The 144179-nt window shown below is 50.0% G+C and overlaps 3 protein-coding genes across 3 annotated transcripts; 1 reads left to right on the top strand and 2 right to left on the bottom strand.

Moving 5' to 3' along the window:
* Positions 1–241: 241 nt before the first annotated feature.
* Positions 242–106678, bottom strand: ZPLD1 (zona pellucida like domain containing 1). Its single transcript, XM_078619905.1, has 12 exons — positions 106625–106678; positions 105038–105223; positions 71534–71642; positions 69104–69324; positions 53467–53648; positions 24623–24695; positions 18929–19026; positions 16687–16767; positions 13984–14155; positions 11980–12100; positions 828–860; positions 242–432 (listed from the first exon to the last, which is right to left on the bottom strand). The coding sequence occupies exons 1-12, from the start codon at positions 106676–106678 to the stop codon at positions 242–244; spliced, it is 1521 nt and encodes a 506-aa protein (XP_078476031.1).
* A 9156-nt stretch (positions 106679–115834) lies between these two features.
* On the bottom strand, positions 115835–127988 carry LOC144737204 (myelin protein zero-like protein 2). The gene is made up of 6 exons (XM_078619924.1): positions 127873–127988; positions 121949–122000; positions 121046–121215; positions 119014–119224; positions 117222–117456; positions 115835–115921 (listed from the first exon to the last, which is right to left on the bottom strand). The coding sequence occupies exons 2-6, from the start codon at positions 121980–121982 to the stop codon at positions 115858–115860; spliced, it is 714 nt and encodes a 237-aa protein (XP_078476050.1). The 5' UTR covers positions 121983–122000; positions 127873–127988; the 3' UTR covers positions 115835–115857.
* Positions 127989–133073: 5085 nt separating this feature from the next.
* On the top strand, positions 133074–141783 carry RPS25 (ribosomal protein S25). Its single transcript, XM_078619925.1, has 5 exons — positions 133074–133161; positions 136088–136183; positions 136907–137090; positions 139358–139492; positions 141710–141783. The coding sequence occupies exons 1-4, from the start codon at positions 133159–133161 to the stop codon at positions 139486–139488; spliced, it is 414 nt and encodes a 137-aa protein (XP_078476051.1). The 5' UTR covers positions 133074–133158; the 3' UTR covers positions 139489–139492; positions 141710–141783.
* The last annotated feature ends 2396 nt before the right edge of the window (positions 141784–144179 follow it).

Below are 144179 nucleotides of genomic sequence, written 5' to 3' on the forward strand. Positions count from 1 at the left end.
CACCGGTGGGTTGCCTTGTGAAATTGGTGGAGGCCTCGTGTGGTCCGTGGGAGTGTGAGCGGAGAGACTATGCTCATGGCCCGGTTCTGGGTAGGAGTTGGGTGAGTGTGGGTAGTGGGTGGGTGTGTTTTGGTAGGAGGTGGGTGGATCTGGGTAGGGGGTGGGTGGAGGAGGGGTGTGGGTAGTAGGGGGTTGGTGTGGGTAGGGGGCGGAGGTCGGTAGGGGTAGTGGTGGTGGCGTTTCAGTTGAATGCAGGGTTGGGGGTGCCCCCGGCAGGCCGCCGAGCGAGGAGGGGGCGCCGCACGCGCACGAGGAGGAAGGCGGCGAGCAGGATGAGGCCAAGGCAGAGGACCCCCACGAAGAGCAGCGCGCCCAGCAGACCCCCTGCGAGCCCGTCGAGCGCGGGGCCCCCCAAGGTGTGGCGGTCCCCTGCTGCTCATGCACGGGCATCCACAGAGAGATGTATGCAGGGAGATTACCACGCACACAAGGATGGAGAGACACACGAGCGCACGCAGTGAGATCTGGTGCTGGTTATCGTGTTGAACTTCATCGCAGCACCGGCAAAATGTCACGGTTCTAGAATTGCAAATGTCGTGGGTTTACTCTTCAACGCACCGGTGTGCTGAACTATTAACTAATCTCGACGTTTTGTTTACGTGACAAACCTTACAAATCGGCTGTGTTAGGCGATCTAACCCCCAAAAAATATTTAGTGTGGATTTATCACAGTAAACTGCAGCTCGGCTAAATGAGAAATAGATGTGGGTTTGGTCTCGTGAGTCGTGGGAAGGTTCTCCTGGCGGTGTTGCATCCCTCCCACTTACGCATCTGGAGGGCGTCCTTCAGGTCGAGCTCGTCTGCAGAGACAGCCAGGACGGGGGGACATGGGGACACCGTCGGAATGTGAACCACAGAGTGCTGCGCACAGCACAAGCTGCTTAACCACTTTCTGCATGTTAACGTATTGGCGGTACCCCGGTGGTGCACGGTATAAAATAAAAACAAACACAAAAATCGTAATAATGATTTATTTTCCCACAATTTTCAACTTCCGATCAGAACATCATTTGTGGCGATGCGTCAAAATCAGTTCTTGTGTCTTAGCAGTCAGAGGACGAATGTTACAAGCGGCTGAACACAAAGCTTCACAGTCTGTTGCCGATAACGATTGTTTGCTCCGTGCCCCAAAGGCAGATTCGACTCGTGCCCTAGACTTGGTCAAACGGTTCCTCGATTCAACGGACCCAAATCAACGGTCAATGTTGACCATTTTTAGAAAGTCTCAGTCGACTGAATAAACCTTCGAATCGCGTGAAACTTGGCGACAGGGTTAATGAAAGACTAATAAACAGATTTGCTAAATTAAGATTTAGATTATAGACTGTTTTAAGAGGACCGGTGTGTTACATTGCACTGGTGTACCACCAATACGTCCATTCAATAAAATGGTTTTTTCCCCATTTATTTTTTACAACTGCGCTGTCAGCATAATGACACGAGATTTAAGTGTCAGTTTTAAAACTCTTGTGGTTTGGTGGAGAACGACCCGCGGAATGAGATGTCACAGAACTACCTCCGAGCACATTGAGAGGTCCATGGCCATTGCCATCTATTAGACCAGGGGTCCTCAAACTTTTTAAACAGGGGGCCAGTTCACTGTCCCTCAGACCGTTGGAGGGCCGGACTATAGTTAAAAAAAACTATGAACAAATTCCTATGCACACTGCATATATCTTATTTTGAAGTGAAGAAACAAAACGGGAACAAATACAATATTTAAAATGAAGAACAAGTAAAGTTAAATCAACAAACTTGCCAGTATTTCAATGGGAACTATGGGCCTGCTTTTGGCTAATGAGATGGTCAATGTCCGGTTCCATATTTGTCACTGCTAGTCGTAACAAGTGATGCAAGTGTGCATCCGTTAGTCTAGATCTGGTTGGAGATTTCAAATGTTTCATTCTGGAAAAAGTTTGTTCACAGACATAAGCGCTGCCAAAGATGGTTGCCATTTTGAGTGCATGGTTCCTGAGATGAGGATATGTCTCAGAGGGGAGAAATGCATAGAAATTATGAAGGCTGCTTGACTTGAATGCGTCTTTCAGAGAGTCACAATTCTGCAGTTCAGCCAGTTCCATTTGGTAAATTGTATCCACATTTTCAATGTCAATAGAAAATGGGTTACGGAAAAGCTGTATGTCCTGTTCATGGAGATGAAGCTCTTTAAATCTAAATTGGAACTCCTTTTGCAATTTTTCCAGTGAATGCAACCAATGGGTTTTCCGCTAACAGATTTTGAGTTGTGGGGAGATGGCAGAAGTTTTCCTCCTTCACTTGTTTGATGAGGAGGCCTAATTTTACTTCAAATGCTTTGACATGTGATTGCACATCACAGATGAGCTTCCCCTTTCCTTGAAGTTGCACATTGAAACTGTTGAGTAGCTCTGTTACATTTGTCAGAAAGGCAAGGTGCCATTTCCATTCTGCATCATTGAGCTCTGGTACTTCTTTGTTTTTTGAAAACAGAAAAGCTGTAATCTGTGGAAGTAAGTCATAGAAACGTTTCAAAACTCTCCCTCGACTCAGCCAACGGACTTCTGGGTGGTACAGAACATCTCCATAGTCAATATTTAGCTCAGACAGAAATTCCTGAAATTGTCTGTGGTTTAGTGCATGAGCTCTAATGAAGTTAACAGAGTCCCACTTCAGTGATGTACTACACAGCGCTTGTTGGTGGATGAGGCAGTGTATGGCTATTGGATGAGAATGGTTATGTTTGTCCATCTCTTGGTTAATGCGAGCAATTACTCCTTTCTTAGACCCCACCATGCTAGGAGCACCATCAGTTGTCACACTGGCTAGTTTAGCCCAGTTCAGCTCCAAACCATTCACAGTTTGGCAAACCTTTTCATAGATATCCTCTCCTGTAGTTGTTCCTTTGATGCTTTGCAGTGCAGCAAGCTCTTCTGTGACTTTGAAATAGTCATTCGTCCCACGAATAAAAATTAGAAGTTGTGCAGAATCACTAACATCATTGCTTTCGTCGAGTGCCAAGGAAAAATAGGAAAGTTTTTTTTGTGGAGTTTTGCAAATGCTGATAGAAATTGTCTCCCATTTCTTCAATCCTCCTTGTAATTGTAGGTCCTGAAAGACTCACTGTACTAAATAAATCGGCCTTCTCTGGACACATATCTTTGGCAACAGAAAGAAGGCATTCTTTAACAAATTCTCCCTCAACGAATGGTCTGCCAGTACACACTATTAGCTTGGCAACTTGAAAACTTGCTCGCAGTGATGAAATATTTAGCTGCTTCTGCTTCACAAAAGTATTTTGCTGAGTTGTTAATGTATTTTTCAGTTTTTATATTTTATCTTTTCTCACTTCTCCGACCAAACAATCATATTTATCTTTATGTTGAGTTTCATAGTGTCGACGTAAATTGTATTCTTTGAACACAGACACTATATTCTGGCATATCAGACACACAGCTCTTTCCTTGTACTGCATGAAAAAGTAATCATAAGTCCACTGTTTTTTGAATATCCTACACTCCGAGTAATTTTTTCTCTTTCTTGACATCATTGTTTCCTAGGGAGTCAAAATTGCTATTAGTAAAATACCAATATATATGTAGAGGTGTAATTGTGTATGGGAGCGGATGGCCAACAAACACAAGGGGCGTGGTTAGGGCCGTACACATAGGAGGTGCTCACACCGACGTCCGCACCTGCATCCCCCACGGGCCCCTCCCGGGGGCCGAGTACTATAAAAGGTGGTGAGCCGGAGGGCTCGAGGTCGAGGGTATCAGCTTTAACCAGCGAAGACGGAAGACCAGCTAGCATAGGCCCCGGAGCTCCCCTGGCTCGCTGTCCTTATCAGGGCCGACCAGGGCAAGCCGGTGGCGTGGCCCCGAGAGCCCAGACTGACGAGCCGGTCTGGAGACTCAGGGTGCCGGGATCCCAGCTTGACCAGGGCTGGGATAGGTAGCCTCCCCTAGCTCCGTAGTGGAGGACTTGGGCGTAGGTTAGCGGGGTTAGAAGTTGTGTATCCCTGTAGCCGAGTGAAGGGGACGATACCCCCTTAAGTATTGTGTGTACCCATTACTGTGCACAAGTTGGTGTCAATAAATAAGTGTGCCTCCGACCCTGTCGTCAAGCCTCCTGATACTTACTACATCTGGGGTCAGAAGTAAAACGTTCAACGATGGACACACGAGGGACGACACGTACCAGGGAGTCGGAGATGGAGGACACCGCGGCCGAATCGCCACCAGAGATGGCCGAGGTCGGATCGGAGCAGCCGGGGCCGAGTACACCCGCGCTGCTACGACAGGAAGGGGGGGATGCGTCGGCCGAGAGACTTCGGCTGGCTCACTCCCGCCTGGCGGAGCTGCTCTACGCTGCGGCCGCCGCGTTGGAAGAGATCACGCGGCTGGGGGCTGGAGGGGCTGCGCGGGACGACGACAGCAGCCGACGCGCGGCGACATTTCCCGCCACCCCGACGCGGCTCGCGGTTAAATTTCCCGCCATCACTACAGTGCGGGCAGAGGGCGGGGCCGGCCCGTGTCAGGTGACTGCTGAGGGCCAAGCACAAGCCGTGACATCATCAGCACCGGCCAGCGCGTCAACATCAGAGCGACCGGCGATGCCATGCTCGCAGCCCGCCCACACTGTAACATATGCTGGGAGCGACGGAGCGCGATCCGCAGCCACGGACGTCGCGTTACAGCAGCGACTGCCGCCTCTCAAAGAATTCGTGGGCGCGGACGGAGACTGGGGCGGCTTCAAAAGGCGGTTCATCGCTCATCAAGAGATGGCGAACTGGACGGACGCCGAGGCACTACGCGCGCTGCCGGCAATGCTGGACAACGACGCCCTGGCTACCCTCACCTCGGCGCCTAAGGAAAAGCGCGCCACGCTGCACTTGGCCCTGCAGCTGCTGTCAGCCGTCTATGGGCCGCCTTCGGACTGCAGGCAGCTGTTCCACGATCGGCATCGGGGTGCCAACGAATCGCCCCTGGCCTTCCGGACGGCTCTCCTGGCCTTGGGAAAGGCAGCTTTTCCGCGGATGGACGAGGAGGGAGTGGACGCCATGGTGGCTGAAAAGCTGCTGCTACTCGCTGATGAGCTGGACGTCGCCGTCTTGGCTCAAGACGACGCAGAGATGTCGTCCCTGCTGGTCGCGCGCCACATCCACGGGGGCTTGCGGTCCCTGCGTCGCAAGGCCGCCAAGGGGGTGGCCGGCCATGCCATGGCGGCCACCACCCTCCCATCGGAGGAGGTCTGCGGGGTGGAGCGGCGGGGGGAATAGAGATCGGCGGCACCACAGGCTCGGAATGGACCGAGCCGCCAGGAGCAGCCCAGGCCATCTGGGGCGCTCACACGCTGCTACAACTGTGGCCTGCAAGGCCACGTTGCTTCAGGATGCCGGGCTCCCCGTCAGCGCGGGGCGACACCTCGTCAGGACGCCGCGCCATCTCCACCCAAGCTCCAGCAGAGAAATACGGCGAGTCGTGGCACCTCACACGTTTGGCCCATGCACACATCCGACACACACTCACGCGCTCAACTGAACAGGGCTCGAAAATCGCCGGCCGTTGCGCCCGTTTGTTCTGAAATGCGGCGAGCGCTCCAACCGGGTCAGTGGTCGGAGCTCGCCCATCGTGTCGTTGCAGCGTCGGCGGGATCGTCGGTTGTGGTCGGTCATATTGATGGGGTAGAGGTGCGGATTTTAATTGACACGGGCATCGGCGACCATTATATCTGATTTGATTTATAACATCCTTCCCGTTCAAAGTCGTCCCTTGCTCCCCGTTGACGTGCCATGCTATGCTGCTAACGGGGGCTCGCTGGGCATTATTGGGCAAATCCGCGCCAAAATTTGCATTGGAGACATTAAATTATCCGGGCCTGTTTTGGTTTCCTCCTCACTCACGGTTCCGTGCCTGTTGGGGACGGATTTCTTGGCCAAAATGCCCATTCGTATCTTGATTGACCAGGGGTGCATCGAGCTCCCGTCGGGCTGACGTGTTACATTTTTGTCTTCCCCCACCACGGAGCGTCGGGCGTTTGCCACCGTGCAGGCGCTCGTGACAAAAACTGTGCGCGTACCCCCGGGGGTGCAGATGCTCGTCCCTCTTAGGTTGCGTCGGCCGTTTGCTGAAGGGGTTGCGGATCGGGGGGTCTTGTTGGGACCATCTCGGGCCGGGGTCAATGGACCCGATTTGCTAGCGGCTCAGACCATGGTGAAAGGGGATGGGGACCCCTTCATTGCAGTCCTTAATGTAGGATCGCGAACGGCCGTGGTTCCTCAAGGGATCGTGCTTGCACACGCAACGCCGGTACCCTATGAGGAACCACTCGTGGGTCAGGTAAGCACCGATCCTCCGTCGCGACCGCATTCGGACTGTGATGACGGATGGCTGTATGCGCTTTGCGCGGGATCAGTGGACCTGTCCGACTCGCAGCGTGCGCAGCTGCGAGTTCTCCTGAACGAATTTGCCGACGTTTTTAGTCAACACAAATTTGATATTGGTTGTACTAAATTGCTGCGACACCATATTGACACGGGTGACAGCGCGCCAATCCGCCAAAATCCCTTTCGGTTGAGTCCCGCCGAAAAGGATCATGTCAAATCGGCTGTTGATGACATGCTAGCCGCCGATATCATTTCCCCTTCCAACAGCCCGTGGGGCGCGCCGATCGTTTTGGTGAAAAAACACGACGGCTCACTGCGGTTTTGTGTCGACTTTCGGCGATTGAACAAACTTTCTGTGGCAGATGCGTACCCGCTTCCTCGAATGGATGAGTCGCTCGATGCCTTGGCGGGGGCGCGATTCTTTTCCACCCTCGATCTACTATCTGGATTCTGGCAGCTTCCTCTGGATGACGAATCAAAACCTAAGACTGCTTTTCGTACACCGCAAGGTCTCTTCCAATTTAACCGCTTGCCGATGGGCTTACATTCTGCGCCGGCAACATTTCAGCGGTTAATGGAACTGGTCTTGGCAGGCTTGCAATGGGATTCGTGTTTAATTTACTTGTACGATGTCATCGTCTTTAGCAAATCCTTCGAGGAACACCTCCAGAGGTTGCGTGCTGTTTTTCTCAAAATGCGGGCTGCCAATTTGAAATTTAAACCGCAGAAGTGCCATTTGCTCCGCGAATCGGTGCGGTATTTGGGTCACATTGTTGGGCGCTCGGGGATATCCACTGATCCCGCCAAAACGGAATGCGTCAGCTCCTGGCCGACTCTCACCTCGGTGGGAGAGGTCAGGAGTTTCATTGGGTTCGCGTCGTACTATCGGCGGTTTATGGCTGACTTCGCTACGATCGCGAAACCATTGCATGCCTTGACGTCCAAGGGAGTCAGGTTTCATTGGGGGCCGGAGGAGGAGGCTGCTTTTAGCGCCCTCCTGAATGCCCTGGTGGGGGCTCCGCCGTTGAATTACCCCGATTTCTCACAACCCTTCTTGCTCGATACAGACGCAAGTAACACGGGCATTGGGGGCGTGCTGTCCCAGCTCGTTGGGGGCGTAGAGCATGTGGTGGCTTACGGTAGTCGGGTACTGTCTCCAGCGGAACAATGGTACTGCGTTACCCGTCGGGAATTATTGGCAATTGTTTATTTCATTCAGCAGTACCGCCCGTATCTGTACGGTCGGCGTTTCACCGTCCGTACAGATCATGCGGCTCTACAGTATGCTCTGCGGGTTCAACAACCATCGGGCCAGTTGTCTCGATGGTTGGAGATTCTCCAAGACTACGACTTTGTCACCACATATCGTAAGGGCGTCCGCCACACGAACGCTGACGCCCTGTCGCGGTTGCCACCCACTTCAGAGTGCGCTTGCCTCTTGGGTTCGGGGCGTTGTAGGCCCCCGAACGTCTCCACCGATTCGGTCCTCGTGGCCGCCACCGATGCGCCTTCGGCTTCGGGTCCTATCGAGCAAGAAGGGAGGGATTTGTTGCTGGGGTTGTCGGTCGCGGAATGGGGACGCCTCCAAATGGAGGACACCTCCCTCCTCGCTCTGCGCCGTCGCACCGGGGGGGTTGGTCAGGGGGTGGCGAACGTTGACTCGTGGGGGTTGTTCCAGGGTCTTTTAATGCACTGGGATGGAAAATCCCGCCGCCAACGGCTCGTGGTGCCTGCAGCATTAAGGGGTAAGGTGGTATGGGCTGTTCATGAGCGGCTTCTGCACTTGGGGGTTCACAAGACCTTTGCCACGCTCCAGCTCGATTTCTTCTGGCCGGGCATGGCAAAGGACGTGGGGGATCTCCTGGGGTCGTGCACGCAATGCGCGCAGCGGAAGCCACCTGCAAGGGGGTCCAACCCTCCGCTGCAGTCCATAAAGGTTTCCCGGGTTAACGAGCTCGTTGCTCTAGACATTCTCGGGCCATTTCCCGCTACACCCAGGGGGAATAGGTATTTATTGACAGGGGTCGAATACTTCACGAGATGGCCTATGGCCTAGCCCCTGGCCAACCAGTCGGCGGCAGCCATCGCGGAGGCCTTTGTCCAGGGCTATGTCCTCGACAAGGGTGCTCCGGAACGGCTGCTTACTGACCAGGGTAAGAATTTTTCGGGGAAACTCCTCCGCGAGGTGTGCGACCTCTTGGGTACGGAGAAAATTCGGACCTCCCCGTATCACCCACAAACTGACGGGATGGTGGAACGGCTGCATCGGACCATCATGTCTATGCTGTCCCAGCAGGTATCGGAATCCCAGACCGATTGGGACCTTCGCATTGCCGGTGTGTTGCAAGCCTACAGGATGGCTCCTCATGCGGCCACCGGATTTTCCCCTTTCTTTTTAACGTATGGCCGCGAGGCTAACCCCCCTGTGACGACCCAGCTGAAGCTCTCGGCGCCTCAGGCGAAGTCTACATTGTCCGAACACGTTAAATTTAATATCGGCAAATTATCTGAGGCACGGGAAGCGGCCGTGCAAAATTCTGAACTCCGCCAGCAGGCGAACGAGAGGCTTCGGCTGGGGCGGGTACATGTGTTCAAATGGAAACCAGGGGACAGGGTATGGTTGCACTGTCCCCAGGTGCTGCTGGCGACCTCGTCAAAGTTGGTACGGCCGTGGCGGGGGCCCGTGGAGGTCGTACAGGTCTTGCGGCCGCAATGTGTATGCGTCAAATGGGGGAGGCGTCGGTGGTACGTGCACCCCTCAAGGTTGAAACCGTTCATTGCGCCGCCCCGTGGTTCGCACACACGCACGCATGGCCAAACGTGTGAGGGGTCCGCCGACTCCCCGACGTCGCTGCTCTCGCCTAACCTGACATCAACTGTGCCATCTCCAGGTGCAACTGGAGTGACGGCTCCGCGACCGCCAACCCCCCCCGGGGGGGTCGGGGGTCGCTCGGCAGCGGCACCAGACTCTCTCGCACCTGGACCGTCAACAACCGCCACTGAGCAGGCCGGGACGGGCCCTTATGACGGGCCCGCCGCGAGAACGCGCGCCAAAACGCGCAGACTATTGTGAGGTCGGCCGTTGGGGGGCCTTTGCGGACGAGGGGGGGAGGCGCCTGGGGCGCGTGTATATATATGGTGGTTTTACGGAATGGGGTATTTATTCGGGAGGGTGCGCCGGGTTATTTTTTTTATTCTCGTTCTTCTTCTACCTGTTTCCTGTTGTTGTTGTTGTTATGGTTGTCATTGTTCTTGTTAAAATTACGCGAGGCACACACGGGTTTGAGCAGGGATGCACCTTTATTCTGATTTTGTTGCAGCCGGGGACGGCTGCGAGCTGTACAGGGGGGGGGGTGATGTAGAGGTGTAATTGTGTATGGGAGCGGATGGCCAACAAACACAAGGGGCGTGGTTAGGGCCGTACACATAGGAGGTGCTCACACCGACGTCCGCACCTGCATCCCCCACGGGCCCCTCCCGGGGGCCGAGTACTATAAAAGGTGGTGAGCCGGAGGGCTCGAGGTCGAGGGTATCAGCTTTAACCAGCGAAGATGGAAGACCAGCTAGCATAGGCCCCGGAGCTCCCCTGGCTCGCTGTCCTTATCAGGGCCGACCAGGGCAAGCCGGTGGCGTGGCCCCGAGAGCCCAGACTGACGAGCCGGTCTGGAGACTCAGGGTGCCGGGATCCCAGCTTGACCAGGGCTGGGATAGGTAGCCTCCCCTAGCTCCGTAGTGGAGGACTTGGGCGTAGGTTAGCGGGGTTAGAAGTTGTGTATCCCTGTAGCCGAGTGAAGGGGACGATACCCCCTTAAGTATTGTGTGTACCCATTACTGTGCACAAGTTGGTGTCAATAAATAAGTGTGCCTCCGACCCTGTCGTCAAGCCTCCTGATACTTACTACATATATACAGCGCTACAAAAACAATATACCAGCAATAACTTTGCCCACACAGAGACATACAGACTGCACTGCCCATCAATGCAGTCTGATTGGGGGAACTCCGCTTTTACCCCAGGCTCACACTGGTGCGGGTGCCATTAAAAAGTTAATTACACCTGCAGTTTTGTTCACAGATAGCAGCCCAATGAGTGCTCACCAGCGCAGCCCAATTAGTGCTCACCAGCGCAGCCCAATTAGTGCTCACAAGCGCAGCCCAATTAGTGACCATGGGCCGGATAAATGCCCTCGGTGGGCCGCATGTGGCGCGCGGGCCGTAGTTTGAGGACCCCTGTATTAGACAAATATGACATCATTGGAAGGAAAATAAGTTTGTCCACTTGTGAGTTAGTCTGTTAGTGACGGCATCTGAGTTTATATTCCCGTTGTACTGGGTCACCTCAGTGCTCATTTGTGACTGCAAGGAACTGGTGGGGGGGGACTGTGGCATTGATTGTGATCCATGGGGGAGAAAAACAACTCATGAATGGAATTGGCCAAACATCCAAATACAGGACCACAGAACTTGGGCAATGGTTGGTAATGCCGGGGTTCTCAGAATCTGAATATGTATTTATACTGGAGGAATCTGATAAGCTATGAAGCTGTTTTTCACATGTCCAGCAGCTAAACTGAAAACTAGTTTTTATTTTACCAGGTAAAGCCCAATATAATCCATCATGGGCGTAACCAGACTAGATTCTGTGAGCAGCTCACAGATCCTTGAAATATCAGCGACAACGGAGGGTGGAGGAGTGGTGCTCACAATAACGAGCGGAGCGCCAGGCGGCTAAAATGTAGCAAGGTGGCATAGTAAGGAGCATAGACAGAAGATCTGCCAGTCATCTCAGTCTATAGTTTAGACTCTGAACCCTAAAAACTAAACAATTTTTCTATTTTTCAAGGTAAGTCCCACTGAGCTATATCGCTTTTTCAGAAGCGACCTGGTCACAAATTATAGCAAAACGAAGTGGCTCATCATGTGGAGATTTATAGTAGCGAAATACTCCAAACGCATGTTTCTAAATGAGGAGGGAAAAACCAGAGGACCCTGAGAAGAATCCATGCGACCACGGGGAGAACATGCAAACGTCAAACATAGAGGCGTTAAGAGTCCACGTGGATTTTTCTCCGGGTGCTCCGGTTTTTCCCTCTTCATTTAGAATCAACATCACGCGTCTAGAGTAAATTTCCACGTGATAAGCTACTTCGTTGAGCTATAATTTGAGATAGCCAGGTCACTTTAAAAAAAATCAGCTACATAGCTCAGTGGGCCTTACCTAGTAAAATAAAAAATATTTTAATTAAAAAAAAATAGTTTTAGTTTCTAGCGTGCCTATGTGCGTGTGTGCGCTGCACTACAAACCTGGCAACCCCGGCCAACGGCAGTGACAATTATCTGAACCGGTTCTGGGCCTCCTCTCGGTCGACTCAGCCTCAAATGAGTACCCGGCGCATTGTGAAAAAAAATCGCCACTGGGAAGACAAAGGCGGCCGGGCGTAGTGTTGGCCACCCACCCCCTCGTGTGTCGTGCCGGCCTTCATAGGTGCTACTCACTAACAGCACTTGCCCCAACAGTCCACGGGGGATCTTTGTCTTTTGTTGTAAGCGGCACGTACCGTTACGCGTCACGATGGGTCCCGCGCTCAGCGTGGCGATGTCCCTGTTACTGCCTCCCCCCTCGGGGGGGTTCTGTGCACGTGAGGCCCCCCTCCTCCAGCGCGAGCTCGGGCAGTTACTCTGCGGGAGACACGCGACACGGCACGTGCGGGCGTGTTTGTGTGTACACGCGTGTGCACGTCTGTGTATCGGAACATGTCCTGGGTCGACGCAGCCTCAAATGAGTACCTGGAGCGGTGTGCAAGCATCGCCACTAGGGAGACAAAGGCGGCCGGGCATGGTGCTGGAAACCCACCCCCTCCACGTGCCGTGCCGGCCTTCATAGGTGCTCACTAAAAGCACTTGCCCCAACAGTCTATTCAGGCTAAACGGGGGATCTTTGTCTATCGTGCACGTCTTGAAGTGTGTGTGTGTGCATGTTTCTTCCTGAGAAGAAGGGTGACCAACACCAGTGTTCCAGGAAAGTTCCTGACAAGCTTTGCCTTGCCAGGCACGCTGACGAGAGGCTTACGGAGCCTCAGCGTATAGTTTCAGTCTGGGGCAGTCCTCTGCACGTTTTTGTTGGGGTATCTGACCCTCTGCTCAGTCATGAAAGTGCCTTCATGATGGTGGGCATGCCCGGGTAAAACTGCGTGGCCGAGAGTCAGAGCCATTCCCTGTTCACCTTCGAGTGCGGCAGGGATGGCCTCTGGCACCTGACACTCTAACACCATCTTTATTGACGATCGTAGTTAACAATGATTGGCACTCATCAGGTGCCTGTCACAGCATTTCGAGGCGCCATTGCGTGGAAATGATCAAAAACGAATCAATAAATAACGGCGGGGGGGGGGGGGCTGGAGAGGAATGAAGGTGGTGATAGAAGAGAGCGAGCTCCTCAACCAGGGGGCACCAGTAGGGAGTTCACAACTGGGGGGGGGGCACCAGTAGGGAGTTCCACAACTGGGGGGGGGGGGCACCAGTAGGGAGTTCACAACTGGGGGGGGGGGGCACCAGTAGGGAGTTCACAACTGGGGGGGGGGGGGCACCAGTAGGGAGTTCCACAACTGGGGGGGGGCACCAGTAGGGAGTTCACAACTGGGGGGGGCACCAGTAGGGAGTTCCACAATTGGGGGGGGGGGCACCAGTAGGGTGTTCCACAACTGGGGGGGGGGGGCACCATTAGGGAGTTCCACAACTGGGGGGGGGGGGCACCAGTAGCGAGTTCACAACTGAGGGGGGGCACCAGTAGGGAGTTCACAACTGGGGGGGGGGGGCACCAGTAGGGAGTTCCACAACTGGGGGGGGGGGGCACCAGTTGGGAGTTCCACAACTGGGGGGGGGGGGCACCAGTAGGTAGTTCACAACTGGGGGGGGGCACCAGTAGGGAGTTCACAACTGGGGTGGGGGCACCAGTAGGGAGTTCCACAACTGGGGGGGGGGGGCACCAGTAGGGAGTTCCACAACTGGGGGGGGGGGGGCACCAGTAGGGAGTTCACAACTGGGGGGGGGCACCAGTAGGGAGTTCACAACTGGGGGGGGGCACCAGTAGGGAGGTCCACAACTGGGGGGGTGGGCACCAGTAGGGAGTTCCACAACTGGGGGGGGGGCACCAGTAGGGAGTTCACAACTGGGGGGGGGCACCAGTAGGGAGTTCCACAACTGGGGGGGGGGGGGGCACCAGTAGGGAGTTCACACCTGGGGGGGGGGGCACCAGTAGGGAGTTCACAACTGTGGGGGGGCACCAGTAGGGAGTCCACAACTGGGGGGGGGGGCACCAGTAGGGAGTTCCACAACTGGGGGGGGGCACCAGTAGGGAGTTCCACAACTGGGGGGGGGGGGGGGCACCAGTAGGGCGTTCCATGATCACCGCAAGAATGCGCCCGATGATGGAGGTGCACACGGAAAGTGCGCTCCATCGGCAGACCGTTAAGTGACGTCGCGAGTGCGGGGCGGTTTTTGCCGACCCGCGAGTGTCTGCGGGTCGAGGCGAGGCCTTCGCAGCGGCTGGGCGTGTTCCTCACCGGCCCGAACGAGGGGCAGTCAATCTCGCGGCAGAGGCGTGTGTTGCAGTGCAGGAAGATGGTGGAGAGGTGTTGGTGCTTGTGGCGCACGAAGCGGAACACCTCGAACGAGAACTTGGACACCTGGCTGCGCGCGTTCTCGATGATCGTCGTCTGCGGGTCGCGCTTGCAGCTGCAGAGATGCACAACAAAATGAGACGAAAACATCCCCCCGTGTAGCCTTTTAACAGACTGTTGGGGCAAGTGCTGTTAGCGAGTAGCGCCGATGAAGGCCGAGACGACAGACACACGAGGGGGTAGGTGGCCAGCACCACGCCCATCCGCCTTTGTCTCCCTTGTGGCGATGTTTACACATCACACCTGGTACTCATTTAAGGCTGAGTCAACCTAAGGGAGGGCCAGGACCCGTTCAGACACACAGAAGACAAAAACAGACACGCACAGACATGTGCAGACAAAGATCCCCCGTATAGCCTTAACAAAATGTTGGGGCAAGTGCTGTTTGCGAGCAGCACCGATGAAGGCCGGCACGACAGACACACGAGAGGGTGGGTGGCCTAGCACCACGCCGGGACGCTTTTGTCTCCCGAGTTGCGATGTTTTTACACATCGCTCCAGGTACTCATTTGAGGATGAATCAACCTTGTGGGTAGGCTCAGAGCCGATTCAGACAATCATCAATGGCGGTGTTGGTGGGAATCAAACTCGGGTCGCTAGGTTCGCAGCGCGGCGCGCTAACAGCTGTGCCACCTCTCCCCAAGTGTCTCACGCAACAAACGCACAGTAAGAGAGGTGCACGCTCGATGACACAAAAACAAAGATGTCCCGTATAGCGTCAAACAGGAACAGGAGCCGTCGGGCTTTCACTGGACAGCAGTGGGGAACATTGAGTGGAGAACAAATATAAAATGACTTCATTAGTCTGCTCTTATGAATCCATATGTAGTGGCGTAACGGGCCCAGGGTTTGCAAACAGCAGTTGCATTATGTACGCGGTTGCAGACAGTGAGGTCAGCTCAGGATAAGCAGGTGCAGGCGGGTAGCCTTGGTGATAGCAGACAGAGACGCCAGCAATTAGGGAAAGAGGCAGTGATTGGCTGGCTGCAAATGCAAACGCGGAGTAGGTGCCACGGAGGCGAGAGATAGTGGCGATAAGGGGGAGAACACGTGCGTGAGGCGTGGGGAGGCCGCCGGCTTAATGAGGGCCATCTGGGGGCACTTAATGAGGTGGGGGATAAAAGGGGAACGTGTGAGGCAGTGGAGTTGAGTTGGTTGGAGTGAAGACAAGAGTGAATTCAAGAGAAGTCCGGGAGCCCGCTCTCCACACCTCGTCCTCTCCAGCGGTGTTGGATGATCCCACGCTGGAGGCACGGGCGAGGTTGGAGGAGTGAGGGTAGACAGGCTAGCAGTAGAGAGGCTAGCGAAATCCTAAGTGTGAGGGTGACAAGGCTAGCAGTTGAGAAGCTAGCAGAGTATATAGTCAGCAAGTGGAATCCTAAGTGTGGGTGTGATCAGGCTCGCAGCAGAGAAGCTAGCGGAGTGGATAGTGAGAGGCTAGCAGTGGAGAAGTTAGCGGAGTGTATAGTGCAGGGGTGGGGAACGTCTGGCCCGCGGGTCGTGTAAGGCCCGCGAAATCATTTGGTCTGGCCCTGCCAAGGCAACCGCAGGCGGGACTCGAAATTCAATGAACCTGGAAAAGCAGTTGCGAGTAGCGACATCATCAATACCAGCTAACATCATACACCTCACAAAAAAGAAGCAGTTCCAGCCATCACATTAGGGGTGAGTTAATTAAATGTTTGACCAAATATAACAGGCAAATTTTTAAGTTGATAATTTTGTATGGCCCGCGAATGATGTTATAAATATCCAAATGGCCCTTGGCAGAAAAAAGGTTCCCCACCCCTGGTATAGTGAGAGGCTGGCAGTGGAGAAGCTGGCAGAGGGCAACGTAGCAGGCTAGTGGAGCGAGAGAGAGCGAGCGGAGTGTAGCAGACGAGCAGTACAAGAGGAGGAGTTGCGACGGAGACGCGTGGTGTTGAACGCGAGGAGTTCTGTGCCAATAAAGTGACACAGGAGAAAATAAGAAGTTGTCCGTGTGAAATAACACCACCACACATACGAAAGATGAAGATTGCCACGCGGTGGGACCCAGCGCCCGTCACACTGTCAATTGGGGTAGGGTTGTCCCGATGTCCAGGTTTTAACCGGACACTCCGGATATTAACATCTGTGTTCGGGTGGCAGGAATAGATTTTTATTTATACATATATACATTAATATTGTCATTCAAGAACCCAGAATACAAAGTGGATTTTAAAAATAGGGGAGGTGGGGGGAGAAAACAGCTGGGTAATGCGTAACAAACTCGGCGCAATGACACCCTAAAAAATGTAGGGATCGATCGGCGGACGTCTGGGCTCAGCTGCCCTACCGCGGTCAGGGTAACGGTCAGGAGCAGCTTAGGAGGGGGGGGGGATAATGTAACTCAACAAAACCATAAATAAAGTAACGTGAGCGCGATGTCCAACTTCGTCATTCTTTTCATCTCCCAGGAGCAGCACTTCACCGTTGTGCGAACAGAAGTGGTGCAGTAGGAATTGAGTGACTTCATTTTTTTTACTTTACGAAGATCTGACAGACCCCTCCGGCTGCCTGAGAAATATGTGAGGGTTTATGCCTCCCCCCACCCCCTGGCCTTGCCTGAGGAAGAGGTCATAGCGGGTGATGTCGCTTGGGTTGCCGGAGGGAGTCGCGTAGCAGTAGTCGAGCAGCACGTGCCACCTGTAAAGATAAAAGACAAAGACCCCATGTATAGCCTGTAACAGACTGTTGGGGCAAGTGCTGTTAGTGTGCGGCACCCATGAAGGCCGGCACGACACATGATGGGATGGGTGGCCAGCACCATGCACCACCGCCTTTGTCTCCTCCAGTGGCGATGTTTATGCATCACACCAGGTACTCATTTGAGGCCGAGTTACAGTGATGTCACCACGGTGCTTGCGCCATTCTAAGTGAGCCTTGAGGCCACGTTAATTGTCGAAGGCTCACTGGCAGGAGGTCATGGGACAGACCCAGGTGCCATGGGTTGAAATGCGTATTCAGCCAATTGAGTAAACAGTCCTCGAATTACGAACATAATTAGTTCCTGAAATCCGTAAGTTGAACGGTTTGTAAATCGGAACACAATATGAAATCTGTTACAATTCAACAAATAGGGAAGCATTGTTAAACTCATTACATCTTGCGGAGGATTGCTCCTCTGAACAAAATAGGTCCGCAGTTCAGTTTTCAAATGCAAGTTCGCGTTTTAAGTCGATGTCATTTTATTATTCATGGACGCTGGTTGCGTAACTATGGGTGTTCGTAAGTCGGGCGTTCATAGGTTGAGGACTGCCTTATTTGGCTGCTATAAATGTCCACATGATAAGGCACTTCGTTGAGCTATCATTTGTGGCCAGGTTACTTCTGAAAAAGGGCTACTATAGAGTTCAGTGGGCCTTACCTGGTAAAATAAAAATAGTTTTACTAAGTTTAGACTGAGATGACTGGCAGATGTACCATATGTGCTTCCTACTATGCCAACCTGCTGCATTTTAGTCGCCTGGCTCTCTGCTCGTTATTGTGAGCGCCACCCCTCCATTGTCGCTGATATTTCAAGGATCTGTGAGCTCCTCACACAATCCAACATGGTTACACCCAGGATTGATCATAGGCAGGCCAGCCTGAATGTTTTCTACCAAAGCAAATGTTCAAGCATAGAGAAGGGAGGGCAATACTGTGACCGAAAAGTGCCAGAGCTTCATATGGAGTGATAAGCCAGATAACTTCCACACAGCGTTACGTAGCTAGTGAACATATAAAGCCGCCCTACTGATTCAGAGTGAGACATCCGCTGTCAAACAAGAGTTGGCCATAAGCGCACTGCCCGAAGTGCTGAAACTTCTTGACTCTCCCCACAACTGAAACATAACTCAAGGGGAGTGGAGGGGGTGGAACATTCGATGACACAAAATACCCAGCCAGGTTCCAGGTCCAGCAATAGCTTCTCCAACTCCTAAGAGTAAGCAGCAATGACCAGATCTTCAGCATACGTAATATGGTTGAGCCATAGGGAGTCAACCCTTGACCTCATCCCAGCATCAATCACAATCTCATTGTATCTGTAGCAGATGGAAATTCCTCGTAGGCTTTGGCCATGTCAACAAAGCAGAGGTATAGGTAGGTCCTGTTGAAATTCTCTATACCTCTGCTGTAGCAGATGGGTTTGAAAATATGGCATCCATGCAGGACTGCCCTGGCCTTAGCATGTCTGGCAAGGCGATGTTTGAATAATCCTTGCCAGGACACTTCCTAGAATACTGAATACGAAGATGCCCCAGACGTTATTATCAGTACGATCCCTCTTATAACTTTACAAGAAGGGGGACTCGACTGATGAGGGCAGTCACCGGGGCATCCTTCCATTCCTGCAAAACACACACAGCCTGTGGTCCCAGCAGTTCCGATGATGTCATTCAGGGTAGTCTTGTAAATAAAAAAATGCCATTGTCAATAATTCAATGGGAAGTCATCATCGCCTCATGCTTTACCCGGCGTAGACTCTGCATCACTCTTTGCATCGCCTAGGTAGATGGTGCATCAGCCAGCCCCCTCAAAACCCTCATAAAAGACGTGATCTTGGTGTTGAAGGCGTTGATGGTGGTAGATTGTTAAGTGATGATGATGGGATCGAGGTGATGTGGTAGAGCAGTGAGGGTGATGCCGGTGAGGTGTTGATGTTTGTGAGGTGATTGTAGTCATGAGGCGTTGATGATAGTCCACACCTCCGATTAGCACGGTTAGCTACGTATGGTGCGAAAGAGGTTCAACATACACATATACATAGTGAGGCGATGGAGAAGTGTTGGTGGTACGCTTGTAGCTGGACTGTCCACTGCCTCACCTCTCATCTAGGTTCTTGGCTCTCACAGCCGCGTAGATGCGCGTCTTCAGCTCCAAGCCCCGGCTGGGTATGTGCAGAAGCTCCGAGTAACTCGAGTCCTGGAGAAACACGGGTAGACATGGGGGAGACACAGGTGAGAGACACGAGAGGGAGAGACCAGGAGACTGGGGTTACAAAGGAGTGACACATTGGAGGAGACACGGCAGGAAGACACTGGGAGACACAGGGGTGTCAGAGATATCACAATCTATCCCAATCCTGCACGTAAAATGATCTGATCACTCCATCTCTGCGGTGGTTGTCCTGCCGGGCATGTTCTCGCCATCCACTGTTATTCTTTTACCAATCCAATTCATCACCCAAATATCACCCAAATATGGTTAGGTCTTGAAATATTCATGTCAGGGCTCTACGACACACTCGACCACTATTGAGTCGTGACATAGCCAAAACGGGGGCGTGTAGCGGAGTATTGACAATGCTCTATTATTGCAACTCACTACTCTACGGGACGCCTAGCAAAAACATTACCAAGCTGCAGCGTGTACAACATTCATTGGCACGTGTCGTGACGGGGACTGCAAGATCCAACCGTGTCTGTCCTGTGCTAGCTGAGCTGCATTGGCTTCGGGTTACTTAACGGATACAATATAAGGTCGCACTCACTGCACACAAAGTGCTTGACACAAATGAACCACAATACCTTGCTGAACTCGTCAAGGAGCATAAAGCATCACGCAAACTCCAGTCATCCTCGCAGTGGCTTTTGGCTAACCATCGAACAAAAACGGTCATCGCATCGCGTGCTTTCAGATCCGCTTCTGTGACCGTCTGGAATGCTCTTCCGATATTAGGAAGCCACTGGAGCTATGCTACTTTTAAATTTAGATCGAAAAATAATTTATTTAAAACTGCACATTAAGCATGGTTGGCTACGTATGGTACGAGAGAAGTTCAAGATACGTGCATACACACCTTGTAAAGAGATGTCTCCTGCACATGCCGTTTACTTTCCTAACAATAAATATGTTTCTCATTCGACAAAATTTTTCATGTTCTATTCTTGTGAATGGCAACATTTTGAGGCACTAAATGCCAATGTTGAGGTCTGCTGGCCACGAGAGGGTTTCAAGAGAGACATTGTGTAGTTTTTCTTTTCCTCCTCCATTGAAAAAGCACAGACGACAGTGGTTTACTTTGTGGGTCCATAGCCTGGGCTGCATAGCCACAATCAGACTGCAGGTGCACACTAACAGCACTTGCCCCGAACAATAGTGTCACGGTTAGAGTGCTGTGCTTCGAACCCGGCGACTCGAGTTCGGCCAATACCAGTGACGAATAACTGAACTCTCTCCAGTGTTGCCGCTTGTTCGAAATGTAGAGACCAAGTACTAGGAAAGCACTTGCAAATGGCAACATCGCCCCTCGCACTTTCCTGTTTTTTCGCCAGCCAGCCCAGGCCTCCCGGCACACTGGAGCTGGCTTCTCATTATTGCTGGGGACGTCGAATTGAATCCAGGCCCGTTTTTCCCTTGTGGTGGCTGCGGCAAGAACGTCAATGCAAATTCTATCCAATGCAACGGTTGTAAAGCTTGGTACCACAAACACCGCACTACTTTAGCCCGCATCCCCAGTTCAAATTCCGGCTGGTTCTGAAAATATTGGGCATCATCCACTCCAACAACTCCACCTTGCACAACCACACTAGTGTAATAAAGCTGGTTGAGGAGACTTCTGGAATCTGTCTTTTATTCAACTTGTATTACAGCTTTCATTCACGCTGCTGATAGGCAGCATGAGAGGGACAGATAGAGAGAGAGACACACTGCCACGTGGCAACCCGGAGCCCCGTTCCCGCGTGGCACTTTCCTCAGTTCGTTCCCGTTCTGACCACGTGTCGTTCGTCTCCACCCCTATTTAATACCCGGGTCACGTGGTACGTTTCCGCCAATCCTCGTTAGCGTCCATGGAATATTTCAGGCCCCCTCGTAAGCTCCCGGGACCACGACTCATCTCCCCATTGGCTGTGGCCAAAGCCAGCAGAACCAATCCTTACAGCTGTCACCTTTCCATTACGTCAGGGCCACGCCCCTAGGCTTCCCCCCATTAGCTATAAACCAGGACCGGCAGAGCCAATCATCATGACGAGTTGTGATACGTCAGTGAGCCGGATATATCCTCACATTACACTAGCACCACCACCTCATCCATCGCAAACACCATTTCAACCACAACAAAACGTCCACAACAAAAATGACCTAAAAATCCTTCAACTAAACATCAACGGCATCAACAACAAATCTCTTGAACTCAGCACCTTCCTACAACAAAACTCCATTCATATAGCCAACATCAAAGAAATAAAATTAAAATCCACTTCTCGCCTGCCCAACTTTCAAAATTTCACTTTCCTCCGTCGAGACCGACCAACATCTGGTGGCTGTCTAGCTTTCCTCATCCATAACAGCATTCAATTTGGAGAAATTTAAATCCCAATGCCTCCTTCTGATATCACCACAGAAGTCTTAAGCATCCGTATCAAATCCCATATATGTCCACTGACTAGAATCAATGTCTACATCCCACTGACCAGTTCTTGCCTTCGCAACTATCAGTTCAATATAAATCGACTTTAACCAAATAACGACTCAATTGTTATTGGAGATTTCAATGCCCACAACAAACTTTGGCACTCTTCTCTATCAGATGCACGTGGTGACCTCTTTGCCAATATCTTGAACGGCTCCCCCTATGGGGTACTCAATGAAAATAATCAAACCAGAGTTCCGTCATCTGGCCCTTCATCCTCACCCGATATCTCAATAGCGTCAGGAAACCTCTTTTCATCAATTGACTGGCAAGTCTTTACGGCCTTTGGATCTGACCACCTACTGATTGTGTTGACCCTCAATGCCACCAAGCCTTCACAAACTCCTAAAAACCGCTTGTATTACAACTTCAAAATAGCCAACTGGCCACTTTTCACTTCAGAATCAGAAGCATTATTCACCGACAACATCAACCATATCCACACATCCGCACATAACTCTGAAAAGATTTTCAGAAACATCATCGCATATACCACCAAGCACACCATCCCGACGGGTTGCTACAAGCAACACCTTCCCTGCCTCCTTAAAGAAGCCTCAACACTAATAAACCAACGAAACACTATAAGGACTAAAAATTCTACATCACCACAAATCCCAGCCTTCAATATTGAAATCACAAAGCGAATCAATCAAGCCAAAACAGAACGCTGGCACGAGTTTGTTGAATCTTTTGACCACCGCCAAAACTCATCAAAACTTTTGAAGACCATCAAAGCCTTAGACGGACACTTCAAATCGCCACCCAATTATGCAATCACTTTCAACAACAAATCCGTCATAAACAACAATAACATTGCCAACCACTTTAACAAACTTTTCAAATCAGTCGTCCCACACTCTTCCAATAAATCCACCCGTCAAAAAATCCGTCAAATCAAGGAACTACCACTAAACGACGCCCCCCAATTTAGCTTTCAAGAGGTGAAACTAGCTATCAAAAAAGCCAAAAATTATTCTGCAATTGGTCCTGATGGCATAGCTATGCCCCACCTCAAACACCTCAGCCGCCTTGGCATAAAGTTTCTCGCTTCCACCATTAACGCCTCACTCCAGTGCAACCTCATTCCGGCCATCTGGAAATTATCGACAATCATCCCACTTTCAAAACCCGGCAAAGACCTAAATCAAGCAACGTCCTAAAGGCCGATTTCCCTACTTTGCCCATCAATAAAGATTTTAGAGGCCCTCATCCTTCCAATCATCACCACCAACTTACCTCCATCATCTCACCAACATGGCTTTCGCCCCGCACACTCAACAACAACAGCTCTTCTCAACCTAACCACCCAAATTGCAAACGGTTTCAATGAGAAAAAGCCCCCATCCCGCACTATTGTCGCTTCCCAAGACCTTACAAAGGCTTTCGACACCGTTAACCACCTTACGCTCATCAACATCATCCAGGGTTTTACGTTACCATTAGGCCTTGTTTGTTGGCTTACAAATTACCTAAGGGGCCGCTCTTTCGTGATATTCAATCCTCCTCACGAAACATTCATGCAGGAGTACCACAAGGTTCCATAATATCCCCAGCGCTGTTCAACGCCTACCTCCACGATCTAGCAACTCCTCCAAAAGGAGTACAAGTAGGCAGCTATGCCGACGACATCACAGTTTACACTTCTAATCAAAATATACCCAAAATGGAAAACTCCATCAACTCCTATCTAAAACGGCTCAGCACTTTCCGAGCCAATTGATTGCTTCAACTCTCAACATCCAAATCAACAATCAACCTTTTCACACCTGATCCAACTAGCCAACTTACATCCCAATGTCATAATGAACAACCAACGCCTCCTACTAGCTAAAACCCAAAAAATGATAGGTGTAAACTATGACACCATGTTCAGCTTCACTCAACACGGCAGAAACGTCCATGTAAAAGTTAAAAACGAAATAACATCTTACGAGCTTTAGCCAGCACATCTTGGGGTCAACAAAAGGAGACTTTACTCCTAACCTACAAAGCCATTGGACGTACCATCATCAATTATGGCAGTCCCATTTGGTGCCCAAACCTCTCCTCTACAGGTTACCAAAAGCTCCAAACCGCCCAAAACCAAGCACTTCGCCGAGCCACAGGATGCCACCTCATGGCGCCCATTGACCATCTCCACCAAGAAACCAAAGTTCTTCCGATTCAAGAACACTGCAAGCTTCTGACTGATCAATATCTGGCTTCATGCCACTCGATAACGCATCCTTGCACAAAGCTACTCAAAGTCCCTGCACCTGCTAGGAAAATGAAATCCACCTTGCTTTCCTTCAGCTCTGCCAACGTGCAATCTAGTTTAAACGCTCTTCCACCAAATAGCACCACCAAATAAATTTGGAACAACTTGCACACCGCTGCCACCATGCACTGCCTGAACGCCTACAGGCCCCCAATGTCGTGCTAGGGGGTTGGTCCCCACCCACAGAAAACGACGAAAAATCCCTGACCTGGGCAACTCGCACAAAACTGGCTCAACTCCGTTCAGGTTGCTGCTCCATGCTAGCTGATTACCAAAATCGAATCGACCCAAATGCCCAAGCTGCTGCCATTTGTGCCAAGCAACGCCAGAAGACGTCTCCCATTTTCTCAGTTGCCCAAAACGCAGACCAAAAATTAAATCGATTGATCTCTGGCTAAACCCTTCCAAAGTGGCGACACAACGCCACCTATAAACAGAAAGTGCGAGGAGAACAACAACAATAACTGAACTGGTCCTGGGCCTCCCCTAGGTCGACTCAGCCTCAAATGAGTACCTTGTGGGGTGTGTAAACATCGCCACTAGGGAGACAATGGTGGCCAGGCGTGGTGTTTTCCACCCACCCCCTCCTGTGCCGTCCCAGGCTTCATAGGTGCAACTCGCGAACAGCACCAACAGTCTGCTAAATACGACGCGGGTAATCTTTGTCTGTCTTTGGCGAACAGGAGTGGTGGTGGCCGAGTGTGATGGCTGTAAATGCTTGACATCTGTGTGTGTGAGGGGGCTCAATTGTTGTGCGTCACACGTGGTTCGTAGCAAGAGGTTAGGGGGAGAGGGGGCTACGCTGCTCCCTCCCCCAACCCTCGGGAGAGAGGGTGCCGGCTTACGTTGTAGAGCAGCATGTGCAGGGTGCTGATGAAGGTGCCGTTGCTGTCACGGTAGGAGATCACCGCCGACGCACTGCCACAGGGAACGGACGGGCAGAAGACGGGACGGAGAGGTTGGTGGACAGGCAGATTGGAAGAGAGGCGAGATATTGAGGGGGGGTGGGGGTGAGAAGGGAGACAAATGGGAAGGTGGACAGAGAGGGGCGAGGAGGGGGAGAGAGAAAGGTGAACGCTTGCAACATTCTCTGGCACGTGTCGTGACGGGTGGTGCAATATCCGACCATGTCCGTCCAGTGCTCTCGGAGCTGCATTGGCTTCTGTTTGCTGAACGAATGCATTATAAGGTCGCGCTCGTTACACACACACACAGTGCTTGCCACAAATGAACCACAATACCTCGCTGATCTCGCCAATTGGCATAAACCATCACGCGAACTCCGGTCATCCTCGCAGCAGCGGTTTTTCGATGGCCATCGAACAAAGACGGTCACCGCAACGCACGCTTTTAGAGATGCGCTTCTGCAGCCATCTGGAGCGCTCTTCCTTCTGATATTAGGAAACCACTGGAGCTATGCTCTTTTAAATCATCTGGATTGAAAACTCATTTCTTTGGAACTGATTTTTGTGTTGAGGTTCGTCCTTCCCCAGCACCTCACATTGGCACGGTTGGCTTCGTACGGTGCGAAAGAAGTTCAACAGAGGGGTGTATGCGAAGTTAATTTATCCGCACGTTGTGACTCTTCTCACTGCAGCGGGGATGGCTCTGCTTCCAATCCCAACACTCCGTGCGTTTTCATGGCCACACCAACGGTGAGTGCCCTTTGCTCATGCTGGCATCAAACGACCACTGTAATGAGGAGCCAACGACGTCCGGTTTGAATGCGCGCAAACGTTTGTCACCGGCACTAACGCACGACGCGTTCATCGCTCGGCCCCCTCAGAGAGGAAAAAAACGTTTTTTGGGTCTAAGGGTCGCGTCGTAACCGGGAGTTGTAAATGGGCCGGAATGAGCCCGGAGTGAGCCAGATCGCCGTGGTGGTGGGAGTGAAGATCTGAACCCAACTGGAAGAAACCCGTGACACGTGTAGTGGAGGCGGGTAGTCTGTATCGGTTAATGTTTTTAATCCGTTCCACGAAAACTGTTAACCGAAATAACTGTTAATTAAAGATATGAATTAAATGTTAAAAGCATTAAACCATTCCAAGACTGTCGGAAGTTGACCTTATTGACCCTGAAAACATAGTTTATAGCATTTAAACATTTAATATTAATACATTGAATTATAAGAAAATATTAACGAAGGAATATCAATAGAAACGTAGTTAAATAATGAATAAATAGACCATAACAATGCTTACCTTAGGCTAAGAAGATGGCTGGTTTAATCAAGTTGATGGAAAAGCTTAGGTAAGGGAAAATATATTTTTTGAAGGAGATTCTTAAAGTAGAAAAGAGAACCATAGGTTATAATATAAACTTAAAGCCAGTCGAGGTCTAAACACTCATAAATGGGCGTCGCCGATTGGCTGACAGCATGGCACAGCCCCATTTGCGAGCGCTTGGATTGGCCGGAATTGGCGGCCCGCGTGCATCACGTGAACGTTACCGTTCATCAAAATGTTAACGTTAGTCGACACCATGGGGTGCCCGATGGGAGGCGAAACGTTAACCGAAAAACCGTTAACCGATGTCACTGTTAACCAAGGGACTACTCTATTTATAATTCGCAAGTGTCTGCTCTGTCACGATCTGGATCTCCCAAACGGTACGTGAGTAGAAAAACATACGAAACAATTGCGTAAAAGATCTCCGAATACACGTGGGAAATATATACACGTTTCCAGTCATGGTTGTAACTGCTTTAACTAAGCGAGACATTCACCCTCACTCGACCCAGGAGACACAACAACAACAACAACTAGGCTTTCTGAGCCCTAACTTCTACACGAAGCTCCTGGACATATTACCAGAAACTGGAATGCAACAAACATTGGTCATAATATAATTGTAAATGTTGTGGATTTTTCTCTCCAACACACCAGTATGCTGAACGAGTAAGTAATTGGCACGTTTTGTTTACGTGACAAACCTTATTAATTGGCTGTGTCGGGTGGTGGTGGATTGAAGGGCACGTTTATATTTACACGATCTCACCCAAAAAAGCTCAATTATCGTCATCAGCATTGCCTTCACCAGAAGATATGGCCTCCTCGTGTAGAGACAAAGCTGCATTGAGTACCAGTGTTCAGACGACGTATGTGTGTGTGTTGAACTTCTTTCGCACCGTACATAGCCAACTGTTTTCAATGGAGGTGCGGGGTAAGGATAACACATTAAATACAACAAATCCTAACGTAAAATTCGAACCCATAACCCTGAGACGTAACCACTAACTTTAAACCCCAACCCTGAACCCGAATCCCCGATCCCCAAGCTCTCACCACTCACTCCTAAAACTCAAACCCCTGACACTAAACCGTGATTCTGAACCCTAATCCATTAACCCCGAAGAAGTGGCTTTAAATTAGTATTTCACCAAACGAAAAATTAAAGGACACACATCTGGTCTACGATTGGATGGAAATCTTTAGGCAATGGTATGGCCAGAAACTTGGGATTTGTTTTCCCACATGTTTGGAACAAATGACGAAATGTGCAATGGACATCTATGGGGGCTATCTGCCTGTAATGAGAGCCTATGTCCGGCTCACGTGGTGATTGGCTCTGCCGGTCCTGCTCTACAGCCAATGGGGGGAGAGCCTGAGAGCATGGCCCTGGCGTGATCGAAGGATGTCAGCTAGGATGATTGGTTCTGCTACTCTTGGCCTCAGCCAATGGGAAGACAAGTCAGGGGCGTGGTCCCGGGAGTTGATGGAGGAATCTGGAACATTCAGCGCAGGCTATTAAGGATTGGCTGGAGCATACCACGTGACCCAGGCATTAAATAAGGGAAGAGCCGAGGGACACGTGATCAGACAAGGAACGAAGAGAGAGAGGGGCCACACGCGAGCGGGGCTCCGAGTGCCATGTGGCGGTGCGTCTCTTGCAATCTGTCTGCCCACTTCCCGTTGCCTGCCAGCAACAGGGAGTGCTTGTGAACTGAGGAAAGTAAATAAAGGGACCGATTCCACAAGCCGTCTCCAGAGTGTAATAACATTGGTGTCAGAAGTTCTTCTGGGACCGTTTGGACGATCTTCAAGATGTCCAAGCACCTCAGAAAGAAGAACCCACCCGACCCTCCATCGGAGGAGGTTGTGGAGACGGACGAGGACGATGTGCTGGGAGCTACGGCTCCTCTGCCTCCGGCTGCTGCTTGCCTTGATGCCGCTCATCGCCGACAGGAGGAAGAAATGACCACCTCGAGGACGGACGAAGGATGGCGGATGATGGCGGAGCAGATCGAGTCGCTCCGCGCGATTTTGCTCAATTTGGTGACAGCGGTCGCGTCCTCTACGGCCCTGGGTCGGCCGCCAGCGGTTCAGCTTAATGCCGAGGACCAAGATCTTCGGCGGGAAACGACGTCCGCCATCGCTCCTGCCACGCGGGGGGTGTCCTCCATCTTGGGCGGGGCGGCGGCAACAGAGCCGTTGGACGCCATCTTGCACGAGGCTGACACCACGCGGCCACCAGACGCCATTTTGACGGAGACGCGCGGAACGCGGGAAGCGGAGTATGAGACGCTCGAGGCGTCTGCCTGCCACCGCGGACATTGTCTTCCACAGAACAAAAGAATTTATCGCCGGGGGCGATTGGAGTGTTTTTACGTGGTGCTTCGAGTCAGCTTTTAGATCCGTGCGTTGGACGGAGGCGGAGGCACTGGAAGCGTTGCCCACGCTGCTGGATGATGTTTCCCTGGCGGTCTTCCGATCTATCCCGGCGTCCAAGAAGAAGATCCGTATTTTGGTGGACACTGGCGCGTCTGCCACCATCATTTCCGATGTAATTTTTCATCTTTTGTCTATTCCCACGTCACGAATCCGCCCGGTTAATGACACGTGTGTAGCCGCAAATGGGGGTAGCATGGGTATTTTCGGGCAAGTCGATGTGCGTATTGCTATCGGTAATATTACCGCCAAAGGATCGGTGTTGATCTCTCGCTCATTGGCCGTCCCATGTCTATTAGGCACGGATTTCTTGCACCGCATGCCACTTAAGATACTGGTCGACCAGGATTGTTTGGAAATGCCGCGGGGTCGTAGGATATCGTTCCTGCCTTCCCTGCTGGCCTGTTCGCCCCCGGGTGACGCAGTTAACGCCATGGTCGCTGCCACGGTAGAGGTTCCATCAGGCTCACAAATGCTTATCCCACTGCGTTCCCGTAAACCCTTTCAGGTTAGGGACGGTGTGAGGGGCGTGCTATTATCCCCGTCGAATTCGGTGTCTAAATCTTTTTCCCTGGTGGCGGCTCAAACAATCGTACGGCCGGGTCAGGCCCCGTTCATACAGGTATTGAATGGTGGCCCGGACCGGGTCGTTGTTCCGGCTGGATCGGTATTGGCTCACACCACTACAGATTTCACCAGTTTTGACGGAAAGCCACATATTGAAACACCCACCGATGGATCGCCGCGCGACCGTTCACAGGAATGGTGGATCGCGGACTTGTGCGGGGAAAATTCATCTTTATCAAACACGCAAAGGACTTCTTTGCATTCATTGTTATTACGGTATGCAGACGTTTTCAGTAAAAATGATTTGGATCTCGGCCATACCTCTCTTTTGTCGCACCATATTGACACCGGTGCTACGCCTCCGATTTGTATGCACCCGCATCGCATGAGCCCTGCTGAAAGGGAACACGTGCGCGACGCGGTAGACGAGATGTTGGCGGCAGATATTATTTCGCCGTCCAACAGTCCTTGGGGCGCGCCGGTGGTACTGGTTAAGAAGAAGGATGGTGGAACGAGATTTTGTGTAGATTTCCGCCGGTTGAATAAGATATCCGTGGCGGACGCATATCCTTTACCATGGATGGACGACTCATTGGACGCTTTATCAGGAACAAAATTATTCTCGATCTGTCCTCGGGCTTTTGGCAGCTTCCTCTCGATGACGCGTCGAAACCCAAGACGGCATTCTGCACGCCGCAAGGCCTCTTTGAGTTTAACCGGTTACCGATGGGCTTGAATGCGGCTCCGGCGACGTTTCAACGCCTGATGGAACTGGTACTGGCGGGACTACAGTGGGAGACATGCCTCATATATTTAGACGATATCATCGTTTTCAGCCGCACGTTCGAGGAACACCTCCAACGACTGGAGAGAATGCGTTCGGCTGACCTAAAGTTTAAACCGAAGAAATGCCACCTTTTGCAACACTCCGTCCGTTACTTGGGTCATATCATCAGTTCGGACGGCGTGTCCACTGACCCTCAGAAAACGCAATGTGTCCGAGAGCGGCCCACACCCACTTCGGTGGGCGACGTTCGGCGTTTCATTGGGTTTGCATCCTACGATCGCCGGTTTGTTAAGAACTTTGCCACACTGGCTAAACCACTGCATGTTCTGACGGGCAAAAATCTAGAGGTTTAAATGGGGTCCGGAGGAGGAACGCTCTTTTCACTCGCTTCGGGATCACCTCGCCACGGTGCCTACGCTCGACTACCCATACTTTTCCCAGCCGTTCATCCTTGACACGGATGCTAGCGATATCGGCATCGGGGCCGTTTTATCGCAACGTAAAGACGGAGTTGAGCGAGTGGTTGCATACGGCAGCAGGGTTCTGTCCCCTGCAGAAACACGATATTGCGTGACGAGGCGGGAACTTTTGACGATCGTACATTTTGTCCGGCTCTACCGGCCCTACCTGTATGGGAGGAAATTCCTCGTTCGCACTGATCACGCGGCTTTGCAATACTCGTTAAAATTGGACCAACCATCAGGCCAATTGGCTCGGTGGTTGGAATCGTTACAGGGATTTTCCTTCGATATCACGTACCGCAAGGGTGCTTGCCACGCCAACGCGGACGCGCTCTCCAGGTTACCACCCATTCCCCCATGCGCTTGTCTGACGGGTATGCACCGCTGTGCAGCGCCGCCTACCTCGCCCTGTCCGGTTATGGGAGCAATGTCAAACGAGGACAGCCAGCAGGTACCAGTGGGCACTGATGATACCCTGCGGCTGCCGCACTCGGTGTGGCTACGCGAGCAGGAGCCCGATGCCTCTCTGGCTCCGATGCGGAAACTGATCGGGAAACCGAGAGCTCATTTGGCGGGATGGAAATGGCAGATGTTCCGGGGCCGGGCGGGACTATTGATGTGTACTGATGGATTGTCTGACCGATCACGCCTGGTCGTGCCTACATCCCTTCGCCATGACCTGCTCCGCTCTCTGCACGCTGACAAATTAATGCACCTCGGCGTGCAGAAACTTTGGCCGCAATGCAGAAAGATTTCTTTTGGCCCGGCATGACGGCAGATGTTAACGACTTTGTCCGGTCATGCCATGATTGTGCGAAGAGGAAACCGCCTCTGAAACATTATGTGCCGCCACTACGTTCCATTGAGGTATCCCGTATCAATGAATTAGTCGCTCTGGACATCCTGGGGCCATTCCCTCCATCGGCTAGGGCAACAAATACCTTCTGGTCGGGGTAGAATATTTTTCTTGATGGCCTATGGCCTGGCCTCTGCCTGACCAAACGGCCACGTCCATCACCGATGCTTTCTTGAATGGTTATGTCATGGATAAAGGAGCACCCGAGAGGCTGCTCACAGATCAGGGACGTAACTTTTCCTCCAAATTGCTCAAGGAGGTTTGCGATGCGCTGGGCACCAAAAAAATTCGCACTTCCCCTTACCATCCGCAAACGGATGGCATGGTGGAACGATTTAACCGCACCCTTTCGGCTATGCTTTGCCACACGGTGAGTGAAAAACAGACCGATTGGGACTTGCACATACCGGGCGTCCTAGCGGCCTACCGCATGGTTCCGCACGCGTCCACGGGATATTCGCCATTTTTCCTGATGTATGGTCGTGAGAATGCACCCCCCATTGATGTGCAACTGGGTACGCCGAGTAAACAACCGTCCCTTTCCTTACCTGATCACGTACGGGACTCGCTTGCACGGGTTACAGAGGCGCGAGAGGCCACCAGGTGTGCGACGGCCCGTACGCAGGCAAGGAACGAGATGTGTGCGCATCGATCGCGTACTCACATGCCCTGGTCGGTGGGCGATCTGGCATGGCTCCACTGCCCTCAGGTGCCAGCGGGCACATCCCCTAAACTGCACAGGCCTTGGCGGGGGCCTGTGACGTTGGTGGACATTCGGAACCCACAGAGTGTTCGCGTCCAATACGGAAAACGTCGGTGGTACCTCCATTCGTCGTGACTCAAACCCTACGTTGACCCGTGTGCCGACCCCTCATCTCCACTTGTTCACCTGCTGGGGTCTGCTGTGCCGAATATGCCGCTTGCCTCGCCCGTTGATCCCCAGCGGGACTGTGTTGCGCCACCCGCAGATGAACAGGTTTTGAGGGCTGATGAGACCCCCGCCGTCCCTCCTCCAACGGGACCTACCCCGGATACAACCGAAACCGAACATTCTTCTTCTTCACGTCAACCACTTCCTGCAGATCCGGCGGCAAGGTGACCATGCGCAGGAAGCGGAGAGGGTCCCGCGGCACGTACGCGGTCGAAATCTCTTCTGTTTCGATAGCATTGATTGCCTTGCAGTCCCTTCCCTGTTTTTACTGCGCTGCAGGGGCGCCCTAATGTATGTCTGTTGTTCATGGGTGATTTTGTTTTTGTTTTGGCGCGTAGACGCCTGTTTCACCCCTTTCCTTGTTAATGCGTCTTAGACGCCCTAATAAGCAACTTTATGGGATCGGCTTATCACCCTTTTCTCAGCCGAGACGGCTGACTTTTTCACCGGGGGGGGGGGGGGGGGGGGTGATGTAATGAGAGCCTATGTCCGGCTCACGTGGTGATTGGCTCTCCCGGTCCTGCTCTACAGAGTGTTATTACATGCCCATGGATCCTGATGATGGGACAATGTAATTATTGGGGCCGACAAAGTTTCAAGAAGCAGAGATATGTGTATTTATTGTTTAAAGGAGAGCCTACACAATGCGTGAACTGATAAGGAATGAGTCGGGCTAATGTTGCACGTGCCCCAGGACCCAGCACTGAGGAAGTAACAATTGAGGGTTGGTGGATCACACACAGATGCTGTGAGACTCCTTTCCCCTTGGGCGTTGAGGAGCTGTACTCTGGCTCTGCCAGGAGAAGGCAAAGTGTGGACTCCACCTGTTGCAGTCTGTATGGGATAGAGCGTTGTCATCTCGTGTGTGGGTTTTCTCCGGGTGCTCCAATTTTCTCCATAATTTAAAGCACTCATTAATTGGCCCGAAAACATCTGAATATACAGAGGACCACAGAGCTTAACTTGCATCATTTAAAGTATTGGCAGTATACCGGTGATACCCGGTATATAAAATGAAAAAAAAACGTTTTTTTTTTATCGCAATAATGATTTATTTTCCCGCGATTCGCAACCCCCGGTGAGAAAATCTTACAGGGCGGTAGTGCATCAAAATCAGTTCTCGTGATGTCGAAGCAGTCAGAAGATGGATGTTACGAGCGGCTGAACACGAAGCTTAACAGTCTGTTGCCGTACAGCAGCACGCTGCCTGATACACGATTGGCTGCTCCGTGTCCCAGAGCCAACGTTTTACTCGTGTCCTAGACTTGGTCCGATGGTTCCTCCATTCATTTGCGAAATCATTTATTGGCGGACGGTGGTATCACAAGATTACGACTCGTGGTGGCGTTATCACCGCACGTTGCAATGGGTAATTGGCTGCTAAATCTAAGTGCAACTTCTGATGAAGAGTGCAGCTCACTCAAGGGCAAGAGCGACTTCGCTAGACTTTTTAAGAGGACCTTTGAGTTATGCTGCACCAGTATATCACCAATAAGTCCAATTGTTAGCGCCAGCTCCCCACCGTGCGGCCGCTGCCTTGCCGCTCGCAGGTAGTTCCTCCTCCTAGCGCCTCTGAGTCGTTCTTTCTCTCTCTCTCATCTAACAAAAACTATCAGCTTCAATTATATATAAGGTTAGGATCACGATGGTCACGGAGCTACAAAACCGCAAGGAACACCGTGACATACGAGGAGGGCCATACGTTCTGATATTTAATTTAACACGTCGGCTTTCGAGACTGGTTATTATTATTCACAACGAAAGTTTATTGTGGGTTAGATCGCGTACTCAAATTGAAAATGTTGTGGATGTACTCTCCAACACAGCGGTTGGTGCTGAAGGAGTAACTAATCGACACGTTTTGTTGACATGACCTTTACTTTTCGATTTAAAGCTTTCGTGACTGCAGGGATTCATCTTCTTGGTTCTTTCGGTAAAGTCACGTAGAAGGGAAGTAATAAAATACTAAAAATAAAACATAATAAAACAATTCTCACGACGTTTCGGCTACAACGCAAGCAGCCGTCTTCAGGTGAAGAATGAGACACTGCCAAGCTAGGAGCTTATATATAAGCTGAGTTGGAGGTGGAAGAAGAGAGCCTTAACAAAAGAATGTGCATATCAAGAGGAATTTAGCATATTCATGGGAAATGCGTAGGAGGTGGGCGGGGGGGGGTTTCAAAGTCATATTATGCCCATGCATTATGCAGGATCAGCAGCACCAAAGGGAGGGGGGTAGCATTAACAAAGGGAGGGCATGTTAAAAGTATGTAGAAGCAATGAAACATGTGAATGGGAAAACGGTGGCAGGAGATCCGCAGCGGAGCAAATAATGCATTCCCTGTGGAGAACACAAGATACACAGTTAATGCCAGTGAGTGGACTGCGGTCTGAAAGTCACCATAAACGTGAACAACAATCAGTTAAGATCCGAAGTGGTTTATTACGTCCTTCCAATGATTGCTGAGCCAGAATCCATCTTCTCGGTTAAAATTGTCTCTGTGTTTGTATATGTGGATCGTCTCATGAACGAATCTCTCATGGTAGCCAGATGGCTTGCAGAGAACCTCTGTCTTGGAGAAGTCAATGTCATGTGAACCCACTGAATTGTAACAGTGATCTGCCACGGCTGAGGTGTTTGTCCTACCGTGTTTCAGGTCAGCTTTATGTTCACGGATGCGGTCCGAGACATGTCGTTTGGTTTCTCCAATGTAACTGCTACCACAGAGGCAACTTAGTTTGTAGACGCCAGGGTACTGTATGTCTGGGACCACGTCTTTTAGAGACGGAACCAGATCACGGATTTTATGTACTGTGTTGAATCGTACCTGAATCTTGTGTTTAATCAGGATTTTGGAGATCTTTTTTGTGACCCCAGCAATGTAGGGTAAGGTGATGGTTTTGAAAGGCTCCTCAGCAGGATCCTTCTTGACGGTTGGAGTGATGGCCTTGCGGATTGTGTAGTCGGAGTAACCATTAGCCTTAAGAGCTTGGCGTACGTGTTTGAGTTCACTGGCAATGTGTTCCTGGTCGGAGATGCATTGGGCTCTATGGTATAGAGTCTTGATGAGGGAGTTCTTCTGGGATGGATGGTGGTGGGAATCCGGTTTTAGGTAGGCATCCGTATGGGTGGCTTTCCTTTAGACAGAATGGCTCATTGAACCATCAGGTCTCCTTTTAATTAGGACATCCAAAAAGGGTAGCTTGCCATCTGTTTCGACTTCCATGGTGAATCTGATGGCTGGGTGTATGGAATTGATGTGGTCGAGAAATTGGTCTAGGGCAGGCCGGCCATGTGGCCAGATGACAAAAGTGTCATCTACGTACCTCTTCCATAAGGTCGGGTGTAGAGTGGCAGTCTGGATGGCGTCAGTCTCAAATTTCTCCATGAAAATGTTGGCTACAACCGGAGATAGGGGGGAGCCCATTGGGGTGCCCTCAGTTTGCTTGTAGAAGGTTCCATTCCAGGTGAAGTATGTATTGGTTAAGCAGTGTCTCACCAGGGGGGGGTACCCCAGCATTCAGTCCTTGATGAACCAAGTCTTCAATGATTGCGATGGTGTCAGGCACAGGAACCTTGGTGAACAAGGAAACCACATCAAAACTGACAAGCAGGTCATCTGGGGACAGGGAAATCCCCTTGATTGTCGATACCAGGTCAGTAGAGTTTTGTACCGCAGAGGTGGTTTTTCCAGTGAAAGGCCGTAGGATTTCAGACAAAAAACGAGCCAGTTTGTAAGTGGGGGAGTTGATAGTAGAGACAATGGGACGAAGAGGTGTATCTTCTTTATGTATCTTTGGCAAGCCGTACAATCTTGGTGGCCTGGCTGCAGAAGGTTTCAACGAGAACTGTTTGGTCTGATCAATTAATGCGGTTGAAACAGAAATGATTTTGTTGGTTTTGGTGACGAGGCTGTTGGTGGGGTCTCTTTTTATTTTTGTATAGCTGCCATCGTTGAGTAGTTCTTGAATTTTGTTGTTGTATTCTATTTTGTCCATGATGACAGTGGCATTGCCTTTGTCGGCTGAGAGGATGACAATGTCATCCCTCTTTTTTAATTGAGCTAATTCAAAACGCTCATCTTTGCTGATGTTGCTAGCTGGCATCTTAGCGTTTTTGAGGGTTGCAGAGTTTTCAGATCTTGCTACGTCTGCAGCGATGTGACTCAAGCCCTTGAGAGCTACATCTACTCGAGCAATTATATCATTAACTGGTATGTGTCTAGGTGTGACTGCAAAGTTTAGTCCTTTAGCTAAAACGGATTTCAGACCTTCAGAAATAGGACTGTTACTGCGATTAATTACGCCTTTGTTAACATCTAGCTTTTCAATGTGTGGGTCCGGTTTCTTGTTTGAGAGGCGGTTGAATTTGGAAATCAAGTTGTCCTTACATTTAGTCGACATAGCGGCAGCTGAAGAGGCAGTCATTTTTTCTACATGTTCCCAATCCGATGGGGACATTGTTGCACTCAAAGATAAGTGTGATTTGTAGAGTGTCTTGTCTAACTGATCTAGTTCGGTGCGCGTAAGTCTTATTTTCTCTGAGATAAGAGCTAAGCTAGTTCTAGACAGAATTCGTTTCGCATTAGAAGAAGTTACAGCAGCATATGTTAGTGTAAATGCGTTTGGTATTACCTTGGAGTCGCGGCATCTCTTCAGAAAGGTGAGAGACTCGATTAGCTGAGCCTTCTTATCACGGAGCTTGTTGAAGGATCTCAAAGTTATGTGGAAACCCTCCCAGTACAGGCGGTTAAATTTCGATTTAAAGCTTTCGTGACTGCAGGGATTCATCTTCTTGGTTCTTTCGGTAAAGTCACGTAGAAGGGAAGTAATAAAATAATAAAAATAAAACATAATAAAACAATTCTCACGACGTTTCGGCTACAACGCAAGCAGCCGTCTTCAGGTGAAGAATGAGACACTGCCAAGCTAGGAGCTTATATATAAGCTGGTTCATCAATGACTGAATGCTGGGGTACCCCCTGGTGAGACACTGCTTAACCAATACATACTTCACCTGGAATGGAACCTTCTACAAGCAAACTGAGGGCACCCCAATGTGCTCCCCCCTATCTCCGGTTGTAGCCAACATTTTCATGGAGAAATTTGAGACTGACGCCATCCAGACTGCCACTCTACACCCGACCTTATGGAAGAGGTACGTAGATGACACTTTTGTCATCTGGCCACATGGCCGGCCTGCTCTAGACCAATTTCTCGACCACATCAATTCGATACACCCAGCCATCAGATTCACCATGGAAGTCGAAAAAGATGGCAAGCTACCCTTTTTGGATGTCCTAATTAAAAGGAGACCTGATGGTTCAATGAGCCATTCTGTCTACAGGAAAGCCACCCATACGGATGCCTACCTAAAACCGGATTCCCACCACCATCCATCCCAGAAGAACTCCCTCATCAAGACTCTATACCATAGAGCCCAATGCATCTCCGACCAGGAACACATTGCCAGTGAACTCAAACATGTACGCCAAGCTCTTAAGGCTAATGGTTACTCCGACTACACAATCCGCAAGGCCAGACATACAGTACCCTGGCGTCTACAAACTAAGTTGCCTCTGTGGTAGCAGTTACATTGGAGAAACCAAACGACATGTCTCGGACCGCATCCGTGAACATAAAGCTGACCTGAAACACGGTAGGACAAACACCTCAGCCGTGGCAGATCACTGTTACAATTCAGTGGGTTCACATGACATTGACTTCTCCAAGACAGAGGTTCTCTGCAAGCCATCTGGCTACCATGAGAGATTCGTTCATGAGGCGATCCACATATACAAACACAGAGACAATTTCAACCGAGAAGATGGATTCTGGCTCAGCAATCATTGGAAGGACGTAATAAACCACTTCGGATCTTAACTGATTGTTGTTCACGTTTATGGTGACTTTCAGACCGCAGTCCACTCACTGGCATTAACTGTGTATCTTGTGTTCTCCACAGGGAATGCATTATTTGCTCCGCTGCGGATCTCCTGCCACCGTTTTCCCATTCACATGTTTCATTGCTTCTACGTACTTTTAACATGCCCTCCCTTTGTTAATGCTACCCCCCCTCCCTTTGGTGCTGCTGATCCTGCATAATGCATGGGCATAATATGACTTTGAAACCCCCCCCCCGCCCACCTCCTACGCATTTCCCATGAATATGCTAAATTCCTCTTGATATGCACATTCTTTTGATAAGGCTCTCTTCTTCTTCCACCTCCAACTCAGCTTATATATAAGCTCCTAGCTTGGCAGTGTCTCATTCTTCACCTGAAGACGGCTGCTTGCGTCGTGAGAATTGTTTTATTATGTTTTATTTTTATTATTTTATTAGTTCCCTTCTACGTGACTTTACCGAAAGAACCAAGAAGATGAATCCCTGCAGTCACGAAAGCTTTAAATCGAAATTTAACCGCCTCTACGGGGAGGGTTTCCACATAACTTTGAGATCCTTCAACAAGCTCCGTGATAAGAAGGCTCAGCTAATCGAGTCTCTCACCTTTCTGAAGAAATGCCGCGACTCTAAGGTAATACCAACCGCATTTACACTAACATCTGCTGCTGTAACTTCTTCTAATGCGAAACGAATTCTGTCTAGAACTAGCTTAGCTCTTATCTCAGAGAAAATCAGACGTACGCGCACCGAACTAGATCAGTTAGACAAGACACTCTACAAATCACACTTATCTTTGAGTGCAACAATGTCCACATCGGATTGGGAACATGTAGATAAAATGACTGCCTCTTCAGCTGCCGCTATGTCGACTAAATGTAAGGACAACTTGATTTCCAAATTCAACCACCTCTCAAACAAGAAACCGGACCCACACATTAAAAAGCTAGATGTTAACAAAGGCGTAATTAATCGCAGTAACAGTCCTATTTCTGAAGGTCTGAAATCCGTTTTAGCTAAAGGACTAAACTTTGCAGTCACACCTAGACACATACCAGTTAATGATATAATTGCTCGAGTAGATGTAGCTCTCAAGGGCTTGAGTCACATCGCTGCAGACGTAGCAAGATCTGAAATCTCTGCAACCCTCAAAAACGCTAAGATGCCAGCTAGCAACATCAGAAAAGATGAGCGTTTTGAATTAGCTCAATTAAAAAAGAGGGATGACATTGTCATCCTCTCAGCCGACAAAGGCAATGCCACTGTCATCATGGACAAAATAGAATACAACAAAATTCAAGAACTACTCAACGATGGCAGCTATACAAAAATAAAAAGAGACCCCACCAACAGCCTCGTCACCAAAACCAACAAAATCATTTCTGTTTCAACCGCATTAATTGATCAGACCAAACAGTTCTCGTTGAAACCTTCTGCAGCCAGGCCACCAAGATTGTACGGCTTGCCAAAGATACATAAAGAAGATACACCTCTTCGTCCCATTGTCTCTACTATCAACTCCCCCACTTACAAACTGGCTCGTTTTTTGTCTGAAATCCTACGGCCTTTCACTGGAAAAACCACCTCTGCGGTACAAAACTCTACTGACCTGGTATCGACAATCAAGGGGATTTCCCTGTCTCCAGATGACCTGCTTGTCAGTTTTGATGTGGTTTCCTTGTTCACCAAGGTTCCTGTGCCTGACACCATCGCAATCATTGAAGACTTGGTTCATCAAGGACTGAATGCTGGGGTACCCCCCCTGGTGAGACACTGCTTAACCAATACATACTTCACCTGGAATGGAACCTTCTACAAGCAAACTGAGGGCACCCCAATGGGCTCCCCCCTATCTCCGGTTGTAGCCAACATTTTCATGGAGAAATTTGAGACTGACGCCATCCAGACTGCCACTCTACACCCGACCTTATGGAAGAGGTACGTAGATGACACTTTTGTCATCTGGCCACATGGCCGGCCTGCTCTAGACCAATTTCTCGACCACATCAATTCCATACACCCAGCCATCAGATTCACCATGGAAGTCGAAAAAGATGGCAAGCTACCCTTTTTGGATGTCCTAATTAAAAGGAGACCTGATGGTTCAATGAGCCATTCTGTCTACAGGAAAGCCACCCATACGGATGCCTACCTAAAACCGGATTCCCACTACCATCCATCCCAGAAGAACTCCCTCATCAAGACTCTATACCATAGAGCCCAATGCATCTCCGACCAGGAACACATTGCCAGTGAACTCAAACACGTACGCCAAGCTCTTAAGGCTAATGGTTACTCCGACTACACAATCCGCAAGGCCATCACTCCAACCGTCAAGAAGGATCCTGCTGAGGAGCCTTTCAAAACCATCACTTTACCCTACATTGCTGGGGTCACAAAAAAGATCTCCAAAATCCTGATTAAACACAAGATTCAGGTACGATTCAACACAGTACATAAAATCCGTGATCTGGTTCCGTCTGTAAAAGACGTGGTTCCAGACATACAATACCCTGGCGTCTACAAACTAAGTTGCCTCTGTGGTAGCAGTTACATTGGAGAAACCAAACGACATGTCTCGGACCGCATACGTGAACATAAAGCTGACCTGAAACACGGTAGGACAAACACCTCAGCCGTGGCAGATCACTGTTACAATTCAGTGGGTTCACATGACATTGACTTCTCCAAGACAGAGGTTCTCTGCAAGCCATCTGGCTACCATGAGAGATTCGTTCATGAGGCGATCCACATATACAAACACAGAGACAATTTCAACCGTGAAGATGGATTCTGGCTCAGCAATGATTGGAAGGACGTAATAAACCACTTCGGATCTTAACTGATTGTTGTTCACGTTTATGGTGACTTTCAGACCGCAGTCCACTCACTGGCATTAACTGTGTATCTTGTGTTCTCCACAGGGAATGCATTATTTGCTCCGCTGCGGATCTCCTGCCACCGTTTTCCCATTCACATGTTTCATTGCTTCTACATACTTTTAACATGCCCTCCCTTTGTTAATGCTACCCCCCCTCCCTTTGGTGCTGCTGATCCTGCATAATGCATGGGCATAATATGACTTTGAACCCCCCCCCCGCCCACCTCCTACGCATTTCCCATGAATATGCTAAATTCCTCTTGATATGCACATTCTTTTGTTAAGGCTCTATTCTTCTTCCACCTCCAACTCAGCTTATATATAAGCTCCTAGCTTGGCAGTGTCTCATTCTTCACCTGAAGACGGCTGCTTGCGTTGTAGCCGAAACGTCGTGAGAATTGTTTTATTATGTTTTATTTTTATTATTTTATTACTTCCCTTCTACGTGACTTTACCGAAAGAACCAAGAAGATGACCTTTACTAATTGGCTGTGTCGGGTGGTGGTTGCGGGTTCTGATATTTAACTCGCCATCATCTAACGCTGATGTCTCTGCAGGGCCTAGCTAGGGCTGTGTTACCGCCTGTGTTTGTGAACAACAGAACCCCCACACGTTGGCCATAACCAGGCTTGGTGCCAGTCGGGTTCCTTCTGCCTGCCACCCGAGCCACGTTGGCAAGAGAGTGGCGAACAGGTCCGGGACTCGCCCATAGGGGCAGCAGTCCGTAGCGCAAATGCCGGGTGGGCCGGTCCATTCTGATGGCCGGTGTGGGGGGCGGCCTGTGTGGAGATATTGCAAATGTTATTGGAGTATAAAAACAAATATTTTATCTTTTAATACAAATATTTTATTACCTTTAACGTGTGCGCTGCATTGCTTATTTACGCTCTCAGTTAACATTCAGTCCCCCTCCACATATTCGGCCGCCCCAAAGATTCTTCCTCACCGGCTCTCCATTTGTTTTTTTGGACCCAGTACCAAATGGTGCCACCAATGAGGATTGCACGGTAAAATATCGCTCACAGGTCGTCACACCGCAACATCTAGCGACTTAGTCGTACTACGGAGTTTGTCATCGCACGAAAACCATTTTGAAAACAAATAATTGCCCACAGCCCGAATTTGGGCCGGTGGGTTTACAAATGCCCGGACCGATTTTTTGTCCCAAGGCCGTCAGTGGTCGCGAACAAGAGCAGACGAAGTCGGACGCGTCCCGAGCGTCGTGTGGAATCCAATTTTTTTTTATACCAGTAGGGGTTCCCTCTTCAATCAATCAATCGATCGGTCTTCATTTTACGTGCCAATATCGCCCTCAGTAAAGCAGGCATCGGCGCACATTACAGTGGAACGGGAACGGTGCCAGGGGGCACGGAGCAAGAGGGATGAATAAAGAGACCTGTCACGGCCTCAGGCTAACGCCGACTGAGCACAGTCAATTGCACTTGCGTGCAAAACAAAGTGCAAACCGTGCGAAACGAACAGCACGAGAAAGTTAAGTAGTAAAAAATAAAATAAAGTAAAGAGAGTTAATTTTTTTTATTTTAAATCTTTGATTTTATGGGAAGGCGAGTCTCCTATTCCACCTTATTCCGAACCTTCGAATAGATTCTAACATATCACACATTTCAGAAGATCGGGTACGATTATGGTGTGCGTGGGTTGGGATAGGATGAGGGGCTAGCGTGGGTCAGGTTAGGGTTAGGGTGAGTGTGGGTACGGTGATTGTGGGTGGGTTAGGGTGAGTGTGGGTATGGGTAGGGTAAGTGTGGGTTAGGGTGAGTGTGGGTACTGGTAGGGTGAGTTTGGGTGGGTTCGGGCGAGTGTGAGTGGGGAGCGGTACTGTTGCGGTGAGCACGCTGCGCTATGAACCCGACGACCCGAGTTTGATTCCCGCTCACGGCCAATACCAGTGACGATTATCTGAACCGGTCCTGGGCCTCCCCTAGGTCACCTCAGCTTCAGATGAGAACCTAGTTCGGGGTGTAAATATCGCCCCTAGGAAGACAAAGGCGGTCGGGCGTGGTGCTGGCCATCATCAGGTGGGAAAACACGCTTTCCCACCTGATTATGGACGCTAGTGTTGCGCCCGAAACGTGATTTATTTTATTTTCTACCTACGTGACTTTACCGAAAGAACCAAAGAGTATGGATTCCTGCAGTCACGAAAGCTTCAAATCAAGAATGTTAAAGCCTATACAGGGGATATTTAGATTTGAAGCTTTCGTGACTGCAGGAATCTATACTCTTTGGTTATTTCGGTAAAGTCACGTAGGTATCATTTTATTTTATACCTACGTGGCTTTACCGAAAGAACCAAAGAGTAGGGGATATTTGTCTTGGTGTAGGTGGGCTAAGGTCGAGTGATAGGGATGGGACATTGAAAGTAAAATATCGAAATGTTTTTATTAAAAGCACCAAAATACACTGAAATATCGGAATGAAATCATCAATGTTTTAATTAACTGTATTGCTGGAAAGAGCAACGAAAATATTCAAAGGTAATGTTAATTGTCAAAAAAATAATGATTTGAGTAATCATAAATTTCAAGAAGAAGAAGAAAAATAATCAAATTACGAAAAAGCGGCAGAAGGCAGTTTGTTGTTGCTGGGTCAACACTCCGCACAAACGTGCACCACTATCAATATCTAAGCAAATATTGAGGAACTCGCCTTTTTTCCCGTCCAAGGACGGGTGTATTGCAGTAAATATGAAACTTGTGTAATGCGGGCGTAAACGACCTTCCGGATGTGACGTCATGGGGGGAGGAGTTACGTCACGTGGGGGAGAGGGTTCAGGTCTATAAGGGGAGAAACCGGAAGAGGAGGAGGAGTGATTGGAGACTGGGAAAGAGTGAGGCCACACAGGGCGGAGAGTGAGTGAGTGGCGAGATCGCCACATACACAGAGAACGAGGTTCGGCACCGTCGGCCAACGGTGACCGACCCCGGGGCAGCAGGAGCAGCGAGGGGGCTGCAGGGAGCAGCGGGGCTGCAAGGGGAGTTCGGCAGCGGGAGTCTGCACAAAGAGTTCAGCAACGGGTCTGCAAGGAGTGGGAGGAGGCTACGAGAGCGACAGCAGCCTGGGGCTGCAAGCAGAGGGTCTCTAGGGGAGTGCCGTGAGGGAAAAGCATAAGAACCCAAATAAAGGACACGGAGTCAGAGAGAAGCGTCCGAGTTCTTTATTACACTGGAGTCAGAAGTGTAACGGCATGGCAAAACAACTGAGAAAAAATAATATTCCGTCTCCAGCATCTGCTTCATCTTCCGACGACGACGACCTTCCTCCAGCGGGGGACCTGACTCCGATGGAAGAGGAGATGCGTGCTGGGTCAAGTGCGGGTCCGGGGGTCCAATATGTTGCCGCGTCGGCGGACCCTTCTGCACCGCAGGACGCGGATTTGAGATGGAGTCAGATGGCGGAGCAACTTGAGGCACTGAAAAGCGTAGTGGCGCAGTTGTGCGAACTCGTCACGCCGAAGACGGCGTCGGGAGGAGACGTTGGTGGGCCGCAGGACTCCGCTTTGCCTTCGCTGTCAACGCCATCGGCCACGCGGCACGAAGACGCCATCTTGGGCGTGGCAGGCGAAGAAAGGCGGGAAGCCGCCATTTTGCGCCCTCCGCGGCGAAACGCCGCCATCTTGTCTACACCACGTTGCGACGCCATGTTGAACATGCCACCAGAAGAGTCATCGGCTGGTGAGGGCGTGCCAAGAAGTCGCAGTCGTCACTTAACAACTGTTAAAGAATTCTCCATCGGGGGCGATTGGAGTGCGTTCGCCTGCAGATTTTTGGCGGCGGTGCGCTCGGCGAGGTGGACTGACGCGGAGGCATTAGAAGTTCTGCCGACTCTTCTCGATGACGAGTCGGTTAGATTCTTTCGCTCTATAAAGGCCGCGAAGAAGAAAACATTGCGAGGTGTGTTTGACGAAATGGCAGACGCTTACGAGCCACCGGATGATGCCCATCGCCGGTTTGTTCAACGACAACGAACACCCGAGGAGTCACCGGTGGCATATAGGGGCGCGGTGCTGGAGCTGGCTATGGCCGCATACCCGGAGACGGAGCCTGACCTGCTGGAACCTCTCATCCTGGGGAAGATGCTGGAGTTGTCCCGGGATCTCGGCATTCCTATGCCGGTGTGTGGTCATGAGAAGCTCACATCCCGGGCTGCGGCTAAATGTCTGGACGCTCAGTTTAACCTTCGCCGCTGAAAACAAGTTACGGCTTGGACGGGTGGGCCCATCGTCGAGGGGGGAGCCTTGGGTTGGGACCCCAAGAAGGCAGTGTACGTGCCTGACGAGAGGAGCCCGCAGGAGCTGTCAGCCGCCTCTGCTCCGTGGCCGGCCCGCGGTGGGCCGGGGCCGCGGGCTGCGCCGCCGATACGGCCGCGTTGGGACGGGGTGCCCGCCGCGCGCCGCAACGACATCGATTTTTTCCGCTGTGGGCGTAAGGGCCATTACGCCAGGGACTGCTGGGCCCGCGTCCCTGGTCCGCCCCTGCAGGAGGCCTCGACAGCGGACGCTCCAAGGAAGGATTTTCCAGCACAGGCAAGTCGGTGCACACCAGACACCCGGCAAGGCTTGACACCTCACTCATCACCGTTGTCATGCGATCCGGGTGTTGTTAATAACGGGAGGCCATTGACTGCGCCTTGTCGCTCGGTAACGCAGTGGCGTAAGTTGGCTCGGCGGGTTGTCGCGGCCGCTACCGGTTCGTCCACTGTACCTGGGTCGATCCAAGTGTGGACGTACGTATTTTGGTGGATTCCGGTGCGTCCACGACCATTATTTCGGATGTAATATTCCATCTTTTGAACATCCCACCAGGGGCCGTGAGTCCGGCTTACGCTTCCTGCGTCGCTGCGAACGGGGGTAGCATGGGCATTGTGGGCCAGGTGGACGCTAACATATCTATCGGGGGAGTGTCGGCCTCGGGAATTTTGTTAATTTCGAGGTCCCTTGCGGTTCCTTGTTTGTTGGGAACTGATTTTCTGGCCAAAATGCCCATTCTAATTCGAATCAATGAAAACTGCATTGAATTACCGGAGGGCCATAAAATTGCATTTCTACCGTCGCCCTGGGGGCGACCTGCTCCTGTCGCCCAGGTGCAGGCGTTGTCCGAAGTATCTGTTGATATTCCACCTGGCTCACAGATGCTCATTCCCTTACGATATCGGAAGCCTGTGCCTGGTCGTCAAGGAGCTATTGGGGTTTTGTTGTCGCCGTCCGCCACTATTACGGGCGGATCGGCGCTGGTTGGGGCGCAAACTATTGTCCGGCCAGATCAGCAGCCGTTTTTGCAGGTGCTTAACGCGAGTACCGAAAGCGTGTGTGTGCCGGCCGGTACCGTTGTGGCACATGCCACTACGGCGTTTACAGCTCATGATGATCTGTCCAGCCGGGGTGTGGTTGGAGGTGTTTCAAACCCTGGAGCCGCAGATGATCGCTGGATCGCTGAATTGTGTGGGGAGAATTCTGCCCTTTCCGGCGAACAACGTTGTGCGATTCGTAAATTATTATTGAGTTATTCTGATGTGTTTAGCTCCGACGATTTGGACTTGGGACGCACCTCGTTGCTTTATCATCATATCGACACAGGGGACGCTGCCCCTATTCGGTTAAACTCGCATCGGATGAGTCCGGCTGAGCGAGAGCATGTTCGAGGGGCAGTGGATGACATGTTGGCTGCGGATATAATATCTCCGTCTAACAGCCCATGGGGCGCGCCTGTTGTTTTGGTTAAGAAGAAGGATGGCAATTTGCGATTTTGTGTAGATTTTCGTAATTTAAATAAAGTATCGGTAGCAGATGCGTACCCCCTGCCGCGTATGGACGATTCTCTCGATGCCTTGTCGGGGGCGAAGTTCTTTTCAACGCTAGATCTCTCTTCGGGCTTTTGGCAGCTTCCCCTTGACGAGTCCTCACGGGAGAAGACTGCTTTCCGTACGCCGCAGGGGTTATTCCAATTTAACTGTCTTCCGATGGGGTTGAATGCGGCCCCTGCCACTTTTCAGAGGTTGATGGAGTTGGTATTAACGGGGTTGCAGTGGGAGACATGTCTGATATATTTAGACGATATTATCGTCTTCAGCCGCACATTTGACGAGCATTTACTGCGGTTGGAGGCTGTATTCACCAGGATGCATTCTGCTAATTTGAAATTCAAGCTAAAAAAATGTCACCTACTGCAACACTCCGTACGTTACTTTGGGCACATCGTTAGTGCGGACGGGGTGGCCACGGATCCGGAAAAAACAGCGTGCGTCCGTGATTGGCCAACCCCGGCCACGGTGGGGGATGTGCGTCGGTTTTTGGGGTTCGCCTCATATTATCGGAGGTTTGTTCCAAATTTTGCTACGATCGCGAGGCCTTTGCATCTCCTTACGGGAAAAGGACACAAATTTGCTTGGGGACCGCCAGAGGAGGCGGCGTTTCGAAGCCTGCGCGATCTATTGGCTACGGCGCCGATGTTGGATTATCCGGATTTTGAACATCCCTTCATTCTGGATACGGATGCGAGTGACACTGGCATTGGGGCGGTGTTGTCTCAGTCAAAAGGTGGTGTGGAACGCGTGGTGGCGTATGGTAGTCGGGTTTTGTCTCCCGCTGAAACCCGCTACTGCGTCACTCGCAGGGAACTTTTGGCTATTGTTTTTTTTCTCCGCCAATTTCGACCGTATCTGTACGGTCGTTCGTTTATTGTTCGCACGGATCATGCGGCCTTGCAGTATGCTCTTAAGATGGACCAACCATCCGGCCAGTTGGCGCGGTGGTTGGACACGCTGCAAGAATTTTCCTTCCAAATTCACCATTGGAAGGGTGTGCGTCACGCTAATGCGGACGCGCTTTCCAGGTTGCCGCAGCGATCCCCTTGCGCGTGTGCGTCGGGGACGCATAGGTGTGGACCGATTCAGCACCCCCCTCAGCCTGTCGCGCTGGCAGTTGAAGTGCCTGAAGCTCCGCTTGAGCCGGGACCGGTTGATGGGGGACCGGCTGATGGGATTTTGCGTCTCCCGAGGTCTGTGTGGATTCGGGAACAAATGTTGGACGATTCCTTGGTGACGTTACGTAAGCGACCTGTGAAGGCAAGTGGGGGACTCGGTGCGGGGGGTGTGCCGGAAACCGCTCTCCGTGATGGATTGCTGATGTGGAGGAAAGGGATACAGGAACGCTGGCGTCTTGTTGTACCGGCATCATTGCGGTACGAATTGATTAGGACTCTGCATTGCGACACGCTTTTACATCTGGGGGTGCAGAAGACCCTATTGACGCTGCAGCGAGATTACTATTGGCACGGCATGACGACAGATGTCGTCGGTCACGTTCGCGCGTGTCCCGATTGTGCCCGCCGGAAGCCACCTAAACATCCATATGTGCCGCCGATACAATCTATTCAGGTATCTCGAGTTAATGAATTGGTGGCGTTAGATATTTTGGGACCCTTTCCGCCATCCGCTAGGGGAAATAAGTATTTGCTAGTAGGCGTGGAGTACCTCTCCCGCTGGCCGATGGCGTGGCCCTTGCCCGACCAGTCAGCGGCGTCCATTACAGACGTCTTTCTATTTGGGTACGTTATGGACAAGGGGGCGCCGGAGAGGCTCCTCACGGATCAGGGCCGAAATTTATCTTCGAAATTGCTGGGGGAAGTGTGTGCGGCTCTCGGAACTAAGAAGATACGGACATCTCCCTACCACCCACAAACGGATGGTATGGTTGAACGGCTAAATCGGACCCTGTCCGCCATGCTGTGTCACACGGTCAGTGAAAAACAATCAGATTGGGATTTGCATATCCCTGGGGTGCTTTCGGCGTACCGGATGACGCCGCATGCGGCTACTGGATATTCGCCGTTTTTTCTTATGTACGGTCGTGAAAACGTGCCGCCAATTAATGTGCAGTTGGGAACCGGAGCGAGGGGACCTGCTAAGCCTCTTCCTGATTATATTCAGGACAACGTTCGCCGTGTTACTGAGGCGCGGGAAGGGGCCCGCATGGCTACGGCCAAAGCCCAGGCCCGGAACGAGCGGTGTGCTCGACGTTCAAAGGGGGAGTGCCTCTGGAAAACGGGGGACCTGGCCTGGCTCCATTGCCCACAGGTGCGGCCAGGTACCTCTCCTAAATTACATAAACCATGGCAAGGGCCGGTTCGCCTCATCGAGGTTCCCAACCCACAGTCGGCGCGTGTTCGGGTTGGATCTCGGCGTTGGTTCATACACACATCTCGGTTGAAACCATACGTGGCCCCTCGACCTGATGCGTCATCTCCTGATGTTGCCTTGCCGGGGTCTGTTGCTGCCGACTCGCCCTTGCCTGTGCCTGCTGACCTTGCAAGAGCGCCTGTCGTGCCCTTTACAGACAAGCCGGCCGTGACGCCGCAAGAGGGAGGAGGCTCCGCTCGGGGGGTGCCTACCACGGCTGCGGAAACTCCGAGACCCGCAGCCCTTCCTACCCCGCCGCGGACGCGATTGCGGGACACCTCTGACGCTGGGCCGTCAGGAATACGGGACCGGGACGTTGGCGGGCCTCCAATAGCGACAGACGAACTCTATCCTGTCGCTCTTAAAACCCTGCCATGTTCCCGCTCGGCGGGAGGGCCGCCGACCGTCCGGGACGGCCCGGCGACCCGCACTCGCTCGAAATCCCTCACATTTCGTTAACTTTTGTGTTGTGTTCTTGTTCTGTATTGTTGTTGTTTGCTTCGTGTCCTTTAACGTATTCGGTCTTTTTCACTCGCATTACTTGTTGGAGTTGTTGTTCAGCCGAGGTCGGCTGGATTTTCTCTATGGGGGAGGGTGGTGTAATGCGGGCGTAAACGACCTTCCGGATGTGACGTCATGGGGGGAGGAGTTATGTCACGTGGGGGAGAGGGTTCAGGTCTATAAGGGGAGAAACCGGAAGAGGAGGAGGAGTGATTGGAGACTGGGAAAGAGTGAGGCCACGCAGGGCGGAGAGTGAGTGAGTGGCGAGATCGCCACATACACAGAGAACGAGGTTCGGCACCGTCGGCCAACGGTGACCGACCCCGGGGCAGCAGGAGCAGCGAGGGGGCTGCAGGGAGCAGCGGGGCTGCAAGGGGAGTTCGGCAGCGGGAGTCTGCACAAAGAGTTCAGCAGCGGGTCTGCAAGGAGAGGGAGGAGGCTACGAGAGCGACAGAAGCCTGGGGCTGCAAGCAGAGGGTCTCTATGGGAGTGCCGTGAGGGAAAAGCATAAGAACCCAAATAAAGGACACGGAGTCAGAGAGAAGCGTCCGAGTTCTTTATTACACTTGCAAGCGAAAAGCATAGCGCGACGTGATATTCATTGCATTAATGCGTGTGGAATTTGTAAGGCCATTTTAAGGTAATAATCCCTTGTTCATCATGACGTCTGTTTTACTTTGATGTCTCAATAGCGTGACAGAGATCGCGTGATGTGAGGATTCTGCCTCTGTAGTGAGGGTTGTAAGTTGACGCCGAGGAGGGAGGAGGAGGCGCCTCGGCCCCCCATGTGGAGTGACATCAGCCGCTAATTATTATGAATGGGGGGGGGTGTCCATTTGGAGGATGTCACCTTATAATGATTATTAATGAGTGGGGAGGGTGCTCCATGTGGAGTGATGTCACCAGCTCATGATTATTAATGAGGGGGTCCATGTGCAGGACGTAACTTATTCATGATCATTAATGAGGCGGGCTGGTCGATGTGGAGTGACGTCACTTGTGCATGATTATTAGTGAGGGGGCGGGGAGTACTCCATATTGAGTGACGTCACCCGCTCATGATTATTAATGAGGGGTGGGAGGGTGTCCATTTGGAGGACATCACCTTCTCATGAATATTAATGATGGGGGCTGGTCGATGTGGAGTGACGTCACGAGCGTTAAGGACAGATATTCGTGGGTGATTATAGTCGGTATACTTCGACAGGAAAAATAGAAATGTACTCATACTACTGCTGCTGCAGAGTCAACACTCAACCAACAGCAAACTTACGTCTAATTTACAGAATATTATAACTTTCAACCGATCTGCAGTACACATATCTGTGTGTATACGTGCAACTGTCTACGACGTTTGGATAGGGACCAGTAGGGACCAGTTGATTTGTGTTTTTTGATCAGACAGATTCAAATGTAGGTGGTTGATGGATGGCTGCAGGATAATTCGTAAAAAATCCCACTTTCTTTCAGCCGGAAAAAACACCAACCTCGATAAATAATAATCGGTTTTACTCGCAATAAAACAGGAGGTATTAAGATGTTCAAACACCAAATAAGATGTCATTTGCAAGGCATCAAGCCTGTATGTTTTGCCACAAGTATGTGCCGTTAATGTAGACTCGATGCCTTTCAAAGGGCATATATCCGGTGTTTGAACATATTGACACAACTCCAGTTTTATTGCCAGAAAGGGTAAACCCGATTCTTATTTTCCAAGAAGGAAGAGTGTTCCAGACGGCCGCAAAAGTTGAGAGTGGGATTCTAGAGGAACCGACAGCCGAATAGAGACAAGTGAAGTCGCAGGCGTTTGTAAGCGCCACCCCATTGGATATGCAAATGACGGGGTCATATTTGGCCACTGGGACTACATAAATGCGAGGTGCGCTCATGCAGATGGGGACGTGTACACAACGCGATGGAAGGGTGCGGTGACCCTGGGAGCGGCCGAGGGCTCAGAGAATGAGACGGGCTGAGAAAATGCCCTCTAAAATTAAGGGCAAGATAAACCGCGGGAAAGAGAAAGCTCGGGGAGAAGTTAATGCAACGAATGGAGATCGCTGCCTCTAGCGACGGCGGCAGCGTGCGCCACGGTGAGATTCTACGCTGAGACGCAACCGCTGCGAGTCGACGGCGGCGTCAGCAGGTAATACCAGACGGGGCACGTGGAGTTGCACGGGTGGGTAGGTGTTTATTGGTAGCTTGTCACTGAAGGAGTTATCAGTTTGCGCATAAAGACCATTTTTAGTATCGCTATGGGTTAGTGAGCCTATAACATTATGTAATCTTTATTTTAACAGTTGCTCAGCTGTAAATGTGTAGTGACTGTGATTGTCACTGTATGGTGCCGGGCTTACGAAGCCACGGCGGATAATGTGTTGGCTTATGGGGCGTAGTACCAGCCCTAGCGGGGCTTGGGTGAGCGCTGGTCAGCGCGGAGGCACCGCGAGCAGTGTGCGGTGCAGGCTCCCGGTGAGGGAGCGAGAGGGAGCGTCAGCCAGCCAGGGTTACGTTGGGGCATTATACGCTGGTTGACCTGCTGACACGTGACCGGATGATATTGGAGGGGGTCCACCGGTGGACGGGGGCCACTGGGCGGTCACGTGGTCTAAAAGAGGTCTCGAGAGCCTTCGAGAAAGAGCTTGAGAGATCTGGATAGTGGGCAGGGTGAAGGGCGGAGCCAGCCCCTGCCCTGGGGGATATAACGGGGCCCCGTGAGGGGCTCGGAGTTCTTTGTGTGCTGATGTGAAGAAGATCCACGTCGGGGAGAAGAAGCCTCTAGCCACGCGGTCCGGGACCCAGCTTGTGGTCCGGGCCGGGATAGCGAACCGTGTCTAGTTCTGCCATAGCGTGGTTAGATTGGCATTCGATACCCGAGTGTAGGTTGTGTTATGTTGTGTTAAAGTTGCTAAATAAATAGTGTTGCTCCCAAGACAACGTCTGCGACTTAGTTGGACTCACTACGAATGTATTAATAATAAAGGTTGTTGGGTTAGATCACGTAAGTATAAATGTGTCACTGGTAATTATCCAATTTGAGTACGACGTTTCGCTGATAATTATCCAGCGAAATGTCTTACTAAAATTGTAAATGTTGTGGATTTACTCTCCAACGCACTGGTAGGCTGAAGTAGTAACTAATTGGCGTGTTGTTTACGTGACAAACCTTACTGGCTGTGTCGGGTGGTGGAGGGTTACGATACATTCATACTGACGCGATCTAACCCAAAAACCTTTATTATGAATAATACTGTTCGCAAAAGCCGATGTGTTAAACTGTAAATGCATTACTAAACAAAAGCAAGAATAGTCTGAAGAATGTTATTTATTACTCTTAGTTGTAATGTTTTTACTGGGATTGTGTTGTAAAGTTCTAGATATAAAACTAAGTTTTACTTAATGTGCCTCCTTGATTTATCGTTGAATAAGGATCACAGAAGATTGTGCGCGCTTTGGATTTTTTAATATATATATTCACCACTAAAGGTGGGATATACAATGTCCCCCCCCCTCTTGCTGTCTCTCCGTGTGCGCACGCGCCTGTGCGTGGCGTTGGCGGTGCTGTAAATAGAGCGATACAATCGGACACCCGATGAAATTACCGATCAGAGATTTGCCCCCGATATTTGTAAGTAGGTATGGCATTGGCCGAAGGGTGTGTTTTTGCCCATATAATTGTATCTATTCAGCTTGAGTCGATTCGACACTCAGCTCAAGTTGATCGGACAGCCGTCTTGAAAATGTTCAATTCATTGGCAATCGATTCAATGATCGAGTCGTCAAGTGACACATCCCCCCCCCTCCCCGTTTATTTGATTGGCTTATATCAGCAAGCATCAGTGATTCAGTTGCAGTTTCCGCTTTTATTGTTACCACAGCATCGCGCATGCCCCTCCCTGCACCCGCCACGCCCCGCCCCCCGGGAGGTGCAAGGGCTCACGAGGAGAGCTGCGAGTTGTTGACGATGTACTGCAGCGGGTAGAGGCAGGTGTAGCGGTAGAGCAGGTCGGGCAGGTAGCTGATGACGGAGGGCGGGTCGGGTGTGTCGATGTAGCCCGACACGTTGCCGCTCTGCACGGCCACTAGGTTGCTCTCCCCGTTGGAGCCGGACACCGACACGATCTGCCCGCAACGGTGGGGGGAGGGGAGTGATGGGGGGGGGCATAGCAGACAGTCGTTCTTTGCTCGGTCCCTTGTGGGAGAGGTGTCCGATGGAGATTGGATTATGTTGGGAGTGGAGGTAGATTATGGGAGGGGTGTGGGGTGGAGTGGAGGTGGATTATGGGAGGGGTGTGGGGTGGAGGTGGATTATAGGAGAGGTTGGGATGGAGGTGGATTATTGGAGGGGTGTCATCAAAGCGAACCAAATTATCTGTTACATTTAGTTTAATGTCTTTGCTTCATCTCTGGTGCTGTGAGTTTGTGAGGTCATGACACATTTTTTTACTATTTTGTACAAAAAGCTTTCGTGACTGCAGGAATTCATATTCTTTGGGTCTTTCGGTAAAGTCACGTAGATACGTTCAAAGAAAACAAAACACTCTTATTTGGTGTTTAAACATCTAAATACCTCCTGTTTTATTGCAGAAAGGGTAAAACCGATTCTTATTTTTCAAGGTTTGTGTTTTTCCGGCTGAAAGATAGTGGGATATATATACGAAATATCCTGCAGCCATCCGTCAATCACCTTCATTTGAATCTGTCTGATAAAAAAAATCAACTGGTCCCTATCCAAACGTCGTAGACAATTGCACGTATACACACAGATATTTGTACTGCAGATCGGTTGACAGTTATAATAATCTTATATATATAAAAGTCTCCGCGTGCTCGCACTTGTGGGGGATTTGGCTCTCGGACGGTGGCCTTCACGTAGAAAAAAGATTTGCCGGGCGGCACATCCTAAGCCCCGCGGTGGGAATAGGCTATTCCGTTTTCTCATCCGTAAACGTTAAAGTAGTTTAATTAACAAATTTCTGCCGTTTCTATTATTATTTACTTATTGCGCGCCATCGACCGTACCAATTGACGCCAATTGCGTGGGGGGGGGCGGACCCTACCAAGTGCTGCAGCTCATGGGGGACATTTTCTTTAACGCGTTTTACAGGCAATACATACACACATGACGCTGCGAATGCACAGTGTCATGTCCTCTTGCCCCCCCCCCCCCAACACGATGCGTCCAGTTTATACTACAGACTCCGTAGATTATAATATTTTACTGCTTATGTAATGTAGTAACTCGGCGGGAGACGACTTCACGGGTAGCACACTCTTTTATTTCACCAACTATAGTTACACGGGTGACTAACACCAGCTATAGTTACTCGGGTGACCAACACCCACTTAGTTACACGGGTGGCTAACACCAGCCTAACCCACACGGTTCTCCTGGCTACACCAACACGGGCTCTTACGCCCCGTAGCCTCTCGGAACACCCCCAGCCGGGGTGTCCGTCTCGACTCTGGGTCCCACAGTCCCGACCCACATGGGCGTCGGACCACGGGTCCCACAGTCTCGCCTCCGAGCCTGACAAGGACAGCGGAACTAGGGGTCTCAGGGCACTACTTCTTCAACTCCGTCTTCAATCTTCAACTGGTTAACAACTACCACGAGTGCTCCCGCGCGTCCTCTTTTATGCCCATCCTGCGGACGTCGCTGAGAGCACCCATCCCTTTTGACCAATCACTGCGCGCTGCCCACGATCCCCTTTTCTCACCTCGTGTCAGCGCGCACAATCCCCTACGCCGCGCCGCCCCGTACTCACTCCCTCCCGGCGCGCGCGTCCACACCACGCCCACATGCGTGCCCAACCCCGCACCCCGCACCGCCCCGTAATCCATCACTGTCGGCGCACGTCAACACCACCACTACATCACTCCCTACCACATAGCTCGCAGCCGACCCGGCTGCTATAAAAATTTATTACTCCCCCCCCCCCCCATGTGTGCCCCGTAACACAACAAGAATCGCAACAACACAACAAGAACAATATGTACAATCCGGCGAGTGACAACAATAAATGTGTATGCAAGAAAAAAAAAAATTTCCGACTCGTGCAGCGTCCCATTCTTTCCGAGCGCCCCTTGAACGGGACATTACCCCGGCAGAGGGGGAACGTGGCGGCGAGCTCGGGTTTGAATTTTTTTTTTTTTTTTTCATGAAAAGTGTTGTGTCCTAGCACGAGTCTACCCTTCCCGGTCCGTCGTACGGCACCCGACGCGGTTGACCGTCCGGTGGTGCCGGCAGTCCAGGAAGGCACGGGCCAGGCATCGGAGATCCGCGCGTGCCGCGGGGTTCCGGTTCCCGACGGTCAACAGCCGTCAGGTCCGAGACACCTGGGGGTGGGTCAGGCGGAGACACGTGAGGATCAGCCTGCGACACATCCCTCCCCGAGTCGACGGCCACATCACACGCTCGGTCGCCACGGCACAAAGTGGGGTCACGCGGTGCCGCGAAGGGTTTCAGTCGGGAGGGGTGCACGTACCAACCGCGTTTTTCCCATTTAATCTGTATACTCTGGGGTCGTGCAAGACGCACAATTTCCACCGATCCCCTCCATGGCCTCAACAATTTAGGGGACGTAGCCAACGGTGTATGTGGACAATGCAGCCAGGCCTTATCGCCTGGTTTCCAATCGTGCGTATGCACCCTTCGTTCATGCAACCTTTCGTTCGCGATCTGCCGAGACCGCGAATTCAATCTCGCAGCCTCTCGCGCTTCAGCCAGTTTGGCGATATTAAATTTGATGTGGTCTGCCAATTTAGACTTTTCGCGTGGCTGGGAAATCCCCAGTTGGACGTCCATCGCCGGATCGGCCTCTCGCCCATACATGAGAAAAAATGGGGAAAACCCCGTCGCCGCATGAGGGGCCATTCGATAGGCCGCAAGTACCCCAGGTACCTGTAAGTCCCAATCAACCTGATCGTTGCAGACCTGTTGGCACAGCATAGAAGTAATGGTCCTGTTCAGACGTTCAACCATTCCGTCAGTCTGCGGGTGGTACGGGGAGGTACGCACTTTCTTTGTACCCAACAGGTCGCACACCTCGCGCAACAAAACACTCGAAAAATGTTTCCCTTGGTCCGTCAGCAAGCGTTCGGGGCGCCCTTGTCCAGAACATAGCCCTGGACAAAGGCGTCCGCCACTGCCGCAGCCGACTGGTTGGCGAGTGGCCATGCCATGGGCCAACGGGTGAAGTACTCTACGCCAACCAGCAGGTACTTATTACCCCTAGGTGTAGCGGGAAAAGGCCCCAAGATGTCGAGCGCAACCAGTTCGTTTGTGCATGAAACCTGAATGGATTGCAGTGGTGGATTAGCCGCTATCGGTGGTGGTTTTCTTTGGGCGCACCCTACACATCCCTTAAGGATGTTCGCCACGTCGTTGCCCATCCCCGGCCAATAATAGTCTCGCTGGATTAGGGCAAGCGTTTTGTGAAAACCCAGATGCATGAGTCGTTCATGAGCAGCCAGAACGACCCTCCCCCGCATAGCAAATGGCACAACGAGCGCGTGACGCCGAGACATGTTGTCCCACTTCATCAAGAGGCCCTGTCTGCACACCCAGGAACCGACCCGCGTTTCCCCCCCTCCGGGAGCGTCAACTTTCCGACGTAGCGTGAGTAGGGAGCTGTCGGCCATTTGGAGACGGCCCCACTCGATGAGAGGCAACGCTAGTAACGAGTCCGTCCCCGTAGGAGCGTCGACCCCCGTAGTGTCAGTGGCTGCGAGCAAAACTTCCGCGGGGTCGGCGACAGGGGGTTTACACCGCGCCGATCCCAGCAGACATGCGCATTCCGTGCGCGGCGGCAATCGCGACAAGGCATCCGCATTCGAGTGGCGCAATCCCTTACGGTAAATCGTCATGAATTGGTAGTCCTGAAGGACCTCCAACCATCGGGACAATTGGCCGGAGGGTTGCGCCACCCGCATAGCGTATTGGAGAGCCGCATGGTCCGTACAAACCACAAAAGGACGGCCGTAAAGATACGGCCTGAACTGCTGTATAAAAAAAACAATCGCCAGCAATTCACGACGCGTTACGCAGTAGCGTTGTTCCGCAGGTGACAGAACTCTGCTACCGTAGGCGACCACCCGTTCGACCCCCCCGACCACCTGTGAGAGCACTCCACCGATACCCGTGTTACTGGCATCCGTGTCGAGCAGAAACGGTTGCGTGAAATCGGGGTAACACAAGGGGGGAGCCCGCACCAAGGCGTCACGAAGGGAGCAGAACGCAGCCTCCTCTTCCGGCCCCCAGTGAAACCTCACACCCTTAGCCGTCAGAGCGTGCAGGGGCCTGGCTATGGTGGCAAATTGTTTGACAAAACGACGGTAGTAGGAGGCGAATCCTATGAAGCTGCGGACTTCAGTGACCGAGGTCGGCGTTGGCCATGAGCTGACGCAGTGCGTCTTAGCAGGGTCTGTCGAGATCCCTGAACGGCTAACGATATGGCCCAAGTACCTGACCGATTCCCGAAGCAGGTAACATTTTGCCGGTTTAAATTTAAGTTTAGCGGAACGCATCCTGAGGAACACCGCTCTCAGTCGCTGGAGGTGCTCCTCAAAAGTCCGGCTGAAAACGATGATATCATCGAGGTAAATCAAACAGGTGTCCCATTGGAGTCCTGACAAAACCAATTCCATGAGCCTCTGGAACGTGGCGGGAGCGGAATGTAAGCCCATGGGCAATCGGTTGAATTCAAATAGGCCTCCCGGTGTCCGGAAAGCGGTTTTTGGTTTCGATTCGTCATCGAGGGGCAATTGCCAAAATCCCGAAAGCAGATCAAGCGTCGAAAAAAACTGTGCTCCCGCCAAGGCATCCAGCGACTCATCCATCCTAGGGAGCGGATACACGTCGGCCATTGAGATTTTGTTTAGGCGGCGGAAATCGACACAGAACCGCAAGGACCCGTCCTGTTTTTTAACAAGGACGATGGGAGCACCCCACGGACTGGAAGAGGGCGAAATGATGTCGGCCGCCAACATGTCATTAACCGCCGACTGCACATGCTCCTTCTCGGCTGGGCTGAGCCGGAAGGGATTCTGTCGAATAGGGGCCGCGTCCCCCGTCGCTATGTGGTGGCGCAACAGGTCTGTGCAGCCAATATCATACTTGTGTCTGCTAAACACGTCAGCGAATTCGAGAAGCAAGCCCCTCAACGCACCCAACTGCACACTAGACAAGTTACTAGATCCAGCACACAATGAGTCCAACCACTCTGTCCCCTCCTCAATCTGAGGATGCGTATCGACCCTCGAATCCGCGTGAGCAACGAGCTGTTCCTCGACGGGTAGCGGCGCCGCGTGAGCCAGCACTGTTCCCTGTGTAATTACGGCTGGCCACGACCCCGTATTCAGGACCATAACGAACGGCTCACTGTCCGCCCGCACCATGGTCTGAGCCACCGCTAAGCCGAGGCCCCCAACAGCACTGTTAGATGGCCCCAACAGAACTCCCTCTCCCACCGCATCCACCCCGAGGGGTTTCCTCAATCGAAGGGGTACCAACATTTGTGATCCCGGGGGTACCCGTACAGTCTGAGTTGCCAGCGCCTGTACCGTCGCACAAACCGTGCGTATTTTAGTAGGACTCGTCAAAAATGCAACCCGCCGTCCCGATGGAAGCTCAATGCAGGCCTGATCTATGACAATTTTGATGGGCATTTTAGCCAGAAAGTCCGTACCTAGTAAACAAGGAACTGCCAGCGATGATGATACAAAAATAGGACCCGCCAATTTGATATCGCCAATAGAAATAGTCGCCCGAATCTGGCCGATGATCCCCAAGGATCCCCCGTTTGCCGCGTAAAATGGTACGTCCACCGGCAAAAGGGGTCGACATTGGACGGGAAGGATGTTATAAATAAGGTCCGAAATGATAGTGGCTGACGCACCCGTGTCGACAAGCACCCGGACCTCAACCCCGTCAATAAACCCCGTTACCACGGACGACCCGGCCGACGCAGCCACCATCCTGTGGGCCAATTCGGACCATTCGACTGCTTTCGGGCCGTGTACGAACCCCCCTCGCCGAACCGAATCCCCGGTACCCATACGCGGTCCCCCCACCACGAAGCGGCGACCCGAGTGTGCCGTATGTGTGGACCGAGCGTGTGAGGTGCCGCGACTTGCCGAGTTTAGCTGGGACGACTTTCGGCCCTGGTCGTCGTCCGGACGTGGTCCCGTGGCGCGCTGACGCGGAGCCCGGCACCCGGACGCGACGTGACCCCGAAGGCCGCAGTTGTAGCAGACGACGAGGGACGTCGTAGGTTTCGGTTGCTCCAGCTTGCGGGATGAACGTGTGGGCGAACGACCTCCCGTTCTCCACTCCCCCGGACTTGATACGGCGAAGGCCTCCTCCCGAGCCGCAGCAGGCTGAGGCTCGGCGACCGTGGCGGCAGGTGCCACGATCCCCGCCGATGCGCAGATGACCGTCCGCTTCCGCTTGAGGACCTCGTATGCGTGAATACTCGTGGCAATCCCCAGGGAGCAGATGTCCATTTCGTCCGCCGTATTGATAGGGACTCCCAGGTCGTGAGCCAACGACAGCAGCTGCTCTGTCACGGCGTCCTTCCCCTCCATGTCCATGCGGGGAAAAGCTGCGTCCGCCAGGGCGAGCAGCGCCGTGCGATAGGCGAGCGTTGTTTCTCAAACCACCTTGCGCCGTTCGTAGAAATGGTGGCGACAGGTCGAGGGCGGGCCGAACACCTTGGCCATTAGATGTAGCGCGGCCTGGAGCGTTGAGCGAGACGACCTTGGGGCAGATGTGAAGGCTGCAAGCGCGTCGTCGTCGAGCGTCGCTGGCAGCGCGCGTAGGGCAGTGGTGTCGGACCACCCCGACATTTCTTGATGTGCGAGGAACCTTCGTTGGAAGGCTCCCCAGTCGCCCCCGTCCACCTTGAACGCCGTCAGCGCGGGCAATCGTTGCTGGAAGACCCGGTCGTCGGCCTCCGAGGAATGATTTTCCCGCGCGCCGCTGTGGTTATAGAAAATGTCGGCTCCGTCTGCAGGCGCATGATGGAGGGCTCTGGCGTGCGCCGATGACGCGGGCTGCGCTGAGAGGAGATCTCCGCCCACGTGGTGTCCGCGCTTCCCGCCAACCGAAAGCGGACCCTCAAAAACGGCGCCAACTTCAAAACTTTTGGCATGAAGCGCCTTCTGGCAGGATCCCTCCAGCCACGCTCCCTCCTCCAACCCCGCAGCCGTCCCTCCGCCCGCTGAAACGGTGATGTCCGCCAAAATTGCAGCGGCGGCGAGCAGCAACTCCGCCAGGCGGGAGTGTGCGTCCTGTAGGCTGGTGTCGGAGGCAAGCGGAGCGTCGGCCATCGCCGCGAAGTGCTGCATCGGCGGCAACTCCTCGTCCTCTCTTTCCGAGGTTTGTGTCTCCGGTACGTCGTCGTCTTCCCGATCTCGCTCGTGGGTACGGGTAGTCTTCCTAGTATCCATTCTTTTCTTTGAAGACAGGTTTACTTCTGACGCCAGTTGTAATGTAGTAACTCGGCGGGAGACGACTTCACGGGTAGCACACTCTTTTATTTCACCAACTATAGTTACACGGGTGACTAACACCAGCTATAGTTACTCGGGTGACCAACACCCACTTAGTTACACGGGTGGCTAACACCAGCCTAACCCACACGGTTCTCCTGGCTACACCAACACGGGCTCTTACGCCCCGTAGCCTCTCGGAACACCCCCAGCCGGGGTGTCCGTCTCGACTCTGGGTCCCACAGTCCCGACCCACATGGGCGTCGGACCACGGGTCCCACAGTCTCGCCTCCGAGCCACACAGGGCCCCGGTCCTGACAAGGACAGCGGGACTAGGGGTCTCAGGGCACTACTTCTTCAACTCCGTCTTCAATCTTCAACTGGTTAACAACTACCACGAGTGCTCCCGCGCGTCCTCTTTTATGCCCATCCTGCGGACGTCGCTGAGAGCACCCATCCCTTTTGACCAATCACTGCGCGCTGCCCACGATCCCCTTTTCTCACCTCGTGTCAGCGCGCACAATCCCCTATGCCGCGCCGCCCCGTACTCACTCCCTCCCGGCGCGCGCGTCCACACCACGCCCACATGCGTGCCCAACCCCGCACCCCGCGCCGCCCCGTAATCCATCACTGTCGGCGCACGTCAACACCACCACTACACTTACATAGCATTATTCTTGCACGGGTGGGGGATGCTGGGGGATGTAGGGGTAGCGGTCCAGCCCCTAGCCTAGCAACGTGCCAACTCCGCCGCCTTGCCAATGTAGGCCAGGACGGGGGCTAGGCATGGCACAAGGCCTCAATACGGATATGATACGTACAAATTTGCTTGCTTCTTACGCTAACAACTCAAGTCCATTGTTTACTATTGTTAAACACATTAGTTCACAAACATTACAATAATCATGTTTGTGTGCAGATAATTAATCACGTTCATTGCGTATTATTATTAAACAAATACGTTTCCAGATATTGTGTGCAGATAACTCAGGGTCATTGTTTACCATTATGAAACAATTTGACATGTTACAATAATTATATTTGTGTACACAAAACTCTTTGGATTTTTAGGTTGCTCAATTTTCCCTTTTTTTGCTGCGCTTTTATGACGCTGCCACGCTCTACTGCCAGTCTGTGATTTCTGATTATTTCTTCAATACATTTCTATTGTTTCCATCACTCACGTCACGCTATTTAGTCATACGTAGTACTGCCATACTCATAGCTGTGCCATCATCGGGGATTGCTGTGCCCGTCGATGTGTGTGTCTTTGAGTCCATATGTGTGTGCGTGTAGAGCCATGTGTGTCTTTAACTCCATGTGTGTGTCTGCCTTTTTCGAACGGACAACGCCCCATGTGTCTGTGTACGTCAAAGTGTTTGTGTGTGTGTTAGTCCACATGTGTGTGTAAGTCTATACATGTGTGTGTCACTCGATGTGTGTGTGTGTAAGTCAATGCGTCTGTGTCTGAGTCCATATGTGCGTGTTAATCCATGTCTGTGTATCTAAAGTAGATGTATGTGTGTCACAGTCCATATGTGTATGTGTGTAGGGCTATGTGTGTGTCAGTCCAGCAAAACAACCTCCTACCTCCTCGCGGTGCCGGACGGGCAACACTGTCGTGGGCAGTGCTGTGGGGGGAGGGCCAATGCCCATTGGCCTCTCCCCTCATGGCGTCTGTGACCACCACAGTGGCTAAACGGGGGATCTGGACGGGTGCGAGGGGCTGGTAACCCCTCCACCTTCAATTAACCACCACTAAACTACGAATTAAACATAAACCTGTAACTAATAAGCTTGTGCCGGAGGCCCCGGGGGGTCAGGCTTTTATGACGTCTCCTGGCCAAACCCCATTTGGCGGAGCCAGGAGATTGAATTTTCACCCTCGGGGCTCCTCCAGAAACAACGAAAAACCATTGCGGATGGCCACGTGGAATGTTCGAACGCTCACTGCGGAGGAAAGGCTGCCACTCCTCTGTCGGGAGCTGAACCGGTACCGCCTGGATCTCTGTGGCATTCAGGAGGTCCGGTGGACCGGTTCTGGATCCTGCCACCATGAGGGGTGGACAGTCCTCTACTCGGGGCAGGAGACTGCCAAACAACAGGGTGTGGCTCTTCTTCTGAACAAAAGAATGAAGGGGGCGTGGGAGCGTGGCGGTGAGGTGTGGGAAGCTGTAAGCCCCAGGATACTTTGGGCTCGCCTTCCCATCAATCAGAGGCGAGGAGTGGTGGTCGTGGTTACTTATGCCCCCACCGAAGACGAACATCCGTGGAGGGATGCAGGCAAAGCCGATGAGTCAGACGCTTTCTATGACCTCCTGTCACAGGTGCTGGCTAAAGTGGCCACTCGGGACAGAGTCATCTTGTTGGGTGACTTCAATGCCCGAGTTGGTCATGATGCTGGCACCTGGTCTGGAGTGATTGGAAGGCATGGGCCAGATCAGCTCAATAATAACGGTAGGAGGCTGCTAGATTTTTGTGCAGCCCATGGGCTTGTAATTACCAACACGCTCTTCCGGCATCGGCGCATCCACACAACATCATGGATGCATGCCGGGTCCAAGCAAGAACATCTGCTGGACTACATAGTGACGGACCAGCGGATGCGAGCCCATGTCCTTGACACCAGGACCTACCGTGGAGCTGATCTGCCCGCTGACCATCGACTTGTCATCTGTAAGATGCGCCTGCCATTCTTCCACTCCGGTGGTGGGTGTACACCCAGGATCCCATTCCAACCAAAAGTGGCCTGGTCTCAGTTAGCTGATGAAAGTTGCAAGCGAGAATTTCATCATCGCTTGCAGCTGGGGTTGGCATCGTCCCCCACTCCACCTGATGTCGAGGGTAAATGGGCGAGGTTTAAGACTGTGACTCATGCAGCTGCAATGGCTGCTTTGAGTACGCGGTCCAGACCTCCCCAGAAACCCTGGCTGACAGAGGAGGTGTTCAAGTTAATTGAGAAAAAGCGACAGGCCCACTCTCATCGCCTACAGCATCCCACGTCAGAGAATGAGGAGGTTTACCGCAGCCTTCGCTCGGAGGTTCGGAGAGCCGTAAGGCGCTGTAAGGATGGGTGGTGGTCGCGGGTTGTTGAGGAGATGGAGTCTGCCTCAGTGGCCCGCGATCACAAATCACTATTTAACTCCATCAAAAAAGTAACCTGCAGCGCCACACCTATTACCATCATTAGAGGAAAAAACGGTGATCCAATCTCTGACCCCCAGGAACAGGTTTGCAGATTTGCTGAGCATTTCTGTGAGGTCCTGGGGGAGGGAAAATCTCTCAGCCAGGAAAACATCGTGGCACAAAGTGGGGATAACCCTGCTGAGGCTGCGGTGCCTCAAATATTGGAAGAGGTCACCCCCTGTGAGTGGCTGGCTGAGGTGCCAGCTGTTGAGGAAGTACTGAGGGCGATCTGGAGTCTGAGACCAGGGAAGGCACCGGGCAGAGATGATCTCCCAAGCGAAATGTTGAGGGAGGGTGGCGTTTGTGCACAGACTGCCCTATATGACATCATAACAACAGTCTGGACCACTGGACGGGTTCCGCAGGACTGGAAGGATGCCCTGGTGGTCCCCCTCTTTAAGAAGGGGGACCGTACCGACTGTAACAACTACAGGGGCATCTTACTCCTCAGTGTGCCAGGTAAGGTCCTGGCAAGGATTATTCAACATCGCCTTGCTAGGCACGCTGAGGAGAGGCTTGCGGAGCCCCAATGCGGTTTCAGGAAAGGGCGGTCCTGCACAGATGCCATATTTTCTGTCCGTCTGCTACAGCAGAGGTGTAGGGAATTCCAAAAAGACCTACATCTCTGCTTTATTGACCTGGTCAAGGCCTATGATACCATCAGTAGGACTGGGCTCTGGGTTGTTCTTCGTGCTTTCGGAGTCCCTGACCCTCTGCTCACGATCATTAAGGACCTTCATGATGGTGAGCGGGCCCGGGTAAAACTACGTGGCCGGGAGTTGGAGCCTTTCCCTGTACACCTTGGGGTGCGACAGGGATGTCCTCTGGCTCCCACATTATTTAACATCTATTTCGACTGCGTAGTTTGTGAAGCCTTCAATAGCTGTACCGGGGGAATTTCCATTTGGTACAGATATAATGGGAGGCTGATCAACGCCCGGGTGCGATCAAGGGATGGCTCCCTATTGGTCAACCACGTTATGTATGCCGATGATTTGGTAATAGCTGCTCATTCAGAAGAGGAGTTGGAGACGCTGCTGCTGAGACTGGAGCGTGCCACTAAGAGGTGGGGCCTTACCATCAGCCCCTCCAAAACTAAGCACCTGCCTGGGTATTTTGTACCATCGGACACTCCACCCCCACAACTCCCAATTGGTGATGGGGCAGTTGTGGAGAGAGTGGAGAGTTTCCCATACCTGGGCAGTGTGCTTATGACCGGCTCCAGTTTATCAGCAGAGGTCTCACTCCGAATCAGTCGAGCGGCAATATCTTTTCATCAGTTGCGTAACGCTGTGTGGAAGCTACCTGGTCTGTCGCTACGCACGAAGCTTCAGGTCTTCTCAGCCACGGTCATTCCCTCCCTTCTCTACGCTTGCGAAACGTGGACCCCCCTAGTGGAGCATCTTCGCCGGTTGGAAACATTTAGGCTGGCCTGCCTACGATCCATCCTGAGTTTAACCAGGCTGGATTGTGTGAGGAGCTCACAAGTCCTTGAAAGATCTGGGCAAATTCCCATCGGTGAGCTCCTCCGGCAGGCAAGGCTGCGTTGGCTGGGTCATGTAGCCCGCATGCCCAGCCATCGCATGCCTAAACAGCTTTTGTTCGGCCGGATCGAGGGGGCTAAACGGGCGCGGCACGTGCTAGAGAAGAGATGGAGTGATGTGGTACAGGAGGACGTGGAGCTGAGTGGACTTGCCGATGACTGGTACCAGCGGTGTCAAGATCGGCCTCAGTGGAGGAGGCTCGTGAAGGACGCTACTGGGCAGTTGGAGGCAGTCGCCCTCCAACAACAACGGAGGGCGGAGGAGCGACGCTCACAACAACGAGCGGAGCGCCGGGTGGCTAAAGCACAGCAAGTTGGTACAGTAGGGGGCACAGGTGGTGCATCAGCCAGTCATCTCGGTCATCTCGGTCAGTTGACCCGTGGCACCTGGTGGGTCTGCCCCGTGACCTCCTGCCAGCGGGCGTTCGACACTTCACGTGGCCTCAAGGTGCACATGGCCTGGCACAAGCGTCGTGGTGACGTCACCGCCACTTAGTGGCGAATGGCGGTTGTTGTTGTTGTGTGTGTCAGTCTATGTATGTGTGTGCAAGTCCATGTATCTGTGTCTTAGTCTATATGTGTGTAAGTACATATGTGTGTTGACGTCAATGTGTGTGTGAGTCGGTGTGTGTGTGAGTCGCTGTATGTGTGTACGTCCATATATGTGTGTGTAACTCCATGTGTGTATATCTCAAGTCAATGTCTATGTGTGATAGTCCGTATGTGTGTGTACGGCAATGTGTGTGTCACTCTATGTATGTATGTGTAAGTCCCTGTATGTGTGTACGTCGATATGTGTAACTCCATGTGTGTGTATCTCAAGTGCATGTCTATGTGTGTGTGTGTGTCTATATGTGTGTGTGTGTCTGTAAGTCGATGTGTTTGTGTGTGTGAGTCGATATGTGTGTGTGTGTCTCAGTCCATGTGCGTGTGTGTTAGTCGCTGTGTGTGCATGCCTCCATGTTAGTCAGTGTAACTCCATTTCTTTGCGTGTCTGTAGCTCCATGTGTGCATCTTAGTCCATGCGTGTGCTTTATTGACCTACTCAAGGCCTATGATACCATCAGTAGGCCTGGCCTCTGGGTTGCTCTTTGTGCTTTCCAAGTAAATGCCCCACTGATCACCATCCTTAAGGATCTTCATGATGGTGAGCGGCCCTCTACACCTTGGGGTGTGACAGGTCAAAGGATGCCTCCCTATTGCTCAACCATGTTATGTATGCCGATGCTCTGGTGATTGCTGCTCACTGCTGCTGAACCTGGAGCTTGCCACTAAGAGGTGGGGCATTACCATCAGCCCCACCAAAACTAAGCACCTGCCTGGGTATTTTGTACCATCGAACAATCCACCCCCATAACTCACAATTGGTGATGCGGCAGCTGTGGAGAGATTGCCGAGATTCCCATACCTGGCCACTGTGCACATGACCGGCTCCGGTTTAACAGCAGAGGTCTCACTCCAAATCAGTCGAGCGCCATTATCTTTTCATCGGCTGCATTACGCTGTGTGGAAGCTACCTGGTCTCTCACTCTGCATGAAGCTCCAGGTCTTCTCGGCCATGGTAATTCCCTGCCTTCTCTACGCATGCGAAACGTGCACCCCCCTAATGGAACATCTTCGCCGGTTAGAAACATTTAGGCTGGCCTGCTAACGATCCATCCTGGGTTTAACCATATATGTGTGTGTGTGTGCGTCTAAGTCAGGGGTCGGCAACCTACGGCTCCGGAGCCGCATGCGGCTCTTTGCGGGCTGCTTCTTGACGATATGTACGTATGTACAGTATGTACTCGGATGCATTGCGGCTCTTGAAATACTGAATTTTGTACCGAATTGGAAAGAAATGGCTCTTCTTGTTATTTTGGTTGCCGACCCCTGGTCTAAGTCGATGTGTTTCTACGTGTGTGGGTCAATGTCTGTGTGTAAGTTCATGTGTGTGTGTCTGCCTTTTTCGCCCGAGCAACGCCGGGTACTTACCGCTAGTATTCTATAAAGTAGACGTAAGTTTGCTGTTGGTTGAGTGTTGACTCTGCAGCAGCAGTAGCCTGAGTACTTTTCTATTTTTCCTGTCGAAGTATACCGACTATAATCACCCAGGATTGTCTGTCCTTTCACGCTCGTGACGTCACTCCACATCGACCAGCCCCCCTCATTAATATTCATGAGAAGGTGATGTCCTCCAAATGGACACCCCCCCCCCACCCCTCATTAATAATCATGAGCGGGTGACGTCACTCAATATGGAGTACTCCCCCCTCACTAATAATCATGTGCAAGTGACGTCACTCCACATCGAACAGCCCCCCTCGTTCATGATCATGAACAAGTTACGACATCCACATGGACCCCCCCCTCATTAATAATCATGAGCCGGTGACGTCACTCCACATCGAACAGCCCCCCTCGTTCATGATCATGAACAAGTTACGTCATCCACATGGACCCCCCCCTCATTAATAATCATGAGCCGGTGACACTTGCAACGTCTTTGTATTGGTCGCCTTTTGGCGTTCTCTGGCCTAACACTGGTGGCGAGACAAGGCCATGGAGAAGGCTGCTGTCTCTGGTGTAGGCCAATAAGTTTCAAAGACAATTTACACATTAGTGGCCGTCCATAAATGACGTCACGCGATTTTGGACGATTTTTTACCCCCCCCCCCCTTCGTCACACGGCGTCACAAAAAGTCAGACCCCCCTTCAAATATGACGTCACAAAGCTCTGCCCCCCCCCCCCTAAAACCATATTTCCATTTAAAAAATAAAACATGCTTCAAATCGCTTTAAACTATTGTCATTGTAGTGCGTATTTAATGTGGCGCTGCACTGATGTTGTAGGAGAAAACATTTATTTAAAAGTCTATTTAATTAAGTAGAACGTTTTGTCTATATTTATTTAAAGTTGCGCATTTTGATGTGACGTCACATTTCTCACCCCCCCCCCCTAGTCACATATCGTCACAAATGTCTGACCCCCACCCCCCCCATAGGTCCGTGACGTCATTTATGGACAGCCCCTTACATATTGGGACGACAAACTACTTCTAATAAGCGACAAACGGTGCTACCGAGGAGGGAGGAGGAAGAGGAGGGGGAAGAGTTGGAGGAGGAGGAAGGGGAGGAGGAGGAAGAGGAGTGAGTAAGGAGAATGGAGGAGTTGGAGGAGGAGAAAGAGGAGGAGGAGGAAGGGAGTGAGGAAGGAGAATTGAGGAGTTGGAGGAGGAACAAGGAAGAGGAGTTGGAGGAGAGGGAAGGATGAGGTAGGAGAAGGCTCGAGGAAAAGGAGGAGGAGTTCGAGGAAGAGGAGCAGCGTGCGTGATGATGACGATGAGCAGCAGCGTGCTCGCCGTGGGGCTCTCACGGTGAGGGTGCTGCCGCACGACTCGAGCGCGCTGAGCGGGATGTGGAAGAGGAGCGACGCCGGTGCCGTCTCGTTGCGAAGCCGCCCGCGGCACCTGAGCTCCGAGTGGCGCCCGTTGAGCGCCAGGTCGTGCAGCGTGTAGCCCGCGTACAGCACCGGGCAGAAGTTGATGGTCAGGGAGATGGTCTGCGCACCGCAGGATACCACCATGTCCGTCGCCACTGTCCGTCGCGGGGCGTGGGAGAGGTGGTGGGATGGAAGCGTTAAGGAGTTTTTTAGGTTGGAAACTAATTTCTTTAGCAACTGCTTCTTGTGGTTGTCGTTTTTGTGTTCGTTTGGTGTCCTTCCCCCCGCACCTCCTGATTAGCGCGTTTGGCTACTTATGGTGCGAAATATTTCCAACATACATACACTAAACACTACTATATACTGTACTACACACTATAGACTACACTACTATACACTACCATCCTATACACCACACTATACACTACATTACTATACACTACCCTACTATACACTACACTTTACACTACATTACTATACACTACCCTACTATACACTACACTATACACTACACTACTAAACACTATATTACTGTACACTACCCTACTATACACTACATTATCATACACTACATTACTGTACACTATTCGACTAACACTACACACTACACTAATATAGACTACACTATACACTACATTACACTACACCACTATACTAGATTGAAAACTCATTTCTTTGGAGCTGCTTTTGTGTTTAATTTGTTGTGCTTCCCCCGCACATCCGATTAGCGCGTTTGGCTATGTACGGTGCGAAAGAAGTTCAACACACGTACGTAATCAGTGCGTACTACGATATATCTGGTAACGCTGTTATATCGGGAGTACCGTTACACGTAAAGTTCCCCCGAAATCAGTTTTGAGACACCGCTCTGAAAATAAACACAGCTGATAGGGGCCTTCCATAAATGACGTCACGCGATTTTGGACGATTTTTGACCCCCCCCCCTTGTCACACGGCGTCACAAAAAGTCAGACCCCCCCCCTCAAATATGACGTCACAAAGCTCTGCCCCCCCCCCCCCAAAAAAAAAACATGCTTCAAATCGCTTTAAACTATTGTCTTTGTAGAGCGTATTTAGTGTGGCGCTGCACTCTGATATTGTATGAGAAAACATTTATTTGAAAGTATATTTAATCAAGTAGAACGTGTTGTCTATATTAATTTAAAGTTGCGCATTTTGATGTGACGTCACATTTCTCAACCCCCCCCCCCTCGTCACACATCGTCACAAATGTCTGACCCCCTCCCCCTAGGTGCGTGACGTCATTTATGGACGGCCCCTGACCTGTTTTTCTTAAATACGAGCATCCCTCCAGGTAGTTGGCGTCTGTGTTGAGGTGGCAGGCATTGATGTTTTATCGAGATCTGGTATTGCAAGAATAGGTTTTACCCTTTATAGTAATATTAAAGAGGTATCAAAGATGTTCAAACACCAGGAGGCATTAATTCTAGATTTGAAGTTTTCGTGACTGTAGTAAGGGGGGGGGGTCACTTACTATAGTGATTTTGGCTGTAACGGTTCCACCTGAAGACGGAAGCTTGTGTTGCCTCCGAAACGTCGTGATTTAATTTAGTTGTTTTTCATTTATTTCTTTTTTACCTACGTGACTTTACCTAAAAAACCAAAGAGTACCAGGAGGCATACTCTGATCTAACACTGGTGAGACAACAGGAGGTATTTTGATGTTTGAAAATCTTAACACAACTCCTGTTTTATTGCCAGAAAAGGTAAAACCCTGTTATTTTATATTATTTTGGATACTGGCAAAAAAGGTCCCATAGATATCTGGTATTGTGTTGAACTCGGTTACATTTTTGATACGTTTACTATTTACGCATGAAGAAACATGTGAAACTTATATAAACTATTGCTGGTAACAGCTTCTCTTCACAAGGCAGCAGACATCGCGGCTGTGGCGATTTTCGCCTGAAGACGATGGCTTGTGTTGCTATCGAAACGTCGTGATTTATTTTGTTTTATTTCTCCCTACGCGACTTACCGAAATAACCAAAGAGTATGGTTTCCTGCAGTCACGCAAGCTTCAAAACAAGATTGAAACATGTGAGAGTTTAAATTTTGATTTAAAGCTTTCGTGACTGCAGGGATTCATATCCCTTGACAGCAAGAACATTTTCTTACTGTGGATTTCACACCTGATTATGATTGCTTGTGTTGCAGTCGAAACGTCGTGAGAATTTTGTATTGTTTTATATATATATATTATTTTATTATTTCCCTTCTACGTGACTTTACCGAAAGAACCAAGAATATGTGAGAGTTTGTCCATGGGAGAGGTGGCCACTTCTGCTCCCCGACTCCATCCCACCGCCAGCATCACCCGGTGTCCCACCTGGCCCAACTCACGCGGCATGCGGTTGTAGAGCGTCGGGTCGCAGTTGACGTCGTCCCCCGACTGCGCGCGCGCCACCGTGACGAGGAGGAGCACGAGGAGAGCCGCTCGCGTCAACTGCACCTCGGGGACACCAACGAAGCGCACGCACAAGGACACGCGCACACGCACGCACGCGCGGCTTGCGATGCAGCACCGTGGGAGCGGTGGCTACTGTATATCCCAGGGGGCGCTTTAACAGGAGTTCGAGTATGGATCCTGTCGTGTTTGAGCTTTTTATCGTAAAAAATACGTCGAAGTATAGACAGTTCTCTACTTACGAACACGCGACTTACAAACACCGTACTTACGAACAAGCTTTCATTAAATATAGATTTTAAAAAGTTGACTTAAAACACGAACTCGCACTTGCAAACTGAACCGTGGAATTATTTTGTTCAGAAGATGATCCTTTGCAAGATGTAACGAGTCGGTTTCACGCCGGGAGTGTTTGTGTGTGTGTGTGTGTGCGTGCACATGTGTGTGTGTGTGTGAAAGTTGGCACAGTAGGGGGTGCCGCTGGGGCATCTGCCAGTCATCTCAGTCAGTCAACCCATGGCACCTGAGTCTGTTCCGTTACCTCCTTCCAGCGACCCTTCCACACTTCACGTGTCCTCAAAGTGCACCTGGCCTGGCACAGGTGCCGTGAGAACATCTCCGTCACTTATATATCAGCGAATGGCGGGTATCGATATTGGTGTGGGGAGACGTAGTTTAGCGCTTAGCACGCTGTGTTACGAAAGCGGTGAAACAAGTTTGACCAGGACACAAAAGCAAAAATATTCCACTCCATTTATAATGCTGTATAATAAATGTGTTATTTTTTTGTTCCTGGGTAATAAGTATTATTTCCTAATTTCTTATGCCTGAAAAGTACAGAACATTTATATTATTCCCCACAAACTTTGCTTTTGTGACCAGGATATTGATATTTTGAAATGTACCTATTTTCAATGAAAAAACGTGTGCATTTGTGTCATTCCTTCGCATATAGTCCTGGTCACAAAAGCAACGTTTGTGGGGAATAATAGCAATTTTCTATACTTTTGAGGCATAAGCAATGATAAAATAACACTTACTACCCAGGAATAAAAATCGTGTTACATAGTGTTATCTGAACCGGTCTTGAGCCTACCTAAGTCAACTCAGCCTCAAATTAGTACCGAGTGCAGTGTGGTTTGGTGGGTAAAACGTTTGAATACTGAACCCTACACGAGTCCTGTGGTACATGGCTATCATCTATCACATTCGGCGCTGAGTATTTCGAGGGATTACTACGCATATGATAGCAATAGCACCGCGCACCATGAGCTAGCTACACACGCCATCTCTAGCCTTCAGCGCACTTACATCAAATGCTTTCTTTCCAACAATAACAACCACCTACCCATCAACCAACACCTCTATTATTGTTCCTCCCCACCGCCTACTCGAGGCCCGATCCCCCTTCTGGGATCGCACTGCTGCTGCTGTCACCATCCTAGAATCTCACCCGAATCCGGAAGAATGCCGATCGCGAACAGAGTGGAACATCGCGGTCGTCCCGCATGAACGCCTCCTCATTCGAGACCCAACATCGTCACACCTCCTGGCTTTGACATTCCTCCTCCTCGAAGACACCGGTGGTGGAACCATCAATCGCATCAGAACATCTACAGGCCGATGTGCCACGTCTCCTTCATAAATGGAAAACATTAAGACAAGCCCCAGGAGTGCAATTGTGGCCATGCAAACCCAAACTGTGGACCATATGGCCAACCACTGCGGTCTGCGCTCCTTCAACAGTGGAGGAACACGAACTCTCTCCTAAAGCCCTCTCGTGGACAGTAGACCTTAACATACAGGGTGTTTTAAAAATATGGACCCGATTTGAAATTGCCATATCTCTGCAACCACGAACTGCCCATGAATGAAACTCTTGCCACTTGAAAGGGCGGAGCATAGAGAGGGCGGGGCATAGAGTTTCAAATGATTACCGCGAGATGCCTCTCCCAGCGCACAAACAGCCCCTAGCCTCAGTCATTCGCGAGACGGCGACCCCGCAACACAAGGGGCGTTTTGCGTTCTGCAGTTCAGCAAAACTGAATCCGTAATTGCGGTGCAGCGTGCGTTTCAACGGCGTTTTGGCATTGATCCGCCAATGTCGTTGGTACCGACAATTTGAGGAAACAGGCTGTTTATGTAAGGGGAAGAGCGCAGGGCGACCACGCACATCAGAGGAAAACGTGAGAAGAGAGGCGTTTGGGACGAATTCAACTATCGTCTCGATGTTGTCCTTACAGCAGGTGGACGGTACATAGAGCATTTATAAAATGGTTAGTAAAACTTGATAACTCATTAAACCGTTTGTAACTTTTTGTGTAATTGGAACATGTTGCCATCGTGAAATATACTGCTTTGAAATTGGGTCAATCTTTTTCAAACACCCTGTATTTCCATACGCGAGAGTAGATAGATCATAAGATATAGGTTGATATTTCCATTGCAAACAATGCACTTCTAACGCTTACGTCTGCTGCAGCAGCTGGGCAAAAACACGGATGTGTCGGCTGGTTACTTGAACAACCCTTTTTCAACTCGGTCGATCTGGGGTGAGTCTTTGATTGAAACGTGGCCTGGGGCTGGATGGCTACTTGAGACAAAAAACAAACCGAGTTGCGTAGTTCGACCCCAGTTTGTGTTCTCAAGGCCAAGTTGTTGAGGGGGGGGGGGGGGTGCAGTCGAGCACATTTATGATCTTTGCTGGACACTAAATCTATATGAGACACGGTTGCTCATGGCCGGTAAGTTAACCACTCACTGTCTCTCCATCATTATGTGAGATGGAGCCTTTCTTAAAGACGTCAACAATCATGGCCTTGTTTACATTTATAACTTGTTAATCTGTGGGCAATGTTAGTCCATGGGCAATGTTAGTCTTTGGGCAATGTTCGTCTCTATGCAATGTTAGTCTATTAGCAATGTTAGTTTCTGGGCAATGTTCGTCTCTATGCAATGTTAGTCTATTGGCAATGTTAGTCTATGGGCAATGTTAGTCTCTGGGCAATGTTAGTCTCTATGCAATGTTAGTCTATGGGCAATGTTAGTCTATGGGCAATGTTAGTCTATGGGCAATGTTAGTCTATAGACAATGTTAGTCTATGGGCAATGTTAGTCTCTGGGCAATGTTAGTCTATGGGTAATGCTAGTCTATGTTTAATGTTAGTCCATGGGCAATTTTAGTCTATTGGCAATGTTAGTCTATGGGCAATGTTAGTCTATGGGCAATGTTAGTCTATGGGCAATGTTAGTCTATCTCTTTATGTGCGTCCTTTCTCAGAGAAGTCGGTTAACTTGGCCTTCCTTCAATTTAGCTCTGTCCATTATAATTATTGACTCAAGAAATGTGCAATAGACACTCCCAGTTGCATCAAACCGGTCAATTTGCTTTTGCAACTTAATTCACCGTCTTCCTCGGCTTCTTGTAGCTCTAATTTCCCTAGTCAAAAACCACATTCGGCTTCAGTCTCTTGATTCCTCATGTGCATGTACAAGAAATCTAACTTGCCTTTCCCTAATTTTCCACTTGTGCATTTGAGATTTTCTTCGTCCCTGGTTTGTGCGGATCCGGCTAAGTGCTGCCCATTGTTCCCATAGTCTGTGGGCGAGGTCACTCGCTGGTCAGATGTTTGCTGGGCACTTTGGGATGATGTAAATGCAAACTGCATGCTGCAGCAGAGCGCCACACTCAACGTGCCTTCTGCGGAATTCGTTTGCGCCCATTGCTTTGCACCGGTGTGGTTGAGCGCAGGCAGTCTGCAGCTAGATTGGTGAATTGAGAGTCTGCGTTACCATGCCTGGGGGCTACGACTGGCTAATTGACTGTACTTTGAGAGAGTGCTTCATGCTCATTCGCCAAGTACATTGCGATCATTCCACTTCTATTGAAATTAGAATTGAATCCAGGAATGCGTCGCTAATTGGATTGTGTAAAAAAAACCTGTTCATTAGGAGATATTTGTTGAGTTGAAATCTTGTATATACTGTATGTTGAATCTCTTTTGTACTTTACGTATCCAACCGTACTAATCGGAGGTGCGAGGGAAGGATAACAAACGAACACACAAATAATGTAGCAGCTCTAAAGAAATGTTGAAGTGTTAATTGGAGGTGTGGGGGACGGACAACAAACTCAACACAAAAAGCAGTTCTCAAGACCCCGTGATCATATACACAGTGTAGTTTCCGACTCTTATCCACTTTGACTTCTCTGGCCTATGTGTCGTGAAGAAGGGCCGTTGCCCTAAACGTCGCCTATTACAGTATTTCCTTTTTCGTTATGAGGGCCACAGTGTTATTGACGGACGTGTTGAGCTTTTTGGTTAATTGTGGTTGTGCAGCATTGCCAACGCAGCTGCATCGTCAGATATAAAGTTTACCATGACAGAAATACGTTGGTGCACATATGGCTTCGTTTGTGTTCACGTACAGAAGTCCACAGGAGTAAACTAAATATATTATCTGATGATGATGCAACTGCGTTGGCAGTGCTGCACGACTACGTGGATTTTTTTTCCCTCCAGTTTTTCCCTCCACATGTAGAAACGCACATTAAAGTTGTTTAGATTATTCGACTGCTGTACGTGTCCACGTGAAAAGCCGCTTTGTTGAGCTATCATTTACGGCCAGGTTGCTTCAAAGAAATAAGTTAACAACTCAGTGGGATTTTCCTTGTAGGATGCGGATTGTTTAGTTGTATTTGTATGTGTTTGGGTGATTTGTTTAGGGGCCGTCCATAAATGACGTCACCCCACCTGGGGGGGGGGGGGGTTCAGACATTTGTGACTATGTGTGACGAGGGGGGGGCGGCGTTTGAGAAATGTGACGTCAAATCAAAATGCGCAACTTTAAATAAATATAGACAACACGTTCTACTTAATTAAATAGACTTTTTAATAAATGTTTTCTCCTACAACATCAGAGTGCAGCGCCACGTGAAATACGCACTACAATGACAACAGTTTAAAGTGATTTGAAGCATGTTTTATTTTCAAAATGGAAATATGGTTTTGGGCGGGGGGGGGGCAGAGCTTTGTGACGTCATATTTGAGGGGGGGGTCTGACGTTTTGTGACGCCGTGTGACAAGGGGGGGTGGGTCAAAAATCGTCCAAAATCGCGTGACGTAATTTACGGACGGCCCCTTACCTTTGCACTCCGATTGTGTTTTTGTACTGTCTGTTGTTGGAACACTCTTACCCCGTGCCCCTACTGGACATCTGTGGAAAATAGCTTTGTAGCTCATCGAATTTTTACAGTACAAATAATATTCTGATGGTGATGTTTTAATGCGAACTCGTGCCACTTCCGTCGGTTGCCATTTTAATTCAGCAGAGGCTCTGCTGAGTTGCTGGCTCGTTATCTATTTCCACTTGACACACATCGGTCGGTGGTGCCATTACTCGTTGGAGAGTTTGGCGCGAAAGACGTTGGGCTGACCTAGGGTTTAACAACACCATCGGCTTTCGTGATCAATATTACGCGATTAATAACACTGTAGGATTTTTTGGGGGACGTAATGAGATTCCGATCCACTTATGGGCGATATCTCCTTGAGCAGTGGCCTCTCAATCGCCAATTACAACCTGAAACCCCGCCCTTAAATTCCAGCCATGTGCAAATGGGGGTGTGGCTGGGGCAACTTGGATTCTGCTCATAGCCAATCACAAGCTGCCAAATGCAGTCACAAAAACTTCAAATCTAGAAAGAGACTACTCCCATCTCCCAGCGGTAAATGTTTTCCACCAACCCGCCACTGCTTTTGTCATTCCTACAGCTTTCCCCGTATGTTCATACAATTTCACTTAAGGTGTTCAGACAACTTCTTATGGTGGTAATAATACATAATTATTATGTTTTCTAATGTGCCGTCATGATACCTAGCAGGATAGCGCTAGACCAACTGAGAGAGAGCCTTAGACTTACACAGAAACCCATAGATCTTGCCTAACAATCTCCCAACCGTCTGCTCTTAAGTCTATCCCCCTTGGTCGCCAGATTTGTGGAAACCATTTCCCAAATGGCTGGCTCGGCAATCGACCCTCGCCCATCCTCCTGGGCACAGGTCCTGGCCCGGCACCACCGTGTTTTGAGGGTAACCAGGGGATATTTTACCGCCATGCATAAAGGTACGGTTAGGCGCTGTCCTTTAGCCAGCCTGCAGATGTTTGGAAAAACAAAACATCCGAGTCAGATTTGGCACGGTACATAAAATACAGAAATGTATATATGGTACAAAATATGTATAGTGAGTCCAACTGAGTCGCAGACGTTGTCGTGGGAGCAACACTATGTATTACATCAACTCAACACAACATAACGGAACCTACACTTGGGTGTTGACCACCCATCTAACCACGCTACGGCAGAACTACACAGCGGTCCCGCTATCCTGTTCTGGACCACGAGCTGGGTCCCGGACCGCGTGGCTAGAGGCTTCTTCAACCCGAGGTGGATCTTCTTCACCAACAACCCGTAGAACCCCGAGCCCCTCACAGGGCCCGTGTTATATCGGCCTGGGCTGGGGCTGGCTCCACCTCTCGCCCCGCCCACTTTCTAGATCTCTCGAGCTCTTTCCCGAAGGCTCCCAAGAGCTCCTCTATACCACGTGACTGCCCAGCGGCCCCCGTCCATCAGTGGCCCCCCTCCAATATCATTCGGTCACGTGTCGGCAGGTCAACCAGCGTATCATGCCCCAACATATCCCAGGCTGGCTGACACTCTCTCGCTCCCACACCGGGAGCCCACACCACACACTGTACGTGGTGCTTCTACGCTAACCAGTGCTCACTCAAGCCCCGCTAGGGCTGGTACTACGCCCAGTAACCGGGCTGCACATAATGACAACATATTATCTGCCGTGGCCTCGCAAGCCCGGCATCACACAGTGACGTTCACAGTCACTACATCACCCCCCCTCCATAGCATCCAGCCGTCCCGGCTGCCAACTCCCCCGCGAGTAAGCAAACGACATACATATATACAGAACAACAAACAAGTGTGCTCCAACGTAACCCTGGCTGTTTAATACATACAATCGACAGGAAGGACAAGATCAAAGGGCTCGCATAATGCACATGCATAATGTACGTTGACTCATTAATCCCCCCCCCCCCCCACTTTGCGCAAGAGCGTAGAAGTGTGGCCACCACATCTACGCCTCTATATAAGTGTAGTGACATTGTGGGATGTCACTGTGCTATGCCAGCCCTAGAGAGGCATGGCATAAAATGTAAAAATATCGCAGACACCCACTATGATGTGGGTGTAGTCCTGGCCCTAGAGGGGCTTGGTGAGCGCTCGTTGATAGCGCTAGGTGGCACCACGCTTGGCATGCAGTGCCAGCCCTACAGGATAGGGTGTGTGAGTTCCGGGGTTACTAAAGGCCATGGCACTCTGGTTGACCCGAGAGGACACGTGACCAGTTAAGTCTACAAAGGGGCCCCGAGTGGGGGCTAGAGGTGGTCACGTGGTCCGGGTCCAGATCCTGCTTGAGGATTCTGGAAGGTGGTCGTGGCCAAGGGCGGAGCCAGCCATGCCGCAGAGAATATAAGCCGGGTCCCCCAGAGGGACCAGCATTATTGTTCATCTTGAAGAAGCCTTCGTCTACATCCTACATTCTACCGAGTCACCAACACGTGGACCTGGACCCGAGCTGTGGTCCGGTCCATTGTAGCTAGTCACGTTGTAATTAGTGTAGTTAGCCTGGTGGTCCCCACCATAGGTTGTTATTCTGTTAAGGGGCAGTTACCCCGTGTGTTGTTGTTAAATAAATGTGTTACCTCCAAGAGTACATTTGCGACTCAGTTGAACTCACTACATATGGATCTAAACAGTTAGACTTCTCCACAAATATGACTGTCGCCTGATGAAGCTAGTTGTAATAACTGGCAAAACGTCATTCTTAGATTGTAAATGTTGTGGCTTGGCTCTCCAACACACCGGTGTGCTGGACCAGTGACGAATTGGCATATTCTGTTTACGTGAAAACCCTTACTAGTTCGCCGTGTTGGGTGGTGGCAGGTGTTAACGACACATTTATACATTTACGCGATCTAACCCAAAAAACCTCTATTATGGACTCATCGGATATCTCCAGGATTCATACTGGATTCTGATTCTGAAGGAGATTTCAGTGTAGATCGTTCAGAAGCGCAGCCACGCCGAAGATGGATAGTGGTGACTGTGATGCACGATCGCACCACGTTTATTACTGCAGGTGTGGAATATCAACCGCCGTGCTGCGTAGCCACAGCCCATCGTGATAGCCTGGCCTTCTCAGCCAATCTGCAGCCTGTGAAAAATGTTAACTACCTCGCCTGCTATACAGGAGGACGTGGGTTTGATCCCGACTCTGATGCCTACTGTATATTTTGAGTTTACATGTCTCTCTCCCCGTGGTCGAATGGACACTTCTCTGGGTCCTCCGGCTTTTACATCCACATTTAGAAACAACACGCGTTAAGTGTATTTGGCTGCTGTAAATTTGCACATGATGATACACCACTTCGTTGAGCTATCATTTGTGATAGCCAGGTCGCTTCTGAAAAATAACTATATAGCTAAGTGGGCCTTACCTGGTAAAATAAAAATAGTTTTAGTTTAGATAATTATTGTTACGCGTGTTCAACTAGGAAATAAAATCATTTTACAGAAAAGCCGATCATTACAAGAATAATAGTGTAGGCCGGGTTCTTTTTAGTGCAGGATTTTATTGTCATTTACATGTTTTTTTATATTATTGCTTGGCATAAGCCAAACTAATGGGGCCCCCACACGCAGTGGTGAAAGTGGGCACTGCACGGTGTACGACTCCCAGTCGTCCATCTCTGTCGCTGCAGCATTCCGAGCACTCACAATGGCTCAAATGTCTTTGTTGTTGTACCGTTCTGACCCCGTGCCCACTGCTGGACATCTGTGAAAAAAGCTTTATAGCTCATCGGATTCCTCCAGCATAAAAACATCTTCAGAAATGTATATTGACGTTGACCCGAAGACGAGAGCATGAGAACACAGCAATTCGTCGGAAACTCCCGGCAGTTCTATTGCCGAATGCGCAAAAGCTGAGTGAGTTTTTCTTTACATACTTCCGTATCGTTTGAAGCTTACCCCAGGGAAGCCCCACTAAGTCGCATGCTTCTTCTTGAAGAGGGTCCTGCCAAGTGTTGTTGCAGCAATGCCGCTTCGGTGTGTGATCCCAATTGAGTACGTATGTTTGTTCAACTTCTTTCGCACCGTGCGCAGCCAACCGCACTAATCATCCCAATGCTGAATGGTAATTTTTTCATATTATTGGTTCTTTCGGTAAAGTCACGTAGAAGGGAAATAATAAAATAATAAAATTTGAACATAATAAAAATTCTCACGACGTTTCGATTGCAACACAAGCATCTCTCCCACTTCAGCTAACACAATTTCTTGCTGTAGTTTTCACACCTGATGATGATTGCTTGTGTTGCAATTGAAACGTCGTGAGAATGTTTATGATGTTTTATTTTTATTATTTTATTATTTCCCTTCTTCGTGACTTTACCGAAACAACCAAGAAAATGAATCCCTGTAGTCACGAAAGCTTTAAATCGAAATGTAATTATTTCAGCATTAGAATGTTTGGTTAATACCGGTTACATCGTGGGGTTTTGTTTAGTAATGGGAGGAAACCGGAGAACCTGGAGGAAATTCCATGAAGAACAGGGGGAAGAGAACATTCAAACTCCACCAGAAAGGCGCCCGAGTCAGGAATCGAACCCAGGGCCCTTCTCGCTGTGGGATGGAAGTATTGCCACTGCGTCTGCATCCCTCCTACCCAAATTAGGGGTCGGAATTCAGAAGCTGCAGTCGGCAACTGTAGTAAGTGTGTGAAGACCCTTGCAATGTGAGATATACCCCTTGCAACCACTCCACCTCTTGCCGCAGCTGAGACAAATTATTCAGGCCATCTAAATTTTCAGGAAACGCAGTGAACGCACAACGCAGGGAATGCATAACGCAGTGAAGACATATCAAGAAAGGGAACTCTGAGGATACACAAGACAAATACACAAAACACATAGACACAAAACATACACATAACTCAAATTAATTATAACAGCGATACAGGGACATAACTCATAGCATGAGAACAACCGATCAGCACGGTTGGCTACGTACGGTGCGAAACAAGTTCAACATACATACAAGACACAGAACTCACAACACAGTAAAACACAAGAACTCAAGACAGCTGTGGTGTAGGACTAATTCCTCCAAACGCTAACGGAGAGGAGCCACTCGCTGAAGTCTGGGAAACAGCGGCTATTAGATCCGGTGTCTTACTCCGGCCCCCAATTCATCACACTGTGACAATGACAGCTCGCCGAATTCCCTCGCCACACTGGCTCAAGCGTAGCACATATGAGCACGGTTTGCGCCGTCCACCCAGGCTCCCGTCGTGGTTGTGAGAAGTTGGCTGGCGTAGCCTGGCTCCTCGGCTGTGGAACCCAGTGCTTCTCACTACCGGAGCTCTGGTAGTAGAAGAGGAAGTCCCAGTACGAGGAGGGAAGATTGAGGTGGTAGAAGAGAACACGAGGGACACAAACCCCGCACACCATAACTATCACGCACATACACCCAGCCCACAAACCCATCTCCTACACCCACTATACCCACCACATCCACCACACACTCCACAACCACCAGAGCAATTTATCCCACCAAGCCTTCCACCACTCCCACTACATCAAGGTGACCCACCACACCGACCACACATCCATTACACCAACCCCACCAACCCCCACCCTCCACACCAGTCTAACCAAACCCACCAACCATAACCTCCACGCCAACCAAATCCACAACACTCACCACGCCAACCTAACCAAACATCACCAACTCCACCGAGCCATCCACTACAATACCTGCACACCAACCCCGCACACCACACCAACCCCACGAACCCATTGACCAAGCCACCCTCCGAAACACAACAACAACAACCACTGCCATTTGCCCTTAAGTGGCGGTGACATTATCTCGACGCTCGTGCCAGGGTTTGTGCACTTTAAGGCCACGTGAAGTGTCGAACGCCCGCTGGCATGTCACAGGACAGACCCATCAGGTACCATGGGTTGACTGACTGAGATAACTGGCAGATGCACCACATGTGCCCCATACCCTCCGCAACAACCACACCCACCACATCAACAACATTAACCACACCCACCCATCTAAATACATTAAACTCCAGCGCTGAAGTTGGCAGCCATCTTCATGTATGTATGTTGAACTTCTTTTCGCACTGTACGTAGCCAACCGTGGTAGTCGGAGGTGCGGAGGAAGGACAATAAACTAACACACAAAAAGCAGTTCTAAAGAAAGGGCGCCGTGCAGTGCATCGCTATGAGCGACAGATTCGTTTGAGTTACGTCACAGTATCGAGGGCACGGAGTGTGAATGCTGCGAGCCGACGGCGAGTGGATCGTGAGAATGATTATTCACTTCTGCAGAAACCCGATCTGAGGCGTCGATGGCTTTTGTGTAGGTTTTCAATGTGTGCTGCGTGCTGACATTCAATTGGGAATCTGGCCAGGTGACCAGATACCTGCAGGGGATGACATTCTCCGTGGGGGGGGGGGAACACACAAAGGGGGTGTTTTAGAGAACGTACACCTAGCAATGGGCGATTGATGATTGTGGCGAAATGGGATTTGTCGTGATTTCCACTGTGGCTATTGCGTAGGTATATTTGTATAAAACAGAGGAGTGTAATTCAAGAAAAGTCAGAATCAGCGTTGATGTGGAACTGACGGAGAAAATCCCAGCAAGAAAGGGAGTTAAACAAGGATGTGCGTATGTACATTTAACGTATTTCACGCCGTACATAGCCAAACCATTCTCATTGGAGGTCCGGGGGAAGGACAACAAACTAAGCACAAAAAGCAGTTGTAAAGAAATGAGTTTTCAATCTAGATGACTTAAAACTACATAGCTCCAGTGGCTTCCAGATATCGGAAGATATTCTGAGCCTTCACTGCCTGTGGAGATGGTGTTTATGTCAGCTTTGGTGCTCATGGTAATCTCTTCAACCTCTCCATAATTAAGACCCAATCTCTCTGCCTGGTGTCGATACCGCTGGACTGTCAGTTTTCAGATAACAAGTGCCTTCCTGACGTTATCTGCACAAGCCGTTCAGAACATCACGGATAGTTTTACGCTGGCTGCGGTGATGGTGCTGAAAGGATCCATCCAACAGGGTCCATCATCGTAGAGTGAGAGCCCTGATCAGTGACAAGGACTTTGAAGCATAGTGTGAGCTACCAGGCGAACGAGTTAACATCTCGCCACGGTGGCGTGATGTTAACTACCTCGCCTGGTATACAGGAGGTCGTCCGTTCGATCCCTGACGCCTGCTGCTGTATATTTGTTTGCATGTTTTCCCGAGGGCGCTGGGATTTTTTACAGGTCCTCCAGTTTTCCCCTACACATTCGGAAGTGTTTAGGAGTATTTGGCTGCTATAAATCTCCACATTATAAGCCACTTCGTTGAGCCATCATTTGTGGCCAGGTCACTTCTCAAAAAGCGCTAAATATCTCAGTGGGCCTCACCTGATAAAATTAAAACAAAGTTTGGTTTTAAATAGTTTAGTTTAAGTATTTCGGAAGCACTGACACTGATGACTGTGATCTGGATATGGAACTGGACAGCTGCATTTTATAGTACTTCCTCAGCATTTGGTCATATGTTGAAGAGGCTATGGTCATCCCATCATATTTTTTCTCAAGCCAAAGTGGAGGTTTACTCGGCATTGGTTACATCTGCATTATTATACGGGTCTGAGACCCGAACCCTGTACAACAGAGGTCGTGACGTTATCTATGAAGGACCATTGTCTCGAATTCACATTGTATTGCAGCTCTTGAAATGGTGATTTTTTTTTTTACCAAATTCAAAAAAAATGGTTTTTGTTATTTCGGTTGCCAACCCCTGCTATATAGGCACCAAATAAGCAAGCTTCGCAAGTTCCAACATCATCACTTCCGTTATATCCGAGATCCACAACGCTGAGAGGTTGACCAACGGTGAGGCACTGGACAGGGTAGGGATAACTGGACATTGAAATCGTGCTGAGTCAGCATCAGCTTGCATTGGGGACGGACATGTAACGAGCATGTCAGACGATCGCATTCCATAGCGGCAGCTCGTGAACTGGCGAACTCTGTCAATGCTGAAATTTGTAAGGTCGTCCCCTTTGTTGGAATAATACCCTAAAAAATACACTCATACACGAAATGGACATAAGTGGCGGTAGCCCGGTGCAGCATCACAACACACCGATCTTAATAAAACCGTCTAACGATGTCACTGTTGCCCTTCAGTGAGCTGCAGACTCTCCATGATAAGTTGCACTTAGATTCAGCAGCCGATTTCCCATTGGAATGTGTTGGTGGCGACACCACCGTGAGTCGTAATCTTTGTGATGCCACCGTCCGCCAATAAATTATTCCGGAAATTAATCGAGAAACCGTCCGACCAAGTCTTGGGCACGAGGAGTCAAATCTGCCTTTGGGACACGGAGCAGCCAATCGTGATCAAACTGGGTGCTGTTATACGGCAACAGACTGGGAAGCTTTGTGTTCAGCTGCTCATGACATTCGTCTTCCCACTGATTTGACATCACGAGAACCGATTTTGACGCACCACCCGGCAAGATTTTCTGACGGGATTTGAATGGCCGGAAAATAAATAATGATTGTGAAAGATTTACTCTTTTTTATCGCCAATACGTTCAAATACACGATCCCTGGTTAGCAGGAACTCGCCCAGCAAAGGATCGGCTGGAGAGATGCGGTGCACACACGGTATGGATGGCCGGATCAAGATCGGCGCCTTCATAGAGCCCTAAAGAGACTAAGGCGTTCTGCTGCTTGGAGACAAATAACACTCGTCGCCCTTACCCCTGCGGTCACTGCCGAAAGATCTGTGTCAGTCGGGGAGGACTGTTTAGCCATGAACACTCCTGCATGAAAAAAATATTGTACTATATATAAAAAAAGGATAATCTAAGCTTACTCCAAATTTCCAAGATAGCCATCATCTCACTAACTGAGACAGGACCTATCCTGCCCACTAACCCTTCCTCCTGTGTCTCACCAAATGAGATGAGGCCTATCCTGCCCACTCACCCTCCTTAGCTCCTATGTCTCAGAAACCGAGATGGGGCCTATCCTGCCCACTCACCCTCCATAGCACATGTGTCTCACAAAACGAGACGAGGCTTGTCCTACTCACCCACACTTCACAGTTCCTGCATCCTACAAACTGAGACGAGGTTTAGGACTGACAAACAACCCAAGGTTTTTGAAGTTGTGTTGATGCCTTGCTGTGTGTTGATGCTATAAAGAGGGTTTGTATGCAAGCTGAATTCTTGGTGCCTTGTTTGGTCATAGACTAAGTTGGATTAATGTATCTGTTATTGTGTTCCGGCATTTATTTGAGTATCTTAAGGTACACGTAAAGTATATGGCAGAAGAGCCACCTGGTTTCGTGGGCAATCTCACATTCAAGCACCACACCCATTATGCGCTACTACGTTCGACCGCATTCAAAAGTAGTCTTAGATAAAGTCCAGATAAAATATTATCAATATCCTCACCCTACTTCCATCTTCTTACCCTCTCCCTTAAATACACTGCTCCTGATCGCTCCCCTAATTATGAGGGTGAATTGCGCCGAGTTTGTTACACGTGACCTGCAGTTTTTTCTCCCTCTTTTTGAATCTACTTTGTACTCTGGGTTCTTGAATAACAATTTGTTTTTTACTCGTGGGTTATTTCGGTAAAGTCACGTAGGTATAAAATAAAATCACGACGTTTCGGGCGCAACACAAGCATCCGTCATCAAGTGAGCTTGTCTCGCAGTCTGTTAAAAGCTCTAACGGATGTGTGAAAACCCTCCTCGTAGAGGCGGTTCGATCTAGATTTGAAGTTTTCGTGACTGCAGGGATCCATACTCTTTGGTTCTCTGCGAGACAAGCACACCTGATGACGGACGCTTGTGTTGCGCCCGAAACGTCGTGATTTTATTTTATACCTACGTGACTTTACCGAAAGAACGAAAGAGTATGGATCCCTGCAGTCACGAAAACTTCAAATAAATGTTGTATATATATCATAAAATATAGCATCAACATTCTTTTACACTCTTCTCGGACTTTATCCACCGATGAGATGTACGTACACAATGAGACGGATGTATATAACAGTACACCCAGGACACCAGTGTACCCGACGCAGGAATGAGCTGGCTTCACAGGCTGCTCGGAAGGCAATGATCCTGCGCTTAATTGTGTTAGGACAACGCATGTCAGGGGGGCGGCTATAGCCTTCACAAGTGGAGAATGAAAGAGTCGCACGATCTATTGCGCACGTGATGAAGTGCAATCTATTCATCGCGTCACAATAACTGAGCACTGCCCGTTACACGCTTACACGGGTGGCAGGGACGCCACGCAACTCCTGATGCCACCGCATGGGTTACTGGACTCAACACATCGGGCATTAACGTGTTGTCAGTCCGCTTTTCAAATGCCGTCCGAAAGAAAGGAGTGGATTTGCCAACAGATGGGGAAAAAACGAGCAGTCTGGAACCAAACCTTTGTGAGACTCATTTGCCAGTAAAGGAGAAATATGACTGAATGCTTCCAAACCGTATATATTGCGAAATTAAACTAAGCTATTTTTACTTCACCAGGTAAGGCCCACTGAGCTATATAGCTCTTTTTCAGAAGGGACCTTGCCACAAATGATAGCTCAACGAAGTGGCTTATCGTGCGGAAATTTATAACAATCAAATACTCGAAATGTTTGCCGATTCTAAATGTAGAGGAGAAAATGTGGAGGACTCGGAGAAAAATCCACACGACCACAGGAGAACATGCAAACTCCAAATATATAAGTGCCAGGGTTGGAATCGAACCCACGTCCTCCTGTATCAGACGAGGTAGATAACATCTCGCCACTGCGGTGAGATGTTAATTACCTTGCACTTCAGATCCTTTAAAACCCAGCCAAGTGCACTCCCACAGCGTATTTAAATTTTGTATATTTCCCATTTGTATGCCGATCTTGCTGTTGTGAGTCGCGTCACGAGTTGAAGAATCGCGGAGCGGTGCGATGCTCCGAGCTTGAGAATGGCTCACGGAAGCGGACATCACAGAGCTATCTCTGATCCTTCGTGTGACCTCTGGTCCACACAGTGAGGTAGGGTGGGGGGGAAACACTTAACCATCCATCCTGCAAATCAGGATAAAAACACGAACACATTCAGCAATATCACTTACTCTTTTGTTATTTCGGTAAAGTCACGTAGGTATAAAATTAAACTGAAAACTCAACGAAGTGGCTTATCATCGTGTAGAAATGTATAGCAGCCAAATACTCTAAACGCACGTTATTATAAATGTGGTGGGATAACCGGAGGACCCGGAGAAAAATCAACGCAAACACGGGGAGAGAGACACCACAAACTCCAAATATACAGCAGACTTTTATTTGCACTCTAAAGTACAAAGTAAATTATTTTGACCCCAGAATTAATCACATTTGATGTGCTGAATAAAAGTTGGGTGGCGTCCTTGCGATATGTTTAATTTTCTTTATGCAAGTCACCCACTTTAATTCAGTACATAAAATGTGATTAACTCTGGGGTCAAAATAATGTATTTTGTACTTTAGAGTGCAATTAAAAGTGTGTGCATTGAAAAAACAGTTTTTTTAGCTCATTTTTGTAATGACCCTTTAGAGATGACAATGATGACTCTGCCTATGTCAACCCTCGTCTATACAATAAATGAAAGCATGCGAATTGCTAGACAACAACAGTTTATGTAATGGAAGGCTGGTAGCACGCATCACGGCTAATAATTATAATAACGATCACCCTGATTGCAAAGTCGTGAAATTATATTTGGAACAACGTGATACGTATAACGCATTTAATTGTCGTATTTGCGACCATTAAACAGGATCCTGCGGGGTGGGCTGGTAGGAACGAATAACCAAAGAATATAAACATAATGTATTATTACACTTGTTAAGCCAGGAAAGCCCCACTGAGTCTAAAGGTTTTTCTAGGGTCCTGCCAAGTGTTTGCAGTAGGGGGCGATGTTGCTACACCTAATCGGACGATACGAAGGGAGAGTGTGAGGCCTAATTCTAGGCTTTAGGCCTAGCTGTAGGCTTTAGGCCGCTGTGAGTTAATTTTGAATTTAAATGTTTTAATTATTTATGTAAAAGCTTTAAATGTAAATGTTTCTATTTAAAAACATTAGGGAATGTAACATTGTTAAACATTAACTCCCTTTCACACACGCGGGGGTACGATATGAAGGGAGAGTTTGAGGCCTAGTTCTAGGCTTTAGGCCTAGCTGTAGGCTTTAGACCGCCGTGAGTTAATTTTTAATTTAAATGTTTTTATTATTTATGCAAAAGCTTCAAATTTAAATGTTTCTATTTAAAAGCATCAGGGAATGTAACATTGTTAAACATTAACTCCCTTGTACACGCGGGGGTACGATACGAAGGGAGAGTTTGAGGCGTAGTTCGAGGCTTTAGGCCTAGCTGTAGGCTTTAGGGCGCTGTGAGTAAAATTTTAATTTAAAAGTTTTAATTAAAAGCTATCTCAGGGAATTCTAAGGGAATGTTACACTTGTTTAGCCAGGAAAGCGTCACTGAGTCTAAAGGTTTGTGTAGGGTCATGCCAAGTGTTTGCAGTAGGGGGCGATGTTGCTACACGGACGGACGGACGGACGGACAAACGGACGGACGATATAATCTGTTGTAGGCTGGTCCACTTCGTTCCTACCAGTAATACTATGCTGTATGAAAGATGGTTAAGACGCATATAGACTGCAAAGCTATAATGCACGCATTTGGACAACAGTCCGTATTCAACGTTCTCAGATTTAGCACTTTAATTTAAACCATTTATTTCAAAATCATCATTCGAAAATTTAGTCAATCAAAATAGGGATAACATTACGGCATTTAATTGTAAAACAAGATCACGGTTCTCACCTGCTTGCTCAACTTTAACATAACCATGTTGGCCTCCGCGCGTCGGAACGTGCGTGGGCAAAGCAAACAACAATGCTATTTATTAAAATTATAACTATGTAATTATTTCAGCAACAGTAGTGATCATTATTATTATTGTAATTGCTGGTCTCACGCTAAGAGGGAACCACAGCGGCCGCTCCAGCGCCATGACGAGGGGCGATGTAAGCGCGGCCTCTCATTGGTCAGAGTCTCCCCAAAAGGCGCCTCTGATTGGACGAGACGTTTTCCCGCGTGGCTGGGCGCGAGCATTCAAGATTTCAAAAATGGTGGGGGGTAAAATGAACGAGGATGAATCATTAAAATTGAGTAAAAATACGAATAGGCGCAGGATCGGCGGGACCTGGACCATTTTATTTATTTATTAAAGCTTGAATTTTCACGCGAGGCTGAGTCTGTGTAGACAATATCAGCTCGTTGGGCTTTGCAGATCCGAAGATATTAAGTGTCAAAAATTCCAAAGAATATAAACAGACAAAACGGCAAGTTCAATGAAAGTGTGTAATAATAATAAAAATAAGGGCCATTGCTCAAAACGTCGCCTATTATATGTTCTTCCTTTTAAGGCCACACAATGTTACTAAAGAATGTGTTGAGTTTTATGTATTATCATTTGTGCTTGTGCACCACTGCCAAATCAGCAGAATCACCAGGTATTGTGTTCAATGGCAGCAATGTTCATCTCATGACAGTGAAACCAATACATTTACTTCACGGAACTGAGATTTAGCCAAATTAAATTAAGAACCAATTTGTACATTAAATGGTTTGTGTGTGCAATCATTGGTGACTGGACTGGACTATAAACCCACTATGCTTGAGAACCCGGTTCAACCACAGCCCAATCTATGTGTGAGCCTAAGGGTCTCTAAGTGAGTCTATGGATATCAATGTAAGTCATTGGTGGTCAGGCTGAGATCATCAACTCACTAAGCTTCATAATCCGGTTTAATCACAGCCCAATCTCTGTATGAGCCTATGGGTCTCTACTTGAGCCAGCGCAGCCTTCGGTCGCCTAAGACAGAGGGTTATTAATGACCATGACATCAAAACGACCACCAAATTAGTAGTCTACAATGCTGTTGTGATCCCTACACTCATGTATGGCGCTGAGACGTGGGCAACATAAAGAATACACTGAAAGGCACTTGAGAAATTCCATCAGCGCTACTTAGGGAAAATCCTTGGCAGGATAAACAAACCAATGTCAGTGTTCTTGAACAGACTGGAGCCTCGAGTATTGAAGCTGCCATCACTCAACATCAGCTTCGTTGGGTTGGGCACGTTGTCAGAATGCCCAACTCTAGGCTTCCCAAGCAAGTCTTTCTATACCAAACTCAAGGACGGGACACGCTCCGGAGGGGACCCAATGAAACGTTGTTACAGGGATGTCCACGAGAGCAACCTCACCAAGTGCAACATCGACCCGGTAGCACGTGGGGGAAGCAGCTGGCACTCGAGCATTCATCTTGGAAATCTCGAGTCCACCAAGTATTCGACACTTTTGAGTCACAAAGACACCATCACAAAACTGACAAAGGAGCACAAAGGAAATAACGCACCCAGGCCAGACAGGACACTCAAATATTCCAAACTATAAATCACGACAACACATGCTGTCACTGTAACAAAAAATATGTGTTTCCAGGATTATTGGCCTTATCATCCGCCTGCGTACCCACAAACTCGGACCATCATCACTGTCTATGGACGATCATCTTACTCGACCTCGCGGGATCCCAGATGATGATGACGTTAGTCTATGTGTCTCTACGTGCGTTCATGGATATATATGTAAGTCATTGGTGCTCAGACTGAGACAATTAACTCACTATACTTGAGAACCCGGTTTAATCATAGCCCAATCAATGTGTGAGTCTGTGGGTCTCTACGTGAGTCTTTGGGTCTCTACGTGTATCTATGGATATCTATATAAGTCATTAGTGGTCATGCTAAACCATCAACTCACTACACTTGAGACTCTGGTTTAATCACAGGTGAATGCTGAAACCTGGATTAGAACCTAGGTTCTCGGCAGTGCCAGATCAGCATCTCTCATCTCCGAGTCGCATGGCCACCTCTCGCATTTTTAATCTTTAGATGTGTTTGCGATGATGGACCCGCCTGGGCTCATCAAAGCGAGCATCGCTAGGCCGTGCATGTGGAGATAAGAGCCGTTTGTTCCTGTGGGTCGCATCGTTGATAAAGCGACAGAGAGAAAGTGGCGGGGATGCGTGTAATGGGAACGGGCCCCAGTGCAGCAAACGGCCCGGACTATTAGCAGTGGGAAGGATGTGCGCTGATATTTGAGACAACGGAGCCACAAAGATTGGAGTCATGCGCAACAAAAGGGGGCCCCCCAAAGAGAGAGCGGGTGGGAGCAGCGATGGGCCTCATTGACGGAAAACACAGAATCGCTTTCTCTGAACGGGTAAGGCGACACCGCCACGCTATAGAAAAGAAGATCATCAAACAAGTGGAGACATTCTGCAGTAATCGCTTCTGCAAAAAGGCGTTCATAAACGACCTGGGCCGACAGCCCCCCCCCACCCAGGCAACGAGGAGAGGTTTCACTGACTGCTGAACGAATGTGTTACTACCGAGGAATTTCACTGCAGTGGCGGTGTCACACGATGATGATGCCTCGGATCGTCAATTCGTATCGATTCTTACGGCTCATGACGAGGTTAGAGATGTGGCATAGCACGCCACGCTGTGAACCTAGCGACCCGATTCGATTTCCCCAGCCACGGCTCACATCCAGTGGCGAGATAAATTTATCCTGGTTCCTGGGACACCGCCTCTTGGCCAAGCGGCACTCACAGCCAGGTAACAGTGGTGGCGACGCTGTACGTGGCAGCTGTAAGCCAGCGATGTTGGAGGGTTGGTGGATTGCACAAATCCTGTGAAACTCCCTTCCCATGGGCGTTGAGGAGGGAACATTTTCTTAGCGAGGCTCGCATTTTTTAAATTGAGATACAACATTTAGCTTCTTTATTTATTTAACGTAATTCGCAGACCAATGTCGTTATCTGCGAAATTTGCTATTCACGAGCATCTCCCGAACGTATGCCTCGCGAATAACGAGGGAATGTCGTACCTGGTCATGGATGGCGACTTGAGGTTATTTCGGTTTACACTTACACGCGATGGCTGATCAAGAGTACTGTGTTTGCATTACGGTAGCCGCACGGTAAAAAAAAGAACAACCCGGAAAAAATCGGTCACCAGCTTTCCCAGCACAATTTGAAAAGTGTCGGAAGAAGCAGAACGTTTCAGGGTGTCTGACCGACCTATGGCATGGCAGGTCGCTTGCGGTGGTGGGCTAAAATGTGGGTGCCCCCGGTCGCTTCATCCAACAACAGGGGCCGGCAACCAAAACAACAGGAATAGACGTTTTTTCCGAATTCGGTAAAAAAAACACTCAATATATCAAGAGCATCAGCAATACACGCGGTGAATACGAGACCAGTGGGTCCTTAATAAATAATGTCACTCGAGTGGTCCTTAGAAAGAGCCGCAGGTTGCCGACCCCCTGTATCTGACACACGTCTGGTCGGCGTGGAAGAATTGGCCCAATGCTCCCCCTCTCTAGAGCTCCCTCGAGTGGAGGACCTTCCACCCAAAGTGAACTAAACTACTAAACTATTTGTGTTTTACAAGGTAAGACCCACTGAGCTACTATATTGCTATTTTTCAGAAGCGACCTGGCCACAATTGATAGCTCAACGAAGTGGCTTATCATCGTGTGGAAATGTATAGCAGCCAAATACTCTTCTTGGTTCTTTCGGTAAAGTTACGTAGAAGGGAAATAATAAAATAATAAAAATAAAACATAATAAAATAATTCTCACGACGTTTCGGCCACAACGCAAGCAGCCGTCCTCAGGTGAAGACCAGGTCTGTCGGGGAGACATTCCCCGACAGACCTGGTCTTCACCTGGTCTTCACCTGTGGACGGCTGCTTGCGTTGTGGCCGAAACGTCGTGAGAATTATTTTATTAAGTTTTATTTTTATTATTTTATTATTTCCCTTCTACGTAACTTTACCAAAAGAACCAAGAAGAGTATTTGGCTGCTATACATTTCCACACGATGATAAGCCACTTCGTTGAGCTATCAATTGTGGCCAGGTCGCTTCTGAAAAATAGCAATATAGTAGCTCAGTGGGTCTTACCTTGTAAAACACAAATAGTTTAGTAGTTTAGTTCACTTTGGGTGGAAGGTCCTCCACTCGAGGGAGCTCTAGAGAGGGGGAGCATTGGGCCAATTCTTCCACGCCGACATTCAGACGCTGTCTCCCCGACAGACCTGGTCTTCACCTGAGGACGGCTGCTTGCGTTGTGGCCGAAACGTCGTGAGAATTATTTTATTATGTTTTATTTGTATTATTTTATTATTTCCCTTCTACGTGACTTTACCGAAAGAACCAAGAATATGAATCACTGCAGTCACGAAAGCTTTAAATCGAAATTCAGCTAAATACTCTAAACGCACGTTGATTATTATAAATGTGGTGGGATAGAAACCGAAGGACCCGGAGAAAAATCGACGCAAACACCGGGGAGAGAGACACCACAAACTCCAAATATACAGCAGGTGTTAGGGGTCGGGATCGGGATCGAACCCACGACCTCCTGTATACCAGGCGAGGTAGTTCCCATCTCGCCACCGTGCGACGAGTGAGCGAGCAACCGCAGGGCTGCAACGTCTTACGGTTCAACTGAGAAACGACGGCAAATAATGAGCGGCAACTTGGGCCCTGCCGCCGTGCGATTGTGTACATCCACGTGCATGCCATATTGGCGCGTTCATTACGAACGTTCCACTGACAACGTTCCGGAAAGGCGGCAACGGTTTCAGCAACCCTACTGCCTGCACGCGAGCGTTGTTGTGGAGAATGTAAATCTAGTGTTTCCCACAACCTCCGCGCGAGTGATGATTGACGCGAGCGATGATTGACGCGAGTGATGATTGACGCGAGTGATGATTGACGCGAGTGATGATTGCATTGAATTGTGTTTTCCTTTAGAATTTTGTGTGTGACTGGAGGGACCCCGTCACGCAGAGAGAGAGAGGGAGAGAGGTAATTTGCCTGTAAGGTTGGCAGACCTACCAGCATTTGGTTCAGGCAAAACCTGATTGCTGATGAGACAATATTGAAAGCAGTCCTTGCTTGTACGATGTGGCAGTTAACCATCATTGATTCAGGCAAGCCTGCCTCTGTTGCTGATTAGACACAATGTGGAAACTATTCCTTGCAATTCATGCAGCATTGGTTCAAGCAAGCCTGACTCCGCTAAAGAGACACCTGTCATTGCCTATAACATCTGGCACTTCACACACCATTGGTTCAAGCAAACGCCTAACTCCACTAATTCATGTATTATTTCAGCGGTATTGTTTCACGACAAGAGAATCTCTGGACCGGTTTCGATATTCAGTGTCTGGTCTCATCAGCAAAGTGAGGTTTTGCTTGGACCACTGCTGATTAACTTCCAGATGTTTATATCGGCAAGGGCCCCCTTTCTGCCAGATATTGGTGCGCGTTGTACGCATACCTCGATAAATACACAACACAGAATACTTTAAGTTATGCAACTGACACGTAAGAAGATGGTAATGCAATGACAAAGACCCCCCGCATCGCCTATAAACAGACTGTTGGGCCAAGTGCTGTTAGCGAGGAGGACTTATGAAGGCTGGCACGAACACTGTGCAGTGCGTTATAATTCTACATTGCTATTATTATTAAGCAGCAAACCCTGGGTCAGTTTTTCACTTTCTCGGCCTCATCAGCAGGGTCAGGCCGCTTTAGACAATTGCTGCCACTGAGCTGCAAAATGTAATTGGGCCAGCGCGCTCCATCAATTATACGAAACTTGTACAATAGACCACGAACAATTAGAACAGTTGTCACACCTCCTCATTCGAGAGCCGAACATCCCGCCTCCTGGCTCGGAAATTCCTCCTCCACGACCCAAGTATGACCATCAACACGCATCAGAACACCAACAAGAGAATGCTGCACCCACATCTCCTCTCAACAATGGAATACAAAAAATAAAGACACAAAACCACAGCAGAGCGACTGTGGCCATGGAACACAAAATATGGACCATGTAGAAAACCCAGACATAGAGTCAGAGCCTCAGATATACACGGAGACCCGTGGAGATACATAGCGATACATAGAGTCAGAGCCTCAGATATACACGGAGACCCGTGGAGATACATAGCGACACATAGAGACAAAGGCTCAGATTTACACGGAGACCCGTAGAGATACATAGCGATACATAGAGTCAGAGCCTCAGATATACATGGAGACCCGTAGGGATACATAACGATACATAGAGACAAGCCACATTAGTGCGATTGTGGCAATGCCACTGAAACTTATGGATCACATAGTAAGGCACAGTTGTCTGGGCTCCTTCAACGGAAGAATATCAAAATAACACAACTTCTGTCTCCTGAAGCCCTATCGTGCCGAGCAGACCTCCAACATTGCCATTTAGCTCCTGAGCATAGAGGAGGGCTACGGGCCATGCCTCGTGCCAGGTTGCTGAATCACCTTGTGCCGCACAGGGGCAGCTGCTAATAGTAAGGGGACTTTGCACTCCGAGACGTTTCGTTAATGTGGTACCGAGCGAGCGCGATATGAATGCAAGCTCATTCATTCCCTCACTCGTGTTCGTATCCAGCCCACGCAGTGAGAATAGTTGAGAGATGTTGCCAAGGTGGCGAGATAGTAAATACCTCGCCTGGTATGCAGGAGATCGTGGGTTCGATCCCGAGTCGTCCTCTCAAACTAAACAAATGTTTATTTTACCAAGAAAGGCCAACTGAGCTATGTAGCTCTTTTTTTCAAAAGCGACCTGGCCAAAAATGATCCCTCCGTGAAGTGGCTTATCACGTGAAAACTTACAGCAGTCAAATACAACCGGAGGACCCGGATAAAAATTCCACAGGACCACGGGGGGAGAGAGAGATCGAGACACGGAAACCCCAAATAATACAGCAGGCGTCTGGGTCGGGATCGAACTCAAGATATCATGCATACCAGGCGAGGTAGTTAACATCTCCTAGCCACCGCAACTGCTGCGCCGTGAGAGTTCTAATCGAACGGGGGGCCTCCATAGCTGCCCTCGGTCCTTAGACACAAAGTTCGACAAGTTTATGCTTATTGCTCCAGACATTTCTGCTCTTACGGTAAACCGGTATTTAACCGTTTTTTTGTATTGCATACAGTTACCGGTTACGGGTGGAGTCGAACATTTCCACGATTTTAGCAGCCGGACCAACCGCAGTCGGGAGAGTGAGCGAGCGGAGAGAGGGGAGTGAGAGAGGGGAGAGAGGAGCGAGAGAGGGGGGGCGAGGAGAGCGGAGAGAGGAGAGCGACAGCCTCACCGATATGGGAGGGGACGCCATGGAGCGGGACCACCACGAGGGAGACGGAGCAGACATCGCGACGCGGCGAGTGGAGGGAAGCCGCGGCGCCTCGGGGAGCGCTACTTAACGCGCTCCGAGGGGTCCCCCCCTACCCCCTAACCCCTTGGGGGTCACCCCCTTACCCTACCCCCTCGCAAGCGAACCCCCACTCCTTTAGTCACGTGACCCCCCCCCCCCCTTTTCTTCCCGTGCCACTCACCTGCACCCGCGTCTCTATCAGCATATAAAGGTAATCGATACCTGCACGTTGAACTTCGTTAACACCGTATGTAGCCGTGCGAATCGGAGGTGCGGGGGAACGATGACAACCCAAACACAAAAATAAATGAGTTTTCAGTCTAGAGGGTTTAAAAGTGCATAGCTCCAGTGGCTTTACTAATATCGGAAGGAAGAGCGTTCCAGACGGCCGCAGAAGCGCATCTGACAGCACGCGATGCTGTCACCGTCTTTGTTCGATGATCAGCCAGAAGCCGCTGCTATTGCTGCGATTATGAGCGGAGTTCGCGTGATGGTTTATGCTCCTTGACGAGATCATCGAGGTATTGTGGTTCATTTGTGGCAAGCACTGTGTGTGCAATGAGTATTTTCAGTTTCAGTTTCCATTTATTGGGTATAGCCCTGTGAGCCATGCGGCTCTTGACTCGGATGCAACCGCAACAAACAAAAACATGAACAAAGAACATCTTAAAGAATATACAAACTCCACGCATAAAAGTGCCAAATAGCTTGGGAAACTGTTGACAGAGTCTGGCTGCCTTCCCACTTGCCTGTGGTTTCCAGCACCTCCGAACCGCTCTCTCCAAGTGTGAAAGAGAACCATGTGGTGAGTTAAAACTTTGTATGGTCAATCAACGGTGGTCGTAGTGGTGGTGGAGCTCCGTGACCTCATAAACAGCAGCAGTAACATTACCCCTCTTACTGCGAAAACTTGGTAGGACCCTCATGTGAAAGGAGTGAAGTTATTTTAGGCAAACGCGCGCAATCCCTATCATCACGATGATCATAATCATCATAATCATGATAATCATGATGATCATGATCAGAATCTGAAGTTTATTATCAGATCAGGGGTGACTCGATAGAAGACGGACGCGGCAGCAGCAGCACGAGTTCATGAAAACGTCTGTTTCAAAGTGTACAGCGATGGCAGAGTGGTGATCGCCAGAGAAGACACCAGCTGGTTCCACAACTTTGGAGCAGCAATTACATGAAATGCTTTTGAACCAAGTTGAGTACGAAATCACCATCGTCATTATGATGATGATGATCATGATGGTGATCATGATGATTATGATCATGATGATTATCATTATGATGATAAAAATGATGATGATGTTGATGATGATCATGATGACGATTCAACATTTGATTTGGCATCAGTCAGGGAAAGTGGCAGCTACGAGGCTCGTGTGGAGAGTTACATGGACCGCTGCCGGAGCGGTTCACGCACTCGGCCACACACCATGGCAGTATGAGATTGATTCCCGGCCACGGCTAACATCAGTGGCGAGTGACAACTGAAACGGACCTGCCCTGCCCATCCCACACCCTACGCCAATCCGCAGTGTGAGCAGCGTGGTCACACGCCCAGCTTATTCAACAGTGGGAGTGCAGTCCAGGAGATCAGAGAGTGGAACAGCGACAGGTCTCTATGTGAGTCTATGGGTCTCTATGTGAGTCTATGGGTGTCCATGTGAGTCTATGGGTCTCTATGTGAGTCTATGGGTCTCTATGTGAGTCTATGGGTGTCCATGTGAGTCTATGGGTCTTTATGTGAGCCTGTGGGTCTCTATGTGAGTCTATGGGTGTCCATGGGAGTATATGGGTCTTTATGTGAGTCTATGGGTGTCCATGTGAGTCTATGGGTATTTATGTGAGTCTATGGGTCTCTATGTGAGTTTATGGGTCTGTTTGTGAGTCTATGGGTGTCCATGGGAGTATATGGGTCTCTATGTGAGTCTATGGGTCTCTATGTGAGTCTATGGGTGTCCATGGGAGTCTATGGGTCTTTATGTGAGTCTATGGGTGTCCATGTAAGTCTATGGGTCTTTATGTGAGTCTGTGCGTCTCTATGTGAGTCTATGGGTGTCCATGGGAGTATATGGGTCTTTATGTGAGTCTATGGGTGTCCATGGGAGTCTATGGGTCTTTATGTGAGTCTATGGGTGTCCATGGGAGTCTATGGGTCTTTATGTGAGTCTGTGGGTCTCTTTGTGAGTCTTTGGGTCTCTATGTGAGTCTATTGGTGTCCATCAGAGTCTATGGGTCTCTATGTGAGTTGATGGGTTTCTATGTGAGTCTATGGGTTTCTATGTGAGTCTATGGGTCTCCATGTGAGTCTATGGGTCTCTATGTGAGTCTATGGGTCTCTATGTGAATCTATGGGTATCCATGGGAGTATATGGGTCTTTACGTGAGTCTGTGGGTCTCTATGTGAGTCTATGGGTCTTTATGTGAGTCTATGGGTGTCCATGGGAGTCTGTGGGTCTTTATGTGAGTCTGTGGGTCTCTACGTGAGTCTGTGGGTCTCTATGTGAGTCTATGGGTCTTTATGTGAGTCTATGGGTGTCCATGGGAGTCTATGGTTCTATATGTGAGTCTGTGGGTCTCTATGTGAGTCTATGGGTGTCCATGGGAGTCTTTGGGTCTCTATGTGAGTCTATGGGTGTCCATGGGAGTCTTTGGGTCTCTATGTGAGTCTATGGGTGTCCATGGAAGTCTGTGGGTCTTTATGGGAGTCTGTGGGTCTTTGTGTCAGTCTGTGGATCTCTATGTGAGTCTGTGGGTCTCTATGTGAGTCTATGGGTGTCCATGGGAGTCTATAGGTCTTTATGTGAGTCTGTGGGTCTCTATGTAAGTTTATGGGTGTCCAAGGGAGTCTATGGGTCTTTATGTGAGTCTGTGGGTCTCTTTGTGAGTCTGTGGGTCTCTATGTGAGTCTACGGGTGTACATGGGTGTCTATTGGTCTCTATGTGAGTCTGTGGGTCTCTATGTGAGTCTATGGATCTCCATGTGAGGCTATGGGTCTCCATGTGAGTCTATGGATCTCCATGTGAGTCTGTGGGTCTCTATGTGAGTCTATGGGTGTCCATGGGAGTCTATGGATCTCCATGTGAGGCTATGGATCTCCATGTGAGTCTATGGATCTCCATGTGAGTCTGTGAGTCTCTATGTGAGTCTATGGGTCTCCATGTGAGGCTATGGGTCTCCATGTGAGTCTATGGATCTACATGTGTGTCTGTGGGTCTCCATGTGAGTCTATGGATCTCCATGTGAGTGTGTGGATCTCCATGTGAGTCTGTGGGTCTCTATGTGAGTCTGTGGGTCTCTATGTGAGTCTATGGGTCTCCATGTGAGTCTATGCATCTCCATGGGAGTCTATGGATCTCCATGTGAGGCTATGGGTCTCCATGTGAGTCTATGGATCTCCATGTGAGTCTGTGGGTCTCTATTTGAGTCTATGGGTGTCCATGGGAGTCTATGGATCTCTATGTGAGTCTATGGGTCTCTATGTGAGTCAATGGGTGTTCATGGGAGTCTATTGGTCTCTATGTGAGTCTGTGGGTCTCTATGTGAGTCTATGGGTCTCTATGTGAGTCTATGGGTGTCCATGGGAGTCTATTGGTCTCTATGTGAGTCTGTGGGTCTCTATGTGAGTCTGTGGGTCTCTATGTGAGTCTATGCTTTTGTGTGTGAGTCTATGCTTCTCTGTGTGAATATATAGGTCTCTATGTGCGTCTATGGATCTCCATGTGAGTCTATGTGTTTCCATGTGAGTCAATGGGTCTCCATGTGAGTCTATGGGTCTTTATGTGAGTCTATGGGTCTCCATGTGAGTCTATGGGTTTCCATGTTAGTCGATGGGTCTCCATGTGAGGCTATGGGTCTTTATGTGAGTCTGTGGGTCTCCATGTCCGTCTATGGATCTCCATGTGAGTCTATGGGTGTCCATGGGAGTCTATTGGTCTCTATGTGAGTCTGTGGGTCTCTATGTGAGTCTGTTGGTCTCTATGTGAGTCTATGCTTTTGTGTGTGAGTCTATGCTTCTCTGTGTGAATATATAGGTCTCTATGTGCGTCTATGGATCTCCATGTGAGTCTATGGTTCCCCATGTGCGTCTATGGATCTCCATGTGAGGCTATGGATCTCCATGTGAGTCTATGGATCTCCATGTGAGTCTATGGATCTACATGTGTGTCTGTGGGTCTCCATGTGAGTCTATGGATCTCCATGTGAGTGTGTGGATCTCCATGTGAGTCTGTGGGTCTCTATGTGAGTCTGTGGGTCTCTATGTGAGTCTATGGGTCTCCATGTGAGTCTATGCATCTCCATGGGAGTCTATGGATCTCCATGTGAGGCTATGGGTCTCCATGTGAGTCTATGGATCTCCATGTGAGTCTGTTGGTCTCTATTTGAGTCTATGGGTGTCCATGGGAGTCTATGGGTCTCTATGTGAGTCTATGGGTCTCTATTTGAGTCTATGGGTGTCCATGGGAGTCTATGGATCTCTATGTGAGTCTATGGGTCTCTATGTGAGTCTATGGGTGTTCATGGGAGTCTATTGGTCTCTATGTGAGTCTGTGGGTCTCTATGTGAGTCTATGGGTCTCTATGTGAGTCTATGGGTGTCCATGGGATTCTATTGGTCTCTATGTGAGTCTGTGGGTCTCTATGTGAGTCTGTTGGTCTCTATGTGAGTCTATGCTTTTGTGTGTGAGTCTATGCTTCTCTGTGTGAATATATAGGTCTCTATGTGCGTCTATGGATCTCCATGTGAGTCTATGGTTCTCCATGTGCGTCTATGGATCTCCATGTGAGGCTATGGATCTCCATGTGAGTCTATGGATCTCCATGTGAGTCTATGGATCTACATGTGTGTCTGTGGGTCTCCATGTGAGTCTATGGATCTCCATGTGAGTGTGTGGATCTCCATGTGAGTCTGTGGGTCTCTATGTGAGTCTGTGGGTCTCTATGTGAGTCTATGGGTCTCCATGTGAGTCTATGCATCTCCATGGGAGTCTATGGATCTCCATGTGAGGCTATGGGTCTCCATGTGAGTCTATGGATCTCCATGTGAGTCTGTGGGTCTCTATTTGAGTCTATGGGTGTCCATGGGAGTATATGGGTCTCTATGTGAGTCTTTGGGTCTCTATTTGAGTCTATGGGTGTCCATGGGAGTCTATGGATCTCTATGTGAGTCTATGTGTCTCTATGTGAGTCTATGGGTGTTCATGGGAGTCTATTGGTCTCTATGTGAGTCTGTGGGTCTCTATGTGAGTCTATGGGTCTCTATGTGAGTCTATGGGTGTCCATGGGAGTCTATTGGTCTCTATGTGAGTCTGTGGGTCTCTATGTGAGTCTGTGGGTCTCTATGTGAGTCTATGCTTTTGTGTGTGAGTCTATGCTTCTCTGTGTGAATATATAGGTCTCTATGTGCGTCTATGGATCTCCATGTGAGTCTATGTGTTTCCATGTGAGTCAATGGGTCTCCATGTGAGTCTATGGGTCTTTATGTGAGTCTATGGGTCTCCATGTGAGTCTATGGGTTTCCATGTTAGTCGATGGGTCTCCATGTGAGGCTATGGGTCTTTATGTGAGTCTGTGGGTCTCCATGTCCGTCTATGGATCTCCATGTGAGTCTATGGGTGTCCATGGGAGTCTATTTGTCTCTATGTGAGTCTGTGGGTCTCTATGTGAGTCTGTTGGTCTCTATGTGAGTCTATGCTTTTGTGTGTGAGTCTATGCTTCTCTGTGTGAATATATAGGTCTCTATGTGCGTCTATGGATCTCCATGTGAGTCTATGGTTCTCCATGTGCGTCTATGGATCTCCATGTGAGGCTATGGATCTCCATGTGAGTATATGGATCTCCATGTGAGTCTATGGATCTCCATGTGAGTCTATGGATCTCCATGTGAGTCTGTGGGTCTCTATGTGAGTCTATGGGTGTCCATGGGAGTCTATGGATCTCCATGTGAGTCTATGGGTCTCCATGTGAGTCTATGGATCTCCATGTGAGGCTATGGATCTTCATGTGAGTCTATGGGTCTCCATGTGAGTCTATGGGTCTCCATGTGAGTCTATGGATCTCCATGTGAGTCTATGGATCTCCATGTGAGGCTATGGATCTTCATGTGAGTCTATGGGTCTCCATGTGAGTCTATGGATCTCCATGTGAGTCTATGGGTCTCCATGTGAGTCTATGGGTCTCCATGAGAGTCTATGGGTCTCCATGTGAGGCTATGGGTCTCCATGTGAGCCTATGGAGGGAGTGAATTCCAGACCAGTGGAGCTGCGATGGAACGGCGACGTTCTCCTTATTGGGTTCGAGACATGACGCGGGGCTCAACGACTCAACGAGGAGGAAACGGAAGCCGCTTGAGGCAGACTGGAGGATGTGTGCCGGCAGAAGCTACTGGAGGTCTGTGAAAAAGAGCTTCACAGCTCATCGGATTCCCTCCAGTCTGATTATTCGCACCTCTGATTGGCACAGTTGGCTCGCACCTCGGATGAGCGTGGTTGGGCTACGTACGGTGCGAATAAAGTTCAACTTATAGACGCACAGTCTAAATATTCTGATTCTGATTAATATTCAAATTGACCCACGATGTGAGCTTAGTGACCGAGGACAGCGGCTATCGTACAGGGTGCCGCGGTGACAATATATTAGCTATCTCGCCTGGCACACAGCAGGGCGTGGGTTCGATCCCGACCCTGATGCTTGCTGTATATTTGGAGTTTGCGTGTCTCTCTCCCCGTGGTGGCATGACTTTTTCTCTGGGTCTTCCGGGTTTTCCCTCCACATTTAGAATCAGCATATATTTAGAGTATTTGGCTGCTGTAAATTTCCACGTGATGATAAGCCACTTCGTTGAGCTATCATTTGCGACCAGGTCGCTTCTGAAAAAAGAGATTTCTAGCTCAGTAGGCCTTACCTGGTAAAAAAAAAAGTTTGGTTTAGATTATCATTATTGCCAAATAAAACAATGCTACATTCATATTCTTTGGTTATTTCGGTAAAGTCACGTAGATAAAAAAAGAAAAGGAAATGAAATTTTTTTAGATAAAAAAACAAAAAAACTCACGACGTTTTGATCGCAAGACAAGCGGTCGTCATTAGGCGGAGAGAAAAGGGGGCAAGCCCAAGTGTCAGAAGGAGTGGGGGACAAGAGCCGCGGAGCCGCATGAATGAACGCGCCAAAGCTGTGGAAATGTGCGCAGCCCAAGTGTGTTTCTGACACTTGGGCTGTGCACATTTTTAAGCCTTTATAAACAGTTGCAGTCGGAGGCTTGCCCCCCTTTTCTCTCCGCCTGATGACGACCGCTTATGTTGCGATCGAAACGTCGTGAGGTTTTTTTTTTTATCTACGTGACTTTACCGAAAAAACTAAATATTATAAATTCCTGCAGTCACGAAAGTTGTAAGTCAAAATTTTATGCTACATTCGTAACGTGCGCAGATTTCGTTCATTCTTAGAGAGAGAGGGAGGAGGGAAAGGTGAATGATTCAGAGGAAATAGAAACCACAGACAAGTTCCGCAAAAAACAGCCAGAAGCGGTACTACCAACACTTGCCCAAGCTCTGTAGTCCTACATTGAGATGTTTGGACAACTCCCATTGAAATAAACGACTCGAAACAGGAAAAACACGCAAAACGAATCATCAAAAGCGTATCCCCGCTCAAAACGAGCAACGAAGTGTGGGCGATAAAAATTACACATTCCCATGGCTTTCTCACGGGTGCCGAGGAAGAGACATGGGTTGCCGCCACTCACTCGCCCGCTTGGGGGCAGGTGAGTTGGGGGGCACCACCGCTCGCCCAGCTTGTCACTGGGCGAGCGGTGCATGTCTACCGCGGCAGGCCAACTCCGCATCAATGCCCGGCGATTTGCGGCACCTGGAGGCAACGGCTCCTACGGATTTCATGACCCGCGGGGGGGGGGGGGGTGGACAGGGGCGAACCGGCGGTCACGAGGAACTCGGTGCCATTGTTGCGGTTCGGTGACAAGCGGAAAAGGCCGGGGGAGCCGGCACCCAGCGCCACCCCGAGCAATGCCGCCGCCAGGGCTCCACTGCGCCACCACTGCGTGGCGCATTTCACGTAGCCTTAAAGTGCACATGGCCTGGCACAACCGCCGTGGTTCAACATATACTCGAACAAAGACAGTCATCGCATCGCACGCTTTCAGATGCGCTTCTGCGGATTTCTGGAACGCTCTTCCAATATTTGGAAGTCACTGGAGCACTTTGAAATCATCTATATCGAAAACTCATTTAGGTAGAACTGCCTTTTGTGTGTTCGTTTGTTGTCCTCCTCCCGCACCTTCGAGTAGCACGGTTGGCTATTTACGGTGCGAATGAAGTTCAACATATATAAATACAAATGAGCACCGTGACATGGAAGACAAAGGTGGCCAGGCGTGGTGCTGGCCACCCACCGCTCGTGCACCGGCAAGCAAACTAGAACAAATATGGAAACTATTTTTTATTTTACCAGGTAAGGCCCACTGAGCTCTGTAGCTCTTTTTCAGAAGCGACCTGGCCACAAATGATAGCCCAACCAATTGGCTTACCACGTGCAAATGTCTAGCAGCAAAATACTCGAACCGCTTGTTTCTAAATGTGGATGACAAAAACGGGAGGACCCGGAGAAACATCCACGCGACCACGGGGAGAACATGCAAACTCCACGTAAACAGGCGTCAATGTCGGGATCGCAACCCACGACCTTCTGTATACCAGGCGAGGTAGTTAATATCTCTTAGCCACCTACGACTCTCATGCAAAGTAGTCGAGTGTAGAGAAGAGGACGTTCGTTGTGCATCAGCTTCTCAGCCTCAGCAACAGAAAGACAACGGCGCACGCGAGCAATGTTCCGAATCTGGACAAGGGACACATTTACGTTCCAGTTTGTGCCTCAAACGCCAGGGAAGAATCGAATATTACTCCTGAATGCCTAACTACAGGACTGGGTTTTAATTACCGTGCTGTCAATAAGTTGGCGGACGTTATGTGGAGGAGCCAATTTAGCATAACCTCGGTTGTGTCAGAATTTTACTTCAAAAAATCCCGGTCATCCTATTTATTTTTGTATTGATCGTTGGGGGGGGGGGGGGTGTACAACTTCGGCGACAGGGGAGTGTGGTGCGTAGTGGGATAGGCGGCTCAGACAGACAACCAATGCGGACGTGTAGGACCGTATAGCGTTCTGCGGTACGTGGTGTGTCAGATCACTTTTCTTCGGTGGAAGGAAGGGGGAAAGATGGGGGGGGAGTCAGTGTCATTTCAAGGTCAGTCAAGTAAAACTCAAGGTCGCTGGAGTGGCATTCACGAGGGGGCCCAGATCTGGGTGAACTCCCCTTCTTTATTCCTCAGTTTCACACTCAGGTGTTCTAAACCTGCTGGGGTGTATAGGGAGTTATGCCAGAGGGTGAATGAGGAGGCCTCGTGATGCTTCCAGGAGCTCAGAATGGTCTGGTGGTACCTTGGGATCGTCCGTCCCTTCTCGCTTCCGTCGCCTCTCAGCCTTCGTCTCCATCACCTCACCTGTCAATCTTCGATTAACGTCGTTTCGATAGTCGTCGTTAGCACCTTTCAGGAACGCGTCTCTCCACCACCACCACCACCCTCACCAATCATCTCCCCACCACCCTCACCAATCATCTCTCCACCACCACCACCACCACCACCCTCACCAATAATCTCCCCACCACCACCACCACCACCAATCATCTCCCCACCACCACCATCCTCACCAATCATCTCCCCACCACCACCACCCTCACCAATCATCTCTCCACCACCACCACCACCACCAATCATCTCCCCACCACCACCATCCTCACCAATCATCTCCCCACCACCACCACCACCACCACCCTCACCAATCATCTCTCCACCACCACCACCACCCTCACCAATCATCTCCCCACCACCACCACCACCCTCACCAATCATCTCCCCACCACCACCACCACCAGCACCAATCATCTCCACCACCACCACCACCCTCACCAATCATATCCCCACCACCACCACCACCCTCACCAATCATCTCTCCACCACCACCACCCTCACCAATCATCTCTCCACCACCACCAATCATCTCTCCAGCACCACCACCACCACCACCCTCACCACTCAGCTCCCCACCACCACCACCACCCTCACTAATCATCTCTCCACCACCACCACCACCACCAATCATCTCCCCACCATCACCATCCTCACCACTCATCTCTCCACCACCACCACCACCACCAATCATCTCCCCACCACAACCACCCTCACCACTCATCTCTCCACCACCACCACCACCCTCACCAATCATCTCTCCACCACCACCCTCACCAATCTTCTCTCCACCATCCACTCCCCTCCTCGCCCGCGTGCTTTGTGCTCCGTGGCGGTAGCGGGCGCGCCCAGCCAGGTCTGTCAGCAGGCGCGGGCGGGGAAACATGAACGTGGAGGTGGATGGGGGGATGGGGGGGTTGGAGTCTGCCACAATTTCTCAGGGCCCCATTTGACGCGCGCGCATTCCGAGCGCTGTGGCGCAGCAGCGGCAGCGGCTCGCAAATGAAAGCGACGACCGCTGAATGGGCGGCGTGGAGAATGGGCGAGCGTGGACAGTGGCGCCGTCTGTCGTTGTTGCTGCCCCGTGGCCGGTGGGCGAGCAGCGAGCGGGGCAGAGTGCACCGGGGGGTAGGGGAGGGGAAGAGACGGGGAGGGGGGCCTGCGCCGGATTATCCTCGTACCTAAAGTAGCTACAACACGTGTAGTAGCTACACGTGTTGTAGCTACGGGCACCGCACTTTCAAGGGCCCCACACTAAACGCTTTCAAGCTATCTATTCCGGTTCAGAGATTCTGCACCTGCTCTGTTACTATAGTACTATACTGCCTTCAATTTTTATGAACGACTGGGTGTTTATGGTTAGCGATTTTTCGTATTATCTGGCTGTATAGCAAATGAAAAAATACAATTACTTTACTATGCAAGTTAAAAATTTGTGTTTTAATATTTATGTTTTTTTCAATGTAGGGCCCCTTTATAGCAGGCCCCACACGAGTTTAATCCGGCACTGGGGGTAGGGGAGGGGAAGAGATGGGGAGGCAAATTCTGTGCGCGCATCCGACGACATAACTCGCAGGCTTCAACAACAAAAAACGAGGCGCGACGCGTCCGTTAAGCGCCACGCGCGCGCCGCTCGGCAATGCAACACGCAGCCCGCCTTGTCCACACTCGTGTGGGCAACAGCTATGGGCACATCTCTGGGATACGGGCACAGCTATGGAGACGTGATATGGGTACAGCTATGAGGTGGATGGTATCCACATTCAGCAGGTTTAGAGGGTAGACGAGACAAACCAATGTCCTGCTCACGTAAACACTGAGACATTGGTGTTCGTGTCTTTTACAGCGCCACAGAGCCAGTGGTAAAAATTCCACATTTATATGGCGGGGGTGAGGCCATCCATAGGACAACCACTGTTAGACTTCCCCACGAAGTGTTACTTCATTAGTAGCCCTGGAGGGATGCTGTCATCAGTGTGAAAGCTCATATTGCAGAATGGTGTGGTTTATCAATATTTATTGATGATTCCGCTTGTTTAGCCAGGAAAGGCCCACTGAGTCTCAAGACTTTTTTTTCAGAAGGGTCCCTGCCAAGTTAAACTCATTTTTATCTTACCAGGTAAGGCCCACTGAGCTACATAGCTTATTTTTCAGAAGCGACCTGTCCACATATAATAGCTCAACGAAGTAGCTGATCATCTGGCAATTTACAGCAGCCAAATACAGAGTTGGGATCGAACTCACGACCTCTTGCATATCAGGCAGAGTAGTCAACATCTCCCAGCCACCGTAATGATGAGAAAGAGACGCAAACTCCAAATATACAGCAGCAGGCGTCAGGGTTGGGATCGAACTCACGACCTCCTGTATACCAGGCGTGGCACCCAGTCGTTGCAGTCGTGTGGGCGATGTTGCTGCCGTTGCCGTTTGCAATCCCAATTGAGTAATTTGTAGGTAATATTTTTTTCCAGCATTCGGATGTTTGGCCAATACCAGTTCTCCACTGCGCATGTGTATTTAGCTATGGGAAGAAACGAGAGAACCCGGGGAAAACCCACGCAGCACAGGGAGGAGGGAGAATACGCAAACTCCACACAGAGTCACCCGAGTCGGGAATTAAACCCAGGCTCCCTTCTAGCTGCGATGCTCGCATCATCCACTGCAGTGGATGAGGCACACGGATGGAGGAGGCCGGAGCAGGGAGCGGCACCCCCCCCCCGCTGCTCTGTCCCCTACGCACTGCCCCGCCAAGCTGCGTGGAAAGCGACGATCCGAACGAGGCGTGGGGCAGGGGCTCCGCTCGCCCTGTGGAGGGAGGTCGCCTCGTGTGGGGTTGGCAGGCGTGGCTGGGTGCCGCGGTGAGAGCGGTGAATCGCCGAGGTCACAGTCCCCCCCCTCCTCCTCCACGTTAAATTTGGCGAGCTGCTTGCAAAGGTCGCTTGGTTTGTGGATGGAACCCCGGGGGGGGGGGGGGGCATTGCCGGCGAGAGTTCCCTCGCTGGGTTCGGCCTCGTGCCGGGAATATTTGCCAAGAAAGCGGGGTTTAAATTTTTTTAAATAAAAATGTTGGTCAACAATTATATTCTATTTCAGATGTATATAGTGCCCTTTCCAGGGCTGTGTGTGCCAACCGTGCTCATCGGAGGTGCGGGGGAAGGACAACTAAACACGAAACGCAGTTGTAAATACATTAATTGGCCAAGGTAGATGATTTAAACGTGCATAGCTCCAGTGGCTTCCTAATATCGAAAGAGCGTTCCAGACGGCCACAGAAGCGCATCTGAAAGCTTGCGATGCGGTCTTTGTTCGATGGTCAGCCAAACGCTGCTGCTGCGAGGATGACCGGAGTTGAGTGATGATGGTTTATGCTCCTTGACGAGATCAGCGAGGTATTGTGGTTCATTTGTGGCAAGCACTTTGTGTATACTTTATACAGATATATACAACAGCCCGTCTATTCTCATCCACAGTATGTTAAAGTTATTTTGCACTGTACGAAGCCAATTGGAGGTGCGGGAGTTTGTGCAGCCACCACACCATACCACCGACTCATTTGAGACTGAGTCGACCTAGAGGAGGCCCAGGACCAGTTCAGATAATTGTCACTGGTGTTGGCCGTGAGCAGTAATCGAACTCGGATCGTCTGGTTCGTAGCCGAAGTGCGCCAACCGCTACACTACCACTCCTCACATCCACTTAGCCACTGACTCGGTGGTGAGATGTTAACTATCTCGCCTGGTAGAGGTCGTGGGTTCGATCCCGATTCCTGTATATTTAGGGTTTGCACGGTCTCCCCGTGGCCGCGTGGATTTTTCTCCGGGTCGTCCAGTTTTTTCTTCCACATTTAGAATCAATTTTAGGCGTTTAGAGTATTTGGCTGCGATACATTTCCCCATAAGCCACTTCGTTGAGCTATCATTTATGGCCAGGTCACTTCTCAAAAAGAGTTACATAGCAGCTTAGTGGGCCTTATCTGGTAACATAAAAGTTTCGTTTTAGTTTAACTCGCCCAATCGCTCGCTCACCCGCCTTCCACACTGCAGGTCACATGACGTCTCTCTCTGGGAGGATCTCCCATGCAAGCCAGCGGGGAAAATTACACGTTCCCATGGCATAAACAGGTTTATTGTTGTGTGACGACCCACCGTTGACTTTTTTCACACGGGTGAAGCTCGGTTTTTTCTTTTACAAACCCCAGAGAAGGGGATGGCGACGATTTAAAAAGATGACAGTGGGCCCCGTAAGTTGAACCCTCACCTTTGGATTTGCATTCGTGACTTTCGCGGCTTGTGAGACGAGTTGCGGTGAGCCTTTGAACTGCTCTATGAAGAACGCGAGTGTGGTTTGACGTACAAGGCTTATTTATTCGAGAACGCGAGTGTGGTTTGACGTACAAGGCTTATTCGAATGCTGTATTAGCAGCTTTCATTCCGCTCGTTTCACTCCAGGAAAGCCGCCCGAGTCTCAAGACTTGTTTTTGTTTTTCCAGGGAGGGTTCTGCCAAGTTTGCACGGCAAAAAAAATGTTAAACTCCTGGCGAAATTGCAATCAACCCTTTCTGGCAATAAAACAGGAGGTGTTAAGATATTCAAGCACCAGATACATTTTACAAGGCATCACACATCTCCATTAACCACACTTGTGGTGAACATGCAAACACACATGCTCTGATAATATAAGCATAGCCTTCTTTATTGCCTAGTCTCACCGGTGTCAGAACAGAGAACGCCAAAAGGCGAATATCACAAAGACAACTCTCCTATCAGAGCACTTGCAGAGCTCGGGTTGAGCAGCTATATCCATGGGACCTTTTTTGCCAGTATCAAAGTATGAAAAATACAAATAGGTTTTACTCTTTCTGGCAATAAAACAAGTGTTCAGATGTTTTATTGCCAGAAAGGGTAAAACATTCTTATTTTTCATATTTTGATACGAGCAAAAAGGTCCCTTGATACCAGTTACACGATTGTGTAACTGGTAGAAGCCGGAGAAAACCCATTGCAGAACAGAGGGTGGGAGAATAATAATAAAAAACACCACTCGATCTCACGCAAACACACTGTCGCTCACGCTCTGCAGAAGAGGGAGAGAACTTGAAAACTCCGTACAGAAAGGCGCCCCAAGTCGGGAAATGAACTCGGGCGCAGTGCCAGCGCCCTGCCGCCCCGTGTATACCCCCCCGACAGGCACCTTGGATCGTCTCGCTAAACAAAAACAATTGATATTTTTTTTAATGCTTACATTAATCATTGGCGTTAAGAATGACAACACCAGAGCACGAAATGACATTGAAGCCAGCAATAAAGGAGTGCTTTAATTTACATTCAACCATTCATTACACCGTCATGGATCATTTTTATATCTCCACTGGCACGATCAGAATGAAAGGCACGGAGAGAAAACTCGCCCACACACACACCCAGAGACTGGAGTGCAACACAACAATGTCTAATGTACTGTGGACTCTCCATTATCCACGCTAATGATGGGGAGGATGGCCGCAGATAATTCAAAATCACGAATAATTCAAAAAATATCCATTCATCGATATGCGTGCTCAGTGATAGCACTTCCCTGCTCCCGTGCAGAAGACTTCTCTCGAAGTGGATGACAACAGAGCCACCCCAATCAACATCAAACTCCACCCACTGTTGTAAAGACTGCAACTACTGTACTGTAGAGGCGATCACGTGGATTTCGCATTAATTGGAGCATATATTTGTTGGGTTTAAGCACGTGACTTGCAATAAACATTTCCAAGAATAAAAATGTATAACTTTTTTAGGATTATTAATTTGGGCTCAAGGGAAAATCCATGAGCTATAAATTTGTTAAAATCTCAGGTGCGTGATTTATGAGCAAATCGGATGAACCGGACGCGTATAATCGAGAGTCCACTGTATTTATATTTACTCATTTTTTCCCCCCCACTGGCAGAGGCGAGCCGAGCCAGGGCATCACACGGGTCAGTGGGTCGCGCCAGGGCTGGATTTAGTTTTCTCCCCCACTGCAGAAGCCGAAGCCTCGTGCAGCGAGCGCGCCGACGTCACACACCGCACGTAACCACGATGCGACGACTCCCACCGTTGATTTACATTGACGAACGTTGCAGGCCGGCGAGCGAATGACACGATGCTAGCCCACCCCCCACCCCCCTTGCTAGATTGAGACGTCTTCTTATGAGGGGGGCCGTCGTATGGCATCGCGATTTAGTAACGAGTCAAAACAGCAGCCAATGAGGGAAACCGGCAGTAGCATGAGGGGGGCCATGCCTGCCGGGGGGCCTTGGATTTCACCAGCAGAAACGGGGGGGGCCTGGGGGTTGACACCCAGGAGAAGCCTCATGGAGTCTCAAGACTCGTTCAGTGGAGGTGAGGTGCTGGACACGTTTGGGAGGTTCGGACAATTCCAATGGAGACGTTTGCGCTTCACGGCGACAAGGGCCCTGGTTTCTAATCCCGACTCTGGCGACCTTCTGTATGGAGTTTGTGTGATCTCTCTCTCCCCCGTTCTGCATGGGTTTCCTCCGTGTTCTTTACTTTCTGTCTCCCATGTGAAAGTATTGGTCAAAATATCCCAATCCTGAAAAAATCCCAACTTGAAAATTGTTAAATTTGGATCAAACAAAGTCAAAGATCCCCCACATAGCCTATAACAGACTATTTGGGCAAGTGCTGTGAGCGAACACCCCCTCGTGTGCCGTTCCTGCTGGCCACCGACCCCCTCGAGGGGGTGGGTGGCCAGCACCACTCCCCGGTAGCAATGTATTTACACACCGCACCAGGTACTCATTTGATGGTTAGCCGACCTAGGGGAGGCCCAGAACCGGTTCAGATAATCGTCACCGGTATTGGTGGCCGTGAGCGGGAATTGAACTCGGGTAGCTGGGTCCATAAGTGCAGCACGCTAACCGCTACACCACCGCTCCGCTCAATTGGGATCGCGCGCAACTCTTGAGCGAAGACTTTTTCTTGGTAAACAAACGTGAGTACAAACAACGGATTAACTCACGGCCCACCCTGGGCAAGGACAGAGAAGCGATATCACCGGGGCCCTATTCTCATTCGCCTCCGAGGGTCTGCGGCGTCGCAAGGCAGGACACACCCCGAGACGCACTGGGGCACGCGAGTCGGTCCGCCTTTCCAGGGAAGCCTCTCCTCTTGGCTTCTGCCAGCACGAGCCCTCCCCCCGCCGCCGAGAAACGGGCTCCCACTGACTCCAGCACAAGAGCCGGCGTCATGTTACGGGGTCCAGGATTCACCCACCGACGAACTGCCGATCGGTGCGTCGTACCGCACGTTCCAGAGCCCTGGGGGTGACTGAATTAATTTTAAACAATTTTTTTCTACGTCGCAGGTGAGGCCCACTGAGCTACGTAGCTCTTTTTCAGAAGTGACTTGGTTATCACAAATGATAGCTCAACGAAGTGGCTCGTCGTCATCACGTGGAAATGTGATAGCGGTAGGCGAATACTCTCAACGTGCGTGACGTGGATTTGGAGAAAAATCCACACGGCCATGGGGAGAGACAGATACGCAAACTCCAAATGTCAAGATGCATATTCGCAGGTTGGTGATCGAACGCTCGACCTCATGCACACCAGGCGAGGGAATTAACTCGTCACCACGGCGAGTTGCGTCTCCCGACGCGGCCCATTTGTGAACTTCCGACTAAGAGTCACGCCTCTGCCCTAGACAGTCTGGTGCTTCTATGACACCTGTAGACGTGTAACAGCAGGGTCGACATGACAATAAATAACACCGACAAATACTCATAATAAAATAGGAATAACTTAAAGAGATGCCACAGTCAGCGATCACCGCTTGCTGGAGAGGTTCCGCGGTTCGAATCTGGCAGGCCGCCCTAGGTCATTACTGCGACAGTGAGCGTTGAGCACATTAACTCCAATGCGCCGTCCGCTTCACTCGCATTTGACGACGGAGAGATCCCGTGACGTCGTGCGGAGAGAGAGCGGTTGGGGGCAGCACTTCGTGAGCCAGCAGCAGGAATCAAAATTTGGCAAATATTCCAAAAAATGTTTGCTCAGCGATGTGGAAAATGTCAATCAAAAATTACCCAATTGGGATCGCGCACCGTAGCAGCAGCGACATCGCCCGCTGCCAGTGTAAGCTGTGCAGACCGCTCTCTGGCTGTTGCCTGATGAGGCTGGTTGATGTAATTACCGGCGAAACGTCACTGTACTCAAACTGTAAATGTTGTTGTGGGTTTACTCTCCAACACACATTGGTGTGTGCTGAACTAGCAAATAATTGGCATGTTTTGTTTAAATGACAAACCCTTAGTAAGTGGGTGTGACGGGTGGTGGCGGGTTAAATGACACATTCACATTTACGCGATCTAATCCAACAAAACCTCTATTATGGACAGACTTCTGTGAAACACAGCAGGCCCAGGAGCAGCGCCTTCCGTGTGCTGTAAGAACAACCGCACCGGTACCAAATGTACTCGATCAGAACTATTTCTGCGGAACGGCCACTGTTGCAGGAAAGATGTCGTGGCAGCAGCACCTCACACGCGTGAGAAGGACATGATTAGATCTGTACGCGGTGTACGCAGTGGGTTCATGTAACCCCTGGCAGCCCACTACAGGTGCCAAAAAGCATTCACCACAATGCTATAAAAGGAACGATTGTTTCTGGAATCAAACTGTGATCCTGACTCTTTGGAAGGGGGATAATCATTTCACCACTGGTTACCATCGTTGACTCACAGCCTCAACACTGACCAACAGCCTCAATGCTGACCCACAGCCTCAAAGCTGACCCACAGCCTCAACTCTTCACAAATAGCTTCAACGCTACCTAGAGTTGTCAACGCTGCCCATAGCTTCAATGCTTCCTACAGCTTTAACGTTAACTACAGCCTCAGATTCAATGCTGACCCACAGCCTCAATTTTGACACACTGCCTCAATGCTGACCGACAGTCTCAACGCCAACTCAGAGACTCAACGCTGACCTATAGTACAGCCTCAGTGCTAACCAACAGCCTCAATGCTGACCCACAGCTTCAACGTTAACCTACAGCCCCAACATTGACGAACAACTTCGTCCTCCCCGGCCCTCCCGCACCCCCCTCCCACCGCCCCCATTGTCCCCCGTCGCCCCCCACCGCCGTGCTGCCCTCACGAGGTCACCAGGGTCACGGTGCTCCCATCCCCGTGCTCCTCTGGCTCCTCGAATCGACTCCTGTTACACGGAGACAAGGAAGTGAAGACGCAACTCCACACCCATGCGTCTGTTCAGCAGCGAAGATAGCAGCCGCAGGAGCAACAGTAGTAGCAGCCACAACAATAGCAGCAGCTGCAGTCGCAGCAGCTGCAGTAGCGGCAGCAGTAACAGCAAACGCAGTAGAGGTAACAGCAGTAGCGACAGCAGTAGCAACAGCAGTAGCAACAGCAGTAGCAACAGCAGAAGCTACAGCAGAAATAGCAGCCGCAGCAGTGGTAGCAGCAGCAGCGTTCATTCACCACTAAGTGAAGGCGTCGTCACCACAGCGCTTGTGTCAGACTAGGTGCATGTTGGTGATCAAAGATCGAATGATCATTCTTTCCATTATGGACTGTAATATGTGGAATTGGACAGTGATTTGTGATCTCCTCAGCAACCCGCGACCACCACTCATCTTCAGTCTCCAACGTGGGATGTTTTAGGCCAGTGTTCCTCACTAACTTTCAGAGGGGGGCCCACTTTCACCGATTAGACATCATCAGTGAAGGCCGCCACATATTTAAAACCATTGGGGTTTTTGACAGTACGATGATGGGGGGTGTTTTCACTATTTGTGTATTATTGGGGGCCGCATGTCAGAGGCTGCACTAAAGGCCACCCCGGGGCCGCCAGTGGCCTGTGGGGCCTTGCAATGATAAACACTGTTGGAGACGATGGGAGTGGGCCTGTCACTTTCTCTCAAGCCAGCTGGAACACCTCCTCTGTCAGCCAGGGTCTCTGGTGAGGAGGTCTGAACCGTGTATCAAATGCAACCTTTGCAGCTGCATGAGCCACAGTCCTGAACCTTACTCAATTACCCTCGGAATCTGGAGAAGGGGGGACGATGCCAACTCCAACTTTCAATGGCTGAGATGAGGCTATTATTCGTTTGATTGGAGTTCAAAGACAAAGATTCCCCGCATAGCCTTTAACAGACTGCTGGAGCAAGGGCTGTTAGCGAGCAACACCTATGAAGGCTTAAATGGCAGATGAGGGGGTGGGTGGCCATCACCACGCCCGGCCGCCTTTGTCTCCCAAGAAGCGATGCTTGCACACCGCACAAGGTACTCATTTGAGGCCGAGTCGATCTTGGGAGAGGGTGAGCTACCGGTTCAAATAATCGTCACCCATGTTCGCCGTGAGCGGGAATCGAACTCGAGTCACCGGGTTTGTAGTGCAGCACGTTAACCAACTACGTCACCATTCCCACACACACCCACACAATCAGACCCCAACACAATCACACCCCCCCTTGTCAGCTGTAGCGGAGCCGCCTCACCTCGTCGCCTTCCTCCGTGACCTCTTCACGAGCGCTGCCGCTGCGGCCAGCAGGGCCACGCCCACCAGAAGGCCCGCACCAGCCAGCACAAACTGCATGGCGCCAGGCCTCGCACACGACACGTTTCCCCACGCCCTCTCGCGTTGCTCACTCTCCACGGTGGCGTGCGCGGGCGGCGTGGGCGAGTCAGACTCCGACTCCGGTCGCGTCCCATTGGTAGGTCTGGGGGTCGGCGCTGCGGACGAGGAGAGGCGAGAGACGGGGCGCATGGACGGCGCTGAGAGCCGGTTTCCCCCGCGCCGCCACAGAAAGGCTTTGTTGCCCCGGGGGGGCTTCAGCTGGCGCTGGGGCACCACGGGGGCAGGAGCCGCCAACGCCACAAAGGCGGCGGACTGTGGGATCCCGGCAATTACCCCCCAATTAGAGCCAATTAAAGGGAAAGCAGATCTGAGAACGTGCCCTGCTCCGTACGGCTGGATGGTGGAAATCGGCGGAGAGAGAGCGCCTTTGATGGCTTCACTCTCTCTTTCTCCCTCTATTTTTCTAACTTAACTCTCTCCTTCTCTCTCTCCTCACCCACATTCCCTTTTCCTCTCTACTTCTCTACCCCCCCCCCCTTCTCTTTCTCTCTCTGCCCCGTCCCACAGGGGAAGGAATCGTGCCTCAGGAGGCTACAGCATGTCCCAGCACCTCGAGTACAGACCGAGCGAGCACAACCATTCCCTCCCCCCTATAAACTACTTTTTTATTTTACCAGGTAAGGCCCCACTGAGCTGCCAAGTAGCTCTTTTTCAGAAGGGATCTGGCCATCACAAATAAAAGCTCAACGAAGTGGCTTATTTTCGCATGGAAATTTATAGCAACAGCCAACTACTCTGAGCGTATGACGTTGATTCTACATGTGGATGGAAAAACCAGAGGACCCAGAGAAAAATCCACACGACCACAGGAAGAGAGACATGCAAACTCCAAATATGCAACAGGCGTGAGGCTCGGGATCGAACCCACGGACCTCCTGGATACCAGGCGAGGTAGTGAACATCTCGCCACCATTACACCCTCTCATGAATCCACCCCCCTCCTCCCCTCCTCTCCCTCCTCTCTCACGCCTCCCTCCCGAAATCGTCTGGAGGTTTAGAGAGCCGTGAGGCGCTGCGAGTATGAGTGGTGGTAGCGGGTTGCAAACTTTGCTCATCCTCGCAGCAGCAGTGGCTTTTGGCTGGCCATGGAACAAAGATGGTCACCGCATCGCGCGCCTTTGGATTGCGCTTCTGCAGCCCTCTGGAACGCTCTTCTTTTCCGATATCAAGAAGCCACTGGAGCTATGCACTTTTAAATCGAGCGTGACATCTTATTTCTTAAGAACAGTTTTTTGCGCTGTTTGTTGTCCTTCCCCGCCCCTCCGATGAGCACGGTTGGCTGCATACGTTGTGAAAGAAGTTCAACATGCATACGTCAGAGACTACGCGGGGGATCTTTGTCATTGCATTATCGTCTCCCTACGCGTCCGCGAAGGTAACACCTGCAGCCTCGTGTCAGTTTCATAACTCAGCCTTGTATTAGTTTCATAACTGAAAGTATTCTGTGTTGTGTAATTATAGAGGTATGTGAAAAACTAGCACTCATATCTTGCTTCTATAAACATCTGAACGTTCATAAGCAGTGGTGCAAGCAAACCTTGCTCTGCTGAAACACTGAATGTCGAAACCGGTCCAAAAATTTTACACGCTACACGGGGGGGGAACCTTTGTCTCGGTGTGTGCGTGCGTGTGTGCATGTGCGCGTTCGTTACCGCGCGCGAGCACAACGAGCTGCGTGCGGGTCGGCACGCCGTCCACGTCGGGGAGGTTGAGGACATCGCACGAATAGAGGCCCGAGTCGGACGGCTGCGGCGCCAGCAGCTCCAGCGCAGCGTTGCCCTCGGTCACACGGCCCGCCCAGCGAGCACGGCCACGCAGAGGCCCCGCGCTGCGCCAGTCGCTCGGCCCCTCCAGCAGCAGCACCTGCGCCGGTTCACGTCAACCACACGCACCCGTACAGCCTTGCTCAGGCACACGTGCCGCACCCCGCATGGGTTCCCCGTGACTACCACGCACGGTGTTGATCTCGTATGCAGAGCCCGGCAGGTGTTCCTGCGAGTTGCTCTGAATGTGCACTGCTGCCACCCAGTGGCAGGGAAATAAAACTGGCATCACGTGGCAACGTCAAGTGGCAACATTGTGTGGTAGCAAGTTCTCAAGGTAACGTATGGTAATTACCTCGGATTACGTCGGGGGAAGCGTTCCTGAAAGGTGCTAACAAAGAATATTCAAAACGACTTAATTAAAAGAAGTGTTTGACAGGGTAGGTGGTGGAGGCGAAGGTTGAGAGGCGACGGAGAGCGAGAAAGGACGGACGATGCTGTCAGCGACGTAAGTGTGGTGGTGTTGAGGTGATGCTAATCGGGTAGCAGTGTTAATCAAGTGAACGATGTATTTGCGTAAATGAGGGTATTGGGTGAGGCGTAAATCAGGGTTTTGCCGGGGCACCGCGGTGGCTAGGAGATGTTAACTACCTCACCCAGTATACCAGGAGGTTGTGGGTTCGATCCAAACCCTGAAGCCTGCTGTATATTTGGAGTTTGCATGTCCTCCCCATGGTCGTGTGGATTTTTCTCCAGGGTCCTCCAGTTTTTCACTCCACATTCGTGTTTAGAGCATTTGGCTGCTATAAATTTCCGCGTGTAAAGCCACTTAGTTGAGCTTTCATTTGTGGCCAGGTCGCTTCTGAAATAGAGCTATACAGTAAGCCCTTCTCTATCCGCGAGGGTTATGTTCTTAAAAACACTCACAAACTCGGAATTCGTGAATGCAGAAAAAACCTCATTTGAAATGGAAAAAATGGGGATTACGTTCCTGGTACGAGTGAACATATTGGGGGAAATGGTAAATGTTTAATAACAATCACTACACTAAAAAAAATATAAATACAGTAAAACCTTGGATTGCGAGCATAATTCGTTCCGGAAGCGTGTTTGTAATCCAAAGCACTCGTATATCAGTTGTGATCACGTGACACTCGGCAGACAAAGCGTATACTGTACGTACTACAGTACTCGTATTGCAAGACCTCGCTCGTTTATCAAATGAATATTTATTTAAAAAAATTGCTCATCTTGCAAAACACTTGCAAACCAAGTTACTCGCAATCCAAGGTTTTAATGTATTAAACTAAGTGTTTTTAATAACGTTTGATGATTTGACGACGATTGAGGTGGTGGTGATGAATTCAGGAGGATAACTTCTCGGGAGATGCAGGGGTGTTTGATAACAATGTCGCACAGTTGTTATCATTTTAGCACTCTGGGGAGCGAGCGCTAGCCTGCTTCCTGATTGCATTCGCTTTCCTATAAAAAAAACTCAGTCGACTTGTTTATACAAACATGTGTAGCCGAGTTGACTGTAAGTCGTACGCATAAAGTAAAAATGCACAATGGCGAGTTCTGAGATGGATTACTGCGAGACTTGTGGATTAAGCGGGCAGCCGAGGTGGCATGCCTAATCATCGCAGCAGACCGTTTCCAATGTAACAACATTCTGCGCACACCACCCTGGTGTCGGTGGTCTGCAGGCACTATGCCCACTGGTGGGTGTCGCGAATAGGGAATCGGTAAACATTTGAGTAACTCGCGAATATGAAAAACTCGCGAATCCAGAACTCGCGCATGGCGAGGGTTTACTGTGTAGCTCAGTTGGCCTTACCTGGTAAAAAAAAAAGTGTAATAGTTTTTAATTTTATTACTGTAAATACTCACAAGAACTCGCCCCCCACCACCCCCCCGGTACCGGCTGTGCGGGGTGCTTTGGCGAGTCCCGGCGCTGCCATACGACGCGCAGCAGCGGGGAGATCGGTGCCACCGAGCGGAAGTCGCATGGCAGCAGCAGCACTGGCGCCCCCTCCACGGTGCGCAGCTCCCGCGGCCCCCACAGCTCCATCGCCAGCGCGGCGTGCAGCGCTGCACCAGTGGCAGCAGCAACAACAGCAGCAGCAACACCGAAACCAACAGCAGTACCATTAGTGTTCGCATATTGAGCACCACAAACAGGGTTATTAAAAAAAATTGTAATTTCATCACTGTCATGAGGATCATCACCATCAACACTGTCTGAATCACCACCAGAGCATCTGCATCATTGTGTTTGGGCGTGTGTACTCGATGTGTGTGCTTTATGTACACGTGTGCATTTGTGTATGTGTACCGTGTGTGCTATGCGCTGTTTGAGGTTGTATGCATATGTTTGTGCTATGTTGTGTATGTGTTTTAGTGTGCATCGTGTGTGATTGGTGCTCACTAACAGCAATTGCCCCAATAGTCTGTTAAGGCTATATGGGGAATCTTTTTATTTGTGCGTATGTGTACTGAAGTTGTTGTGTGTTGTGTGTTTGAGCGTGTGTACTGTGCATGTGTGCTATGTGCGTGGTATGTGCAGTGGTTAGCATGCTGTGCTACGAACCCGTCGACAGGAGTTCGATTCTCGCTCATGGCCAACACCAGTGACGATAATCTGAACCGGTCCTGGGCCTCCCCTAGGTCGACTCAGCCTTAAATGAGTACCTGGCGCAGTGTGTAAATGTCGCCACGAGGGAGACAAATGTGGCCGGGCGTGGTGCCGTTTGCAAGGAATCATGTCTGCATTAATCGTTGTCTTCGTGTTGGTGTGGTGCGCGTGCGTAGGGGTGCCACTCACCCAGCAGTATCTGTATGGTTACTGCGAGCATCATTGCTTCTCCTTCCGCCACCTACAACCGACACAGACAAAGTATCATCGTTACTCTTCCACTCGTTTGCCCAGGAAAGCCTCAACGAGTCTCAATACGCCTTTTGCAGGAGGGTGGTGCTAGTCCGTTCTGCAAATGCCGTGTGATTTCATAATGCGAACTGGATATATAACGCGATGAATGTATCATAGGGAACATTTTTTTTTAGAATACGGATGCGAGTTGTGATATAACGAGATTGAACGAGCGGAACTACATCTGGCGAGTAGGTATAAGCAGCTGTACAAGGCGGGATGCTGCTGGATGCTTCTAGATGCTACCCACCACGCCTCAGTCTTTGATCGGTCTTCGTTACACATCTCATGTGCTACCAAACGGTTAATATAACGCGGTTTGTTCCTGTTATAATTGTTCCATAAGGTGGTGTTCTTCAGGAACGCAACTACCACTACTTTATAGGAGATCGGACTGTTTGTTGTCTTTAGCTATAGGAATAAACCCAGAGGAAGAACACACAAACTCCACTCACTCGCACACAAAGATGAAGATCCCCCACGTAGCCTGAACAGACTGTTTATGGCAAGTACCCATGAAGGCTGGCACGGCTCATGAGGGGAGGTGGTGTGGCCAGCGCCACGCCAGTACTGACGCGATACACACCGCACCAGGAGGAATGTATCGTAGTCGATCTAGGAGAGGCGCCTAAGGGCTGGTTCAGATGACTGCCGCTGATGTATGTGAAAGGGGAACCGAACTTGGGTCGCCGGGTTCGTAGTGTCGTGTGCAAACCACCACACTGCAGCACCCCACAGGCATCAACAGGCACTAAAAAAAGATCCCTCATAGCCTTCACAGATATTCGCCTGATCGCATTTGTCTCCCCAGTGCTGATGCTTACACACTGCAGCAGGTACTCATTTGAGGTTGAATCGACCTAGGAGATGCCCAGGACCAGGATCAAACAATCATCGATAGTGTTGTCCGTGAGTGGGAATTGAAATCGGTTGGCCGGGTTCGTAGCGCAGTGCGCGACCCGCTATGCCACCGCTCCCCCCACATGCACGAACAGATACACACACAATATCGAGGCAAACAGACAATGCACATACACTGGCACACACATACAGACTCAAAGAAACGGAAGATTCAGACACGTACAATTCGACACCCTCACACAAACGCACACTCACAAAAGACAAAGATCCTCCGTATAGCCTACACGGACTGTTGGGGAAAGTGCTGTGAGCGAGCACCTACTACCTTCTTGCACCAAGCACAAACACACATTCATACATTCACTCACGCTCTCTCAGTTTCATTTCATTTATTAGGTATAACCCTGTGAGCCAGGCGGCTCTTGACTCGGGTGCAAATGCAACAAACAAAAACATGAACAAGAAACATCTTAAAGTGACTACACGCAACAGAAAAATCCAGGAAAAAACAGCAAAGTCTTCCAGAAAAAACACCGTATTTCAACGCTGTGTGCAAAAATCCAGTGGGATGCAAGTCAAACAATAACAACCACAAGACAATTTATATTCAAGTTAGCAGGCTAACTCTGTACTACAACAAACAAACATGGCCAAACCAAAATGTTTTCAAAATCACCAAAATAAAGCTATAAAAACAATGTAACAGTGATCATAGGAACTGTGATTCAAATGTAACAATAAACGATATACATAACATGTACGACCAAACTGTGCAGCCACAGCTGGCTGCATGAGTCACTCCATAACAGCAGGAGTATCAGTAGCAGTATCAAATGTTTTCAATACACCACCCATACCTACTCACTTTCACACTCTCGCGTTCTCCTACAAAGACAAAGATCCCCCTATAGCCTTCAAAGACTGTTGCGGTAAGTGCTGTTAGCGAGCACCTATAAAGGCCACCACGGCACACGCGGGGGTGGGTGGCCAGCACCACGCCTTGCCCAATGGCGAAGTTTTAACACACCGCACCGAGTACTCGTTCGAGGCCGAGTCCACCTAGAGGAGGGCCGAGGACCGCTTCTGCAGCGCGTTAACCACTGTGCCATCGCTTCCAACAACATTCACTCTCCTACGGAGATAAAAAATCCCCGGTACAGCCTGAACAGACTGTTGTTGGAAGTGCTACACAAATTGACACACACACACCTGTGTGACCCTGTCTCACACACACACACCTGTGTGACCCTGTCCCACACACACACACCTGTGTGACCCTGTCCCACACACACACACCTGTGTGACCCTGTCACACACACACCTGTGACTGTCACACACACACACACCTGTCCACGTGGGCTCGCTGAGGGATAGCGGGCCCGCTAAGTGAGGGAGGTGGGGGCCCACTGGGGGAGGGAGGTGGGGGGCACAAGGGGAGGGAGGTGGGGGCCCAATGGGGGAGGGAGTGAGGTGGGAGGGAGTGAGGTGGGGGGTCCACTGGGGGCTCACTGGGAGAGGGAGGTGGGGGGCCCACTGGGGGAGGGGTGAGGTGGGGGGCCCACTGGGGGGAGACGGGGAGGTGGGAGGCCCACTGGGAGAGGGGGTGAGGTGGGGGGCCCACTGGAGGGAGACGGGGAGGTCGACCATTGCCATCACCAGGGCGTGTCTCGACGTGTCGGCGTTGCAGGGCGCGGTGGCAGTGCACAAGTGTGCTGAGTCACTCTGACTGGGTGCATTTACCTGGACAGTCACGGAGTGCCGTGTCCGCTACCTAATAGTAATGTTCGATGCAACCTGTACAGCATTCCATGAAGCCGACTAACAACACTGGGGGCATCATTAAACACGCGATTCTCAGCAGGGCCCCAGAGTTGTAAGCAAGTGCCGACTCCCACTCTCTTCTGGCATATTTCATGTGCTCTGGAGGACCGCTGCCCGAAACATCATCAATTGTATCATCGTCCACACACCCAGACGCGGTGTGGTTCTTGACAACGGATGGTGGTTGAGTTTCGCTACCTGTGCGCGTACAGCAGCTAAGGGACCGTCCATAAATGACGTCACGCGATTGTGGACAATTTTTGACCCCCCCCCCTTCGTCACACGGCATCACAAAAAGTCAGACCCCCCCTCAAATATGACGTCACAAAGCCTCCCCCCCAAAAAAAAACACATGCTTCAAATCGCTTTAAACTATTGTCATTGTAGTGCGTATTTAATGTGCCGCTGCACTGAATTTGTAGGAAAAATATGTATTAAAAAGTCTACTTAATTTAGTAGAACGTGTTGTCTATATTTATTTAAAGTTGCGCATTTTGATGTGACGTCACATTTCTCAACCCCCCCCCCCCTAGGTGCGTGACGTAATTTATGGACGGCCCCTAACACTCAGAGATGTGTAGGGGGGGTAGCATGCAGTGTAGTGCGACAGTCACTGAACCCGAAATGATCCTTCTGCCTTCCGTCGATGTTGATGGAGGGCGACTGCCTCCCAGCTGCCCAGGAGCAGCAGCGTCCTTCACGAGCCTCCTCCTCCTCTGACCCACAGAGGCCGATCTTGACACCGCTGCTACCGGCCATCGGCAAGACCACTCACGGCCATCGGCAAGTCCACTCAGGGCCATCGGCAAGCCCACTCAGGGCCATCGGCAAGCCCACTCAGGGCCATCGGCAAGCCCACTCAGGGCCATTGGCAAGTCCACTCAGGGCCATCGGCAAGCCCACTCAGGGCCATCGGCAAGGCCACTCAGGGCCATCAGCAAGTCCACTCACGGCCATCGGCAAGGCCACTCACGGCCATCGGCGAGGCCACTCAGGGCCATCGGCAAGTCCACTCAGGGCCATCGGCGAGGCCACTCAGGGCCATCGGCATGGCCACTCAGGGCCATCGGCAAGTCCACTCAGGGCCATCGGCGAGGCCACTCAGGGCCATCGGCAAGCCCACTCAGGGCCATCGGCAAGCCCACTCAGGGCCATCGGCAAGCCCACTCAGGGCCATCGGCAAGCCCACTCAGGGCCATCGGCAAGCCCACTCACGGCCATCGGCGAGGCCACTCACGGCCATCGGCGAGGCCACTCAGGGCCATCGGCAAGGCCACTCACGGCCATCGGCAAGTCCACTCAGGGCCATCGGCGATGCCACTCACGGCCATCGGCATGGCCACTCACGGCCATCGGCAAGACCACTCAGGGCCATCGGCGATGCCACTCACGGCCATCGGCAAGTCCACTCAGGGCCATCGGCATGGCCACTCAGGGCCATCGGCATGGCCACTCAGGGCCATCGGCGAGTCCACTCAGGGCCATCGGCGAGGCCACTCAGGGCCATCGGCAAGACCACTCAGGGCCATCGGCGAGGCCACTCAGGGCCATCGGCAAGTCCACTCAGGGCCATCGGCGAGGCCACTCGGCCATCGGCATGGCCACTCAGGGCCATCGGCAAGTCCACTCAGGGCCATCGGCGAGGCCACTCACGGCCATCGGCATGGCCACTCACGGCCATCGGCAAGGCCACTCTGCTCCGCATGCTTCAAGCCCCATCTCTTCCCCAGTCCCGTGTCGCGCCCGTTTAGCCCCCTCTATCCGATCAGTTTCAAAGAAAATGCCATGCATTGTTGTCAGAGCATGTTTGTTTCATGTCCACCACAGGCACGTGTGGTTCATGCAGACATGGTTCTTTGCAAAATGTTTCTATTTGGTGTTTGAACATCTTAACACCTTTTTTATTTCCAGAAAGGGTAAAACTTATTCTTATTATTTTCTTCATAATAAGCTGTTTGGGTATGCGGTGGCTTGGCATGCGGGCTACAATGACCCAGCCAACGCAAGCCTCGCCTGCCAGAGGAGCTCACCGATGGGACTGTGTCCAGATCTGTCAAGGATTTGTGAGCTCAGCACGCAATCCTGCCTGCTGGTAAAGCCCAGGATGGATCGTGTGCAGGGCCAGCCTGAATGTTTCTCTAACCGGCGCAGACGTCCCTTTAGAGGGCTCCACGTGGTGCAAACACAGATAAAGGAGGGGACGCAGTGTGACTGGTATTGGCCAAATATCGGCAATGCGGAAACAACGACCGATAATTCACTCAATGCAAAGGTCACCCCCGTAAAGCACCAACAGACTGTTGAGGCGAGTGCTGTTAGCGAGTAGCACCTGTGAAGGCCGGCACGGCACACGAGGCGGTAGGCGGCCATGACTACGCCCGACCGCCTTTGTCTCCCCAGTGGCGATGTTTACTGCACACCGCACCAGTGATTCACTTGAGGCCAAGTCGACCGAGGGGGAGGCCCAGGACCGATTCAGACAATCAAACATCGCCCCCCACACACACAGCATCAACATCGCCGCCCCCCCCCCCCCACACAGCATCAACATCGCCCCCCCCTTCTGCTCCTGACAAGAGTCGTGAGAGTCGGTGAGTTTCCCGAGGTAAAACACAAGCGGAATGGCAGCAATCATCATCATCATAATGATACCCCCACCACAGGTAAAGCGTGGGGGAGCTGACGAGTTTGTGAGCACGACTCACCTGCGGCTTGTGCACCTCACCCACCCCTCACCAGCCCCCCACTCCTCACCAGCCCCCCCACTCGCTCTGTCCCACCACTCTCTCTGCCCCCACCACTCGCTCTGTCCCACCACTCGCTCTGCCCCACCACTCTCTCTGCTCCCACCACTCGCTCTGTCCGACCACTCTCTCTGCCCCCACCACTTGCTCTGTCCCACCACTCGCTCTGCCCCACCACTCTCTCTGCCCCCACCACTCGCTCTGTCCCCACCACTCGCTCTGCCCCCACCACTCGCTCTGTCCCACCACTCGCTCTGTCCCACCACTCGCTCTGTCCCACCACTCTCGCTGTCCCCACCACTCTCGCTGTCCCCACCACTCTCTCTGTCCCACCACTCTCTCTGCCCCCACCACTCTCTCTGTCCCACCACTCTCTCTGCGCCCCCCACTCACCCAACAGTGCCGGCTCCCGCGATTCCGCCACTGCCGCGTTGTGAGCCAGACGCGCCGCGCCTGACGGACCAATCGGCGGCGAGAACGCGCGCCCCGGCCCACAGGAGCCCGCGCGTGATTGGACGAGGATGGTGTAAAGAAGAAATTACGTCATCGCAATGTTTGAAGAAGGGAGGGAGGGCGGGGTGTAGAGCGGAAATGGCGTCATCGCAATGTGTGAAGATGGCCGCCATCTTACCTGGGGGTACTTTTGTGACCAGGACTTTATGTGAAGGAATGACACAAATGCACACCACGTTTTCTCATTCAAATTAGGCACATTTCAAAATATCACTGTCCTAGTCACAAAAGAAAAGTTTATGGGGAATAATAGCATTTTGAGGCATAAGAAATTAGATAATAACACTTACTACCCAGGAACAAAAAAATTGTTACAGTGTAATCATTGTTAGCGTCGTTGTGGAGAATATAAGTAACAGCATAAATACGATAACACGTATACAGTACTTATTTTACCAGGTAAGGGCCACTGAGCTATATTGTTCGTTTTCAGATGCCACCTGACCACAAATCATAGCTCAACGAAGTGGATTCTCACGTGGAAGTGTATAGCAGTCAAATATTCTAAACGTTTGTACTCTTAAGCTTGTATAAAATAAAACACCGGAGAAAAATCCACGCAACCATTGGAAGAAAATGCAAACTCAAAATGTACAGGTTTCAGCGTAGGGATCGAACCCACGACATCCTTCACACCTTCCCCACGTCAGGTGGCAGAGGAGGCGGCGCTTCACAACGATTTCCCAAGCTCTGCTGTCCTCTATATATGAAGGGTGTTGCCAGACAACGAGAAAACCGGAGAACCGGGAGAATAACGAAATAAACACAACACGAAGTTTATAAAGAAATACAATTTCAAGCTATGAGTCTTTGGGTCTTTAAACGAGTCTGCATCTCTGAGTGTATGGGGTCTCTATGTGAGTCTATAGATTTATATGCGGATCTATGAGTCTCTATGTAAACCACTGGATATCCACGTAAGTCTATGGCTCTGTGAGTATATTGGTCCCTTTATATGTTAAAGGGTCTCCGTGAGTCTATGGGTTTCTGTGTGAGTCTAAGGGTCTCTGAGTCTGTAGGTGTGTGTTGTAAGTTTGTGCGTATATGTGAGTCTGTGGGTCTCTATGTATGTTGAAACTTCTTTCGCACCGTACACGTAAGCCAACCGTGCTAATCAGAGGTGCGGAGAATCGCTTACCCGTTCAGAGGGAACAGGTGGAGTCCATACTCTTTGGTTCTTTCGGGAATGTCACGTAGGTATAAAATAAAATAAATCACGACGAAAAGGTGGGAAAAGGCTTTTCCTACCTGATGACGGACGCGTGTGTTGCGCCCGAAACGTCGTGATTTATTTTAATTTCTACCTACGTGACTTTAAACCAAAGAGTATGGATTCCTGCAGTCACGAAAGCTTCGAATCAAGGTGGAGTCCACGCATTATTGCCGTGCCACTATTTCCTGGCGAGCCAGGGTTATACGGCTCATTGTCAATGCCCATGAGTGAGTTGCACAGCATCTGTGTGTGTGGTGATCCACCAACCCTCGCCTGCAGGGTTTGGTGGTCCATGTTGTATATGTCGTTTATTGTGAAAATTCGGTCACAGTTCCTATGATCACTGTTACATTGCTTTTATGGCTTTATTTTGGTGATTTCGAAAAGTTTTTTGGTTTGGCCATGTTTGTTTGTTGTAGTAAGGAGTTAGACTGATGGCCTTAATCTAAGTTGTCTTGTGGTGGTTGTAGTTGTTTGACTTGCACCCCACTGGGATTTTTGCACACAGTGTTGGTGTACGGTGCTTTTTCTGCAATATTTTGCTGTATTTTCTTGGATTTTTTGTTTGCACTTAGTCACATTAAGATGTTGTTTTGTTCATGTTTTGTTTTCTGTTTGTTGCAGTTGCACCCGATTCAAGAGCCAAATGGCTCACAGGGCTATACCAAATAAATGAAACTGAAAAACTGAAATGATTGCAGGCGTCCGTCACCACCGGACTATTGCACTTCTATAAAAACTGTGCTACCCCCCCCAACCCGCCTTCCCCAAAACGCAATGAGACCAAAACATTCAAACTAGATTCGAAGCTTTCGTCACTGCAGGAGTTACTCTTTGGTTCTTTCGGTAAAGTCACGTAGAAAGAAATTAAATAATAGCATACAACGTTTCGATTGCAACACAAGCAACCATCATCAGGTACAAATGAATGAGAAAACAAACCCAGTAAACTTAGAAATATAATGCAATACAACACAGAGAGTCGGCCAACACAACAGTCAACACCACACCTGGTTGATTACGTTCTTCCAACGATTGCTAAATTTGAGAGACAGAGACAAAACATAGACACGGAGACACATAGACAGACACACAAGCAGAGAGAGACTTATACAAAGACAAACAGAGAGAGACACACACATAGGCACACAGAAAGACAACGTCTCTCTGTCGAGGACTTAAATAGAGAGGGGGGGGGAGGGCAGAGGGGGAGTTGTGTGGAATTCCTGCCCATAGGTGACGGACGAGCTGGACACTGGACTTCTACACAAACAAACACGGAGCGTTGTGTGGAATTACTGCCCAAAGCGGCCAGAGGAGAGAATGGACTTAGAAACAAGCACGGAACAAGCACGGTAGAAAGCAAATTTAGCATAATTAGGAAGTGTAATGCAATGCAACACAGAGAGTCGGTTAGCACACAGTTAACGCATAGCCTGGTTGATTACGTTCTTCCAAAGATTGAAAAATTTGAAGTAGTTTTTTTCTCATTCATTTGTACCTGATGATGGTTGCTTGTGTTGCAATCGAAACGTCGTATTCTATTATTATTTAATTTCTACCGAAAGAACCAAAGAGTAACCAAAACATTCGCCTAGATTATTCCCTTCCTTCTTCTAGACTTGAAGCTTTCGTGACCGCAAGGATTCATACTCTTTGTTTTTTTCGGTAAAGTCACGTAGGTTAAAAAAGGAACGCAAATAAATTAAATCACGACGTTTTGGAGGCAACACGCGCTTCCGTCTTCAGGTGAAACCGTCACAGCAAAATTGCTGTATCAAGTGAAGAGAAGTCCCAAGACACCTTATATACTGGTTAAGGGGGGGGAGCCAGGATGGGCGCGGGAGAGGAGGGGTTGTGAGATGGTCAGTACGGCTGCTGGAACTGAGCCTTTGTAATGTAGATGGCAGAAGTAGATAAGCAAGCTAGGGTTAAGCCGCCTTTTCTTATGCTGCTGGGTGGGTAAAATTCAAATCAGGCCACCAGCGTGTGAAAAAATAAGCTAAACATGATACATCTAGACTGGCCGTCAATCAGTAAACTGCACGGAAACTAAAGTAAAAAAAGAAGCTAAACATGATAAGCAACGTGTGGTGATGTTGATGGTGGTACGTGGAGCTGGGGGGGGGGGGTAACAGACTGGTAATATGGATATGTTTAAGAAGATACATCTAAACTGGCTGTCTATCAGTAAACTGCACGGTAACTAAAGTTTAACTTGGTTAATTACATCTTTCCAATGATTGCGCAATCTGAATCCATCATCTCGGTTGAAGTTATGTCTGTGTTTGTATATCTGGATGGCCTCATGGACAAATCTTTGATACTACCAAAGATTTGTCCACGTTGCTTATCATGTTTAGCTTAATTTTTTACTTTAGTTATCGTGCAGTTTACTGATTGACAGCCAGTTTAGATTGATCATGTTTAGCTTCTTTTTTCACACACTGGTGGCCTGCTTTGAATTTTACCCACCCAGCAGCATAAGAAAAAAGGCGGCTTAATCCTAGCTTGCTTATCTACTTCTGCCATCTACATTACAGAGGCTCAGTTCCAGCAGCCAGACTGACCATCTCACAACAACTCCTTTCCCGCGGCCCATCCTGACTCCTCCCCCTTAACCAGTATATAAGGTCTCTTGGGACTTCTCTTCACTTGATACAGCAATTTTGCTGTGACCGTTTCACCTGAAGACGGAAGCTTGTGTTACCTCCGAAACGTCGTGATTTAATTTATTTGTTTTCCTTTTTTAACCTACGTGACTTTACCGAAAAAACCAAGGAGTATTCCCTTCCTCCCATATTGACGTCTTTATATCATGAAAAAAATGATTGTAGCCTTTTTTTTAGGGGCTGTCTATAAATGACGTCACGCACCTAGGGGGGGGGGGCGGTCAGACATTTGTGACGATGTATGACGAAGGGGGGGGGGGGGGTTATAAATGTGACGTCACATCAAAATGCGCAAATTTAAATAAATATAGACAACACGTTCTACTTCATTAAATAGACTTTTTAATAAATATTTTCTCCTACAACATCCGAGTGCAGCGCCACATTAAATGCGCACTACAATGACAATAGTTTAAAGCGATTTGAAGCATGTTTGAAAAATAAATGGGGGGGGGGGGGGGGGGGCAAAGCTTTGTGACGTCATATTTGAGGGGGGTCTGACTTTTTGTGACGCCGTGTGACGAGGGGGGGGGGGAAAAATCGTCCAAAATCGCGTGACGTCATTTATGGACGGCCCCTTACACATCCCATCAGCCACACACTGCCTTTCGATTATTCCCTTCCTCCTTTATTGACTTATTCACGTAAATAAAAGTCCAGTATGTTACACATCCCATCATCCACATGCGGCCTTCTGACACTTGTGCTGAATGCGGGGGAGTGCCGATTGCCGAGACAGCTCCCCCTAGAAGAGGACCACTCTTCCGCCAGCAGGAGCGTGAGCAGTTGGAACTGCCAACGCCTTCCTTACCTAAGATGGCGCTTTGGGCTCGGTCCCCACGGAAGATGGTGGTTGGACTCGATCCCTTCGTAAGATCGGCCAGAGAGATATATTTGATAAGAGTAAGAAACTGCACTTCATACCATGAGGTTTTATGATTGCATGTTTATATGTTTCCCAGTAGTGCCTACTGTGCAACGTTTTCTACAAAAATAACATACAGGGTATTTAAAAAAGATGGACCCAATTTCAAAGCAGTACTGCTTTTAAATCTCCTTTGAAATCGGGCCCACCTTTTTAAAACACCTTGTATATAACTACCAATGAAACTAATGAACAAAGTAAAATGATGAAAAAAAAATAATTACGTAAAACGTTACCCACGTAAGATGGCGGACGGGCATCTTCCCGCGCATCTTGGTGCTCCCGGATGTGACGTCACCGGGCGCGTGTTTCCGGTTCCCTGCCTCCCCCTCCTCCTTCTCTCTCTCAGCTCCATCATGGTGGGTAGTGTGCTGCGCTCCTCCTCGTGTCCGCCCCGGCTTTCCGCGCGTCTCTCCGCGAGTCTCTCTTCGCGTCTTCCCCCAAGCCGGCAGAGACGCGGCGGAGGGCGAGAGCCTGCCTCGGGATAAATTCGCTCGTCAACTACGACGATTCGCAATTTTAGTTTATTGCAGAGGTCGCGCGGCCTCGCGACGCAGGCTTCGCCAGGCGAGGCCTCGTGTCAGCCTGTGGAGAAATGTATCGCGAATTATAACTCGGGGGTTAATTATTATCTCGGCTTGTTGAGAGGGGCTGAGCCTGACGGCGCTTTTCAAGAGGCTCGCGGTGGTTTATAGAGCGGCCGATGTTTTTTTTATGGGAGGCGGCGCTGCGTTCGGAAATGTGCGCAGTCCAATCTCGTGGCTCCCATTTGTGTCTGCGGCGTCGCGGGGCTGATCTTGCCATACTTCACCGCGCTGGTCCCTGTGTGGGTTGATGTATAGAGGACGGACGGGGGAAGGTGTTGAGACATCCGCTTCATCGCGTGTTACAATCACTCTGAGGCACTGATGGTGGCCGTGGGGTTCGTCGCGCATCGCGGTAGCAACTGCGCCACCGCTCCGCACATCCGTTACTCGAGATGTGTGCAGTGGTCCGCAGCGTTTGTATCGCGGTTTTCTGAGCACGGGATAAACACGTCAAGCGGCCGTAACGCAGCGCTGTTGAAGATGTCATGGATTGAAGTATAACACGTATCTTTTGAGTTGAGCAAAGCAGACATTGTTAAAAGCTTGGGGGGAGAAGAGCCTCTGATTACGGGTTGGAATCTCCCAAAGTGGAGCAGTACGGACGACGAAACGTGAGGTGACCTTGCAGTGGTGTTTGGGTGGACGAGTGGTTGAGTGAAGCGACTGTTTGGTAGACCCAGCCATCGGTCTGATTAAATTAATCAAAGAGTGAAGTTTCAGGGGACAGTGGGAACCGTGGTAGGAACGACAGAAGAGTGACAAGGAAGCTAGTCCAACTAATCGAGGCGATTCTATGGGGAGACTACACGGATCCATTGTTAAGCTCGCCGCAACATGTGCGTGCGTTGGATCGCGTGTGTGAATCACATCACTGGTTAAACATCAAGTGTCGCGTGACATTTTAACTGCTCCCCCGGGACACCTCAATTCATAAACTCCTCGCTCTGACCAGTGCGGTGAAGTCAACTCAACCCCCACGAGCGAGACGCAGCGTTTGGGGGGGGGGGTTAATCCATAAGTATATTTGACACAAGTATAATTCATTATTATTATTAGGCAGCCATTGACGGATAACAATGTATTGCCAGCACCTTTTGCGAATCAGCTGCTGGATGAGAGCCCCACCACCATGCCTTGTATGAGTATGTGGGTGGTGTTATTTTACCATTCTTTACCACTGTGGTCAGAGCGTATGAGTATAAACGTGAAACATGTACGGAGCAGGGGGGGGCGGTGTAAATGAATTTTGCTCCACTGCTATCTACTGCCCACCATGTAGCCACACAACCTGCAGCAGCAGAAACATGTATTGGTGGTCACCCAACCCTATCCAGGCTCATTGCGGGTGGTGGTCACTTTCAGACTTTAAGTGTCACGGTTATTTTGTTTACATCAACAAGGCCTAGGTGTATGCTTGCGTGGGTGTGACCGCATTCTTTTGCGATGTAACCTTTTTTTATATACATAATGAAAGCATCGGGAGCATTTAGAAATGAGGGAATTTGGGATCGTAGAGAGGTTGTAGGAAGAAAGCGGCGGATAAATTCAAATCGGAAGAGTTAGTAGGGAAAGGAGGGGGATGTTTTCATTCAATTATAACTAAATAGGATATTTCCAAAATACCGGATTGGGGAAATTAAGGCAAAGCATACATGATTTAATAGCGTTATATTCTATTCGCATCTGCGTTATAAAATATGCGTTCCATAATATAGTCATCGCGTTATTCCAATTTGCGTTATGAAAACACGTGTTATGGAAGAACAGACTTGCACACACGAGAATGATTCTAGCAAGGGGGCGAGCGTGAACCACTGGGTGGGTTTGTCCGATATCGTTCCCAGTCCGAAGCGGCAAGAGTGACAGCAAAAGGCTTCCTTTGTAGCAGGAGCGATTGTTTAGAATTCCAACAAGATTCGGTGTGAAAATGGGGGCCGTTATGGTAATGGTCTCGTGAAAATCTGGCAGGCAAGACGGTTCCCACTCGCCCCACGATAGTCGGAAGATTTGTTGGCATGTCCCCAGGGCTCGGTGTGACATGCGATATAGAATTTCTTTAGTCGTGTGCAATTGTGAACAATAGCTATATTCGATATTAGTACATCTCATCGGTAGCATCTTTTCACTGAACCACAAAGACTCAAGGCGTGTGGCTGAGTTAGGAGAGATATCCGTGGTCTCGGCATTTGAAGGCCTGAAGACAAGAATGAGTGATTTTGCCGATCGTGTTTAGGGAGGCAGTTCCATATCCGCACAGCAGAGAGAAGGGAGCTTCTGTCCAGGAAGCATGTTCTGGCAACTCGGGGGCAAGTGCGTGTGGCTTGGCACGTTATCCACGAACTTGCTATTTTGGCTATCCGCGAATCACATCTGGAACTCTACATAACTGCATTGGTATTTCATGTTTATTATTCGAAAAAAAACATGTTAATTACCATTTAATAGCTTATGTATGTATTTAAGGTTATTCTTTACAAAGATTGGTTTTCGTTGGCCAATATCATCCACGAAGTTTGCTATCCACGAACATCTCTAGAATGAATCCCCCGCGAATAACGAGGTGATATTTTACCTTGCGTATGTTTAACGTTTTTAGCACGTACGTATCCGACCGTGCTAATTGGAGGTGGGATCTTGGAAGGACAAAAAACTAAACTCACGAAAAATATTGACGCAACTCCCCCTGCCTCTCCCGCAGCCGCCCAAAGACCAGAAAAAGAAGGCCGACTCCAAATCGGCCCCGCGCAAGGACAAAGATGCGGCCAACAAAGCCGGAGGCAAGGCCAAGAAGAAGGTAAGTAAAAGACAGGATAACACCCAGTGGCCGTCTCCCAGCGTATGGCGCTTAAGCAAAAAGCAGCAGGCTACAATTGTACATTTAGTGTTTTGAGTCATTCTGCAGCATCCGGGTTGGTTGGGCAGTAGTCGGTGATGCGCTACTGATGGTTTGCATCTCACCGCATTGGCAGTTTGGCCTCGATCATTCCACTTATGGGAGGACGTGGTTGAGAGCGGTTCCCAATGTTGTTGGAGCAGCAGAGAAAAAACTAGGGCTGTTCCATTGGTCAGTTCTTGAGTAGTGTTTTTGTTTGGGACGATACTGTTTCTCAGGTATTGCCCTCTATTTATGAGACACTATGGTGGGCGGCCTAAAATGGGAATGTTTGGCCAATTTCAGAGAGGAAACTGAAGGACCGAGAGAGCAAAGCCATATATCTATAATATTTTTTTTATGATATTGCATAAATATGAATGTCATTAAACCTGCTACCACCCGACACAGCCAATTTGTAAGGTTTGTCATGTAAACAAATCATGCCAATTAGTTACTAGTGCAGCACACCGGTGTGTTGGAGAGTAAACCCACAACATGTACAATTCTATATACACAGGTGGATAACATTTGACCAATGTTAAAATCTTGTGTTGTCGATGGGTAGTTGTTTTTTGTGACCCGTGCGCTGTTGACCATTGCCTGCCATTGCTGATCGTCGACATTGTGTCGCGTGCGGAGTAGAAGTGGTCGAAGGGGAAGGTGCGCGACAAGCTGAACAACCTGGTGCTGTTCGACAAGGCCACGTATGACAAGCTGCTCAAGGAGGTGCCCAACTACAAGCTCATCACGCCCGCCGTGGTGTCTGAGCGCCTCAAGGTGCGCGGCTCCCTCGCGCGCGCCGCCCTGCAGGAGCTGCTCGCCAAGGGTGAGACACGCGCGGGAGAGACGCGGGGTACATGCGCAGGGATGCGAGGGGGGGACACAGGGACACTTGGGAAGATGTGTGACCATGGAGAGATGGATAGCCATGGGAAGATGGATAGCCATGGGGAGATGGATAGCCATGGGGAGATGGATAGCCGTGGGGAGATGAAGGCACACAGGGAAACTCAGACACACGGGGGTATACGGACAGATTGCAAGATGCGTGGTCATGCGGAGATGAGGGCACACGGGGAGACGTGGGGAAATGCGGGGGGGATATAGGGAGACGCAGGGATTGAGGGAGATGCGGGGATGGAGTGACCCACAGGAAAACATCAGGAGACCGAGGTCGACATGCCGAGACACAGATACGTGGACACAGAGAGACTCGACACATCAGGTGGGGGGGATACACCGACAATGGGAGAAACGGACATCGAGGCACGTAGAGACACGAGTGGAGACACGGAGACGCGGACACAATAAAGACATTGATGGTAAATGGGGTTGTGTCCAGGCACAGCGATACGGGCACAGACCCAAACACTAGAAGAGAAGAGGACAGGTACATGGGGGGGAGACAGGAAGACACAGGAACAGGAGAAAGGGAGATGCTGAGATCCTGGCTTCCACTAAAATGCAACGCTTGCATTACAAGTCGCAGAGTAATGCCCTCCGCACGTTCTGCATTATCTGTGCATACGCAAGGATCCTGACACCATAGTTATGCTACATCGCCACAGAGGGTGGTGCCTGGCCCACAAGCGTCCACAATGTTACCACGCCAAATTATGTTCTTCACTGTCGCCAACCGGCACTGACTAGTGCGGTGAGGTATGGTGAAATATAACCCCCCATGATTCAAATAAAAGTGACGTATATTTGAACCGGTCTTGGGCCTCCCCCCGAGGTCAGCTGAGTACCTGGTGCAGTGTACAAGTGGTCTGCTAGAAACATGCATTAAGATTAGTTTGCTGCTATAAATGTCAAAAATGACAATCCACATTGTTGAGCTATCATTTATGGCTAGGGTCGCTTCTGAAAAATAAGTTTATACCTCGGTGAGCTTTGCGTGGTAGTATGTGGATGAGTTAGTTTTTATGTTTTTTGGTGATTTTTTTTTATTTTATTCTACTTTGCGCTCCCATTGTGAAAAATAAATGTTTAGCTCATTGGGTTCCTCCAGTATAAATAAATGTTCTGATTGTTTCTGATGCACAGTGGGGGATCAAAGCTCTGTCCCCTGACCAGTCAGGTTACGCAGGCTAGCCTCACTAAGTCCCATGACTGGGTCCTCCTCCTGCTGCTGCTGCTGTGTAAACCAAATGGAGTAATTTGCAGGAACATTTTCAGCATTGGGAAGTTTTGGCCAATATCAGTTTTTTGCTATGGGAGGAAACCAGGAAACCACGCATAACAGGAGGAGAGAAAATACCATCTCCCATAAAAGAGAAAGGAGGCCGCAGTGTGACTGGTATTGGCAAAAAATATCGGCAATGCGGAAACAACGACCTATAATTCACTAAAAATGGGAACAATGCAAAGGTCACCCCCGTAAAGCCTTAACAGACTTGGGGCAAGTGCTGATAGCAAGCACGTATTCAGGTCCGCACAGCACACGAGGGGGTAGGTAACTAGAACAACATCTGGTCACCTTTGTGTCCCCAGTGCTGATGTTTAAACACGACACGCGGCGGGGGGGGTACCCATTGAAGGCTGTCGACTTATGAGAAGCCCAGCACACGTTAAGATATTCGTCACCGATGTCTACCGCGAATGGGAATTTAATTTGGGTCCCAGCGCGCGAACCGCTACATTACCACTCCCCCCCCCCCCCCCCCCCAAAGACAAATATCCCCCGTATATCCTTAACAGAATGTTGAGGGTTAGTGCTGTTAGTGAGCACCAGCATGACACACCAGAACCACGCCACCTTTGTCTCGCTAGTGGTGATGTTTACGCACCTCACACCGGGTACTCATTCGAGTTGACCTAGGGGAGGCCCAGGACCAGTTCAGATAATCGTCACCGGTGTTGGCCGTGAGCGGTATTCAAACTCTCGTAGCCGGATTCGCAGCACACTAATTGCTACTACACTGCTGCTCCCCACAACTCCCCCCACACACTCGCACTCACTGCTCTTACTATCTCTGCAGAACGAACAGGATGAGAAAAAACAAACTCCTGTTCGTATTCCGGCAGCGTTGCCACCACCACCCTGCGTTACCGTCGTTGACGCGCGCGTGTGTCGGCAATTGCGGTGCGCAGGGCTCATCAAGCTCGTTGCCAAGCACCGGTCTCAGCTCATCTACACGCGCAACATCAAGGTGGGCGAGGGCGCGCCCGCCACCGACAAGCCGGCCACCGACAAGCCGGCCGCCGCCACCGAGGACGCATGAACGGGTACGCAGCTACTTTTAGGGGGCCACGGGCAAAGTCAGCACAGGGGCCGGCCTCGCTCGGCACAACACACAAGTGTTTAGCCGGTTCACGACTTATAATAGAATGTTATTGATTATTTAGAATACGGCAGTCCCTAGAATACGGCAGTCCCTCTCCCACCGCGGGGGTTAGGTTCCTGGCAAATCCGTGGTTGGTAAAGTACAGGCAGGGGCCTATGAGAAATTGGGGACTAGGGAACCATGGCCGCGTTCACACCTGTTAACTAAGTTGCATGTTTGTTAACTAAATACCAAATAAAATACAGTGCATTACACAATAGCATAATAAAAATTTCAGTTTCATTTATGTGGTATAGCCCTGTGAGCGATTCGGCTCTTGAATTGGGTGCAACCGCAAAAAACAAAAGACATGAACAAGAAAACATCTTAAAAGTGACTATGCGCAAACAGAAAGTTCCAGGAAAAAAACTGCAAAGTCTTCCAGAAACAAAAGCACCATACACCAACGCTGGGTAAGAAAAAGAAAACGACTTTCAGACCAGTTTGTCTTTAACGTCACGCAAGGCAATGATATGCTGCGATGCAATGACGTATAACATGCATCATGTGACTGCTTATTCGTGGATACTCAAATTTCCAGGCCGCGGTTGGTAAATTGGTCTTCAATTAATAGATCACCTAACCCACCATCAACCCACCATGAAACGTTCCAATATGACATGTTTTGTTTACGTGACAAACCTTACTAAGCGGCCGTGTCGGATGGTGGTGGGTTAACGGCACATATTTACGCGATCTAATCCAGAAAAACCTTTACGATTGATCTAAATTAGATGTAACTTTTTGGCCACTCACGCCACTGCCCCTCCTATGAAGGTTTCCTGGCTTGTTTGGAAAGTTGGGATTGTGGTCTGGGATGTGTCGTAGAGCTCATGAACAAATTTTTTTCTCGTAATAACTTTGTTGTTTGTGCTGCTTTTTGTTTTGATGCCATTTCTTAATTAGTTTATGCATTTTTGGATTTTGTTTGATATAAGTAGGGTTATTGGTTTTTTACCCTTTTATCTGGCAACAAAACTGACACCTTTTTTACAAGGAGTCATGTTTGCATTGACCACAATACCTGCGGTCGGAATACAAACAAAAAACACAACTCTGATAATGTATGCACTGTCCTTGAAATTGATTGGTCCACACCCGAGACAGCTTTTCTTAGAGCCTAGTCTCATATGGTGTTGGACCAGATGACGCCAAAAGGCGCACAACTCAAAGACAATGCACAATCAGTATGAGATGTCAGTTTTGTTGCCAGAAAAAAAGGGTAAAAAAACAATTATCATATTTTGCTACTGGCAAAGGAGGTTCCAATGGTATTAGTAGGGTTTTCATTTGCTTGGTAGTAGTGACTGTATTTGAGATTTGGTCCCCTATATATATAATTGATATATACAGCATTCAAGGATGGTATTAGCATGATTGACTGCAATATAAAATGAAATTATTACTACCCTAAATCAACAGGGAAGCTGAGCGTCTGTAGGCTGCACGCCTTTCTGATTATGGCCCGTCTTCATACTCTTTAGGCCCCACCGCTTTCTTTTTATGCCCCACTCTTTTTCTCTCTCATCCCCGCCACTTTTCTAATAGGTGCAGCAGTCGGGAGGGTATGAGGGGAGGGTAGTGCTGGATGGGGATCAATGGGGTTAGGGTTAGGGTGGCTTCACGGTGACCAAACTCCCTCAGAGTAAGAGAATAATAGATTGGTAATGTTTACGAAGGTAATATGAATTGTATGCAGTTTCCAAATCTTCCGTTTGAACTTAAGGAGGAATTATTTTTTCCCTCAACATTTTTGGGGTACCCAACGGTAACCCCCCCCCCCACCTTTTATGCAAGACACGCCGTGTGAATCTGCTCGATTGCTGCTCACGGCCAACTTTGGTGGCCATTATCTGAATTGGTTCCTGGCCCTTCCCGAGGTTGGTTGACTCAGCCTTAAAATGAGTATCTGGTGCGGTGCGCATGAAGCATCGGCACTGAGGAAGCCAACGGCGGCTGGTCGTGGTTCTCGCCACCCACCCCTCGTGCGCTGTGCCAGCCTTCACAGTTAACCGCTAATATCACTCGCCCCAAGTCTGTTTAGGCTGTAAAGGGGGAGCTTTGTTTTGTTTGGTCGCTGCCATTTGCGCTCACGCTCTTCTCTTTGTCTCCCCCGCAGGTGTTTTGCCGCCGGTGTTGTCAACGTAACGGTGATGATTGGAAGTTTTAAATAAATGTTTTAAATCCACCACAGCAGCACGCGTGGCCTCGTTCCTGTTTGTCCGTGGTGCTTGTGCGATGGGGCTCGGGAACTGTTCATACTGCACCCTCCCCCCCCCCCCCCCCCCGAGTCACTGGAGGAATCGGCGCGATTCAGAGTCGCGGTTTGGTTTCTTTGTCGTTTGGCTGTGATGATGCCAAACCACGGCCTCGTATTGCGGTGCTTCGCAGCCGGTGTGCTCGGGACGGCACGCCGGCAGGGTGTGCCCCGTGGTATTTGATTAATTAATTGACAGACCGTGAGAGAAAATTATTCGACTTTATTAATTCAATCTTTATTTGAAGCTTTCGTGAATGCAGGAATCCATCCTCTTTGGTTCTTTCGGTGAAGTCACGTAGGTATAAAATAAATCACGACGACGTTTCGATCACAACACAAGCGGTCGTCCTCAGGCGGATGAAATATAATCCAGCTACAACAATATATAGGTCTTGTTGTAGCTGCTCTCTCGTTAGTTCAGCAGGTCCACTGCTGGATTATATTTTTTCCTCCTGAGGACGACTGCTTGTGTTGCGATCGAAACGTGATTTAGTTTATTAATTTATTAATTCACTGAGTTGTGTGCAGATTTTTTTCAGAAGCGACCTGGCCACAAATGATAGCTCAACAAAGTGGCTTATCGTCACGTGAAATTTTCTAGCAGCAGCTAAATACTCTAAACGTTGTAATGTTGATTCCAAATGGAGAGGGAGAAACTGGAGGACCCAGAGAAAAATATACACGACCACGGGGAGCACATGAAAACTCCAAATATACAGGCGTCGACGTCGGGATCGAAGCCACGATCTCTTTTATACCAAGCGACTTGCGTAAACGTCATGCCCCTGTGGCCAGAAGGCGCCACGTGAACACAACTATCCGACACAAACATTGACATGCACACAGCAGATGACACGAATCCAAGCAAAACTATTAAATAGATTAATACAATTCCACATTTCCATGAAGGTGCCAAGTCCATCCGTAGTTGCGCATCATTTTAAAAAGATGCGCGCACTTCATGATCTACGGCTGCATGAAGGGTACGCTGCGAGTGTTGTATTTTGTGATATGAGTACAAAACATTCAGCCGTCATGATTTACAAGCATGTCCAGTAGTGGACTTTTGTGAAAAAAAAGAAAGTTACAGCAGCGAATACATCGTAACATTGCACATTTGAGAGGCAAACACTGGAGAAAAACATTGAAATTGTACACCACTCAAGTAGCACTGGCAGGTGACGATGCCAACTCGTGTGGTGTTCTCACCATGTGTGCAGGTGAAGGAGACATCCTAAATTAGGGAAGGGATTTTAAAAGGTTGGGGAAGGGGGACGGATTCAAGCGGTTCGCTTTGACGAAGATTGAGTGGGCTCCAGAGTGCCGTGGAGTTAATGAGGTTGAGAGACAACGCGGTGCGGTAATCCTGTCTCCTTTGTCATGGCTGCCCAGTTTGTGTTGCACGACTCGTCTGTACAATTTCAATCGTGTGTTCTGTCCGCACCGGACCGTCTTGTTTGTATCGCCTGTTTTCATTTGCTGCATGAGCCTGATGGTACGTTTGCGTTGATTATAATTTGCACTCCCGAGTGAAAATTCGATTCTCGAGTGATGCTATGCTCTTTGTGAGTTGGGATTTTTGGTGACCTGTTCAGATAATTTACATTTAGACGGGCTCACTGGAGTCTTTTGGGAGGAAAATTGTTGGGGTGTTTATTTTATTTAAGGGCGATGGTTACTCTTCAGCTGCTGCTGCTCCTTTGAGGAGCTGCCCTGCGGTGGATCGGCCTCGTGAAGCGTGTGACGCGAGTTCGCCTCCCGCGTGAGAGCGAAACGTGGAGTGAAGCGTGCCCCCCCCCCACCCTGGCGTGTGAAGCAACGCGCCGAGGACTCTGCCCTCACGGCTTGTGGCTCCCATCGGATCGACCGCTGCAGTCGAGACCAGAATAGAGGGGAGCACACTGGGTGGCTTTGCCAAGAAGAACCCCTAGGGAGGGAGCTCGGGGGGGGGGGGGCGTTGCCAGTAAAGACCCCTAGGGAGGGATCTCACTTGGGGGGGTTGGGGGGGGGTGCCAGGAGGAAGCCCTAGGAAAGGATTTCACTTGGGGGGGGGGGGGGCGTTGCCAGGAGGGAGTCCGAGGAAGGGAACTCACTTGGGGCGTTGTCAGGAGAGACCCCTGTATGGGGAGGCCATTTCCCGCACCTCCCATGTTGCCCCGCACTCAGATTAGCACGGTCGGTTTACGTGTACGGTGCGAAATATGTTTCAACATATATAGAGACCCACAGACTCACAACATACACCGTCAGACTCATAGAGACTCTTAGACTTGCACAGAAACCCATAGACTAGCGGATACCTTTTAACATAGAAAGGGACCAATATACT

The sequence above is a fragment of the Lampetra planeri genome, chromosome 65, assembly GCF_965212315.1.
Source record: "Lampetra planeri chromosome 65, kcLamPlan1.2.h2, whole genome shotgun sequence".
Lineage (NCBI taxonomy): Eukaryota > Metazoa > Chordata > Hyperoartia > Petromyzontiformes > Petromyzontidae > Lampetra > Lampetra planeri.

Bases quoted from the DNA above. Each gene is read 5' to 3' on its own strand.
- ZPLD1 (XM_078619905.1), bottom strand. From the start codon at position 106,678: ATGGAGACGAAGGCTGAGAGGCGACGGAAGCGAGAAGGGACGGACGAT. The intron at 53,649-69,103 runs GTGAGAGCCCCA...CGTTGCGGGCAG, and splicing joins CGTGCGGCAGCACCCTCACC to ATCGTGTCGGTGTCCGGCTC. The intron at 14,156-16,686 runs GCAAGGCCAGGG...GCATCTCTGCAG, and splicing joins CGCTATGACCTCTTCCTCAG to CTGCAAGCGCGACCCGCAGA.
- LOC144737204 (XM_078619924.1), bottom strand. From the start codon at position 121,982: ATGATGCTCGCAGTAACCATACAGATACTGCTGG. The intron at 121,216-121,948 runs GTGAGTGGCACC...CCACTGGTGCAG, and splicing joins AACCATACAGATACTGCTGG to CGCTGCACGCCGCGCTGGCG. The intron at 119,225-121,045 runs GTACCGGGGGGG...GAACCGGCGCAG, and splicing joins CAAAGCACCCCGCACAGCCG to GTGCTGCTGCTGGAGGGGCC.
- RPS25 (XM_078619925.1), top strand. The intron at 136,184-136,906 runs GTAAGTAAAAGA...CGTGCGGAGTAG, and splicing joins GAGGCAAGGCCAAGAAGAAG to AAGTGGTCGAAGGGGAAGGT. The intron at 137,091-139,357 runs GTGAGACACGCG...TGCGGTGCGCAG, and splicing joins GCAGGAGCTGCTCGCCAAGG to GGCTCATCAAGCTCGTTGCC.